This window comes from Mesoplodon densirostris, chromosome 9 (assembly GCF_025265405.1).
Source record: "Mesoplodon densirostris isolate mMesDen1 chromosome 9, mMesDen1 primary haplotype, whole genome shotgun sequence".
NCBI lineage: Eukaryota > Metazoa > Chordata > Mammalia > Artiodactyla > Ziphiidae > Mesoplodon > Mesoplodon densirostris.
In genome coordinates, this window is record NC_082669.1 from 6221693 (window position 1) to 6365871 (window position 144179).

Below are 144179 nucleotides of genomic sequence, written 5' to 3' on the forward strand. Positions count from 1 at the left end.
GATGGGCAATTGTTTATGAGTAATCTGAAATCTCTTATAGCCTCTTCCAACAAGTTTTATAACATCTATTTATGTTAGACATTTTGCCATTTTAAATGTTTCTCTCTCATAGTTTTTTCCCCTAAGAGCAATGTGGTACATTTTGTTAATTTTGTACCTGTTTTCAAAACCCTCCTTTATTTTACTGGGGAGCTTGCAATTAACCCAGTTCTCTCTACTGAGAAGCATCTTTATGATAACAGCTTTCCTGGCAGAGCTTTTGTTAGGCAGATTTTAAAATCAAGAGCCCATCCAGGTTGGAAAAAATCCAGTCATATTAAAGTTCAGCAAATCTCTTTCAAGGTCATGTCTCTTAAGATTATAGAGGTTTTCTTCTTGTGAAAAGATTGCCAAGTCCTTTCCCACACCAAAAAAAAATAAAAATAAAAATAATTTAAGACAACACCATTAACCTGTTTTACCAAATGTTGGCAGAAAGGCGGAGCTTTTCCAGTGAATTGACAAGGAAGAGATTTTCTGCTCCCCTTGCCACTTTGAAGTTTGGTTGTAGGAAGGGCTAGGCTTCTGTCAACTGCCCTACAGACACGCATGCAGCCAGGGCAGGCCAGCGATCCAGCTGCATGAAAGCACTTAATAGTCAAAGGGCATGGTAATTCCCTCCATCTGCCTTTTCTTTCTTCTGAGACAAAATCTTCACCTGGTGTTTTTGATTCATGCGCTCTAATTACGATGGCTGCCATCGGCAGCCCTGTGGAGGACACCACAGCCTCACGGAGCCCACAGAGCATACTGAAGCTTGTTAAGCGACTGTGTCTGCCTGATTTTAGGGCCCATTTTGCAGCTCTCCACAGGCCTATCTAAAAGCATCAGGACTCTCAGTCTTGCAGGACAAGTGCATTGTCTTTCTAAATGTCTCTTCCTGATAAGCAAATCCAAATACGGTTCATTCACTGTGGCTTTGAAGGCACAGTGGGGAACTTGGCTTGCATGGGGGATAAAAAAAATCTTAATATTATCACTTGGTATAGAGCTAAAGAACTCAATTTCTAATTCCAATATGAAAACCTTTGCTCCCCAGCTACGATCAAAAGTCTGAAATTTAAATCAGGAGTCTTGAAAGCTATTCTAACTCTCAAAAGGGCTGGCTTTCCGACACATACAAAGAGGAAAATGCTGTGCTTGCATTAGGATCTGAGTCAGGGAAAGCTCACATCATTTTAGAAAATGTAATACTTGCCTCTTTCAATTGAAATACTGTTGAGGATCTTCCGTGTTTTCAGTTCATTTGTTTCATTGTATTTCCCATTATTTGGATTATGATTAGAGCTGGTCCCATAGTCCTTTTTGGTTACTTTATATACCTCCTATTGTTTTAGTGTTTCCGCACTAATAACACCTGGCAACATCCAAAAACATTTTGATTTATTTTCATGGAAGTGCAAAAGCAGCATCAAAAATAAACTTAGCAACACCCTCATTCTACAGCCCGTTGGCCCTGTATATGACACACAGTGGGTCAAAGGTTTTTAGTTACCCTCAAAATAAATGCCAAAGTGGGACTTTCCTTCTTTATTGGTGTGTTATTGTGAAGAATGTTCTAGCTCTGTTTAGGATACTAGGCAAATAAATGATAAAGAAAATGTAGTTGATTTAAGAAAGTTCCATTTAGGAACCGAAACCTAAACTCATGCACAGTGATTTGCAAGTGGTGGTTCTAGGTACCTCAGAGCAACTCTTCGCAGGCTATGCTTCTTGTCCTCACCCCACATCTCAAGTACATCATGCAGGGATTCACGGAAGAAATTCGATTGCCCGTTTGCAAGGGACTTGGGGTTGGCAAACTGTTCTAAAATTAATGCCTAAATGAAAAACAACAATAACCTCTCATTCCTTGTGTAGTTGATTATCCTGGTAGTTTCTGTAGGCAGAGAGTCATTACTTGCATGCTCACTGTTGGTTTCTTGTCTTTCAATGTTCACTTTGTCCCAAATGAGAAGTTGTGTGATGTGTTGCATCCGAACTCTCCAGGAAGGCAGGGGCGATGGGGGGGTGGGGGGTAAGGGAGGGTCGTTGCCCCTTACTGAGTTACTGAGCCATCCCCAAGTGGCTGATGCGTCTTGGTCATGTCAATGGTAGAAACTAATGTTTCCTCAACTAATAAGTCAAAAGACAAACAATACACAAATGAACAAACGAACAGCTAAATAGATAAATACTGCATCTCTCCAGTCAAGAATTATGATCACTTTTACTGCTAAATATTTCTCAACCCCATCCCGACCATCACTCCTCTAATCATGGTGTTCACCATTGCTCTCCTTGACGCTGCTTCCATCTCCCAGTGGATCTTTCTACCCCTAGTCTTTCCCCTTTATTTATTTTATATTATTTATATAGTTTTCTTTTGGCCACGTGGCATGCGGGATCTTAGTTCCCTGACCAGGGATCAAACCCATGGCCCCTGCATTGGAAGCGCGGAGTCTTAACCACTGGACCACTGGGGAGGTCCTCTTTCCCCTTTAGATTCATCTTCCAAACTGCTACCAGAGCAATCTGAGCACAGTGCCAACCTACCATGTCCCTTCCCGTTTAAGTCCTTTGCTAACCACAAGCTGGCCCCCGTCTGCCTTTTCTGTCTCTGCTCTCCCTGTCTACCTGCCACTCTCACACATGCTTCAGGCTCCAATAGCCTCAGGGAGGCTGGTTTGACCCAGACTAATTTAATCTGCTCATTAACTATGTTAGGTTCAGGTTATTAGCTTTTGCTGGCTCCGAACGGTGAAACTCGTTATGGCTTATATTCATACAATATCTTATTAACATCCAGGCAACAAGCCTTTACTGAGCACTTATTATGTAATAGGCACTGCACAAAGTCTTAAAGGCATGAGTGTATCCTCAGAGAGCTCAGAGACTGGATTCGAAGCAGGTAATTATAATAAATGGGGTAAATGGAGCCATGTACAGGGAGGTCATTATGAGAGGACCTTACAGGAGTCTAGAATCTTGAGGAGTGGAGAAGAGAAGGTGTGCAGGAGTAGCTCTGTAGAAGAGAAGATGCTTAAGGAATGAATAGAAGGCAGCCACATGTAGCCCGTGTGTTGTCAGGCATTCAAAACAGAGGGGAAAATGTGAGAAAGCTGTCGAGGTAATAAAAAGCACGGCACACGGAAAAGGGTAGAAAGTGGAGGTGAACCTGGAGAGACAGACAAGGTGCCAGTCGAGGAGGGTATTAAATGCCATGAAAATAACTTCTGGTGGTGGGAAATCACGGAAAAATATGACCTGGAAATGACAGGGGTGACGAGGTGTGTGTTTTAGATCACCTTGGTACCTACGCAGAGGGAGAATCCAGTGAGCAAAGCATAGAAGCTGGGAGACCCAGCAGAAGGTCCTTGTCATACCAAGATGAAAGACAGTAGAGGTCTGAAGATGGGAAGGAAAGGGGATGAAGTGCAGTTGGGAGTATTTGGCAATTTCCTGGAGATGGGCTGTGAGAGAAACAAGAGGCGTCAGAAATGGCTTACTGCCATCATGGGTGACAGAGAGATGCAGATGCAGATGCCAGCAACAGAGAAAGAATCAAGGGGCTTCTCTGGTGGCACAGTGGTTAAGAATCCACCTGCCAATGCAGGGGACATGGGTTCGAGCCCTGGTCCGGGGATTTCCCACATGCTGCAGGGCAACTAAGCCCGTGCGCCACAGCTACTGAGCCTGTGCTCTAGAGCCCACGAGCCGCAACTACTGAGCCCACGAGCCACAACTACTGAGCCCACGCGCCTAGAGCCCACGAGCCACAACTACTGAGCCGACGAGCCACAACTACTGAGCCCACGTGCCTAGAGCCCACGAGCCACAGCTACTGAGCCCACGCGCCTAGAGCCCGTGTGCCACAACTACTGAGCCCGCGCGCCTAGAGCCCATGCTCCGCAACAAGAGAAGCCACCGCAATAAGAAGCCCATGCACCGCAATGAAGAGTAGCCCCTGCTCGCCGCAGCTAGAGAAAGCCCGTGTGCAGCAACAAAGACCCAACGCCCCCAAAAATAAAATAAATGAAAAATTTTAAAAATACAAAGAATCAAGTGGTAGGAATATGTTACTATTAAAAAACAGTAGTTAGTTCCTTGTCACATATGCTGCTTATAGTCAATCATTTCTATAATTATGCTTCCTAGAAAGTCATACCTTTCTGAATGCATCAGAAATAGATTAGACAGTCCCAAGGTCCAGGACCCAAGCAAAGGAAATACAACACATGAATCAGACAAAAGCCCTCTCCTTGCTAGAGGGCACATTCATAAATGCTACAATGCAAGGCAGAAAGAGCGAAACACCACAGGAAGGGGACACAGGACAATGTGTGGCGGTCAGAGAATGGTTACTTTCTGCTGGGGTTTCAGCAGGAATAATGGGTGAGATAGTATTTGAGGAGGCCCTTGAAACTCGTGTGGGACTTCAGCGTGTGTAGATGGGCCTGAAGAGCTTCTGGGCAGAGGGAACAGCGCAGACGGCTACTGTGATGAGCTGGAAGAAAGGAGATGAGCTTCTGCGTTAGAAGTGTGTGGTGACCCAAGTAGCAGTAAATCAACTGGATTACCTAATTACTTGACCAGGAGGGGCAAGAAATGGGCTCAAATAGGATGCAGCCTGGGTGCCCTGTGCGAGCACATTTGAAAACAAGACAATGAGCAGTTTGGGAGCTTTCTAGAGTGGCGATGTTGGATGTAAGGGGACAGCTGAGATATTTATCCTTCATTACTGTAGAACCCCTCCACTGAGTCTTACCCAGAGAGAGGAATCCACTTTATATCTTAAGGCACTTTTCCATCGTGTAAGGACAAGAATGGAAACTGCCCTCTATTCTCGGTGAGTCATCGTGGGAAGTCATGCTGTTTTAGTTGGGGGGTTGGTTTATTTTAGGTAGACGTTGGAAGGAGGAGTCCCACGGGCCACTGGTCCATCCTGGGGGCAGTTGGGGGCACTGCCACTTCGCAGCTGTCTCCCTGCATGAGCTGGACGCAGTCCCTCCCCCACCAGAGCCCACATAGTGCCCGGGGTTACGGCTTTTATGATCTCAAACTCTGTTCCCTCTGTTCTTTGTAGGATTCTGTTTTTATCTCTTTTTCTTCTTTTTTACTGCTCCCTTTTCCTCCCAATCCTAAAAGAATTCTATGGAGCTTACTGGCTGCTGAGGTGACCCCATTGTCACCAGAGTCAACATTCCTTTCACAGTGTTGAACTGCAGGAAAGACAAAAGGGCTGAGTGCCTGGGGACAAAAGGACAGCCCAGGAGAACAGAGGGGTCCTGTTCTCCAGACCCGGCTCTTGAGGCCAGCGTCTCCCCGCCCTTTCCTCCAAGCCCCCCCCACCCCTTCCTTCCTTTCCTTCTCCTCGGGTTATTTGTGATTCTGACTCAGTATGTTAGACTCTACTGGCGTGACGAATGTGGTCCTTGAGCAAAACATATTCACATCTGTATATATAGGTTTAACCCCGACACTCACCACCCGTGTTTCCCCCATCATAGTATATACAACAAGTTGCAACCTTGTATTTAGTGCCTAGGCATTCACAAGTAAAATCTGTAGAAGAAACTGGGAACGAGAAAGAAAGAAGACACACTGTATCTGCAGTGTCTGGATATGTGTTTTCAACTCGTGGCTGTAGGCTTTGCAGTGATCACTTATTTTTAATGAAGTAGCATGAGTAAAAGTGAGGGTACGAGTGAATGCTCTGCTATTGCCATGTATTATCTGCTAATATGGAGCTTCTCTGGCATAACCATAGGGCAGCCTTGATACCATGTTGGTAAGAGGCAGAACTACGAGGCGATAAACCTGTCTATGTTTTGTGACTTTGGGGATCAAGTTAGAACCAGTGTTCTCTGTGCATTTCCTCTAGGTGGCTTTTATGGTTCACAAAGAAAGTAAGGGACGTAGAATAGAATCTCCATTTTTCAGTAACTGTCACTGTTCTACTGCTATTTAGTCTCTTTCTTTTCCATTTTCTTTCCTCTCTTGAAAAGAATATGTTAAAGCATATATGAAAATGGGAGTCTGTACAGAGTTTTGTTTTTTTGCTCTTAGGAATCAGAATTCTAGAACTTAGGAGCAGATAGTATCAGAGCAAAGTCTTAACCCCCCCCCCATTTTATAAACGAGGAACCTGAGACACAGCAAAGAGAAGCAACTTGAGTCCTATCAGAGCTGAAGCTGAGTTGGAACCCAGCTTGTTTGACTTCCCCCATGACTGGATAGCGTCATGGGATGATGTCATGGTGTTTGGGAAAAGACCCTTGTGAGTTGCACAGGGAAAGAAGACACATCAAAGAGAAGCAACTTGAGTCCCATCAGAGCTGAAGCTGAGTTGGAACCCAGCTTGTTTGACTTCCCCCAGGACTGGATAGCGTCATGGGATGATGTCATGGTGTTTGGGAAAAGACCCTTGTGAGTTGCACAGGGAAAGAAGACACAAACGCCCACCTTCTCTTCTGAATTCTAAATGTTTTGAGGTGCAGTCCTTTCCCGAAGGCAATTCAGGCTGATAAGACTCTGTTGTTTCAGATTGCTTCACATTCTGGTTCCCAAGTCATTTTTGTTTTCATTATTTTGACTTTCTTTTCCCTTCTTTATAGATCTGGGTTTGTATATATTATGTTGCATTGTTGGGCTGTTATTATACATCAAAACTAGCATAAATCCAGAGGCAACAAATTAGAAATATTGACTTTTCTTTTGGGCTAATAAAAACTATGTTGTGTGAGTTAACAAATGTAATTTTAATATTATAACAAATGTAACAGTGCCTGCTGGGGAGATCCCTGGAAATACAAGAAAAGAAAACCTTTCTAAATTGTAAGAATCACAAAAAGATAGGATGCAGAAAGATCAGCTTTTTCTTTTTACAGGGTAACCCCCTAAAACAGGATTTAGAGACCACTTAGGCACTACTTTCAATAGAAAAAAATATAATATATATATATAAAATGTTGGAAGCCTCTCTTTTCCTAGTAGCTAATGTAACATCCTTAGGAACAATAATTCCTCAAGGGAGACCGTATAACTGCATTACTGATTTCTCAGTTTTAGAGCAGCAGCAATTAGATAAACTTGAAACCACTGGCTATAATCCTCAAGGTTGGATCTGATTAATAAAGCAAGTGATAGCCTGCTGATTCTAAAATAAAAAGCGAACTAAATACATGTTGCCATTTTCAGCAATAAAGTAATAAGCAGTTTGCAGTAAATGTGATTGGCATAAAACAATGTAGAAACTAATGTTGAATACATTCAGGAAACAGCTATTGCTGTCAAGTTTGCAGAATAGTATGTTGCCTCCATGAATGTATCTACAATTTAAAGCGATTGAAGTAGGTTGACAGATACGCTCACAAATTATTCATGCCATATTTAAATTGTGTACCTAACTCCTCAATAGCATATTTATTTAATCAAAGCATGATCATTTCTGACAATTATTTTTATAAACTTTCATGAAATATACCAGAAAATATCCACAGACACATATTACTTAGGTCGTGTAAGCAGTGAAAAAGCTGACACAGCTATTCAAAGCAGCAAAGGAAAGGAAAGAGTTTAGCACATTAAGACACTGCCAAATGCTTCCTTAGCTGGTAAATGCCTGGGATGATAACAGATGAGTACAAAGAAAAGCTTGGGGAGGTTATTAAATTTTAGTACTAGGATATAAGTCTCTCACACGGCATGCTTTGACTAGGTCTATAGATTTTCCAGAAGAATCACAACTCGATGCACTCTTATTTGGGTGAACGAATCAGAAGCAGTATGTCTATTAGGAGTTTGGAAATTCAAAAGCCCTCAGGAGCTGGCAGATAAGGCCACTGAGTGGAGTGGTCTGTGAGACAGGCAAGCTGGAAAGCACTTGCCCAGGATAAAGGCAGTGGATGGAGCCAATTATTGCTCTGCTAGAATGCAAGCACAGGATTGCCAGGTCTGACACTTCCAGAAGAGCCAGAGATTAAGATTTTCCTGTGAGATACACGTAGCTTTCATTGTTGGCAACTAAGTTATTAAAAACAGCAGTAACACCTGTATGGACTAGATTCCGAAGGGAACTGCCTTTTTGCAGGACCATATAGTGATGTACCCAGGATATCTGTATATTCCATGTACCCTGTACCATGATCCCTAGTTGAATAATTTATGGCCAAAACCATTTTGGAAGCCATCATACAAAAACACCAGCCCAACCATAGTATAGCTTGGACTTGGGGGAAATAAGACATTTCTTTGAACTTAGAGTGAGTTACCTATATTACGGCACAGAGGGAACAATTCAGGTAACTGAGGTCCTTCATTTTCTTTTTTTTTTTGTCAAAAGGAAACAATAGTAGCACCTTAGGGGTGCTAACCTCTTAGGGCTGCTGTGAGGACTAAATGAGTTGTATCTATCAAGCGCTTAGAACAGTACCTCGCATATAGTAGGTACTCAATAAATGTTACCTATGAACGCTCTTATCATTATGAGTAGAACGTAAGTGTGTTCCTTGAATGTTAAATGCAAGATGGCATTTCCAGAATGTGGCAATTCATTGCAGAGATGCCTCTTGCCACGTAACTGCTACCAAAGGGAAAATAACAGCAAGGTATCCAAGTACTTTTGTTATGGTGATGTGGGAAGCAGCTCAGAGGGTAGAAGAAATATTTCAAGGTTACAATGAAGCACAGCTTCCAATAATGCTTTTTTGGACAAGAAGGTAATTATCATAGTAGACAGGCTGGCTTGGCATGCAGTCATGAGGAGTGATCAAGTAGTGAGAGTGTGTGTGTGTGTGTCTGGAAGTGAGTGTCTTCAGGTTTTCTGTGAGCTTTTGGGAAGAGATCCTTTTTTCTGTCTGTTTTCTCTAAGACCCTTTACGAGACTGAGAGACAGAGATAAACAGAGACAGATGCTGCAAAGCCAAGAAAGTCTGCAGATGTGCACCAAAGGAAGAGCTCTCTTGCCTCTGTTAATTTTCCAGCCATGCTTCGCACACATAGCTCTGGCTACTGTGCTCAAGTGTTGGTCTAAAAACTAGTGACCCCCTTCAGATCACAGCTCCAGGTGGATGGGGAAAGGTGGTGTACAGGAGCACAGAGAGACTTGTCTTAAAATTCACAACTGCAAGCATTCGTATAAATCAGGGGTCTGCAGACTGAAGCCAGGAGGCCAGCCCATGGCCTGTTTTTGTATGCCTGGTTTTTACATTTTTAAAAGGTTGTAAAAAAAAAAGAGAGACATAGGCAACAGCGACCATATAAGGTCCATAAAGCCTAAAATATTTACTATCTGGCCCTTTGTCATTTTCACCTACCATTAGATTAAAAGGAAAGAGGAATGTTGATTTTCCTTTATAATTTGATTCAACTCAGCTGTAATTTAGAGACCAGTCACCCTTCTTATTTGGATGTTGTCCTTGTTCGTCTATTACTTCTTTTTAACCAGGAGGCAGAAAAATGCCCAGGTTTTTTTTTTTAATGTACCTTCTATTGTACCCTGTTGTCTTCAAGAAAATTCAGTTCAGTTATCCAAGTGAGACACTTTAGTTTTGATGGTATGTACATGCTGACTTGCCACTGGGATGGCTGGTTCTTGCTTGGTTGTAAAATTATAGCACAGACACTTTTCATTGATCGCAATTTAACAGCCAATCAAGGCACAGCTTTATCCCCACGATTTCACTGTGCCTTTCCAATTGAGAAGAATAGCGGCTATAATGGGTACTATTATGGCCATTGTGTTCCTTCCAGATGAACTCTGGGACGAAGCTGAAGCTGGACAAGTTATATAAACGTCTGCAGCTAGGACGTTACGGAAAGAATTATGTAACCTCACAGGATATAAAGATTTTGCCATAACTTTGCGCTCACGGGAATCCCCTCTAGCCCATAAAACCTGTTGTATCTGCAGAAGCGTCTTTGTAACAGAATACTTCTTATCGTGATCATAGTTTTTGGAGCCAAGAAATGAAGTCTGAGAAGAGGGAAAAAATGATGTCTTGAGATTAGAAGTTGGAATGGTTTCTTTTTGAATAACTAGATTTGAGTTTGAAAGTACATTTCAACTTTTCCATGATTAAAACCATGAAACTACTTTAACACTGTGGATATTTTTTTGAGACTCCATCTTGATGCATTTCCCCCCCAGGGTCTCTGCACTGTCAGTAAAGCACTGACATTTTGTTGATTTTTTTCATCTTTCAAATTTAATCATCTGTTTCTACCTTTGTGAGTAGTCAAGTGTTTTAGCTATCCGTTTTTATCATTTGAACTCTCAACAGTTCTGTTTTTAGAAAACACCAAGGTCCCCAGGATACAGAAACATAATTTATGAGCCTCAAATTCCATTTTATGCAGGGAGTGTGGAGGTGTCATTTTTTAAAATTTTTTGAAATATAGTCGACTTACAATGTTGGGTTAGTTTCAGGTGTACAGTTATACGTATACGTATCTTTTTTTACATTCTCTTCCATTACAGATTATTACAAGATACTGAGTATAGTTCTCTGTGCTATACAGTAGGTTTTTGTTGGTTATCTAATGATATATAGTAGTGTGTATGTTTTAATCCCAAATTTCTAATTTATCCCTCCCCTCTTCCCCTTTGGTAGCCATAAGTTTGTTTCCGATGTCTGTGAGTCTATTTCTGTTTTGTAAGTAAGTTCATTTGTATCATTTTTTTTAGATTCCACATATAAGTGATGTCATACGATATTTGTCTTTGTCTGGCTTACTCTTCACTGAGAATGATCATCTCTAGGTCCATCTATGTTGCCGCAAATGGCATTATTTCATTCTTTTTAAGGCTGAGTTATATTCCCTTGTGTATATGTACCACATCTTCTTTATCCGTTCATCTGTCGATGGACACTTAGGTTGCTTCCATGTCTTGGCTATTGTAAATGGTGCTGCAGTGAACATTGAGATGCATGTATCTTTTTGAATTAGGCTTTTCTCCAGAATTAGGGGTTGGATTGCAGAATCATAGGGTGTTAAATTAATTAAATGAGGAGGTCATTAGACAGAGGTGGCTCTAATACCTCAGCAGCCTAATAAGCAAACCCAGACCTCAGCCTGAGATGCCTCAAGGTTAAGGATTCAAAACCTAAGGACGGCTTATCATAAAGAGCCAGCTCATCTTTTCCAAATAGGGCAAAGGCTTAAGCTACAACCAATCAAGTAATTTCCTTGCTTTACTTTCAGATCTTCTCAATAAAACTCTTTCCCCTATTTCCTGTGGGTGGAGCCCTCCTGACCACTTACCATTTGGCACTGCCTGATTCGAATCTATTTGCACTCAAATAAACTCTTAACAATTTAATATGCTTCAGTTTATCCTTTAACAGAGGCAAGTGTGCTTAATACACAGCAATGTCAAAGAAATTAATTCCTTCTGGTAGTTTACTCCATTTGGGGGGGGTTATATTTACTTTTCTCATCTAACAGTGGACGGTGTTACATTTCAACCGTCTGGATGAGCATATCATTAGAATAGAGGTTCTTTGATAACTTTGGCATACAAGGAATTAAGAGTGATATGTCCTTATTTCATCATTACGGTTATGTGTTAGGAAGAATTCCAAACTGTCAAGTTTCCGTTACCAAAACCAGTGAATGTATGCTCTGGCACCAGATCCTAACTGTTGAACAACACCAGGTGTGTAATCCATGCTAACTTACTAGACCAAACTCCCTGCCAATCAGAATCCAATTCCGTCCGTCACATTTACCACAAACATCAAAAAAATTACAAAGCAAGCGATGCTAATTCAACCAAAAATTCACCCCGCTTCTGTTCCTTCCTCACCTATTTCTTTATATTGGAAATTCAGGTTTAGTCTGAGGGCAAAGGTGTCCTCTTAGATTTCTGCCCACATGCGTCCCTCTCTTTCCTAAAAGACACTACCATTTACCCCAAATAATGACCTTAAAGTAGTGTTTGACAGCTTTTACCTCAGACGACATAACCGATCAGTCCTGGATTAAGTAATTCAGCACAACATTGTTGATTAGACTTTGCTAAATTCAGAAGAAATTTCATAGACCAGTGTCCCAAACTCATTAAAGCTGAGGTAGACATATGAACAGAGGAAGGGGGAAATTACTTCAAATTAGGAAAGATTTCGTGGAAGAAGTGACACTTGATCTGGGACTTACAGAATAACATTGTAAATGCAGATACAGAGGGAAAGGCAATTCCAGGGGGGTTGAAACAAATACAGGAGAGGCAGAGACACGGAGAGTGTTGGGTGTGGTCGCAACAAATTAAGACCACTTTTACTGCACTTTGGGGTGAGAAAAGTCAAAAATGGATGTCAGGCTATATCAGGGGAGCTGGTGACGATGCTTCTGGGAGGGTTTTTCTCACCGCTCCCCAACCCCAACTTTAATCCAAAAATCGGCTGGATTTTTGTCCTTCGCTTATGCTCCCAGACTCCCCCAGCCAGCCTCTTATGGATCTTCCAAAATAGATGCTTCCAACTCTGCTGCCAGCACATAGCCTAAACCTGGACCTTCAGTAGCCACCTACAAGTTCTCCCTGTGCTACGACTTTCTCCACAGTTATCTGTGGACCAAAGTCTGATCGTATCAACCCCTGTTCTCCCACCGCATAAAAACCATCCTGGACTCAGTGACTTTCCCTTGACCTTAAGGTAAAGACCTGAATCCTTGCCTCCTTCACACAAAGCTTCCGCTCCCAACCTCGCCCCCTCTACCCTCCACTCAGCACCGCTGTACTGTCCCCTTGAAGGGCACAGCACACTGGCCACCTTCCCTTCCCGCAGTGGAAGCCTCTTGACACAGATTTTACTCTACTCACCGTCCCCAGCCCGGGAGGCTCCTCTGTAGCCCTCCCCACGGCCCCCAGTCCCCCCTGCCTTCATTCAAATGACATCTGAAAGGCCACATCCTCAGGGAAGATTCCCCCCTGATCCCCAGACTGGCTCTGGGTCTGAGGTTCCCTTCAGAGGTTCTGTGTTCTCAGGGTTCAAATGATCCTTGCAAACAAAGAAACACTTTTCGTGTGTGTGTATCTGTGTGTGTGTGTGTGTGTGTGTGTGTAGGTGTAGGATATCCATGCAGTTCCCTCCACTCTGACGGCTGAGAGGATAAATATCTCATTGTGCATATGTAATCCATTCAAAGCAGACCCTCGGGGAAGCTCTGCTATGGAGATGGATGGAATTGGTGCTTAATTCTCAAGCAATAGGGAGTCAGAAGTTTCCATTTTTAAATCCTTTCACATCTGGTTTCCTTTCTCCAGTTTTCACTGATGACATTAACGACAGGGTAAAATTATCTGGATAAAGTTTCTAATCCTGACTCTATACCTATCCAGCTCTTCATCCTTGGAAAAAAAATAGCCTAATCTCTTTACATCTCTTTTTTCTGACTCCACCCAGATTCAGATTCCTTCCCATAACCCACTCTATGATCAGATACTTCTAATTTTTCCAGTGGAACCATTACATACCTGCAGTATAATTTTAGGGAAATCATTCCACTTTTTAAATCCTTATTTCCCTCAACTGTAAAGTAAAACCATTGTAGATTAAATGAGGTAATGCATGTCGAGAACCTGATATAAGGCCTGGCCTGTAGCTGGTATCCAGTAATGAGGAGTTGACTTTCCCCGTTCAGTCCAGCTTTCCAGAGCCGCACATCCTTGTGGCTGGTCATGACGCCCGTGATCCAGCTAATAAGCCCCAGAGAGCCAGGTTCCCGATGATCATGGCAGTCGTTCCTGCCCATGTGTCTTGGGACCAACTGGACTTAATTCTGCCCATCCTTTCCTCCCGTCCTCCATTACCAACCTCTTCCACCTCTGGTTCTCTCCACACCCAACGTAAATACCACATACTTAGAGAATCCTTACGTTAGGGCCTCTGGTTCCGTGTGCTCATCAAACTCTGTTTCCTCACAGGCACCATACCTTTAGTGTAACGTCTTATTTAAGTTCTTTCTCCCCTGCTGGACTCTCTTGTCCACCACAGCCATACACACAGTGTAGGGACTCGGTCAATAATTATTCCATGTTTACTTATTTCACCACAAATGCCCCTCTTTTAGGAAGGCTTCTCTGATTCACTTTCTTTCTCTGAAGTTATCCCATCTCAGATAACTGATAGTTCTTTACTGACAATATATTATTTTCTGCCCTGCCTTATAGTTATCTGTAGCATGTCTCTCCCCTCTTACTAGATAAACTGTGAAGTCCTCCTCAGGAGAGATCACTCTTTCGTCTTCACACTACTTGGACTATTTTAAACAATAGCATGTCCTCAATAAATGGGCGTGACTGAGTAAACAAAATGGAAAATAAATAATTTCTCAGATGTAGCATTTCCTTACCTAAAATGTGTTCAATCCTGGGAACACTCCTAGCATATTTTCCAGTATAGAATTGTTTTCTTTCCTAATCATCCAAAGAACACGATTGGGAATACAGCTTGATGTCAAATTAGTATGGCCTCCACCGGAATGGGAGTTGAAAAAGATGTGTGATGTAAAATTGTATGTTAAATTCCAATAATATCCGCGATTCGTCGTAGGTCCCTGTGGCTTGAGTAATGCAGGAGAATGGTGTTCAGGAACGAGAGGGGAGCTATATCCCATAATCCCCCAGGGGAAGGGGTTCTATGCGTTGAGGATGCGCTTGTGGGTAACAGGATACGAAGAACCGATTTTTCACTTCCTAATGTAAACAGGTGACATCTAGCTATAGTTATTTCCCATGGGAGCTCCCTAAATATTTTAACGAGGATGAGAACATTGAGGACAGAAAATCCACCACTGACTTCCGGTGCCTAAACCACAGATAAAAAATTGATTACATTTCTGTTGGTTTGAGAGGTTTCCAGATACTGATTTTTTATTTCTAGACAGCAGCAGGCACTGAGATTGTCAGCTGATGGGCTGCCACCTCCATGGCCGCGAAGGACCATAGCAAAATCAGCGGCTCTGACTCTTCATTCACATGGATTTGAGCATCTGGATAACGAAGTTTATTCTTTCAAGTATAGACTGCTGTCGCTAAATGATGGGTCTTAAATAAGTTTGCGCTGCCCAGTAGCTTGATGACATACTAGATAGGTCATTGTGTTACTGATTATGGAGCGGAGCTGTATTTAAATAGGAAAAAGACTAAAAAGTGATAGAAACACAGATTGGCAAGCATGGAGCAGAATACGACTCCTTACGATCTGTCTTTAACAATAATGCCCCACTGGTATTCTGAGGTGTCTACCTATACATTGTATCCTGCTTCCACAGCAAGGCACATATTCAAAATATATAAGCTTATTTTCCTAAACAGCTAGATGCCTGCTTACTTTCTCCATTCAATTCGTAAAGAAATTGCCTGTGGAAATGGGATACATGCCAGCAAGCAAGTGAACAGCTAGGAAGGAAGTGAATGTATATTGGTATGAAATTTGAAAACACACAGAGATGGGCTCGAAAACACTTCTTTTTCCACAAACCACAAAATGGAATTCTGTTACAATTGCCTACTGGATGCACACAAGGGTGTATATTTGCTGCTCAAGGCTAATGATCATTCACCAGCAACAGGATAATGTGTCCCATCATCTTTTTTCACTAACAGGTGAAGGATATTCTAGATGAGATGGGTGAACACTGACAAGGGAGTTTGCATGACCATGTGAGCAATTTCTGTTTTATGGAGGGAAAAATAATCCACACCAAAGATTTGACATAAAGCAGAGAATTATTCAGTCTGAAAGTTACTGTTGATGTGACTGATAAAAAAATCTTGACATTTGAGTCTTTTAACTGCCAGCCTATGACAGGAGTGGCTCCGATGATTAGTTCACTTGAAGAAGTTAACAAGGAAAGAAGTTAAAGAGCCATTTTACCATTCAGATGGCTCGGAGACAAAGTCAGAAACACAATACATGTACTTACAGGAAAGGTGAGCTTTTATGTGGGGAATTCTGACCCTAGGACATTTATTTAAATTCAGAAAGCACCACTACACAGCAAGGTGGATTAAATAACTACATTTTATTTTCTAAAGCATAATGGCTATGGGGCTTTTTTGGACCACTTATATGTCATGAGTAGCATCAAGTTGGTTTTGAATTTTGTACAGTCCATAGTACTTGGGTTCACATTTCACAGTTATCCAGGGTTCAGGTGTCTGTTTAAACAAGTGTCTCTCTTTGTGGCCAGTTAGTTCAATTTTGTGTTACACTGTGCTCCTTACAGAGTTGGAAATTCCTGGTTCAGACCCATGGTTGACCAATTAGCTTCCTGTGCTGCTACACTGAAGAAAGATCTTATTTTACTAATACCTGTTTCAATTATAAAGGTGTGGTAGAATGAAAAATGACCTCCAAAGATGTCCATACTCTAATTCCCTGGAATCTGTAAATGTTACCTTATATGGCAAAAGGACCTTGGCAGATGTGGTTCAATTAAGAATCTAGAGATGAGGAGATTATCCTGGATTACCTGGATGGGCACAGTGTAATCACAAGCGTTCTTACAAGAGGGAAACAAGAAAGTCAAAGGCAGGAAGGCAGTGTGATGACAGAGTCAGTGACTGGAGTGATGCAGGAAGCCTCCAGGAACCAGAAGAGGAAGGAACAGAATATCCCCTGAGCCTCCAGAAGGAATCAGCCTTTCTGACACCTTGGTTTTAGCCCCTTAGAGCTCAATTTGGACTTCTGACCTTTAGACCTGTAAGAGAATAAATATGTGTTGGTTTTAGCCACTAAAGTAGTGGTAATTTGTTACAGCAGCAATAGGAAACTAATACAAAGGGGGATTACGAAAAGGTTCAGTGAATCACAGGGTCTCCTAACCCCACCTAGGGAGAGAAAAAAATAGGATAATTCATATACAAGGAAACAAACACAGGATCCGTGATTGTGGAGTGTGGTAGAAAAGCAATGCTCTTTGGCATCAAATTTAAGTGAGTTCAAAATCACTTTCTTTACTTATTAGTTATTTGACTTTGTCAAGTTAACCTCTGAGCCTCAGTATCTGCAACTATGAAATGGGGATAACAATGACAGCTGTGCAAGACTACTGCAAACAATAACAACAACAACAACAACAGAGCAGGTTTCTGGCATATCTGGCACTTTGGGAATAATGAATAAATCTAAGTTACCTTCCCCCTCTATTTTAAAAATCCAGAACAATTAGCCTTCTCATTCAAATATTCTGCATTTCAAAAAGAAAAAAAAAACAAAAAAGCAAAACTATGTTTGTGCCATTATAAGAGATTTAGAGTCAACACAGATTTTTGTGGATTATTATGTTATTCATAGAAGAGCCAGCTCTTAGACCTTGACAATCATAAGATCATTCAGAGGAAATGGACACTACAGCTTATGAACCCATAAGACAAATATGTACATAGAAATAAGGTGATATAATATGTATGTAATTAAGGATCTATGAAGCGGGGTGGGGGGGCAGAATTATTGATTCTGATTAGGGAATTCAAGGATACCAACCCAGGAGCAGTGGCGATGGAAATAAGCTTTGAAGAAAGAGCAGTATTTCCTAAAGTAAAATGTGTCTGGGGAGGTGTCAGGTTAAAGAAACAGAGTATGTGCAAATCTAGGGATTTAGGATATTCAGAGACAGGCAAGTAGTCCTGTGTGGTTGGAATTAAGGAACTCAGGAAGATGAGGTACATCTCCACCCTCCCTAGCTTGAGTGACCACATAGAAATATCACCAGAGAGACTGCTAGAGGAAGGATGAGTTAGGAGGAAAGAGAGGATAGAAAAAATGTGTCCCAATTTGGATGATTGGATTTGGGGAGGCTGGCAGAAGCCCCATATGGGGATATGCAGCAAAGCAGTAAGGAATTTGGGTTAGGTTGAATTATTTTGACTCAGGCTATTTGTTGCCAAACCAAATGTCCTTCCTATAACTATATGAATATGCAGTACAGAATATTTTAAGATAACAGCCTTCAAAATGGAAAGAATCACTTGACAGGCTATTTTTCTGCCCAAAGAGTTGAGTACCTTTGCTTCTAATTATTCTTATTTATGTATCTTGTGAATATTTCACACACATTTCCTGCTACCTTTGGTTTATATATCTGTCTCATAACTGAAAAATGCATCATATAGTTTTTCTCAGTTATGCCTCACAGAAGTGATAATTAAGGTTCTATCTTTCTAGATACAATGGTTCCAACATTTTGGCCAAGAAGTTCTTTTGGAATAAACTTATTCAAGAATTATGAAAGTATTTTCAACATCAAGAAAATTGGTTATGAGTTAAATAGGTCTGCAAAATAACATGGATTTTATTTTATTGTCCTGAATATCTGGACTGTGAATTTCTTGTAGATCTTCAGAAAACTAGATTGAGGGTGGTTACATGTGAAAGTTTAATGTTGAAGACAAATACTGCCTTTGGATGATGGTTGATTTCTCTTCCCTTAAAAAAATATTTTTATGTACTTTTTGCTGGAGTAAACATATTTTTTGTTTGTTTCTTTTTTCCTATTCATTCTAGCCATCAGGAACTAAGACACCTAAGTTGAAATGACACAAATCAGACCAACCAATTTGGCTAAATTAAAGTGTCCTAAAAATTTCTTCTTAGAGCTAGTGGATTTTATTAAGCTTTGAGATATTATAAAAACTGTAGAACTGTAAAACACTAACCTTTTTTTTCCAATACCCTGGGATATTTATAGAGACTATCAGGACATTGTTCTAGGAATGAGAAAACTAACATGAATAAAGTATTATTTTATAATTTTTTATTTGTTGCTTTTAACTCTAGGAAAAAAATTTAAGTCATAATTTATATCTGCCTAATGCTACTTCAGGACTTATGTGGTAAAACTTGGTTGTGCTGGTAATTTATATTTAGAGAGATCAACCCAAACCAAAGTTCTTTTTGTGAGATGACTTTTGTGTATGTTTTCAAAAGCATCATGCAGAACAGATTCTGGGAGGTAGTAACATTTCACTTTCTCTCAACTCTGAGCGCCAACTTCTCTGTCTTTCCTATGTCCAGCAGATGCTGGGCTTGTGGACACATGGGTATCACTAAGGTTTGGGGCTCTGAGCTGGGGTCTTCTTCCATAGAGGTCAGATGAGAGGCTGGATACCACTGTCAGTGTGCCTTGAGCATGGATCACAACCTGAGAGGCTGGATACCACTGTCAGTGTGCCTTGAGCATGGATCACAACCTGGGGATGCACAGGAGCTTGACCCACCATATGATCAGAGTGAATGTAGACAAATTACGTTAAATTGTCTTCCTGATCCCAACAAACCAAGGAAGAGCCCACTGCACACTCACCAGGCAAGGAGATAAGAATACAGCAGTGTGGGAATAGAGGCTGCTCCAAGCCCACCATGATAGAAAATGTCCCACCTTCCATCTCTTGAAGGACAGCCACTATTGAGCTAAACTTCACTGAGCTGACAAATTAAAAAATAGTCACAGACTCCTGTATGTTAGAGGGGGTGAGATATGTGCAGCCAAAGAAAACAACCAACCACCACAAAGCATCCAGGAAAACGGAGCTCTTGGAGAAGATAGATTACAACTTGAGCAACTTAAGAATAATACAAGTAATTATGAATCAAGTGCAGTACCAAAAACAATAAAACAAACTGATGACAGCACAAAACATAAAACACACATGAATTTTGTGACTTAAAAATCCAGTAGGTCGATTGAAGACAAGAAAGGCAGCCTTGAGATCTAAATTAGCAGACCTAAAGAAAAGTGTTTTTATCTTAAACCCAGACCCAACATACACACATGAAAACATGAGGAAAAAGATAAGAGAATAGTAACTGACATCCAGAAAATAAAATGCCAGTATTCCAAAAAAGGAAAAGGGAATCAATATAAAAGAGAAATATGAAATAGATATACATAGGCTTTTAAATATACATTTTAATGTGTATGTGTGTGTGTGTGTGTATATATATATATATATATATATATATATATAACAATTACAAAAGTGCATACTTCGAGAAAAAAATACAAACAACAAAAAAAGCCTTAACACATTTTTTTTTTTTGTGGTATGCGGGCCTCTCACTGTTGTGGCCTCTCCCGTTGCGGAGCACAGGCTCCGGACGCACAGGCTCAGCAGCCATGGCTCACAGGCCCAGCTGCTCCGTGACATGTTCAATCTTCCCAGACCGGGGCACGAACCCATGTCCCCTGCATTGGCACCTGGACTCTCAGCCACTGCGCCACCAGGGAAGCCCTTTAACACATCTCTTAAAGTTGAAATTTTACAGGCAGTTTTCTCTGGTCATAAATAGAACTATAAGACAATTTATAAAAGATGCCCCGCCCCCAAAAAAGTCTTGGCCCTATTCCCATATGAAACATTTGAGACCTATTAACATCTATAATCAGAGGAAAAGAAGAAAAGAAAAGGAATGAAATGAAACTAAAGGAAAGAAAAGAAAAGAAAAAAGGAAAGGAAAGAAGGAGGCATGCAGGAATGACTGCGGAAGGAAAAGGACAGAAGAAAGGAGAGTGGGAGGAGGAATTTAAGAAAGAGACAAAGTACAAAGAAAAAAACAAACTAAGAATTTTGACAAAGATAAAAACTGGGGCTGACGAAATGAAACAAAAAGAATAAAAAATAGAATTAAATCTTGAAAAGACCCATAAAACATAGAAACCCCTCAAGAACCTGATTAGGGGAAGCAAGAAAAGAGAAAGAAGAAAACACATCTGTTGAAGGTTAGACAATAAAGAGGCACAACCAGGGATGCAGAAGGGATGGGATTAAAATAATGTTAAAGGAATGTAAAGTATACTATGGCAGTAATATGAAAGCATAGAGGAAATGAATGATATACCAGTAAAATGAAAATTACTTCTCTGACCCCCCAAAATGCAGTCAACTGGAAAAGTGAAGATATTAGAAGAATACAGAAGATTATTAGAAATACAGTCCACCTCTTCTTTGAAGATGGACTTGAAGTCTTCAGAATCCAATTCTGTGCAGTACAGAGAGGTCCTCTGACCACACACCTGAGACACCAAAGGCTGCTTTTCTCCCAAGAACTAGAGAGACAGTGGGAATGCTTAAGTGAAAACTTCAGAGATTCAGATTTAGAACATCTAAACTGAAAACCAACTTTGTCTCTTTAGTGCACTGTTTGAATATGTGTCTCACGGCCAAAATTAAGTCTTGAGAAACATGACAACTGTGAAAAACAAACCTCTGAAAACCCAGCCTTTTCAGAGCTCTTCCTCAGCACAGCATGCATAAAGCTGCTATTGGAAGGAAAAAACATCAATGTTGTGAGATTAAAATGTGTCTCAGTAAATGTGTTCCTAAAAAGTGATGAGTAAATCAAAATTTGTTCGTTCATATCTTTCCATTGATTTGCATTATCATTTCACAGATGACTTATCTTCATTGCAAGTGTTTTTTTCTAATTGGCAGTGCCTGTTAATATTTTTGTTTCAAGTTTCTCTCAGCCCCTTTGTTCGTGTGTTTTAACGACTATAAAAAATTCCACTCACAGGGCCCTCACCGATCCATACTGTATGTCCTGACTTGTCAGCTGTCCCATCCTCAGAGCCCTCCTGAAAGCTCCACCTTTTCCCAACAGCAGGTGAAACTCTGCACAGACAAACCACCAAAAGCAAACCCTTTTCCTCCACTCATTTGCCACTTGCCATGCCGGGCATTTTCCTTTTTAAAATCCTATTATTGAGATTTGGAGTCAAGGCAAACCTCGACCCTGTATGGTCTTTGTGCTCTTGAGTAATTCACTTAGCCTCTCTGAGCCTCAGTTTCCTCATCTAAGGAATATGGGTTATAAAGCCTGCCTCTCACCAGGTTGTTATGAGATCAAACTTTATCATAATTTATTTTATTGAAGTAGAGTTGACTTACAATGTTGTGCTAATTTCTGTTGTATGGCAAAGTGATTCAGTTATACATGTACATACATTCTTTTTATTATTATTAATTTATTTATGGCTGTGTTGGGTCTTCGTTTCTGTGCGAGGGCTCTCTCCAGCTCTGGCAAGCGGAGGCCACTCCTCACTGCCGTGCGCGGGCCTCTCACTATCGTGGCCTCCCCCGTTGCAGAGCACAGGCTCCAGACGCGCAGGCTCAGCAATTGTGGCTCACGGGCCCAGCCGCTCCGGGGCACGTGGGATCCTCCCAGACCAGGGCTCGAACCCGTGTCCCCTGCATCGGCAGGCAGATTCTCAATCACTGCGCCACCAGGGAAGCCCCATACATTCTTTTTTTATATATTCTTTCCATTATGGTTTATCAAAGATTACTGAATATAGTTCCCTGTGCTATACAGTAGGACCTTGTTGTTTATCCGTTTTATATATAAAAGCTCACATCTGCTGACCCCACCCTTGCACTACATCCTTCCTCCAACCCTCTTCCCCTTGGCAACCACAAGTCTGTTCTCTATGTCTGTGACTCTGTTTTGTAGATAAGTTCATTTGTGTCATATTTTAAATTCCACATATAAGTGATACCTTATGGTACTTGTCTTTCTCTTTCTGACTTACTTCACTGAGCTTGATAATCCCTAGTTGTATCCGTGTTGCTGCAAATGGCATTATTCCATTCTTTTTTATGGCTGAGTAGTATTCCATCGTATATATGTACCACATCTTCTTTATCCATTCATCTGTCAATGGACAATAAAGTTGTTTCCACGTCTTGGCTATTGTGAATAGTGCTGCTGTGAACATAGGGGTGGATAAGAGTTTTGTCTGGATATAGGCCCAGGAGTGGGATTGCTGGATCATATCGTGATTCTGTTTTTAGTTTCTGAGGAAACTTCACACTGTTCTCCATAGTGTTTGTACCAACTTACATTCCCACCAACAGGGTAGGAGGGTTCCCTTTTCTCCACATCCTCTCCAGCATTTGTTATTTGTAGAGTTTTTAATCATGGCCATTCTAATTGGTGTGAGGTGACGCCTCATTGTAGACTTGATTTGCCTTTCTCTAATAATTAGCAATGTGGAGCACCTTTTCATGTGCCTATTGGCCATTTGCATTTTTTCTTTGGAGAAATGTCTATTTGGGTCTTCTGCCCATTTTCACTTGGGTTGTTTGTTTTTTGGTTGTTGAGTTGTAAGAGATGTTTGTATGTTTTGGAAATGAAGCCCCTGTCAGTCACATGTTTGCAAATATTTTCTCCCATTCTGTAGGTTGTCTTTTCATTTTGTTTATGGTTTCCTTTGCTGTGCAAAATCTTGTAAGTTTGATTAGGTCCCATTTGGTTTTTTTTTTGTTTTTTATTTCTATGGCCTTGGGAGACTGACCTAAGAAAACACTGGTACAATTTATGTCAGAGAATGTTTTGCCTATGAAATGAGACCAAAGTTTAAATGGAACAACACATGTGAAAGCGGCTCGTAAACCACTAATATTCCCCCTGTATCTCCATCCAGCTGTCCTGAAGGCACCCAGGACATTACATGTCTGAAACTGAATTCATTATCTTCCCCCGTCAGCTGGGTCCTGTTTGTGGATTTCCTATCTCTGTTAATGGTAACACCATCCATCCATGGGGGTCACCCTCGGATGGATCCTCTTTTCCTTTCTTCCCCATCCACTGGGTCAACAAATCTTGGAGATGCTAAGAAATGTTCCTGAAATCAGATCCCTCCTAAACCTTAGTAGTATCATTGCTTAATTTACAGTCTTATCCTCTCTTGACTGGATTATTTTCATAGCTGCCCAAATGTTTTCTTGGGGTAAATGTAACTAACACTTATCTGGTAACGTCACCCATCCTCTCAATAATCCCATGGGATAGCTATTTTTCTTATTTTATAGATAAGTATATTGAGATGAAGCATATTACTCAAAGAGCACATGAAAGGTGTTTGTCACAGTTGGCTTTGAACTTAGGACTCTCCCTGTAAATTCGTGCTCTTTCCACTATGCCGTGCTGCCTCCAGAGAAAACGTAGAGCTGCTGCTGCTGCTTTTCTCTTTATCTTCCTTCTTCTGCATAAGTTCTGTAAATAGTCAGTAGTAATGTGAAAGTTACAAATTAATTTACACTGAATATCAAGTACATTCCACCTATATTCATCACTCCATTCTAGGGTTTCTCACCCTTGACATTTGAGACTGGATAACTCTTTCCTGTGGAGGCTATACTGTGCACTGTATAAAGTTCCATCAGCATCCCTGGTCTATTAAATGCTAATAGCACCCACCTCCCTCAATTTGTGACAACCAAAAATATCTCCAAATGGCCCTTGTGGGGAGAAGTGACACAAAATTGCCCCTGTTCAGAACTACTATCCCACTTCTAAAGGTCTCCTGGTTCCCACAGATTGTATTTTGTAAACTACACCTACAGATGAAGACTCGGGGACCAAACTTTCCTACAGGCAGGGAATTTATGAAGTCCAGTGGCTTTGTAGTGGTTTGTTGCTGGTCTCTTTGGTTTTGATATCTGGTTTTGGTCCTTTCTTCTATCAAGTTAACTTCTTCACTTCCTAGCTCCAGTAACTTCATCCTTAACTTAATGGCCTTAGTCAAAGTCCTACATTATTTCCTAATTTACCTTTGTTGTGCTATTTCTCCAGGATTGGGATAGTCCACCAAGCCTTGTTAGTTCTCCAGACATGAGTTGTGATGATTAGTTTTGGCTAAGCTATAGTCCCCAGTTATTCACCCAGACGCTGATCTAGGCATTACTGTGAAGGCATTATGTAGATGTAATTAAAGTCCATAATCATCTGCTTTAAACAAGGGAGATTATCCTAGATAATCTGAGTGTTCCTGATTCAATCAGTTGAGAGGCCTTAAAAGCAGAATGAAGCTTTTCTGAAGAAGAAATTCTCCCCATGTACTGCAGCTTCAGCTGTGCCTGGAATTCCCTCCCTGATGACCTGCCCTAAGATTTCAGACTTGCTTAGCCAACACCCACAATCATAGAAGCCAGTTCCCTGCAATGCATCTCTTAATACATATCTCCTCCTGGTTCTCTTTCTCTGGCTGAACCCTGACTCATACATGAGCCTTGCCCCTTGAACTTCCTTGTCCATGGTTAGATCCCAGCTACCTGTTAAAAGAACCTCCCTTTACTGCTATCCACCTGCCTCTGGAAGTCCACCTTTCCATGGACGTAGCCACTGAAGGACCTCTCCAACACCAACTACCTCCCTACCTGGCTTACCTGTTGTTGTTACCTACCAAGAGATTCCTCCTGATGTCAGTTGCATACCCCCTTGTGATATCACCTTCTGGAGCTACCTTCCAGGTCTGTCCAAACAGCCTCCTTTAAGTGACAGATGTGCCCATTCTCAAGTGCTTTCCACTCCAAATCTGTCCAGTCCCATCCAGAATGACATCCAACTATTAATGCCACGTGAATAAATTAAAAAAAGTTGGTTAGAAGTTGCAGTGAAACAATGGAGTCCCATTTCCTACTCAATATATTTCAGCTCTGGAAAGGGAAAAAGAAACCCAGGCAAAAGGGGGCCAGTTGTTTGCCAGTGCGCTTCCCTAGCCATTGAGAAAAGATACGCTGTAATCTTATTGACACTCTATTAAGATTGTGTTTGTATTTTTCCCCTGGATAATCACATATGCCGTCTAGAAATAACCATGGTTCTTGGAATTTTCATCAACAAGAACAGGATCTGAAGTAATATTGTGTGTTTTAAAAGATTTCCCAGCCTCTACGAATAGCAATACTGGAAAACATATCCATTAAGGAATGCAATTCTGCAGCAAATTAATTTTTATGTAAAGCACATTTCTTGAAATGGATTTTACCTGTGTTGGTGCCCAGCAGTTGTATGGCCATGCAGATATGTGATGCTTGGATGCTGTCCGGCTGGAGTGTGAGCCATCTAGGGAAGAAGGTGAGGGACAGCTCACAAGTCTGTGATTGTTACCCTTGACTGTGCTTTCTCAATAGAATAGTTAGGGCAGACTAGCCTCCACTGGTCAAGTAATTTATGTCCTAGAACAATTCAACTTAGTTTTTTACTAACAGGAAAAACAAATTTTAATCTTATTAAATTAATAAGCAAAAAACTCCAATAATTTGGGATGCTTTTATTTCAGCATACACTTTCACACTACACTAAGTATTTAAAAAAATGTCTCCTTGGTCACAATAAGTAGTGGTAATAGGCACGTTTAACTGGAAATGTTCTAGAAACAGTAGTCTGGGACAAACTGCATTTACCCCCCAATATCAGCTTTGATCTACTGTTTTTTTAAACCATGTGCCATCACTCACAAAAGCATAAGTTAAATATTTGCAAGAAAAGCATGCAATCCCACAGCGAAAACCCCGCTGCTGTAAATATTTTCATGTTCTAATGGGGACCTTGGGGTCTTGTTCTACAAAACAATATTCCATTCTTATGTACCAGAGATAGAAAACAGGGGGTTTGGGCCTTTTTATATTGCTTTAGCTTTTTCTTGAATGGCAATGTCAGCACATGTGGTTCAGTGGATCATGTTTTTCCCTTAAATATTTTATATCTTTGCCTTTTTTTTGACTTGTCGAATTTTTTACCTTATTCAAGACAACCTGAATTCCAAAGATGGTCAGATATAAGTGCATATTTTAAAACTTTCAAGAAAAATGGAATATAAATAGCCATTGCACCGTCATCTTTGTTTCCGTTTTCCTGGATGGACAGTACAGTTAATCATATAGAGAATTCCCTAAGGACATTTAGATAGAGCCACTCCTTCCACCTATAGGTGGCAGTGTTGAAGCCGCTGGGTGGAGCCTTGTCTCCAAGAACTTCCCCTGTCTCATTTCACATGTGGGCCATACTGGGCATCCTTCTGTTCTCTGAGCAGACTCTGTGCTTTCTCCCTTCAGTGTCTTTACTCAGCACATCTCAACCAGCTAATATCCAAGGATTCCCTTCCCCCCCTCATCCTTCCAGGCCTGGCTGAAATGCTGCTTACTCCTAGAGCCCTCCCAGATTCCGCTAGGAGGAAATCATCTCTTCTCCCTTTGAATTCCCTTTGGCTTCTTGTCACAGTTCTCATTTTCTATCCTACCTTCTAATTCTTTGTCTATAATTAGATTCCTTGAAGATACAGCTCTGTCTTACTTTGTCCTTAAACTGCCGTAGCACCTAGCACAGTGCTCAGTACCAATGAACACAGAGTAAATATTTACAAATTGAATGAGTAAATACATTTGTGGCACAGTTTACCTGTTTGCAGCAGTCTTGTTGTATTTGCCCTGAAGTGGTTGCTGCATGAGAGGTGTTTATACAGCTGTTGCATGAAGAGCTTAAATGGAGTAGCAGATGTATGTGGCCATAAAAATAACTCATAGAGACTGCAAGAAGAAATCAACTTAATGAAATGCATCTCTTGAGGGCCTACTATGTGTAAATTACTCAGAAGATTTGGTCCAAGCGCCAATGGGTAATGTTAGTAACTCACACGTGGATAGCCCTTCCGAGTTTCTACATGGGCTACTCTGACCTGCAGATCTTTTTTGGTTCTCTTCACACTCAGTTACACAGCAGTAGTATCATCAGGAGAATCTCTGAAAGAACAGGGCAACAACAGATAATGTTTTTACCACGGAAGTGAAGTTTTTGGTCAGAATTCTTTTTATACATTTCATACAGAAAATTATTTTGGTTAGAATTCGTCTGTACAGCTCATTATATAATGAGAGCTGAAAACCAAGAGGACTTTACTTTGGTAAATGAACAGGAAACTGGAGAAGGTGTATTATTTTTGAAACCACAAATGTCACTCCGTTAGGTTTTTTTTTTCCAGGTCTTTGATATCTTAGGAGATCTTTCTCCCTCCCTCCCACCCCCATTTCTGGCTGTTCTCCAAAAATGACTTGTCAGTGAAAATTTGCTCACACAGTGAAATAAAAACCCTATGCAGATAAAGAAACAGAGATAAATCACTTGCCAAGCTAAATGCCTTAATAGTGAGTTTATTACCTCTTGGTTTTTGTAATATTTAAAAATCCTCAAACTCTGCAACGGAGACTGCATAATTGATTGGGTGTTTTTCTTGTTTCGTTTTGTTTTTGGTTTTTTTGGCTGAAGTATTTAAAGTAAGAGTCCAAAAAATGGAGGATTTTACACTCTGTGTTTTAAAGGGAAGGGACTTATTTAAAGGAAGATATTGTCATTAATATTTGTAATCCCTACATTTTTTGTAATTTCAAAGCACAGTATATTTGTTGAATTGGGCTCTTACAAAAACTAAGACATAAATAAAAGCTTTAGGTATCTAACTAGTCTATTCATTCTCCATATTGTTCAGAAGGGTGGTTTAATATATTTTTTCACTTTTCCACTGATGTCATATAAGTGAGGAGATCCAGCTTCCTGTCTTGACTACATGGCTTAATGTATGAGAAGTATGTATGACACTTGCAGAATGTCCTTTGAGGAGAAGGGAAAAAAATTTTTTGTGATGCACTTTTAAATTTAAGGCCTCTACTCTTGGCAATTTTGCAGGATAACTGGGGTAGCTCTTAGGAAGTTCTAAGTTTTCCAAGTTTAATTTTAGGAAGTAAAAGGGGGAGTACTAGCTCTCCTACATAATTCAAGAAAATATATTTTCCAGAATTCTATCTAAAATGAGTTATTCTATAATTATTAGCTTTCATTGAAGAGTTGACATATACTCATATGTAAGACTAAGCAAAAGGCATTCCATCTAAGAAAATAGAAAAAAGAAAAAGAGAAAAATCTCAAAATGCAATGCAGGGATTAACTGAGGCAGGTGAGAAAGGGTTAGTGTTTTGTTTCTTACAAGTGATATTCAAAGTCTGAAGTCAAGCAAGATGGCGACTTTGTCTCTTTGACAGAGAGCGAACTGTTTCCGTTGGAAGGTATGAGTGAACTGTCTATTGAATGAGAGTGTTTGGGTAACAGATTATTCAACAGTGATTACTTTTTTTAGCCAGGGCTGGAATAAGTAGGAAGCATCAAGTTCATGAATCTTCTTTCCAGGACAGACCTTAATTACCTGCCTTGCCTTCTACCACTGTCTCCCGATGACTTCCTTACTCCCCTGTTTGTTGTTATTTTGGTGTCTTTCTCTCTGCCTGTCCTTCTCTGTAAACTTGCAATAAAAGAGTTATTGTTCAAGTATGTGAACCATTCATATGGAGATCCTCCTCCCGTCCAAAAGAATGGCCTTTTTGAAGTAACTTCAAAACTATTCTATCAATCAGAAATTTGCTTTTTGAGTAGGAGTTACAAAGGCATCAAGAGGAAAATAGTCACTTAGATTGCTGTTTTGATTGGCTGAACCCCTTTAAATAATTTATATACAACTTGTAATCACAATGTTTCTTACCTGATGAGCTTCTATCCTTGGATCAATGATGGGGAAGAAACCAATACACTAAGTTGTTGAGAGTAACCCCTGGGGAAAAGATTTCTCTACAAAAGTGTTCCTACTATAACCAATGGAAATCTGGAAATGTAACCAAAGAAAGAGAGAAATTATGAAACCACTGAAAGAAACTATTGCTGGTAATCGCCAGCGTCTCTCTCACAGCTTGACTCAATGACAGCTTCAGAGTTTATTGCAGTTGGCAGTGGATTGCTTTGGTTCACTAAATGACAGCTATCTCTTCTGCCCTTGATTGTGTTCAAATTAATCAGACTTTTGAAGACATGGCTTATGTGTACGGGGGAAACAACAGCATTGTGAAGACTGTTGCATCTTAAAACGATACAGATGTATGAAGACATTTAAAAGCAGAGTTCCTGCTGAGTGTACTTCTTAGTCTTACAAAGAGACTTCGGTCTGAGACTCTTTCACATTTTTTTCTGATAACATAATCTATTAATAGTGCCGCAAGTCTATTAGCCCAATATACACATTGCTAAGAGGATTCTCTCAGCAAACATTTTTTGGATACAATATAGCACAATGTAAAACAACAACCCCAAATGTCTGGTTCTAAAACCAGAAAAGGATATACACTTAGATGTTCTAGCTTTCCATTTCTATATGTTATGAGGGGAAAAGTGAAAAATGGCTAAATCATAACAGCACGAGTTGCTGATCAGGGCAAGATTTAATATTCATGGCACCTGTAACAATGGGAAAAGAATTAAAATTAATGAAAAGCAATCCTCTAACTCACTGAACTCTCTTCTGCTCAGTGCCCTAGCCATGCTCAGACAGGAAGTAGATGGATAAGAGAGGTACATTAATTATTTCAGGCCACTAGGTTACAAAGCATTAAGACCACCGGGCACTGACTGACATTTGAGGACGAACTGAGTCACTGAACATGTAGAGTCCATTTAATTGATAGTTCTGTAAAGTTATGGGCTACCTGTCACATTTTTAATTCAATTCTCAGAAATGACTCCAAAGGCCTTAATAGTATGTGTTTCTATGCGTTATCAACGTAAGAATCTGTGGTGTTTCTATTCTACTAGCACTGGGAAGCTACTATCATAGAAAATAAAAGATTCAGGGTAGTTGATATTAATATTTTTCCTCCAAAGTATTGTGAGAAAACTCTATCAGCTACCTATCCACCATTTCATTGGTATACAAATTGATATACAAGGATGTGGAGGGCTTCCCTGGTGGCGCGGTGGTTGAGAGTCCGCCTGCTGATGCAGGGGACACAGGTTCGTGCCCTGGTCCAGGAAGATCCCACATGCCGCAGAGTGGCTGGGCCCGTGATCCACGGCCGCTGAGCCTGCGCGTCCAGAGTCTGTGCTGCGCAATAGGAGAGGCCACAACAGTGAGAGGCCTGCATACTGCAAAAAAAAAAAAAAAAAAAAAAAAGGATGTGGAAAGGCATTCCAAGTTGTAGCATGAAGTCAAAAAGATTGGAAGAGGGATGATTAACTTAGAGTTTAGATAGTTGGTAAACTTCAGAAAGGAAATCTAATTCAGGAAATGTAATGTCATATTTTATTGACAGTAAATCCCCAATTACAAAACACACAGTTAACATAATAAGTGCTTTCAAAAAAACCCAAACGAATCATGAACTTCCTATTTTTTGCATGAAATATGGAAAACATATGCCTTAGAACTCAATGAATATGGTGATTTGGAGACTCAAGACCAAAGTATTTTTTACTAAGAAATGTTTTACATAGACTCAAAAAAAAAATAAATCAATTCCTCTTTGAAGTCTATCTTCTCTCCTCCTTTTTGATATCTGTATCATAGCATTTCTCATAAAGGAAGATCCATAGCATATGCATATCTGTGATTCCCAAAACCTAGCACAAGGATTGGCACAGAAGTAAGCTTGCCAATTAATACATATTTTAAAGAGCTCCATACAAAAAAACCCAAGGTATTGTAAAGGAATTTTTAATGTAAATACTCATCACAGATTTGTCAGTAGTAGATTAATTTTTAAAGAAATGTAAAAGCATTCCACTTATGTATACCTATTCCTATGAAGCTGTAACTAAATAACATTCCTCAACGAATGGGATGTATGCAAAAGCTAATTCCTAAATTAACCTTGAAATGAATAAAATTATCCATAATTATTTGAAGAAAACATAAGCAGGGGAAAACCAACCAGTGGTTGTGTGTTGATAGCACTAGAAATGTTAATTTTCTGGTCATCAGTAGTAAAACTATTAAGGTAACATAATTAAAATGTGTGAAAGGATCAGAAAGTAATTTATTTACCTTACAAAGTTTCTGGATTGACAGCTCTGCTGTTACAGATTCAGGCAGTAGAAGTGTTTCTTTACCATCTCATCTGCCTGTCAATCTCTAGATAAATCTGAATCTCTACTAAGGACCAAGGCCAGGGCCTATCTTCCGAGGCCACCAGCCAAGTTACTATTAGGTTTTTTCATTACTACACTCCCAAAGTGGTTTAAAAGTGGAAAAATGCAGTCAGTGTTTTGTGGATTATTACTCTAAGGCAGCGAATTTTTACCCTAGCTACACATTAGAATCACCCAGGGAGCTTTTGAAAAATACAGAGGCCTAGGTCCACTCTAAGAGATTTGGATTTAATTGGCTTGGGGTGAAGTCCCAGAAAAGATATTGTTTAAATCCCCAGATGATTTTAATGTGCAACCAGGGTTAAGAACCACTGCCCTAAAGGAAGATAAAATTCACAAGTTCCCTTGTTCACCCCCATGGAAAATGGAGGATTTCAGCCACTCTTAGACAATCCTCTTCTCTCCCAGGAAGGAAGTGTGATGTTGTAGAAATGGCATAAAATCTGGAATCAGGAGACCTGGCTCTGATCTCATGTCTGTCATTTCCTGGCTGAGTAACTAACATTGGGCAGGCGGGTCCTGTAAAAGAAGAATCACAGTGATGCCTCTCTCACTTACCTTCCAGAATTAAACCAGACAAGCAAGGTCATGTAGGGGAAAACCCGAGAAAAAGGCCTGGCTGTTATTAGCCTGCGAGACTGGTTGTGCCTAGTCGGTCACTGCAAACAGAGAATCACTTCAGCCATCACTAGTTCTAACTGGCAGGTGTCTTAGGACCCGGGGAGACCCAGATAACTTTTCAAGTCAGTAGTGGTGACTCTTGAGGTACAGTATTTTGTCAGACCTTCTCATCCTCTCCCTATTAATTCAGGGCACTCATGTTTTGCAAAGGAGAAATAAAGTGTGTCGAGTTCAAATTCGGCTCCGTTCTCATCTGCAAACAGCTGGGAGCACTCAGCAGAGCCAGAAGCAAGCCCGGCTCCCTGTACCACCAGAGAGGCTGAAGAGTAGCTCCAGCAGAAGCTTCTCTTGCACTGGAACAGCACTTTTTCCCTGTAAAATGTCCACTCAGCACAACCAAGGCTTTGTTGACAGGCCTCCTCCTCAGAGCATAATCCAGATCAAGCAGTACCTTTGAAAGCTCTCACCTCCCTGACAGGCACTGTCCGCACACGGAAGGTCCCTTCCATCATCAGCTCTTTGGAGAGGAGGACTGGGTGCCCTACACCAAGCCAGACTCTGCAGCTGATGGAGGGACCCCGGTGGCCCAGCGACTCACCCCCGGGATGGGCGATCTCAACCAGGAGATGAGAGCAGCCACATAAAACCGTTAGAGAACAGGACAAGGCCTAATGAGGCAATAAGGTCTTCTGCCGAGAGAGGAAGTGTGAGAGTCATTGCAAAGCAGACCGGCTGTTCTCACGTTGGTTCTTCTCACGTACGAGCACAGGGAAGACGGAAGGGCGATGCTGATGTTTGCAACAGTAGATCAGAAGCGGCTCATTAAAAGAGCGATGGGACTTCTTCCTTTGACTTCTCTGGAAAGGATATCCGCTGTGATCCTGATGCTTCCAATTAGGCATCCAGAGGAGAGAGAGTACTGCTTGCCTGGAAACTGATCGGTAGGAACTCAGGTATCTGCCTTAGACCTTTCTCGTGGAGGAAAAGGGGCAGGGCTGTTTTCTCTCACTAAACTGAATGTTTATAATCTCCTGGTTAATTGGCCTTTGGTTTCCAGAGAGAAAGTGAAAGCGAAGCTGCTCCTGCCGTTATATGGCTTTCGATGTGCTCCTTTGATGCCTACCAGGTTTGCAGTCCTGTCCACCCATTCTGGTGAAGGGACTTCTGGGATGGTCCAGACCAAAGGCTCCTGCACCAGGAAAGCCCATTGGGTTTTCTTTGGTATCTGGAGGATGTTCAATAGCATCCATCCTATCTCTTCCAATACTGATGGTATTTGAATAGCGCTTTAGAGTTTGCAAAGCCCTCTATCTGCAGGCACCCTCAAGATACCCCAAGGAAGTAGCCATTGTTATCCTATTTGATCAAGGCAAAAATTAGGGCTCAAGAAGTTTATGTTCCTTACCTGGATTACAACACTTAGTCATGGACAAAACAAGGTCTGACTATGCTTGTTGGTTGTAATTAGATGTCAATTTTATTAACTTCATTGTTGTAGCAGGATAGCAAAAAGCTGAATACATGCTATAAATGCTAAAAACCACAAAAACAAAAATCAACAACAACAACAGCAAAAAACAAGGTCGAACCTGGGATGTCAGGTTCCTTCCAAATCCCATCATCCTTCCATGGTACCACCCTGTCTCTCAGGGGCCAGCTTGTGGTGACGCCATCTGATCTCTGTGCAACGGATGCAATCTCTCTCCCAAGCCGAGGTGACTGAGACCCACTTCTCCGTCCTCATTCATCTCATAGACTCTTCGGTGAAATAACAGCATGAATCACACACACACACACCTTATCTTAAATAGGCTTTTTTGAATTCATATAGTGAATTCTTATTTCACTTTATATTGTTCACTATAATTAGATCCTTAAGGGGTGAATTATTTCTATGTCTGCATCTGAAGCTGTCACTATCCCACACCGGATCATTTTCAGCTACTCCCAGAACTCCTGCAATGGACCTGTTTAATAGATTTTATAGTATCTCAGAAGGTGAAGCAATATAATAATGTTTTTGTCTAAAACTTTGTTTGATAGATACTGCTACATGGATAGGAATAAAAAGAGGTATATTGATGGGGCTGAATGTGTGTTCAAGGGGAATACCAACTGTCGGATTCTGACAGTTCACAGGTAAAATCACAGTTGTTTAGGGTTTGGTCCTAAACTTTAAATGTTTAGAAACTCAGTTTTGTCATTTGGCTTAAAGTTGATCGAGTTTAGGAGGAGAGACTCACTCTAGCCAGATGCGCAAGTTATTGATTGACAAATCAGAACGACAGCGTCCCTCAATAAGTGTTTACTGCCCACCTATGGCGCAATCAGCTCCATGCTCGGCGTGAAGGATTTTGTAGCAAACGCTGTCGGGCCCACCCTGTCCCTCACTGTCACCACTTGAGTGCACGCTGCTCTTTCTATCTTCCTGATTCCAAATGCCAGCACCTGCAGTCCTTGCCACACAAGAGCAGCCCTCTGGCAATGCCCAACGGGAGGGGAGATAACCCTGACTTGGGTGTTAGACGTTGGCTCCCAGAGTTTCCCCAGCGTGAGTAAGCTCTGGTCACTCATAGGGACAGCTGGTGTGATAATGCCCCTGTTACCAGTTATATGCTCTTCCTACTTTGGATGGTTCTTTCACCTCCCATGTAAAGCACTTGAACTTGAATTCTTGTCTTGACGTGCGCTTCTAGGACCCATGGGGGCCAAGACACAGTCCTTTCCTTCAGGGACCTAGTGGGAAAGAGAAAAGCACCCTGATAATTCAGACGCCAGGGACGACATCTCACACGTGCGAGCAGAGGGTGCTATGGGATGTGGAGAAGAACTTGGTCTTCGAAGAACCCTGTCCATATGAACTTGCCAAGCGTCTACACTTGTATGGTGGGCTTGCTCATGGTAGATGTTTTCTGTAAGAACAGCAGCTTCCAGCTCAAATCTTGTTCCTCACTCTCTCTCTCCTCAGTTCTTTCATCTATAAATTAGGAAAAATAACACCACCTCAGAGTAAAGAGATGAGGATGGGATTAGATCATGTTATATAAATTGCCTTGCACAGTGCCTGGCATATAGTAAACACATAACAAATGTTTAATAACTGTGACCTTCCCAAATGGACTCAAATCTCTAAATACTTCATAGTCTTGGAAAGATTCCTGGGGAATATGACCCTATAACTAGGTTTCCCCAGGGAAAGACACTCCTGCAGATGTTAAGATTGGATAGTTCACTGATTGGAATTGTTACTATTTCAGTTTCAGAATGATATTTCCCTCACTTTATACCTTAATTCTGGGGGACATTTTCCTATAACTTCTCATACACATACAATCTCAATTAGACATTGGCCTAATGCGAATAAAAACTATTCTTAAAAATAATGTTAAAAATCTTCCTCCTTGGGCTTCCCTGGTGGCGCAGTGGTTGAGAGTCCGCCTGCCGATGCAGGGGACGCGGGTTTGTGCCCCGGTCCGGGAGGATCCCACATGCCGCGGAGCAGCTGGGCCCGTGAGCCATGGCCGCTGAGCCTGTGCGTCCGGAGCCTGTGCTCCGCAACGGGATAGGCCACAACAGTGAGAGGCCCGCGTACCACAAAAAAAAATAAAAAAATCCTCCTCCTCCCACAAACTGATTATCCATAATCTATGAAAATGTCTGTTTTTCTGATTAAATATAAATGATATAAAGATAAACAATAAGTAATAAACATTTATCCTTTTTCATGTTTAAAAATAGATATGACTTAAAGATAATTCTCTCATTCTTATCCCTTGCTCTCCACAAATTAAAAAAAATTATGATTAAATTCTTTACCTTTTTTCCAACTTAGGTTAAAGGATTGCAAAAATTACAAGGTGATTTTGTCATCTGTAGGTGTAAATCTAGTAAGTCCATTTTTGATAGTCAGAGAGTTTTTATTTCTCCAGTTTGATTTTCTGCTACAGAAGTTAGAAAAGCCAAATGGTTTATTGTTTAATATGTTGCCATCCATTCTTTGACCCTTAAAGCATTAACCCATAATTTTTTTTTTCTTTTTGCGGTATGCGGGCCTATCACTGTTGTGGCCTCTCCCGTTGCGGAGCACAGGCTCCGGACGCGCAGGCCCAGCGGCCATGGCTCACGGGCCCAGCCGCTCCGCGGCATATGGGATCCTCCCAGACCGGGGCACGAACCCGTATCCCCTGCATCGGCAGGCGGACTCTCAACCACTGCGCCACCAGGGAGACCCTAACCCATAATTTTAATTAACATGTGTTTAATGTGCAGGAAAGCTGATTTTTGAGCTATAAAAGACTAGACATAAAGGAATACTGTCTCTACTATAAAAAAATAAAATAAGAGATCCCAGTCATTTTCAAAGATCACTGATCTTAATTTCCATATTTTTCAAAATATGGGGAAATGTCATAAAAATCTGCTTTCAAGCACATCAATCACAGGACATTGGGGAAGGAAGAACAAAGCTTTGTAGAGAACAGATTCTGTGGTGCTGGTTGAACTTATCAAGGAGGCTTGCTTGTCCTGAAACCAGCCAATATTTAATCACTTACACAAGGGATAAAATAGGGGCCACTCAGGTGATATTACAGTGGGTGAGACGTTATTGACTGGGAGCGAGAAACTGAGAATTCCGAGGGGTTCCAGGGTTAATCCGGCATGCTCTGTACTGACACTGGAGGCATGGGGGACGTAGATAAATGCATAGATATAAACAAAGGTGACTAAGACCCACACCTGCTCTCAGGCTTTCATGGTGTGGAGGAATTTGGAGAAACAATAGGACACGATTGGCAAATTTATGGAAGACTTTGTGTACCTTTTCTATACTATCTTGATACACAATGCCTTAACTTCTCTGCCCGGCTTTCAGGACCCTCAACCTTATTTCTGATGTGCCCCCCAAGGTGGTAGACGCTGCTCAGACAAGCCCACCTCCCAACTGCCTCAAAAACACAACATGCCTTTGTGCGTATTCCTCCCTTAGCTGGAAGTGTCATACGGTGTCTCACCTTTCTGACTTCTACCCAGCATTCCAGGGTCAGTCCCACCAGAATAATCCCGTCCCTCTCTGGACAGCCATGAACTGTCCTACGCTGTTTGCAATGTGGAGAGAGCATAATATGTGTGCTTCTTGTCTTCCAAGCTACACTATGAACTCAGAGTAGACCATGGCTTTTATACTTCATGTGCGCTCTGCATAGTGGGTGCCAGAGTGCTGAGTGCACGGTGGATTAAAATATATCTGTAAAGGACCTGAAACAATGAAATACATCTGTAAACAACCTGAAGCAATGAAATAGGAGGCTTTCAATGTGGTCTTTGTTTAAAAAAAAGAAAGCAAATCAGACACATTGTGTTCATGAGAATACAGTATGCAAGGGTGTGGTTTCTCCGTGATAAAAGCCTAACTCTAACGAGCATAAAGCATAAGAAAACAAGTTGGTTCACCAAAATGGCAACAGGCAAGTGATCAGTTGACTACTCTTGTCTCCCTGGTTCCTTTGCGCCTCATGCCTCGAGCCAGCTGATCTCTAGCCCTGTCCGTTCTAGCTGCTAAGTTCTTTCATCCCCACAGCCACTGCTTTCACTCAGGTTTCCACATATTATTGTTCAACTGGAAGAGGACATCTCCGCTTTTACACCTCCATGCATTTCACTTCACTCTCCCCACTGTTCTTTTACACCATTCTATTCCTTTTGAAAACTCTCTTACTCTCCCTGACATGTTTGGTGACATTCTTAACCACTTGCACTGACCCGTGGATTAAATTAGATTGGAATGACTTGGTTAGATGCCTCCTTCTTCTTTAGGCTGTTGCTTCTCAAGGGCAAGGGGCATCCTCCACTCCCCGACTCCTAACATAGCACCTGGCGCCTGGTTGAGAACTTATTAAATCTTGGTTTAAAAGTTAACTCGTTAATTAAGGCAACTCCAACTCGGAGCATGTTAAAGTACAGGAGCTTTTTTTTAAAAGTCTGCTTTGGATGTCTGCAGACCAACTGCATTTGGATTCATGCAGGCTGGAGAAAGAAAACTAAACCTAAAAGAAAAAATAAATTTGCTAAAACGAACAAAGGAAGAATGGAAGGGGATTTTTATTGCCCACAGCATTTACCCCTACTGACTCACTCCTGGTCGTTGCTCAACAAATTCTTACTGGATCAAACCTTTTATTCTCCAAGTCAGACATATGGCATTTTCAATAACGTATTCCTCTGTCACGTTTGTCTGTTTTAGACTAAAGAGAAATGCCCAACTCATTCGACTAAATCTGTAAAGGAGGGTTGGACTGCTATTTCAAATGCATTGTTTTCCTGTCCTGTCAGTCACTGACCATTTTAAATATGGGCCTAATCACCGGTATTCCAGGGAGCTTACCACATGAGAGAGTTGGGATGCAGGAAGGCTCAGAATCACAGCAAGTGTGGATCTGGACTCCTAGGCACCAACTGGCTTTCAAGCAGCCTCCAGCTGGCGTGCACCTGCACCTGGGATGCCTCCCTCCCCAGGACAAGCTCAAGTTCCTGCCCTCAGCCTTGGCATGGGGTGGGGGAATAGCTGGCCTCGTAGCCAACTTATGAGTGATCCTGTCAGGCATTCAGGCATCTCTTTGTGAGGTGGACCAAAGTGTCAGGCAGGTGGTTATCCTTGTGTCAGAGAAAAAGGGCGCACACCGTCCCCCAGCTAGCCTGTTGGGGACAGCTTTGGGAGGTTGGTTTGAAATAGATTGCTTTTTAAAATAAGAGCTCTAAAGCAGAGGATTTCCTGACTCTTATTATTAATTTTCCAGTGCCATTTCTTCAATTCTAGGAGGTTCAGATAAACTAGAAATTGGATACTTACCTAAACAGAAATCAACATAGAAAGTTGTTTAACGTTTTTAAAAAAAAGTGTCCTTTTGACCGAGCACCCTGCTTCAGGAAGGACAGACACAGAACTGTGGAGGAAGAAGGGGACACCCAGCAAGCCACTAAGATCAGTTGAAAAAAGACTGGTGATCAGTGGGGAGGCTTGTCACCACCAGGTCACCCTCAAATTCTAAAATGTGTCAACCATTAGGTCACCTTTATGAATTAATTTATTTTGAACTCAAGAAACTGAGCTAGATTTTCCAATTTAGTCCATGAGAAAAGGGTTATATGTATTCTGCATATTCATTCCTATATGGTTAATTGTAACTAAATTTATCTCACCATGGTCACAGTATGGTTATATTGACTGCTCATGTATATACCTCGATATTCTAATCTAGGTACTAATTTCTCATTTTTAACAGAGGACCAAAGTTTCATTTTCCATTTTCTATACTGTCCTTTCATGGATGCATATTTACACTTGTTAATGAATTTATTTCACACATTTAGACTTCAACAGTCATTAGTGTCATAATGATTACAGTAATTATATGAATAATGAAGCTCAAGTGATCAAAGAGAGATGACTTACTGTAAGTGATGGGCAAAGTCAACCACGATTGGTGACCAGTGTAATCAGTTGCAGGTTGCTTAACGTGTGTTAAAAGATGTTTTCCTGTAATTCACGAAAGTATATTGTATATTCAGCTAAAATTTGACAGATCTAATGATCTAATACTCCTCTTATATAATGAAGAACATGATGAGGCTTGCATGTTTAGTAAACCTTGTTTTCTAGTTATCAGTAGTAAGACCATTAAGGTACATAATTAAAAGAATTAAAAGGATGTGTATGTAATTGATATAAATACTACAAGTTATCTTATTCAGTAACCAGGAATTACACTTGGTTAATTGTCCAATTAAGAATGCAAAATATGGGCTTCCCTGGTGGTGCAGTGGTTGAGAGTCCGCCTGCCGATGCAGGGGACACGGGTTCGTGCCCCGGTCTGGGAAGATCCCACATGCCGCTGAACGGCTGGGCCTGTGAGCCATGGCCGCTGAGCCTGCGCGTCCGGAGTCTGTGCTCCGCAACGGGAGAGACCACAGCAGTGAGAGGCCTGCGTACCGCAAAAAAAAAAAAAAAAAAAAGAATTCAAAACAATGGCTACAGTTTTTTTTTTTCTTCAAAAAGGGTTCTGTGTGGAGTTATTTTTCAGGGATCTATTCTAGGTGATCCCAAATCCTTGGTCTTTTTGACCTTTGTAACTTCATTTGACTGTCTCCGGGGCTCTTTCTATACAGCTTTTGACAGTATGGAGAATATAGGAAGGCAGTGATAATAAAAATAGCCAGTTAAGTCTCATGAATATTATCTGATGGACTGTGAACTCCTTGAGGACAAAATTGATTCTCATTCATCTTTTTCTCCCCAGAATCTTTTCCAAGTCACGTTTGTTACACTCTGTTTTCATACACACATACCCCACCTCCTCTTTAAAAATTCTCTGAGTAGTTATACTAATTCTAGTCTACAAAATCTTTTTGGATGACTTGACATTATCTCTATATAAAATGAAATAATAGCCATTTATTATTTTACACACACATATCACTCCTCACTTCTACCTCTGGTTCAAGGCCTGGTATTATGCACCACAGGAATTTAAATTTTTAAAATAATATATGGCATTCATGAATTTAGGTCTTTCAGCAATCAGGAATTGGTCTGTGCTGTGTATGAGGGATGAGTCCAGTTTCTTTTTCCGTGTGAATATCTTATCATGGCATCACTTATTGAAAAGTCCATCCTGGTCTCATTGATTTCCAATATCACCTTGACATTTATCAGTTGTTCATCTACACATGGCTCTGATTCTTGGATATTACTGTGTTCCACTGGCCAGCTTATGCCAATATCACACTGGCTTAATATTCCATCGTCATGATATCTGGTAGAGCCAGTGGTCCCACCCAGTTCTTTTAGCTATTCTTGGAATTTTGCACTTCCATATACATTTTAGAATTGGTCTGTCAAGTTATAAAATTTGAAAAGATGTTCTTCTTTGGGAAAAGGGAGTTTAAACTATATCCACAGTTAGGTTGGAGGGAAAATCGACATCTTTAAGACACTGATTTTACTAATCCATAAATATGGTCTATCTCTACATTCATTTAGGACAATTTCAATGTCTTTCAACAAAGTTTTATAATTTTTCCATAACAGTCTTGCACATATTTTGTTATATGTATTCTTAAGAACAGGAGGTTTTGGATACTGCTGTGAGTGGCATATTTTAAATTTATGTTCTGTTTACTAGAGTATAAAAAATGCAAATAATTTATATAATAATTAACTTTCTGAGAACCTTACCAAAACCTCCTGTTAATTCTAACAGTTTATCTTTATATTGGAAGCTATACAGACTGGCATATAATTTACTAATAGGAACAGTTTTGTTTGTTTCTTTACAATTTTTAAACTAGTTTTTCTCTCTTCTCTTATTGTACTGTCTACAGCTTCTAAAATAATGTTGAATGGAAGTGGTATTGACAGCCACCCTTAAAGAGTGGTCTTATAAAGAATATCTTCAACGTTTCACTATTTTGTATGATAGTGTCCTTTTGTCAAGTACTACTATTTCAAGTGTTTAAGAGTTTTTATCATGAATGGATATTTAATGTTATCACCAGTTTTTTTTCATATCTATTTAGTTTATTTTTCTCCTTAATCTGTGAATGTGGCAAATTACATTAGTAGATTTTCTAATGTTAAACCAACCATGATGTATCAGTCAGTGTAGGTTAGGCTGTGCTGAGTTAATAAGCATGCCTCCAAATCTCAGTTAAAACAATAATTGTTACATGTCCAGCAAGGAATCTATACTTATATTAGTCACTCCAGGACCTGAGCTGATGGATGAACCATCTTAATGAGTGCTTTAATGATCACTATAGCACAGGAGCAGAACATCAAAAGGTCTTTCTTTGGCAATTAAATGTTCTAACCCAGAAGCGGCTCTTGTCTCTTCTGCCCACAGCCCTTTTCCCTGAACTGCTTAGACAGGTGTGGAGAAATGAAATTCTGCCATGTGCCCAAAAGAAGTGGGGAACGTGATATGAGTGCATATTAGGAGCCTCTGCTACACGTGCATTTCTAAAGCACCTCCACTCTGTCATAAGAGTTATATTTTTGTACATTACTGGATCCCTCTGCATCTATATTCATGAATGAAATTGATATGGTATTATACTTTTTTTCAGGTTTTGGCATAGAGGATATGTTTGCTTTATAAATGGGTTTGAGAATTTTCCTTCTTTATTCTACATTCTGGAATAGTTTGTATAGGATAGGTGTGATTTGTTATTTGAATATGTGGTAGAAGAACTTTATATAGAAGACTTGGCCTGGAGTTTTATGGGTGAGAAGATTTTCAACCACAGATTACATTTCTTACAAGATTAACAATATTATTAAGATTTTCTATTTGTTCTCAGGCTAGCTTGATAAGTTATATTTTAGGAATTTTTCATTTTATGAATTGTCAAATTTATTGGCAAAAATATATTAATGTGTATCTAATATTTGTAGCATTCTTATTTTTTTATTTGACGTTATTTATGATCCCTTTCATTTTTTTTTAATCCTCAGAAGTTTGTCAATTTTATTAGTCTTTTCAAAGAAAAAATTGGGAAGTTTATTCTCTCTTGATTTTTGTTTAATTTTGTTATTTTTGCTCTTTATTGACTTCTTTGTATTTTTCTCTTAACTTGTTTTGTTGTTCTTTTTCTAACTTCATTAAAATGTATGTTTGATTCATTAGTTCTTAGTCTTTCTTCTTTTCTAATGTAAACATTTAAGACTATATATTTCCCTTTAGATGTTCTTCAGTTGCATTCCACAAGTGTGGATAAATTGGTGATGAAATATGGTAATTTTATTTCTGTTCATTTCTAATTTTTCCTAATTCCCATTATAATTTCTTCTTTGACCCATGAGTTATTTAGAAAATATCTCAATTTCTAAATATATGGGGGATCTGTTATCATTTTACTTATGATTTGTTTTTCCTTAACTTTTTATTTATAGTAAGGATAATACAAAAATTCCCATATATCCTTCCCAGATTTACTAGTTGTTAGCATTTCTTTCTTCCTATCTTTGCATGTGTGTGTATGTAAATATATACACAGATACATAGATATGTGTGAATACATAGTCATGCATACATATATGTAATTTTAATATATGTGTGTGTGTGTGTGTGTTTAACATCTTTATTGGAGCATAATTGCTTTACAATGTTGTGTTAGTTTCTGCTGTATAACAAAGTGAATCAGCTATATGTATACATATATCCCCATATCCCCTGCCTCTTGCATCTCCTCCCACCCTCCCTATCTCACCCCTCTAGGTGGTCACAAAGCACGAGCTTATCTCCCTGTTCTATGTGGCTGCTTCCCACTAGCTACTTATTTTACATTTGGCAGTGTATATATGTCCATGCCACTCTCTCACTTCGTCCCAGCTGACCCTTCCCCCCACTGTGTCCTCAAGTCCATTCTCTACGTCTGCATCTTTATTCCTATCCTGCCCCTAGTTCTTCAGAACCTTTTTTTTTTTTTAGATTCCATATATAGGTGTTAGCATACGGTATTTGTTTTTCTCTTTCTGACTTACTTCATTCTATATGACAGACTCTGGGTCCATCCACCTCACTACAGATAACTCAATTTCATTTCTTTTTATGGCTGAGTAATATTCCATTGTATATATGTGCCACATCTTCTCTATCCATTCATCTGTCGATGGACACTTAGGTTGCTTCCGTGTCCTGGCTATTGTAAATAGTGCTGCAATGAACGCTGTGGTACATGACTCTTTTTGAATGATGGTTTTCTCAGGGTATATGCCCAGTACTGGGATTGTTGGGTGGTATGGTAGTTCTATTGTTAGTTTTTAGTTTTTTAAGGAACCTCCATACTGTTCTCTCTATATATGTGTTATGTGTATACACACATGCACACTTTTAAAATTACATTAGTAGAGGGTATGTAGGTAGTAAACAAACTCTCCCAGTTTTTGTTTAGAAATCTCCATTTCATCTCAATTTTTTTTAAAAAAAACTAGAATTTTAGGTTAAGAAACTTTGGGTTTTTTTTTCCTTAATGCACAATAAAGATAGTATATCACTGTCTTCTTTATTCTGTTGTTTCTGATAAAAATTCACAGGTTTTTCTAACTCTTCAATGAAGTTAGTCTGTCTTTTCTCTCTCACTACATTTAAGATCTTCTCTTTGTCTTTGGTATCTTGCAATTTCACTATTACATGCCTAGATGTAGATTTCTTCTTATTAACCCATCTTGTAACTCATTGGAATTCTGGAATCAATGGATTGATATCTTTCCAATAGGTTTGAAAAATTTTCAGCCATTATCTCTTCAAATACAGCCTCAGCCACCTTCTCTGTCTTCTTCTAAAATTTCAATGAGAAGTATTTTAGACCTTCTCTATCCTCAACATTGCTAAATGTGTCTTTCATATTTTCACTGCCTTGTGTCTCAGAGATGGATTTTTAAAATATACATACATATGAATTCTTCAGTTCTATCTTCCAAGTCACCTACTCTCTCTTCAATTGTATCTAGACTATTGTTAAACTCATCAACTGAAGTTTTCATTTCAATTATTGCATGTTTAATATTAAGAGTTATTTTCTTCATTGTTTTCTTTTTGATTTCTTGAGACATTTTAAGCACACATATTTTATATTCTGAGGCTGATAATTCCAATATTTGAACATTTGATATGTTGGAATCATCTATTACTTCTACTGGCTCTTGCTTATGATGTCTTGTTTTCCTTTTACATTTTGTTTGTCTGTTTGTTGTTTTTACTTTTTGGATTGTGAACTTCTTTTTAATCTGTGGTTATTCTCTGAAAATGGAAATAAGCTAGATTTCTCCAGAATGATTATATTTGCTATTGAAACACTACTAGTCTGGATCGATTCTAAACTCAATTCTCATTTTGAAATTGTTTATTCAGCCTCAAAATTATAAATTATGGATATTCAAGCTGTAGACATTGGTGAGGTCTGGCCTATAATTGTGAATTACCAGGATAGATTTCCAACCCTATTCCTACTTCATTCTAAGATATGGTATACAAAATGTTTCTTGCAGTTTCCTGGGCAGGACCTTATTCTTTATTTCCTCTTCTGCTGAAGGTATAGATCTTTAGGTCCAAGTTCATGCATGGGAGACAATCTCCTGTGAAAATCTACACTTTAGGTGAGCCTTAGCCTTAGAACCTTTCTGCTTCCGGAGGCTATAAAAGCACAAATCTCAAGATTATGATTTAGACATATACTCCACAAGGCAAAAGCATGCTTTAATGCTTTGGTTACTTTTCTGGTTCTCACCTTCAGTCAATCCCTAGCCTGAGTATTTTCTGGAATGACTATATTTGAAAAAGAGATTTATTTCTTTGCTTGTTTTCTATTTCTGTTACTTTTACAATTTTCTAAGAATCAGTGTTGTCTTAGACAATTTCCATGTTTTGTAGCATTATGGACATTTAGTTCATTCAGTTTCTATTTTAATTTGTTTCTTTTTTTGATATTGAGCTCCATGACCTGTCTATATGTTTTAGAGATTAATCCTTTGTCCGTTGCTTCATTTGCAAATATTTTCTCCCATTTTAAAGGTTGTCTTTTCATCTTGTTTATGGTTTCCTTTGTTGTGCAAAATCTTTTAAGTTTCTATGGGTCCCATTTGTTTATCTTTGTTTTTATTTCCATTTATCTAGGAGTTGGGTCAAAAAGGATCTTGCTGTGATTTATGTCATAGAGTGTTCTGCCTATGTGTTCCTCTAAGAGTTTATATTGTCTGGTCTTACATTTAGGTCTTTAACCCATTTGGAGTTTATTTTTGTGTATGGTGTTAGGAAGTGTTCTAATTTCATTCTTTTACATGTAGCTGTCCAGTTTTTCCAGCACCACTGATTGAAGAGTCTGTCTTTTCTCCATTGTATATCCTTGCCTCCTTTTTCATAGATTAGGTGACCATAAGTGCGTGGGTTTATCTCTGGGCTTTCTATCCTGTACCATTGTTTTTGTGCCAATACCATACTATCTTGATTACTGTAGCTTTGTAGTATAGTTTGAAGTCAGGTAGCCTGATTCCTCCAGCTCTGTTTTCCTTTCTCAAGATTGCTTCAGCTATTTGGGGTCCTTTGTGTTTCCATACAAATTGTAAAAATTTTTTGTTCTAATTCTGTGAAGAATGCCATTAGTAGTTTGATAGGGATTGCATTGAATCTGTAGATTGCTTTGGGTAGTATAGTCATTTTCACAATATTAATTCTTCCAATCCAAGAACATGGTATATTTCTCCATCTGCTTATGTCATCTTTATTTTCTTTCATTAGTGTTTTATAGTTTTCTAAGTACAAGTCTTTTGCCTCCTTAGGTAGGTTTATTCCTAGGTATTATATTCTTTTTGTTGTGATGGTAAATGGGATTGTTCCCTTGATTTCTCTTTCTGATTTTTCGTTGTTAGTGAATAGGAATGCCAGAGATTTCTGTGCATTAATTTTGTATCCTGCAACCTTACCTAATTCATTGATTAGTTCTAGTAGTTTTCTGGTAGCATCTTTAGGATTTTCTATGTATAGCATCATGTCATCTGCAAACAGTGACAGGTTTACTTCTTCTTTCATCATATGGTTTTTATTCCTTAATTTCTTAATGGGGTTTATCACATTGATTGATTTGTGTATTTTGAAGAATCCTTGCATTCCTGGGATAAATTCCACTTGATCATGGTGTATGATCCTTTTAATGTGTTGTTGGATTCTGTTTGCTAGTACTTTGTTGAGGATTTTTGCATCTATGTTCATCAGTGATATTGGCCTGTAGTTTTCTTTCATTGTGACATCTTTGTCTGGTTTTGATATCAGGGTGATGGTGGCATTGTAGAATGAGTTTGGGAGTTTTCCTCCCTCTGCTATATTTTGGAAGAGTTTGAGAAGGATAGGTGTTAGCTCTTCTCTAAATGTTTGATGGAATTCGCTGGTGAAGCCATCTGGTCCTGGACCTTTGTTCGTTGGAACATTTTAAATTACAGTTTCAATTTCATTTCTTGTGATAGGTCTGTTTATATTTTCTAATTCTTCCTGGTTCAGTCTTGGAAAATTGTACCTTTCTAAGAATTTGTCCATTTCTTCATGGTTGTCCATTTTACTGGCGTATAGTTGTTTGTAGTAGTCTCTTACAATCCTTTGTATTTCTGCAGTGTCAGCTGTGATTTCTCCTTTTTCATTTCTAATTTTACAGATTTGGTCCTCTCTTTTTTTCTTGATGAATCTGGCTAAAAGTTTATGAATTTTGTTTATCTTCTCAAAGAACCAACATCTAGTTTTATTGATCTTTGCTATTGTTTTCTTCATTTCTATTTCATTTATTTCTGCTCTGATCTTTATAATTCTTTCCTTCTACTGACTTTGTGTTTTCTTTGTTCTTCTTTCTCTAGTTGCTTTAGGTGTAAGGTTAGATGGTTTATTTGAGATTTTTCTTGTTTCATGAAGTGAGATTGAATTGCTATAAACGTCCCTCTTAAGAACAACTTTTGCTGCATCCCATAGGTTTTGGGTCATCGTGTTTTCATTGTCATTTGTTTCTATGTATTTTTTTATTTCTTTGATTTCTTCAGTGTTTTCTTGGTTATTTAGTAGTGCACTGTTTAGCCTCCATGTATTTGTGTTTTTTACAGTTTTTTTTTCCTGTAATTGATTTCCAGTCTCATAGTGTTTTGGTCAGAAAAGATGCCTTTAAATAAAACTAAAATTAGAGTAGTTTCTTCTTATGATACGTAGACATGTGTACCTAAGGGCTGAAGTCTATGTATTTTCAGTTGAGTATCTTTGTCTCTATAATTACTTTCTACTCTTTAACACCTTATATCTTAGAAAGGGAGACTCTTTTGCTACTAATGAGCAAGAATATTGTGTACCTTAAAAACAAGTTAAAATTAAAGAGATAGCAATTTGCCATACCTCTTTTTAAACTGAATACATTCACATCTTAAAATTGCATTTCTCAAAGTGTGTCCAAGGGTGAGCTGAATCAGAGCATCTAGGTAAGGTAATTGAAAATTCGTGTTTCCAGGCTCCTCCACAGACCTGCTGAATAGGAATCCCCTTAGTGATGCATATACTCTCCATTTTCAAATGAATAGTGCTCTTTGTTCCCATATATCATAAAGTTTGAGAATCACATGCTAAAGTTTGTTTTAGAAAGACAGATTTGGTTTTATGTATTTATTTTTCTAGCACTTACATGCTTCCCATACTATAAAGTATTTTTCTAGTGTTTCAATTCTTTTATATTTTTTGTTCTTTAAATATTCCTTAGTACTACTTGATGTGAAATAGTGTTCTTAAATGTTATTTAAAGCAATAATAATATACTCCTGACATTTTCTCTGTCCATTTATTTTATATATACAGAAAATGTAGCATAAAACTAATTTGGAGACTTACTTCTTTAGAGAGCAAAAAAATTCTATCAGTGTATCAATTAAGTTTATGTGCCACTCACCATAGAAAACATTAAAAAATTGACATCTATAAAAAGAAGGCCCCTTGAATGTTAGTAGCAGACTATCTGAGTTGATTAACTGTTGAAATCTAAGGTTCCAAATCAACTCAAAGAGGATTGTTATAAATAAAGTAACCTTGACTTTCAGTGCATTAAAATGTAGTGACATATGTGGATTTTTCTTCATTTTTCATGTCTAAACATGTTTACTAATCTCTGTTTATAATGTTTTTTCTGAGTTGGAGACTGTTGATTACAAGCAACAGTAAGAGAATATGTTCTGCTGATAACATTTATAAAAATCTGTTAATAAATAAAATTCTAGTCAAATGTAATAATTTAAAAATTACAAAAATAATCAAATAATACCTAAGAAGCTTGGTAAGATCATCTGTTATCTTCTAGAATAGAAAGACAATGGGAATGAATTTTAAATATTATTTTTCTTTTTACTATCCATAAAAATCAAGGCAGCAACAAGCTAGTTTTACCCCCTTTCAGTGGTCATATTATACTTTTACTTCATTGATTTCTATTTTATTCTAAGCCTCTAATTCTCCATCAGTCTGTTTAATCCATTCTTATTTTATTTTTATAACAAGTTTTTTGATCAGTGTGAGTTAATTGCATAACTAACCAATTCTCCATATATGAATTTAATAACAATATCTAAAACTTAATATTTGCACCACATCATAAATTTTTCTCTGCAACTCCCTTTTGGCTAATCCATTTACTATTTAATGCTTAGTAGTAGCAAATCATATGCATGAAGCAGGTGTTCTCTGACTGAGCATTTCATTGCTAGGTCAATTAGTTTAAGTATTAAGAGGTCACCTGAGCACTATCACAACTGCATTATGATAGACCTAGTCCAGATATCTCCAAGGTGAGTTGCATGGCATGGTATTAAGCATGCTTCAAATTCTCTTTTTTGAGGAAATATTAACATTAAAATTGTTTATATTGATGTTACTGATCACTAATGTATCATAGACAATATGATGGATGGACACAGAATACCACTTGCATTTTCTAAGTGAGCCTATGGAATCAGAATTCAGAAGGAAGCTCATAAACAAACCATTAAGGATAGAAATGAGGGAAGGACAAAACTCTAATTTTACTTAGTCCACATCCCCAGAGTGTTATGTTACAAACAGATTCCATCTTCCCTAAGTTCCTTTGACTAAAGTCTTCTCTTCACTTTCAGGGACTATGTTAGATGAACTCGTTATTATATTCCCTGCTGTATTAACTAAGCTTTTCCTTCAGTAGCACAATTTATTTTTATCTTGAAATTAGTAGCAGCTTTATGACTTTTGACAACTTCATATCACCTTCAAACTCTCATCATTACACTCACCTTTAGATACAAAATGTTCAAATTCAAACTATATTCTTTTTTGAAATACCAATTAAATCTAGAGGTGATATTAAATCTAAGGTAAAAATGAAAGTAGAAAACACCTGAGCTTTACTTAATGATGTTATCATCCATCTCCATGCCTGGGGACCAACTTATGGTTGGAACATAGTCCTAACAAGTTCCTTCTAATATGTTCATAACTTATTTCCCTTGAATGGGGTCCAGGATAGCCCCTGTCATATAGTAATGTCTGTATCATATTGAATCTTGTCAGGATGGGGCTCCAGTATACTAAGAACTTGAGTCTCATCTTTTAGGCATATTTTTAGCTTTCATTACATTTGGTGCTATCTGTAGAATGAAGGAAGTGATTTTTTAAAAATTATAGTGCTTAGCACTTGAATACCAAATGGAAATATGCCACAGAAGAAAACCCCAGATCAAGTGACCATTGTTACTAGTGATTTCATATAAGCTCCTCAAAATAATTCTACTTTTCCAACTCATAAAACTTGGTGCAAAGAATACAGGTTATCTAAACAATAGGAGTTGCAGAAGTAAATGGAAAATCATGACCATCTCCCAAGATGCTCTTCGGGGTAAGTGGAATCTTCTCAGGAGCCACTTCCCAGATCAATCCAGCCTGTCCATAAAAACACATTTAAACTGCCCTCTGTGAGCCTGCTGCTAACATTTGTACTCTTACATTATGTATGAGTCTTTGCTTGTTGCATAGACAAACTGCATGGTGTTCCATTAGTGATTTTCCATTTCATGCTAAGCTTTGCAATTTATTAGTGTTATTTAGGCTAATGTGCTATTATTTTGCATACTTTATATCATTTGTTACTCATGCAATGTGATTCTTAAGTATTGGGGATCAATGAGTCTTCTACATGGTTTGTAAATTTGTATGATTAAGGAGTAAATCAATTAAATACATTATTGCATTGAATTTTCTTTGAGAGTTGTTTTCTAAGAAAGTTATCCTATCCTTTTCTTTTCAAAACTTAGGACTATTTTTTGGTAGCAGAATTTTAAAATATTTTAACATAAGTATTTGAATGGCTGTGTTGAAGCTATATAGTAATAAAATATAATTTGCATTTGAATTAGGAAATGCTAGTGATGAGAGTGAGACAATTTGGTCCAAATTTTGCTATTAACCACGAAAGCCATAGAACACATATACTTTACTTTTATATTTTTATATTTACTTATAGTAAATATAGTGCTTGTTTTAAATGTTGGAATGTAAAATTTGCTAGATAAATTTCTATATTTTTTAGACTACAATGTCAGTAGATGGGGAAGGAAACATAGATCATATACTACCTGTTATATATACATATACATATATACATATATAGGTATTAATTAATATAGAAATGCAAACAGTGTTTTACCATAAATTCAAGTGTTTGAGCAACATCCCTTTCTAGCACACTTACGTTGCTATTCTTCTCTATCAAGTGCATGGGTCGGTACATAGATCTAGTTATAGAATCTGTACCTGCTTTGGTCTCAGCACCAAATGGGGTAAGACCTGCCTGGATTCATGCATTTACTAATACTCTATCCCTAAAAATAGGACTTGTGTCAGCAAGAAACTTCATTAGTTCCACACTAATGATAAGCCATTCCCTGAGTTTACTGCAAAGATACATTAATCATTACTACAGATTTCTTTCTGTGTTCTTGATCCCTAATCACACTAGAAGAGGGCAAATCTGCTTCACTCAGGGAAGGATTATTTAGTGGCCAGAGCCTCTTGGTCTGTCCTACTGGCATATTGTACCTTTCTTCATTTCCTTGCTTACAGACTTTCAGAGTCTGCTTTTTCCTGTTGATAGTAAGGCTTTCTGTCATTTCTAAAAAATCCTTATAAACTCTCTACCTTACATGCACGCTCTCTTTTACCACTGTGTTTTTCATTTTTTGGCATTTAACATCATTTTTCTATATTATTTTTACTACATTTCAATTTCTCTTTCCTGTTTTTACTGTTCCTCTGTGGTTTTCTATAGGTAATTTTAACATGTCAGAACTATTTATTGTTCAAAATTCCTGAGTTGCTTGGAGTTTGTCTATAAAGAATTTTTTAAAAGCATATATCCAAAAATTTAAAAAAATTTAAATGCCCTCAACTTTTTTTTGAATCTAGCTTTGGGAAATTATAGAATATGGCTAACAATTTGAACTTCTCTGAGGGAATGCTGCAGAGAAAACTTCTAGATTGTTTAATAAGAGATATCTTTGTAGGACAGTCTCCAGGGCAGATTATTGTAAAATAAATTAAATTTTCCCATTGACTCAACCTAAAGATTTATTAAGAATTTCCTTTAAATTATTTTGGTCCAATTTTTTGAAGATTACCAATAATTGCAGGACCATTTTGCCGGGGCTTGCACTTTTTCAGTTATTTTTTTCTTTTTATTCCAGAGTAACGTTTCTTATTCTTTAGTGTTCATTCATTCATTCTCTGAACAAATATTTATTGACTGACCACTGTGTGTTAGATTCAGACTAGACTCTGGGGACATGACGAGGAGAAACCCCAGAGAGAGAAACCTCTCTCTGATCCTGAGCTTGGAGCCCAGAAATCTGTTTATAATAACCACCACGGGTGACTCTGATCCTTATGGAAATGGACCACGTATTAACAAACAATATGATAGTGTACAAATGCATTTAAATATAGAACTGGTCAGATATGCAATGAATGAATGAATTCTTTAAAGAACAGTCACTGTATGAACCAAAATGACAGCTAAAATGAAAATTGTTCTGTTCACAGCAGCAACAATAGGAGCTGCCCTCCCCTCCCCTAGGTCCTGCGTCCCAAGGTGCAGCCACAGTGGGGTTTGCAGTGTCCTTGCTGTCCTGCGGTGAGACAGGGCTGCTTTCAGAGCACCAGCAGCTGGAAGCTTAGTGTCTACATCAGGAGAAAACTCATGGCTCCAGAATTTCCATATGGATACATTTTAGATATGAAAATCCTATCCATATGGAAGGCATTATAACAGAAAATACAAGCGAATTAGTAATTTCCAAGCTTTACATACCTAAACCTTTAGCATTAAGGTAATTTTCCCTGGTTAAATTTAGAAAAAAAGTAAACCTGACTTGTTATTGAAGTTCAGTATCTCCTTTTAAGCAAAAATAGACATTGCGCCATAATCAAATGAAAGGTTAAGGGATAATTTAAGTAGGTTTTATTTGCATTAGTTTCTCTTCAATCTATCCCCAACTCTACCCTGCTTGTGGGCATTATGTGACCCACATTTTTATTAAGAAAAATCTAAATCCACTTAGTAACCAAAGTCTTTGTGTTTACTTCTTATCTTTCCCCATCTTTATTGGTTGAATTAATTCATTAGTGTCGATTATGACATATATATTAATATATTACAGGCAGACCTCAGAGATATTACAGGTTCAATTCCAGACCACCACAATAGAGCAAACATCACCCCAAAAACGAGTCACATGAATTTTTTTGGTTTCCCAGTGCATATAAAAGTTATATTTACACTATACTGTAGTCTAAGTGTGCAATCGTATTATGTCTAAAAAAACCAATGTACATACCTTAATTAAAAATACTTCATCACTGAAAAATGCTAACCATCATCTGAGCCTTCAGTGGGTCTTAATCTTTTTGCAATAGTACCTCAAAGATCACAGATAACCATAACAAATATAATAATAGTGAAAAAGTTTGAAATATTGTGAGAATCACCAAAATGTGACACAGAGACATGAAGAGCAAATGCTGTTGGAAAAATGGCGCCAGTAGACTTGCTGGATGCAGGGTTGCCACAAACCTTCAATTTGTGTAAAACACAGTATCTGTGAAGTATAATAAAGAGAATTGAAATAAAACGCAGTATGCCTATACATATGTAGAAGATAAATATGTAAACAAGATGTATATATATTTATAGATACACTGATTATATAACATATATTAATAAGCTAAGTATTTTTGATAGATATACTGATATATGCTAATATATATACATATATGTATGTATATATATGCAAAACATGGCTTCCAAGACCTTGAATAACACAGGGATCCCTGAAGGTCTTGGATACAAGAATGTCAGTTGAGAATACGGGCCACTGCTAGGGACTGTATGAGCTGATTAGACAATTCCAAGAGTACGACTACAGATTCCCTATAGCCAACTGATTTGAAGATATAGAACAGCCACACATCTATTGGGTGAGCTCCAGATGGATAAGCAGAAAATAACCATTTGGCACTAAAATTTACAGTTCACTCAAAAACTGTGTGACCAAGCATTCACATTTCAGCTACAGTAAGGGAAGGTCTTCTAGATAATTAAATCAGCACTAAGACAATCATGAGAAAAAAGGTTAATATTTGACCAAATATTAGTCATAATTAAAGGTGGGACATTATTCTCCTAATTCATGAATGGAAAAGAAACCAGTATAATTGAAAGAGCTGATAAGTCAGTTTCTCGTTTTGGAAGATGAAAACACAATGCCTATCTTGGGAAAGACGTGAGTTCACAGGCATCTCAGTTGGACTGTTAATTTCTTTTGTAAATTTTGAGAACATAACCAGTCAAAGTGTGTACACGCTTTCAGAAAATTATATTGTTGCCCCAACTGAAGCATTTTCAGTGGTGATGTTCAAAGTCATGTCTCTCTATTGTTGTCACAATAGTTGTCTTTAAAAAAAAAATCTCTAGAGAAGATGATTAATTAGATTTCAATTATGCTGCAGGAAAAAAATGTACTTTACATACTCACACAGTAAAAAGCATTATAGTGTTTCTTTAATGTGTTTAAATATTCAAAAATGTTTTTAAAAGCCACTTAAAAAGTCAAAGCAAAAGCAAGCTAATGGAATATGGTGTCATCCTTCAAGTTGATGTCTGTTAAGTTTACCCAGGTCCTTTTGTGTGACATTACACAGACATTGTCGGAATTCTTCTGAATTATCTTTGAAAATTCTGAAATACCCATTATGATCTGTTGAAAGACACAAAGATAATCTCTGTAAATGTTGCCATGACTTGCAGGAACACTGAAATAAATGTTACTCCCCTTTAAGAGGAAGGTAGATTGGCAAGACCTAGCTGCCGGTTTTGGCTTGTCTGCTTATTGAAATGAAAACTACCTGTCCCTGTCTCCCTCTATCACTTCGTTAATGAAGTATGCATTCCCAAATTTCACTCCCCTTTCTCCTTTCTTGCCTTTTTCTCTCTCTCCCCACCCCACCCCCCAACCTCACCTTCTCCTTCCCACATTTCCCCAGTTTGTTAATGTGGTTCTTCTGCCTGTATGACCTCTTTTCATCTTTATTTTTATTTTACTTCTTTCCACTCCCCTCTTAGTCCTAATTCTCATTTTGTCTTGCTTCTCAGTAACCCTTTCCTCGTTTCAGTAAAAATTACAAATAAGTTTCTAACAGCTTTAACTGTACTTTGTTAGTCAATATGGCTTAACAAGAGAAAACTTTTTAACAGCACAGACTAAATCATCTCACATGCTTTTCATAGAAACTTGATACATTTTTGCATCAAATGTGTCTAGAAATAAATTTTGATATTTACTTTTTTCAAGTGACATTTAAAATATTTTTAAATGGCATTTGTTTGAAAAGCTACATAGGAAGCTTATATTTCTCAACATTTGTTTTCAAAGTTTAACAAAAATCCATGTTTCTATAGTTTAGTAATACTGGTTATATTAAGAAATTTTTAAAAATTATAATGCTTACAAATCTGTAAATGATGTTACTGTTACATTTTTTACATATTATTTGCATGAATACATATATTCTCCTTAATTTTTTAAATAGGTAAGTTACAGCTTCTTTTGTGAAATGCATTATATGTTCTACATCTTAAATTTTAATATCAAAATATTCAAAATACAACGGGTGAAATATTTTTCTTGGAAAATTTTCCGTTATCCTAAAAAATGCTTTAAAAAAATCTGTTTAAGAATAGCCCAGGTTACCTTTCTTTTAAATAATTTTTGAGTATATTAAGTATATTGCCTGTTATTTTCAATTTTTTTTCCTTCACTCCGTTCCACACATCCAAAATCATTTAGTTTCCAAATTACATTGCCACTGGAAGTAAAGCAGTTTCATCTCAAATGGCCTGGTTAGCTGCTGCAGGAGAGAACAGACAGGATGAACCCAAAGTTAGAACCAGTATTAGGAGCAGGGCAAGCTGCATTTTCAACCCCAGGTCATTCAGGTGCAGGTGATCCATGGACCACTGAGGTGATTTTGGACCCCTCAAAGAGATGTAGGTGAGACCCAAGTGTGAGCTTCCCTCCCTACCTCAAGGGCACCCTTAGTTCCACTCTCCTCTCAAAAAGTACTTCCTTTTACAAACTACCATAATATGACATTCTAATTCCCATTAGGGAAAACCCACCTACTATCCAGAGAGTCTAACTCACGTTAGTATTCATGTTCTACATCCTCCCAACACCCAGCAATGCAACCCGTAGAAAACAATCAGCCATAGCGGTCATGTCCCAAAGTCCAAGTTATCCCATCTGGAAATATGCCTTGACACCATGGGATGGATGACTTCATTAGCCCCAGGTGAGTTTTAGCACAACAAGTATAACAAAACAATTTAGAACAGGTTTTGTCATTTCAAAAGTCCTGTCTTCCACTCTGTAGGACAGATACTCCCTCTCATTTTTGCTGGTATTCTAACAAGAAAAATTAAATCACACATACACACACCACTCAAGGACAAACAAGAATTTTCAAAAATAACAAATCCATATTAAGGAAAAGATATTTATCTGGCTAAACAAGATGTATTTAGAAAAACATCAGTGTGCAGTGCAGGTTACTGCCACTCTCATCATCCTCCAAATTCTAAACCTTGCTTAGAGCCTTGTAAGTATCAATACATGACATATAGTATCCATCAGGGGACTTTTTAAGCCACAAGACAGTGTGTCCCTTGACGAACACCTTCTACATACAGTTGGCCCACATATCCGCGAACTCAGCATGGGAGATTCAACCAACCACAGTACTCCACCACTTTATATAAGGGATTTGAGCATCCACAGAGTTTGGTATCCGCAGGAGTCCTGGAGCCAATACCCTGAGGATACAGAGGGATGTATCCCTCTGTCCATGATGAAAGCCTGGGCCAAAGATTTAAAACGACTCTAAGGCCACTAGCCTTTCTGTTGAGTAGACTACCAAACTCAGAGCCACAGTTTTAATTACCTAGGGCACTCCTTCCCCATGGAACCAAGAGAAATAGTGAACCTCAAAGAATTAAATGAAGCAAGAGCCCACAGTCAGTCCTCCAGACCTTATAAGAGGGGGTCTTAGCAAACGGGAATGCTGAATAAAGGCTGGAGCTAAACAAGTCAGGTGACGAAGCAGTCCGTGTAACGTGGTAGAAGGAGTGGAGAACTTAAGGTCAACATTCTAACTTATTTTAATTCAACCATTTATTCACAGACATTTATAATTGCTGACCTCCTCAGTGCTAAGTGCTAGGTTTAGTTTCTAACTCCACTCCTTGACTCTGGGACCTGGTGTAAATGACTTCAGCTTTCAGAGATTCTCTCTTCTCATTTGTACAATCAGAAAACAAAACCTGGTCTTCTTGTTTGTTATGTGGGGTTTTATGGCGAGGTTCTAGAGAGATATTTGTGGAAGTATTTGTAACACGTAGCATTTTTTCAGAAAATAACTCTAAGTTATTCTATTGTGATGTTCCAGTAAGTCTTTTTGCTCTTAAAAGAGTTAAGGTCAACATTAGAAGAAAACAGTTCAAGCATGGAGTATATAGTTTAGCACTTCATGTACACCAGGCAAGCTTTACAACTATCATAGCATCTCACTTATTTTTAACAAAAACAATATGAAGTTGCTAATGTAATCATCACCCCTATTTTACAGGTGACAGACGGAAAATAAGAAACAGCTTAAAAGTAATGCAACTGGGCATAGTGGTGATGGTTGAAAACATTGCAAATGCGCTGAATGCTACTAAACTATGCACTTAAAAATGGTCAACACAGTAAATTTTATGTTAGGTATATTTTACCACAATAAAAAGAAATAAATAATAAGTTAATGAAGCCAGGAACCCAGGCCAGGCAGTATACAAATATAGCACTGTTGAGATCATTGAGCAGTAGTCATTATTTTAGACTAGTGAAGATAGGATTATTTCAAAAACAAATGGAAGTTTGTAGATAACAAATATAGTTTTATTTACATAAAACAAATATCTAAAATACTCTATTTTCTGATTCTAATCAAAGTACTTTGCTTTATCTTAACTTAAACTTTTAAGATGCCAAACTAGAATTATTCGTGAAATTCTTGAAACTGTATTTGGTTGTATGTATTTAAACCTTGTTCTAGGAAAATATAAGTGATCCTATAACATTTGCAATCTAATCATAATTCATTTTATAATGGCAATCTCAAAACACATTTGTTAATTTTGTTAATTATATCACTGTCGTTGACTTTTTCAGCTCACCTTCACTTTTGGTGAAGAGATATTTATGACATTTAGTGTTTAATGTCATTAGCTTTTTTTCGGACTAGGGATGGGAATATTGTTCATCAATTTTGTGTCTAACAAGAGTAAGGGCAGGATATGAATACCTGTTGACTATACACATGCTGAAAATCATGGTCGTGAAGAAATAATCGCAATCTGAAAGGGAATGCAAGTATTCCAGGGGGAAATGGTCCAGAAGGGTTAAGCGGAGGTTCTTTGGCAGATTTCTTTGCCCAGCATATGCCGTAATATCTCTTTCCAAAGAGTATTGGCAAACGACACTGAACAATCTTGATAAAAGAGATTTAATTAAAATGCTGTAAGCATAAGATCTTCACCTTCGTGCTATAGAAGGTTTTGTCAAAAGAATTTTATTTCAAACCTAGCAGGATTTTTTCAATGTTTTATTCACTTTTAGCCATCCCACTGATTACGGCTGGAAGTAGACACAACCAGTCGGTTCTTAATAAGGGCTTTTAAAAATCACAGCATGTTCTTCAGTCCCTCAGTACAGGATGAATGTGACATCGGGGACACAAATGTCATTACCTTGATAAATTACTAACGGCGTAATGGTTATGGAAATCGTCATCGACTGATCATCAGTCAAAATTTCTTTCAAATCAATGTCTACAATTTGTAGCCTGGATGGAATTTTTATCCAAACCCCCTCTGGTATAGTACAGCTCTTCTCAGCTAACTTCCTCCTAAGAACATTACAGCTTTGTCATGCATCATGGGCCGTTCATGAATGGAGTCCCTCATTGGTTCCATGGCCTCAAGCAATCCAAATTAGTCAGAAGAACATTGGGTGACCAGACACTCATAGACAAACTCGTTCAGAGAAGCAGTGTAATTTAAGAACCAGCAAATGTGCCAAACTACAGAATCCCTCCCTAGACACAGTTTCACATTTTTTTCCCTTTCCAATTGGCAATAAATGGTAATGTTTGACTTTACTATGCTGTTAAATTGCAATTAAATTATTGCAGAATCATGACATAATAGGCATTTACATCTTTAAAACAATCTCTGTAACAGGAAGCATCATTTGCATGTCTTTGTCTGAGACGGTAGTGTTTCATTATTCTTTTTCCAATACATTTAACATTAGAAGTAATTTCAAATCAGCGAGGCCCAATGAGTCAATCCCTGTGGTATTATTAGATAATATTTCTCTAATTTTTAGGTTAGTCATCATTCATGAAGGATTATAAGATGGTCAGTGTCGATGCTAGTTAATGATGAATTTACACAAGGAAAACTGCCCCCAAAAGGCTGCTTTATCAGATTCACATTATAGGCTATAGACTATACTTCAGCTAGAATGGAGATTTGATTTGAATATAGGCGAGACTGGATGTTTTAATTTTTTATTGAAGTATAGTTGATTTGCAATGTATTAATTTCTGCTGTACAGCAAAGTGATTCACTTATACATATATAAACATTCTTTTTTCTGATATTCTTTTCCATTATGGTTTATCATAGGATACTGAATATAGTTCCCTGTGCTCTACAGTAGGGCCTTGTTGTTATCCATTCTATACGGATTAGCATCTGCTAACCCCAAACTCCCACTCCATCCCTTCCTCACCTTTCTCTCCCTTGGCAACCACAAGTCTGTCCTCTATGTCTGTGAGACCATTTATGTTTGTGTCATATTTTAGATTCCACATATAAGTGATATCATATGGTACTTGGTCTTTCTCTTTCTGACTTACTTCACTCAGTATGATAATCTCTAGTTCCACCCATGTTGCTGCAAATGGCATTATTTCTTTTTTTATGGATGAGTAGTATTCCATTGTATATATAATATATACCACGTCTTCTTTATCCATTCATCTGTTGATGGACATTTAGGTTGTTTCCATGTCTTTGCTATTGTGGAGAGTGCTGCTATGAACATAGGGGTGCATGTATTATTTTGAATTATAGTTTTGTCTGGATATATGCCCAGGAGTCACATTCCTGAATCATATGGCAACTCTATTTTTAGCTTTTGGAGGAACCTCCATACTGTTCTCCATAGTGACTGCACCAACTTACATTCCCACCAACACTGTAGGAGAGTTCCCTTTTCTCCACAACCTCTCCAGCATTTATCATCTGTAGACTTTTTAATAATGTCCATTCTGATCAATGTGCAGTGACACCTCATTGTAGATTTGATTTGTATTTCTCTAACAATTTGTGATGTTGACCATCTGTTGGCCTGTGTGCCTGTTGGCCATCTGTGTGTCTTCTTTGGAGAGATGTCTGTTTAGTCCTTCTGCCCATTTTTTGATTGGGAAGTTTTTGTTGTTGTTGAGTTGTATGAGCTGTTTGTTTTGGAGCCGTTAATTTTGGAGATTAAGCCCTTGTTGGTCACATAGTTTGCAAATATTTTCTCCCATTCTCTAGGTTAAGGCTGGATTTTTTTAAAGGCTGCCTTTTCTATTTCTGTATTTTTACCAGAGAAATGAAATAATTTGTTGGGTATATACTTTGGTTGTATATAGCTAATGTAGAGAAATACAACATATGAAGAGAAAATAAACATATGAGCACTAAATTCAGTTTTATTGTGCAAGATAACATTGATGCAGTATTCTTTTTTGGAGAGAAAAAATAATATTTGCATAAACTGACCAATGGAAGTAGGTTGAAGTAAAATTTAGTGTTTAACTTATTGTGTTATCATACACCCTATGCTTTCTTTGTGTTTTAGGTAAAGTTTGGTAGTAGTAATATTACTCCTTAACTTTGTAGATTTACTTTCAAAATATTACAGGTAATGAAACACTTAAGAGATGTTTTCAGATAAAGATAAGATTACTAGTTCAAGTTTAAGAGTGACATATACTTCTCTAGATTTACATAGCGATTCTCAAAAACCCAACACAAAGCAGGTAAAATTGAAAATAAATAATGTTAATGATTTATCATTTCTTAAGCATCAGTTATGGTTCAAGCATGCTGCTAAATGCCCCAAGTACATTATTTTCTTGTAATTCTCACAAGTACCCTACAGAGATTTGCTTAGCCTCATTTTTCAAATAAGGAAAGTGAATCATAGTTGCCTGAGATCACAGAGTTAAGAAGTGTAGGCGGGCAGATGTATTTGATCCGAGGTTCAGCATTCTTCATGCTGTACAAAGCTGCTTGGAACATGAATAGTACTTAAGATGTAGAATCTAGTTAAGTTTTGCTTTTGGAATCTTTATGTCACTAGCATTTATGGAGTGTTTACTGTATAAATAGTTGTATATCAATTGCTATGGAGAAAGAAAGAAAAAGAGAGGAAGAGAGAGGATAAAGGAAGGAGGGAAGAGTGAAGGAGAGAAAGAGAGAGAGGCAGAGAGAGGCATTGTCCCAGACCTCAAGGAATTGACAGTTATTTCTACCTCAATTTTCTCCTTCATTCCAAAGAATATGCATTTCCCAAGGGAAATGAGGACATTGGACAAGTCTTTTATAAGCACCAACAATCTGCCAAGACCCGCACATCTGAATCATGGCTGAGTGTCCTCCCTGACTTCACCTGTAAACCTCCTCTTTCTTTCTAAGTGTCCCAGTTCTGTCAATGGCTCTATCATCTTCCCAATCAACCTGTTTTATGACATTATCTTCAACACCTAATGAGTGAGTGCGTGTTGTTAATTCAACTTCTATTCGGTGGACCACACGTGGTTGTTTCCCTTTCTATCCATTCCATCCATTCTCCATGCCTTACACATTGGCATAAATGCCGAGTTGTTTCTAACAAATGTATAAGTGACCCCATCACTAAGATGCAATTGCCCCTCCAGCTGATTCTTCTGTGATGCCTTTCCCTGTGTAGGATGAGATCTGGGTGACAGTTTTGTCAGATTGTCTGGGCAGGCTGCTCTCCCTGGGTAGACAGGCGTATTGACTTTCTCTGGTGTCTTTACCTTGGATCTAAGACTTCTTCTGTGTGACCACTGGAACAGGCTAGCACTCAGCAGCAAGGATGGTGACGTGGATGTTGGCAGCACCGTCGGTACTATACAGAGTGGCGGCGCCGTGTTGGTCAGACAGACTGGGGTTTCAGGGCTAGTTCTGCAACTTTCGGCAAGTTTATTCATTGACAAATACTTATTGACCACATGCTCTGTACCAAGCAATTTTCTGATGACAACAGTACAACAGTAATCAAAACAGACAAGATCCCTGGCTGAATGGTATTTACTTACAGTGGAAGGAGATAGACACAGGCAAGTAAACAACTGAATAAAGAAGATTATTTCCGATACTAGTAGCGGCTGTTTTGTTCACGGGGTGGTGTGATAGAAAATACGGTGATGGAGGAGGAGCCACTGAATTTAGATGTGAGCTCAAGAAAGGCCGTATTGAGGACACATATGTCTGAGAAGGGCTGTAAGGAACCAGCCAGTCTCAGGTCAAGGGCAGAGTGTTTGGGCTAGAGAGACAGTAAATGCAAAGACAGAGCAGAAGGAAACCAGGGCAGCTGGAGGGGGTGGGGCTGGGCTGGGGGGAGGGATGGGAAGGATGAAGTCGGACAACAGACCTCGGAAGCCATGGAGACATGTGGGATTTTATTCAGGTGTGATGGGGAAGCCGTGGGCAGGGTTGAAGCAGAAGAGGGACCTGATCTGATTTTCATTCGAGAAATATGGGTTTGTCTGGTAGGAGAAAAATTGGTGTCAGGACAAAAGAGGAAGCAATGAACCCAGTTAGGCAACTGTAACCAGAGTCTCCTTCAGCCAAACAGGTAATTCTTGACCCAGTTATTCTGACTGCATGGTACATTCATCTACTTTTGCATATCTAAAGCAATTAAATTATTATTATTATTTACATATATTAGAATTATTGAATTTTGCCACACGTTTTAAAACATAAGTGAGATTCAGATTTTTCACAAAGTCAACCCAAATACTTTGGAAGATTTATGTGCTGTACTCTCTGCCTTACTGTCACTTTGGGGAAGGTTATAGAGACATTTGGAGTGGGAGTGGGAACATCTTGTTTTTTTGGTAATAAACCAGCTCTTTCTAAATGACATGAGGTGAAACAAATCAGATCCTGGGCTAATGCTTTGTGTATTGTAGTAACAGTTGTTCTATCAATCAGTAGCTATTTATCCAGTGCCTCCATACTGTGCCGAAAATGGTGGGAGATACAAAGGAGAGACAAAGAAGTGTGAGATATACACCTGATTGCATGGAGCTCACAGTCTCATGCAGAGCCAGGGTGCGTTTGCAGAACAGGTAGCCTTACCTGACCGTGTATGCTATGATCCAAAGCAGCGCTGCAGGATGCATCTGAGTAGAGCCAAGGCATGAAGGAAGGGAAAACCCCAGGCAGCGAACAGCTTGAGAAAATAACAGGAAAAGAAGAAAGCAGATAGTCTTTTCAAAGGCGCTGTGTAGACCGGGGCAGAGAATTCACGTGGGCCATTACGTTGTAAGGGAAGATTGGGAAATGAAGCAAGAAAAGAAAATTGCAACCAGATTGTAGAGGGGGCTTAATGCCTGGCCAAGGAATGTGGACTCTGTACTGTTGGTATTGAGCAGCTATTGAAGGATTTTGAGGAAAGGAATGACATGATGAAAAGGTATTTGGGAAGATTAATCTGACAGCTGTGAGCAGGGAGATGGCAGGGAGGTGAATCCACAAGCAGCGGCTACAGGTGATGTGCTATTGAGCGGCATTTTGTTTTCCTTGGTTCTGGGTTTTCTAAGTAAAATAACTTTACTAATATGTCATAAATCCCCCTCACTTTTGCTTAGACGTATGAAGTCACTGATGATGTGCTAGTTTTTATCCAGAAGTGTTCTTTCTCTGTCATTAGAATGAGTATCCCCCCTTCTTGAAAACTTATTTGCCCTTTTCTCCATTCTCCTCTTGATTAATAGTGACAAGCTAAGTTAAAACCTGACAGGGAAGTAGCAAAAGAGTAGGAAATAATGAAAACAAGTGAATGTTTTGCTAAGGAAATGTTTATTACTGTGGTTCTCATCATTATGAGTTAATTACAGGCTCTCAGCAAATATCCCATTGTGAACTCAGAGGTGCAATATGTTTTATTTGAAAAAGTGAAATAGTGATTTCCTTTCCAGTATTCAGTTGCATTTCCTGCTATTTTAAGACTACTCAGTGGTACCAATGTACTTTTACAACCAATTATCCCAGCATGCCTGTGCCACGTATTTTAACTATAATGCTTTTTAAAAGCTCGAATTGCAAAAACAGCATTCTATCTTAATTGATCAGATGTGCATAGAGGGTTGTCTGAGCACTATTTGTGTACTATCTGAATAACCCAACGGACTTAACAGGAGCAGACAAAAACACCTGTTGGAATAAGACATGCTTTCTTCAAGGCTCATATTTATAATTTTCCCCTCAGATTTTCTTTTCTCGAACGTCTTCACTCTTGAGGAAGGATGCACGTCGTCCCTGAGTTCTGGCCATGATGCTAAAGAATAAAATGTACCATAGACCATCTCTGGGTGTTCATATCCTAGGTTACTGAGGCCAGTAGCAATCTGACTATCACAATTACAGGCGCTGCAGACCTCCAGTTTTGCCCCTAACAAACTTGGTTCAAAGCATGGCATGGTACCCATTCTACAAGCAAAAGGTGACTTTACAGAGCAAGAATTCTCCGTGTTAACGTTGCCCTAGCTCCTGTTAACTACAATTCATTGTTTAAAGGCTGATGTCTGTGATTGATTCAGACACGGAGCCATTGTTTAATTTACTTTGGTTTGCTTTTTTTTCTTCCCCCTCCCAATTGGCTTCTCTAGAGGAGGAAAGTCAGGCAGTAGTTACTGCTTCAGAAAGAAAAGATAAGCTGAGCACTTTGGAATGCGTTTTTCTAACACTCCTTCACCAAGTGTTACATGACTGTATCAAATTTCTTTAGACTTTGATAATGAGAAACAGACAATTCCATAGAAAATACAACGAAGAGATTTGCAGTAATAGAGGATTTCAGGAATGCACGTGGTTCTGAACGGCGCTAAGATTATGTGCTTTAGAGTTCTGAATCTTGTATTGTTTCCATGTCTAAGCAGGCACTATGGTTATCAGGTGGGGAGGGGCAGGGGGCCTGCTTGCTGATTATAAATGTGCATGTGTGTAAAATTTTCACTCATAATATAATATTTCAAAGTTATTTTTATGGAGGCTCAGGGGTCCCAGAACTTAAACAAAACTGCTGATCATTGGCTCCAAGAAACACTTAGAAGGCATCATAATTTTTTTTTTACATCCTATGGAGTCATTTGCAGACTTTTGGGCTACAGATCGAATAATGTTTGTTTATTCAGCTGGCTTTGGAGATTTAAGCAATATTTGGAGACACACGAGTCTTTGCCTTGCTTAATAAAAAGTATACTCAAAGGTATAACTACAGCATTTTTATATAGAAAAGATTCTCACAAACAGAGGTTAATATTGACAAAAATGTAATTTTGAAATTAAAAAGAAAGAAACAACAATCCCAGAAAAAAATTCATCCAGCATGGTCTTTCTTAAAAAAATCTTAGCAGACGTTAGGTCTCCTGCGCTCCAATGCTTGAAAATACATTATTATGTTTCCCCAGAATACTGTAAAACAGTGCTTGCATTATTCTACTCTGATCAACTACAGCAAATAAGGCCTGGGTCACCTTCCAAGAATAATCATTTAACAGAAGATGTGTAATTTTGTTGGTATTATCAGTAGAGATTTATATCAGAGTCGACTCATTCTTCTCTATGAAAGAAGGTGGAATAAATATTTCATAGCTACGGCTCTTGAGAAGCATTCTGCCTTTCAATCCTGAGGCAGTCTTTCAACATAGATGCCAATCAGAAATCTTTAACAGATGTAAAATACATCTTGCCTACTTGTCTTTGAAAAATATAAGGATCTCAAGATGCACCTGAAATATTCATTATGTGGACAATATTCCAAGCGGAGCTGGAATTTGCTGAGTGCTTTAGTCACTACTTATTTATCCAGGTTTTTCTGTCTTTATTTTCCATACCCCTAATACTTCCTAAGTCTATGACTTGTCAAAATGTCTTTATAATATACCTATGTGCCTAAATTTATTGATTGCATTTAACATCACAGCTTTATTTGGTTAGCTTAATGACAGTGTAATGGAAGAATATACTTTGTACCATGAATCATTTTCTTTTCTTTTACTTCTATTTCTCCTCTCTTTTTCTTTTCACCCGCCTGCCCCTATTAGTTAAATAAAGGAATGACTTTATTGAGAAATTAGCCTTTCTGTGAGTTTCTCTGGTAACATCTGATTAGTAGAGAGGAATTTCATTGTCAGTTAGAAGACTGATTTGTACAATTTTGCCAATGTGGTTTCTGTATACTTTGCTTTGACTGTCTAGGAAACATGTGCCCACAAATTGAATTTGTGACCCACTCCTCTGATCCATTCTCCCTTCTTCAATATTGATTTATCTCTGTTTGGGGTGAAAACGATTACATGTTGTGTTAATGCTTAAGACATTTTTCATAAAAAATGACATTATTTGATAAGGTGTTTGAAAGTAGAGTCCTTTAAGAGAGTTCCTTAGAGAGAAAGTAGATATTAAGTTCAGCTTTAAAAGGAGCAAGGCAAGGCTTCTAGTTGCACAGACTCCCTTACACACACACACAGACACACACACACATGCACACTTCTACAAATAAGTACATGTAAAAGAGCTTAAGAACACAGAAGACCACAAACTAATACCATTTTGCCATACACCACTATATTTCTTATGAAGTCCAGTAAAACATTTAAACTTACAGTAAATCATTTCAAGTTATCAGACGATGCACTAAAAAATATTTTCAATTTCCCTTTTCCATCTCTTTTTACCAATGTCACTGTTTTCTTTTTCTCATCCCAATCCAAACTTTTTTAAACTTTATAAGCAGAAATGCCTTCCTGCAAGAAAAAAATTATATATATAATATATATATATACACATATACAATATGTATACATATATAATATATATACATAATTTATATATACATATATATATACATATTTGTCTCAGTCAAGAAGACGGCAAAATGAAAGTTTTTCAGGCCTTATAAAGTTCCAGGCACTATAGTGGATAGCTAGCTTTCTGCATGTTTTCTCAATTAAAATGGAATAAAAAAGTTGTGTTTTTACTAATTTTTGCTTCATTATATTATCTATAAAACTGTACCATGTTTCTTTTTTTATTGTTACTTGATGATTTTGATGAGTGAACAACCATATCTAGTTTGGAGCAATAGATCTCCATGTACAGAGGAGTAAAACATATGAAGTATCAAATAGATTTATTTTGTTTGTAAAATAGTATATCCTATAAGAAGTAAAGACTGTCTCAGTTCGCGTTGAAGTTATCAGTGGGAATAAGTCCAGGTACAAACAAAAGAAATTAAGCTTAGACATTAGGAAGAATGTTCATGTGAATAATGTGTTTCAGAAATATGAAAAATGTTAGTAAGTTTCTGAAATTTTTATAGAAAAATTACCCAACTGTATCTCTGGGCTGATTTGTATATATTCTCACCTAGATGACTGTTTTAAAAAAAATACTACTTTAAGCCTAGTTTCATGGTTTAGGAACCTGAACCTGAAGAGAACGGAGGTCAGAAAAAGAATGAACAGTTTAGCTAAATATGTTCATTTCACCAATGCAAAGATGAATTAGAGTGCTTCTATGGCAGTGTTTGTCCCTTTCTTTGGTTCTTTTTAGCTGAATATTTATACTTCTTCAAAGAACTCTAAGCAATGCATTTTTAACAAAATAAGAATGACTTACTTTCATGAAGATTTATTAATACTGACTACTAAATAAAAATGTCAAAGACACAGTAAATATCATGCATAAAAAGCAAAAAGAAATGCTACATTGGTTTGAGGACAAATAGGAAACGTAATTTACATTCTGAGTAGAAAATGAATTTCTAGTAATGTTAGGCAAAAACAAATTATGGGCAAAAAAGCAAATGGTTCTCATGATACCTGGATAAGAAGGCAAAATTGAAACAAATTTGGATTCTCTGTGATTTACAAACAAGGCTGACCCTGAGCAAGACTGTCAAGTGACTGCCTGCCTTTAACATTGTTCCTTGGATACCCAGCACCCCATCCCCCCGCCCCCAGAGTCTTTCTCCTGGATCCAGGCATCTAAGTACCTGGCCACAGACGAGAATTGTTATTTTAGTCCCTACACATGAAGCTTTTTCTTTCCTGACTTCCATTCTTTAATGGCAGTGGTTCTCAAACCATTTGATTGTGGTGCACTTAAGGATTTCTATATCCCAATCTATTTCTACATCCAGATGAAAAAGACCCCATGACTTAAAAAAAAAAAAAAGTTTGGGGAAGAACAAAATAACAAAGTGTTACCAACACAACAATTACACAACAAAACAAAATGGTGAATAATTATAAAACCTAGTAATGTTACAAATACATTCATTCATATACATTTGTCTGTAACCAAGTCCAATTCAAAACAGCAATAATAACCATGTGTCCTTCCTCTGATTTCAGGAATTCTAACAATTTTCATGTGAATCTGAATAGCAGGAGTACTGCAAAGCTCCCAAGCACTGAGTGGCGGTCACATGTCCTTGTGGAATACGGATTTAGAGTCCTCAGTTAATTCTGGTGACATGCTAATATTAGTTTATGAATAGCACCTTCTAGCAACTCAGCAAATACTAGTGCGTATCCATTAACCTCTAGAAATTGCATATTATTCAACTGTAAGAATCAAAGATGAGTTTTCTGTCCATCGGGCTGAACTTTGAAGCTCCACAGAAGTCCATAGGGCATGCTTTGAGCTGTAGGGCCCAGTGCATCACACTGCTAATGAGCTTATAGGGTCTGAGGCTGCTCCCAGATAGAAATTACATTTTCACCCTTGTTCTTTTCGATGCTAATGACTATAAAGTTGAAAACACCAGGCTACCAAAAAAAAAAAAGAAAAGAAAAAGTGAGAGCAACAGTTGTATCTCAGTAAGTCACAGAGATCTGTCTGACCTCACAAACTAATATCTTATAATCAGGCCCTTATTAAGTCACAAACCAGAGCAGGGAACTAGTTAACAGCAATGTAGTCAGTGGTCAAATCAGCCAAGATATGGATCGAGTCAAATAAAACTGGGGGTTGGGGGGCTATCAGGTAGGATGAGGACATATCCTGGAGGATTCAAGGTGGTGGGTAAGCTGACCTTACAGGTTTGAAAATTGATATCCTAGAGTCCTAATATTCCAGATGGGGAATCCTCAATGTTCAGAGATCCCTTAAGTGGAGCTTTTTGTGATTAAATGGCTCTTACCCACTTAAGTCAGTGTTTTCCAGAGGACAGCCTCCTTTTCCCCAAGACTTTGAATTATCAATGTCACATTAATGGGCGATATCTTCCATTTATTTTTCCCCACTTGCTCTGCAGCGAGTCAATTCTATAACTCAGTTAGGGCTCTGATGACATCTACTTGTCTGAACATGTCACACCATCTGTACAAAGTAAAGTGTGTTCTAATGTGAAATCACTATTTTTTTGTCCTATTGTAATTTTCAATTTCATTATTCAACTAAGAGTCTGTTGACACATCTTTCACCCTTCTGTAGAGCTTACAGATAAGAAAATGATTGCATCGACTTCACCTGAGCAATGAGATGGACTGATCTGGCCATTGACTGATGACCTATTGTTTGGGTATCTGCTTGGAGCATGGGATTTAGATCTTTCTAGCTGTTGTAGGTAGTTAATTGTTATTTTGTTGATAAATCTTTCTAGGAATGATTTTCCCTGAACCATTTAGATGGTCTTTCCAGGGAAGCCAAGGACAGATGGGAAGTGGTTACTGGTTATTTTTTCTTTCCTTCCTTCTTCTCTTTTGTGGTTATCTTTGATGATGATTGTGGTCCTGAAGAAGACAAGTGGGCAGGAAGACATAAAATGCATTTTTCAGTGTGGGTTTTAGACACTTTGGGTTTTTTGATAAGAATTCTAGTCCGGTTGACCCTGAATGCTCTTTGTGTTTGATAGTGTACACCCTGACAGTACGGTAACCCACATACCTACACAGAGGATGGTATGCCTTGCTAAAGCACTTTCTTCATTGAAAAAATTGGCAGTGACCTTAATCAGCGACTCTCTAAGCTTTTTAGCACTGACAAAAATAACCCTTTTTTCCCACTCTATTTCCATCATATAATTTTTTCCTCTGATCTTCAGATATGATACATGTCCCTAGGTTTGTTGAGCTTTAGAAATCTGGTCACTTCACTCTTCTTCCATTTGTATTATGATTCTTATCAGAATCCTCCCAAATATATATCTAAGGAGACTTGATTGGAGAAACCTAAAAATTGTAGAGAAATATATATCTGTTAACATAGAAATTCATCACTGTAAGGCCATTTTAGATGATCAGTTACCACTGTTTCTAAATCTGAACAGAATATGAATTGCTCTGTTATATACTGTATCCATTTTCTTTATATCTCTAAATCTTAGTTATTTTCTAAATATTTGCAAGAAGTATCAAATTACCGAAAGCCAAAAATAGTTTTTCCAAGAGTGAAGTTAAGAGTAAATGATTATTTTAATTCACTTGGAAACCATAATGTTGATTGCATGGCTAAACTCAGTAGCACCCTTAAGTAATTACTCTCCATAAATTAACATGCTAGTTCTGTCTTCTATAATTTTCAAGAAGTTGAGGCTGTTGACTAAAAACTATAGCTGAATCTCCCAAGTCACAGTCAATCTAGAAGTTTCTAACATGCTGTGATTAACCATGTGGTGATCAGCTGTGTGTCAGGCTAATTCATAGTCAGGATGGACCAAACAATCAAACCAACATCTCTACTCTTGAGTTATTTGTCTCATATAGACACTGCCTTGGGTTGTTTTGTTGGCATAGAATTGCACTTAATAAAATCCTACAATTTTTAAAGAATGAGAAGTCACTGAAACCATGCATTTACAATTTATAACTTTAGGAAAGATTATTTTTTAATTATTTATTCTAACCTGTGACATCCAGGAAGGTTGAATCCTGAATCATTGCATAATATTCAAGATCTCTCAGATAGAAAGGCTGCATTTCAGAAAAGAGAACCATAGTTCACCAGTGACATTAAGTGCTGTGAATTTTTAAGTAATTACCTAGTATATTCTCTAAAGGTATATAATTATAAGCAATGAAGAATAGCTGTTATCACTGTATCAGGGCTAAGCAATTACAATCAAAAGATATTGTGGAGGAGAGACCTTCAAGATGGCGGAAGAGTGAGACGCGGAGATCACCTTCCTCCCCACAGATACATCAGAAATATATCTACACGTGGAACAACTCCTACAGAACACCTACTGAATGCTGGCAGAAGACCTCAGACCTCCCCAAAGGCAAAAAACTCCCCACGTACCTGGGTAGGGCAAAAGAAAAAAGAAAAAACAGAGACAAAGGATAGGGACGGGCCCTGCACCACTGGGAGAGAGCCGTGAAGGAGGAAAGGTTTCCACACACTAGGAGCCCCTTCGCGGGCGGAGACTGCGGGTGGCGGAGGGGGAAGCTTCGGAGCTGCAGAGGAGAGCGCAGCCACTGGGGTGCGGAGGGCAAAGCAGAGAGATTCCCGCACAGAGGATCAGTGCCGACTGCCACTCACCAGCCCGAGAGGCTTGTCTGCTCACCGGGGTGGGCGGGGCTGGGAGCTGAGGCTTGGGCTTCGGTCGGAGCGCTGGCGGCGTGAACACAGCCTGCAGGGGGTTAGTGTGCCACGGCTGGCTGGGAGGGAGTCCAGGAAAAGTCTGGAGCTCCCGAAGAGGCAAGAGACTTCTTCTTACCTCTTTGTTTCCTGGTGCGCGAGGAGAGGGGATTCAGAGCGCTGCTTAAAGGAGCTCCAGAGATGGGCGCGAGCCGTGGCTAACAGTGCAGACCCCAGAGACGGGCGTGGGACACTGGGGCTGCTGCTGCTGCCGCCACCAAGAAGCCTGTGTGCGAGCGCAAGTCACTGTCCACGTCCCCCTCCCGGGAGCCTGTGCAGCCCGCCACTGCCGGGGTCCTGGGATCCACGGACAACTTCCCCAGGAGAATGCACGGCGTGCCTCGTGCTGGTGCAACGTCACGCCGGCCTCTGCCGCCACACGCTCTCCCCGCACTCCGTGCCCCTCCCTCCCCCCGGCCTGAGTGAGCCAGAGCCCCCGAATCAGTGGCTCCTTTAACCCCGTGCTGTCTGAGCGAAGACCAGACACCCTCAGGTGACCTACACGCAGAGGCGGGGCCAGATCCAAAGCTGAGGCCCGGGAGCTGTGCGAACAAAGAAGAGAAAGGGAAATCTCTCCCAGCAGCCTCAGGAGCAGTGGATTAAATCTGCACAATCAACTTGATGTACCTGCATCTCTGGAATAGCTGAATAGACAACCAACCATCCCAAATTGAGGAGGTTGACTTTGGAGCAACTGCCGACTTGGGGTTTGCTATATGCAAACTGACTAGTTTCTGATTTATATGTTTATCTTAGTTTTTAGCACTTGCTATCATTGGTGGATTTGTTAATTAGTTTGCTTGCTCCCGTCTTTTTTTTTAATTACTCTTTTTAAAAATAATTAAACATTTTTTATTTTAATAACTTTGCTTTATTTTATTTTATTTATGTTTTCTTCTTTCTCTCCTTTTTTTCTCCCTTTTTTTCTGAGCCGTGTGGCTGACAGGGTCTTGGTGCTCCGGCCGGGTGTCAGGCCTGAGCCTCTCAGGTGGGAGAGCCGAGTTCAGGACATTGGTCTATCAGAACCTCCCAACCCCACGTAATATCAATCGGCAAGAGCTCTCCCAGAGATCTCTGTCTCAAAGCTAAGACCCAGCTCCACTGAACAACCAGCAAGGTACACTGCTGGACACCCTGGTATGCCAAAGCACTAGCCAGACAGGAACAAAACCCCACCCATTAGCAGACAGGCTACCTAAAATCATAATAAGGCTACAGACACCCCAAAACACACCAAGGGATGTAGTCCTGCCCACCAGAAAGAGAATATCCAGCCTCATCTGCCAGAACACAGGCACCAGTCCCCTCTACCAGGAAGCCTACACAACCCACTGAACCAACCTTAGCCACTGGGGACAGACACAGAAAACAACGGGAACTATGAACCTGCAGCCAGCGAAAAGGACTCCCCAAACACAGTAAGATAAGCAAAATGAGAAGACAAAAAAATACACACCAGATGAAGGAGCAAGGTAAAACCCCACCAGACCAAACAAATGAAGAGGAAATAGGCAGTCTGCCTGAAAAAGAATTCAGAGTAATGATAATAAACATGATCCAAAATCTTGGAAATAGAATGGGGAAAATACAAGAAACATTTAACAAGGACCTGGAAGAACTAAACAGCAAACAAACAAAGATGAACAACACAATAAATGAAATTAAAAATTCTCTAGAAGGGACCAAGAGCAGAATAACTGAGGCAGAAGAACGGATAAGTGACCTGGAAGATAAAATAGTGGAAATAACTACTGCAGAGCAGAAGAAATACAAAAGAATTAAAAGAATTGAGGACAGTCTCAGAGACCTCTGGAACAACATTAAATGAACCAACATTCAAATTATATGGGTCCCAGAAGAAGAAGAGAAAAAGAAAGGGACTGAGAAAATATTGGAAGAGATTATCACTGAAAACTTCCCTAATATGGGAAACGAAATAGTTAATCAAGTCCAGGAAGCACAGAGTCCCATACAAGATAAATCCAAGGAGAAACACACCAAGACACATATTAATCAAACTATCAAAAATTAAATACAAAGAACAAATATTAAAAGCATCAAGGGAAAAACAACAAGTAACACATAAGGGAATCCCCATTAGGTTAACAGCTGATTGTTCAGCAGAAACTCTGCAAGCCAGAAGGGAGTGGCAGGACATATTTCAAGTGATGAAAGAGAAAAAACTACAACAAAGATTACACAGCAAGGATCTTGTTCAGATTTGACAGAGAAAACCTCTACAGACAAGCAAAAGCTAAAAGAATTCAGCACCACCAAACCAGCTCTACAACAAATGCTAAAGGAACTTCTCTAGGCAGGAAACACAAGAGAATGAAAAGACCTACAATAATAAACCCAAAACAATTAAGAAAATGGTAATAAGAGCATACATATCGATAATTACCTTAAATGTAAATGGATTAAATGCTCCAACCAAAAGACATAGACTGGCTGAATGGATACAAAAACAAGACCTGTATATATGCTGTCTACAAGAGACCCACTCCAGGCTTAGTGACACATACATACTGAAAGTGAGGGGATGGAAAAAGATATTCCATGCAAAAGGAAATCAGAAGAAAGCTAGAGTAGCAATTGTCATATCAGACAAAGTAGACTTTAAAATAAAGACTATTACAAGAGACAAAGAAGGACACTACATAATGATCAAGGGATCGATCCAAGAAGAAGATATAACAGTTGTAAATATTTATGCACCCAACATAAGAGCACCTCAATACATAAGGCAAATGCTAACAGCCATAAAAGGGGAAATCGACAGTAACACAATCATAGTTGGGGACTTTAGCACCCCACTTTCACCAATGGACAGATCATCCAAAATGAAAATAAATAAGGAAACACAAGCTTTAAATGATACATTAAATACATGGACTTAATTGATATTTATAGGACATTATATCCAAAAACAACAGAATACATATTCTTCTCAAGTGCTCATGGAACATTCTCTAGGATAGATCATATCTTGGGTCATAAATCATGCCTTGGTAAATTTAAGAAAATTGTAATTGTACCAAGTATCTTTTCTGGGCACAATGCTATGAAACTAGATATCAATTACAGGAAAAAATCTGTAAGAAATACAAACACATGGAGGCTAAACAACACACTACTTAATAACCAAGAGATCACTGAAGAAATTAAAGAGGAAGTCAAAAATACCTAGGAACAAATGACAATGAAAACACAATGACCCAAAACATATGGATGCAGCAAAAGCGGTTCTAAGAGGGAAGTTTATAGCTATACAAGCCTTCCTTAAGAAACAAGAAACATCCCAAATAAACGACCTAACCTTACACCTAAAGCAATTAGAGAAAGAAGAACAAAAAAACCCCAAAGTTAGCAGAAGGAAAGAAATCATAAAGATCAGATGAAAAATAAATGAAGGAAACAGTGGCAAAGATCAATAAAACTAAAAGCTGGTTCGTGGAGAAGATAAACAAAATTGATAAACCATTAGCCAGACTCATCAAGAAAAAAAGGGAGGAGACTCAAATCAATAGAATTAGAAATGAAAAAGGAGAAGTAACAACTGACACTGCAGAAATACAAAGGATCATGAGAGATTACTGCAAGCAACTCTATGCCAATAAAATGGACAACCTGGAAGAAATGGACAAATTCTTAGAAAAGCACAACCTTCTGAGACTGAACCAGGAAGAAATAGAAAATACGAACAGACCAATCACAAGCACTGTAATTGAAACTGCAATTTAAAATCTTCCAACAAACAAAAGCCCAGGACCAGATGGCTTCACAGGCAAATTCTGTCAAACATTTAGAGAAGAGCTAACATCTATCCTTCTCAAACTCTTCCAAAATAGAGCAGAGGGAGGAACACTCCCAAACTCATTCTACGAGGCCACCATCACCCTGATACCAAAACCAGACAAAGATGTCACAAAGAAAGAAAACTACAGGCCAATATCACTGATGAACATAGATGCAAAAATCCTCAACAAAATACTAACAAGCAGAATCCAACAGCACATTAAAAGGATCACACACCATGATCAAGTGGGGTTTATCCCAGGAATGCAAGGATTCTTCAATATATGCAAATCAATCAATGTGATATGCCATATTAACAAATGGAAGGAGAAAAACCATATGATCATCTCAGTAGATGCAGAGACATCTTTCTACAAAATTCAACACCTATTTATGATAAAAACCCAGCAGAAAGTAGGCATAGAGGGAACTTTCCTCAACATAATAAAAGCCACAGCCAACATCATCCTCAATGAGGACCTCAATGAGGGAGAAAATATTTGCAAATAAAGCAACTGACAAAGGATGAATCTCCAAAACATACAAGCAAATTCATGCAGCTCAATATCAAAAAGACAAACAACCCAATCCAAAAATGGGCAGAAGACCTAAATACACATTTGTCCAAGGAAGATATACAGATTGCCAACAAACACATGAAAGAATGCTCAATATCATTAATTATTAGAGAAATGCAAATCAAAACTACAGTGAGGTATCATCTCACACAAGTCAGAATGACCATTGTCAAAAAATCTACAAACAATAAATGCTGGAGAGGGTGTGGAGAAAAGGAAACCCTTTTGCACTGTTGGAATGTAAATTGATACAGCCACTATGGAGAACAGTATGGAGGTTCCTTAAAAAACTACAAATAGAACTACCATACGACCCAGCAATCCCACTACTGGGCATATACCCTGAGAAAACCATCATTCAAAAGGAGTCATGTACCACAGTGTTCATTGCAGCTCTATTTACAATAGCCAGGACATGGAAGCAACCTAAATGTCCATCAACAGATGAATGGATAAAGATGTGGCACATATATACAATGGAATATTACTCAGCCATAAAAAGGAGCAAAACTGAATTATTTGTAGTGAGGTAGATGGACCTAGAGCCTGTCATACAGAGTGAAGTAAGTCAGAAAGAGAAAAACAAATACCATATGCTAACACATATATGTGTAATCTAAAAAAAAAGAAAAAGAAAAAAAGAAAATGGTCAGAAGAACCTAGGGGCAAGACGGGAATAAAGATGCAGACCTACTAGAGAATGGACTTGAGTACATGGGGAGGGGGAAGGGTAAGCTGTGACAAAGTGAGAGAGTGGCATGGACATATATACACTGCCAAACGTAAAATAGATAGCTAGTGGGAAGCAGCCGCATAGCACAGGGAGATCAGCTCGGTGCTTTGTGACCACCTAGAGGGGTGGGATAGGGAGGGTGGGAGGGAGGGAGATGCAAGAGGGAAGACATATGGGGACATATGTATATGTATAACTGATTCACTTTGTTATAAAGCAGAAAGTGACACACCATTGTAAAGCAATTATACTCCAATAAAGATGTTAAAAAATAAAAAAATTTTAAAAAGCTATTGTTGTTATCTTGATACTGGCAGGCCTCTCAACTGATAATACTTTATTATGGTGTTTGATTAAATAAAAATAACATTTGAAAATTTTAATGCAATCATTAATAATAAAATATATGTATTAAAAAATAAAAAATAAAATAAAATACATGTATTGGTATTTGTCAAAGGTTATAGCAACTACAAACAGTAAAATCTTCAAGCCTAGTTGGCCAGTGACATTTCTGACCATCTGATGTGGCCATTAATTATAAAGAGCCAATGCTACTCGCTGGGCGTAATAAAAGAATCTCAATGAGAAAGGAAAGTGAAAGAGGTGACCGAGCAGTGCTCATGGTTACAGAGAGGTGTGTGCAGAACTGCAGGCTAGCATTCTTGACTCTGAAGAGGCAGCATGGTCTGCTAGAGCAAGTATGTTTCTCAGAGGCAACCATATTGGGCTTCAGATCACCCTCATGCAGGGTGACTTGCAAAGTACTTAACAGCTGTCTGTGTACAGGCACGACTACAGATGCTGGCTGTAAAACTCAGCACTGATGCTCATGTGTAATGGCAGAATATGAGTATATATGAGGTCAGCCCCACCATTTTACAAAATTTTTTTGTCATCACCTTTGCACCTAACCAAGTCAACAAACAGATACCCACTTTTCTATTAGCCCCGACTGAATTTCACAGCATTGCACCCTTGAGCACAGCCTGCTCCGTACTTGGCTTTCCCCAGACCCTTCTGAGCCTCCTTCCTCCTCCCTGACTGCTTCCTCGCTTGCTTCTCCCTGTCCCACACATGTGAGGCTGACCCTACCCCTCCCTCTTCATTCCCTACACCCTCTCCCTTGGTCGTCTCATCTGACTTCACTGCTTTCAAATGATCATGACTCGGAGACTCAGACTTTTCTGCCTTCGACCTTGGACCCGACTGGCTCCTCTGCTACGGATTCCCAAAGAACCCTCTGCCCCTCATCACACATGATTATAACCCTTTGTACTGGTTTGTCCAGAGAAACTGGGAGGTTCGTGAGGGCTGAGCTCCTGTCTTTCTCATTCAGTGCTGAGTCCCTGGGTCTAGCATAGTGCTGGGAATGTCGCAAGTGACTCAACTTCTAGTCTGCAAATTCTCTGAAAATGTTCTCCAGTGAAACTGAAATGCATTTGGCTCCCTCCCTCCCCTCTTCCACTATGCTCAAAGTTTGTACCTTGGTCACTTGCCCCATTTACTTGGATCGCCCTCCCCCACCATTCTTCACTGTTCCAGTTCCCGCCCACCATCTTTAAGATATCATACTCTGGGGCCTCCCTGGTGGCGCAGTGGTTAAGAGTCCGCCTGCCGATGCAGGGGATACGGGTTCGTGCCCCGGTCTGGGAGGATCCCATATGCCGCGGAGCGGCTGGGCCCGTGAGCCATGGCCACTGGGCCTGCGCATCCGGAGCCTGTGCTCCGCAACGGGAGAGGCCACAACAGTGAGAGGCCCACATACCGCAAAAAGAAAAAAAAAATAAAGATATCATACTCTGCAGTCTTAACCCGAAGTCCGCCCTCATCCTTAAGCTTTACCCAGTTTCCTTGTTGGAAGTAGCCTGCCTCCTGATTCCCATAACATTTGATCTACAACTCTTTCGTGGTACTCACCAGTTTGAGATCTTTATTGTACTTTTTTATTTACCTAATTTCCTTAAGGAAAATGTTATGCATCAAACATTACCAATCTCCTGTATCACCTGGTGTATGCCAAGATACTTAGCAATTGCTTGTTATACAAGGATTAAGTGAATGTTATAATTTCATAATTATGTAGATAAATGCATCATAGTGTAGTGAATACATACAGTTATAGTAAAACTAATACCTTATAGTAAAGCAATTTTTCCATTTTGTACTGTTTCTCCAGGCTTGTACCACAACCAATAATACCTTTGCTTGACAACTCTAATGCATAAACTGCCACAAAACTGAGGGAGAAGACAGCTTTTTGCTAAGTAGCATGTACATTTTAAAATCTGGTTGTAATCAGAAAGCTAATATTTATGCCTCCATTGTGTTTCAAGCCCTATTTCATAATTGTTTTTTTTTTCATATCCTGGTATGTTTTCTTGGAGATTAGATGGAATGGATGGAGAAAAGTTTTCAAAAAAATGATTACTTCTTATGGACATTATTAGCATGAATCCTTTCAATTTTGACACCATGCTGAGATGATTCTATATCTTTCTGAAATGAATTTTTATTTTTGTGTATATTTTATTGAATATAACATTCAGAAAAAATGTGCAAATTATAATCCTCAATTAATTTTCATTGAGTGAGTACATCCATGTAACTGGGACCCAGTTAAGAAAGAGTATTACCAGTCCCCCTTGTAGACGCCCCAATCCTTGTGACCCCTCCAGTCACATCCCTCCCCACCACCCTTTTCCACCCCCATCAATGTCAATTACAGAGTCATGACCTCCAACACCGCAAACTCGTTTCCCCTACTTTCAAATTTTATGTGAATGGAGGGACTATCTTTTTAAATGACTTAAAAATAAAGACAAACTTGAAAAAGTGAGCAGGAAAACCAAGTGATGTTCTATTTATGTAACAGCTGTTTTGCCAGATGATTTGACAGCTAATTGGAGTCGTATTGCTTTTATTCTTAAGCCCAGCAAGTATCACCTGTTTTAATTGGGGGGTCACTGCTGATTAAGCACTGAACTTGGATTTTTTTTTCATATTTGTGCCTAATAAATTATAGCCTGCCCAAGATCAGGAAAGGTATTCATCATGTCAAATGTTTACGGCAACTGTCTTTTATAATTAGAGCAAAAGATTTTCTTTTAGCATTGACTGATTAAATAGGTAATTAACATAGTATGAAGATTTTGCATGGTTTCTCAAAGGAACCAAGAAAACAGATAGAGATACCCTTAGATCAGCTAAAGGCTTAATAACACGTTTGTTAAAAACTTTATTGTATTTAGCATAATAAATGAGAAATGGGATCGCATTTATTTATTTCGAGACAGATAACTGCCTTTCCAGTTATCTATTCTAGAGAAGGCCTTACTAAGAACCTCCCAATCTCTGTTAAGTTTTAGGCATCTTCCCAAGAAATAACAATTAAGCCCTGACACTTCATATGCTTACTTAATGATTCAGATAGTATCTTATTGATCAAGATTCTGGAAAGAAAGATATTAGAGTTTCTATCTATCCTCAATTTCCAAAATAATTGTTGCTGCCCACTTCCTTTTATACTATTAATAAATGATATGACTTCTTATCCTAGTTTATTAATTTTCATTTTATGGCAACTGGTGCCTTTCTTAAAAATAATTTGTCATCCAAGTCATCTCTTTCCATCTAGTGTGATTAATGACCTGAAAATCATAGGGTGATCGTTTATATAATCTTGTTAATTATTGGTTATTCATCTGCTACCCAGAGAAACTTCTTGACTTTGCTCCTCAAGTTTATGATACACTCCAGTTTAGAGACCTATAGTCCTCTATATGCTGCATCAGCCCGACATGTTCTTGAACTTGCATTCAACCGTCTTTAATTGTGTGAATTTTGCATGTAAGAAAAACACTCAAAGTAATATTTCCTAATCAAGTTATTTTTAAAACTACTCAGTGGAATTCTATTTTTCTTAAAGAATATGAATGTTTTAAAGCATTTAGTGAGTTAGAAGATAAAAATTGGTATTAAAAGATACAATTCAACAACATTCCAACTTCTTTAAATGTTAGGAATTGCAAAATAGCTACTTGGAGTATATTCCATTCAGTTATTAAAATGTGTAAGTGTGAAAAACAAGACCTTTTTTCTATAATAAAGAGTGTCAATCCCTAATCACCCAGCTCCTCCAGCCTCACCCAATAGACAACCACTGTTCTTATTTCTATTATGGTGATTAGTCTTGCTTATCCTTGAACTTCATTTAAATGTAGCTCATTAAATGCAATGTGGTTTTTTTGCTTCTGGCTTCTTTCATTCAGTATAATGTTTCTGAGTCACATCCTGTTCTTGAGTGTAACAGTAATTAACCTTGAAACAAATCAGCGCTGCTTCAGAGTCTTCACCCCACCAGAAATGTATGAGAGTTCCATTTGTCCCAAATCTTCACCAGCATTTGTTGTTATTAGTCTTCTGGGTTTTAGCTTTCCTTGTGACCTTGCTGTGGCTTTAATTGGCATTATCCTTATGATTAATGATTTGAGCATATTTTCATGTGCTTATTAGCCATTCACATTTCTCCATTTTTTGAAGGTGTCTGTGTAAGTCGTTTGCCCTTTAGGTGTGTTTGCCTAATTTGTGGGAGATTTTAAAATATATTTGGGATATAAGACCTTTGTCAGATTTTATGGATTATGAATATTTTCATTTAGTCTGTGGCTTATTTATTTTCTTAACTGTGTCTTTTGATAAACTGGTGTTTTTATTTTGCTGAACTCTAACTGGTTGATTTTTCATTTATGGTTAATGTTTTTGGTGTCGTCTCTAAGAAATATTTGCCAATAACAAGTCTGAAAATTTGTATAGTTTTGGTTCTTACATTTCGGTCTGTGATGATCTTGAATTAATTTTTGTACATGGTTTGAGGTCAGGGTTGAGATGCATTTTCATCACATTTTTATGCAATTATTCTACCACAACTTATTGAAAAAGAATTTCTTTCCAAGTTGACTTGCTTTGGCACATTAGTGAAAATCAATTGCTCATAAATAATATGTCTATTTCTGAACTATTTATTCTATTTCATTGATCTATTGGATTATCCCTATACCAATACCACTCTCTCTGGATCATGGTAGTCTTGAAATCAGATAAGGTAAGCCTCCAATTGTGTTCTTTTTCATGATTGCTTTAGCTAGTTTAGATCTTTTACATTTCCATATATATTTTAGAATTCACTTGTCAATTTCTACCAAAAAAAATCCTGTTGAGATTTTGATTGAGATTGCACTGAGTCTGTAGTTCAATTTGACAGGAAATGACTATTTTAACAATTCTGAGTCTTCCAATCCATGAACATGGGAACTCTCTCCTTTCATTTAGATCTTTTTTCATATTTTACCCTTTTCAGTGTAGAGATTTCACACATCTTTTAAGCTTATTCCAAAATATTTTTATCTTTTTATGCTCTTATAAAATGAATTTAAACTCTTCCATTTCCCATTTCATTGTTCACTACCAATATGTTGAAATACCATGGATTTTTTTATATATTGACCTTGTATCCTGCAATCATTCAGATGTGCTTACTACTTCTAGTAGTTGTTTTTCCCATAGATACCTTTGGATTTTTATGTAGATGGTCATTTTGTCTCTGTATATAGAATTTCACTTCATCTTTTCCCATTTTTATTCCTTTTATGTCTTTCTCTTTCCTATTGTATAAACTTGGACTACCTGGCAAATGTTGAAAAGAAATGGTGGGAACAGATATTTTGCTTGGTTCCTGATCTCAGAAGAAAAGTATTCAATGTTTTATCATTAAGTCTGATGTTAACTTTAGGGTTTTGGTAGTTGCCTTTTAAGACTAAGGAAGTTCTGTCTATTCCTGGTTTAAGTGGTGTGGTTTTTTGTTTGTTTTTGTTTTTCTGAGTTTTTTTTTTATAATGAATAGGTATTGAATTTTGTCAAAAGCTTTTCTTCCTGCACATATTGAAATGATTATATGGTCTTACTTCCTTTTCTGATAATTTGGTGGATTAAATTGATCTTTTAAGTGCTATTTTTCATTCCTGGGATAAATCCCCATTTGGTTGTAATGTATGACCATTTTATGTAATCCTAGATTTGACTTGATAATATTTTCTTAATAAAAATTATTTAAGTCTATATTCTGGAGGAACATTGGTCTCTGATTTTCTTTTCTTGAAATAATTTTGTCAGTTTTTTATTATCAGGGTATTGCTGGCCTCTTTAAATGAGCTGGAAAGTATTTATTTCCTCCTCCTTTCTTTTCTTAAATAACTAGGTAGATTTATGTATCTATAAAATTTTGATAGAATTCACCAGAGACTCCATCTTGGCTTGGAGTCTTCTTGGTTGGGAGGTTTTTAATTACAAATTCAATTCTTTAAGAGATACAGAGTTATTCACATTTTTTCATTTTTTTTCTTATGTTAATTTAGGTGAATTGAGTTTTTCAACATTTTTATTTCATCTAAGTTGTCAAGCATTTTCCCACAAATTTCATAATATTCCTTTGTTATCCTTTAAGTTTCTGTATGAACTATGATCATATCCCCTCTGTCATTCCTTATACTGGCAATTTGTGTTTTCAATGTTTTTTTGATAAGTTTTGCTGAGGTCCACTACTTTTATTAGTCTCTTCAAAGTACCAACTTCTGATTTGTTAGTTTTCTTTATTTTTTGTCTATTTTTAATTTCATTTTTGCTCTTATTTTTACTATTTTTTTCTTCTTACTTTTGTTTTAATTTGATCCTTTTTTCCCAGATACTTAAGGCAGTAACATAGATTATTAGCTTTAAAATGTTTTTCTCTTCCAAGTGTTTTTAATGCTACAAGTTTCCCTTGAATCACTGCTTTAGCTGCATTTCACACATTTTTATTTGTATTTTCATTGTCATTTACTTGAAAATATTTTCTAGTTTCCAATTATGATTTATTCTTTTACATTGCATAATTCAGAGGTATGTTGTTTTAATTCCAAATACATGAGAATTTTTCTAGATCGCTTATTCTTGTAGATTTCTAACTTAATTCCTGTCATTAGAGACATATTTTGTGAGATTTCTATTTTTTTGCAATTTATTGAGACATTTTATTTTCTAGCCCAGCATCAGCATAAGGTCTATCTTGGTGAATGTTCTGAGTGCTTTGGAAAGAAATTCATACTATGAAATTTTTGGATGTGGTGTTATATAACTATTAATTTATTCAATTTGGTTGCTCATGTGGTTGAAACTGTCTTTATCCTAACAATTTTTTATCTACTAATTTTATAAAATACTGAGAGAGAGGTGTTTAAAATCTCTACTTATGAATGTGGATGTATCACTTTCTTTTGTTCTGTATAACATTTGCTTTATGCATTTTTGAAGCTCTGTTATTAGGTGCATACAAATATACCTGTGTTAGGGTTAATGTAAGTTCCTAATGAAATAACTATTTTATCATTATGAAAGACCCTCTTTTAACACTCCTTATCTTCATATCTGTTCTGTCTGATGTTAGTAGAGCCATATTACCTAACTGTCACCTATTGTTTTCATGGTATATCCTTTTCTAATCTTTTGCTTTCAGTATGCCTGTATCTTATAATGAAGGTGAATTTCTTGAGACTGTGTATACTTAGTTCTTCAATTTTGTCTGTTCTGCCGTATAATCAGAATTTTTAGCTCATTGCATTTAATAAAATTAATATTGCAGTTGAAGTCTGCAACCTTGCTATTTATTGGATTTGGTTTTGATTCCTCTATTTCCCCTTTCCTGCTTTGTTTTGGGATTAATCTTTTTTTTCAATATACATTTTAATTCTTCCATTCAGGGTCTTTAGTTGTGCCTAATGTAATGGTTACAAGAGGCAATTTTATCATAGTATACTTAGTACGCTTCCCATAATATTTAAAAACTTTGTAACAGTATAATTACATTTGCTCCCTCATTCTTGTGCCATTTTTATCATATATTTTAATTCTACACACATTAAGACACTACGATATGATATTGTTTTTGCTTTAAACAGTCAGCGGTTTAAAAAAAAACTAAGTATATTAGTTTGCTAGTGTTGCTATAACAGAATACCTGCTGAGTGGCTTAAACAACAGAAATTTATTGTCTCACAGTTCTGGAAACTAGAAGTCCCAGATCAAGGTGTCAGCAAGCCATGCCCCCTCTGTGGTAGATGCTAAGGAAAGCTCTCTGATCTAGGCCTGTCTCCTCTAACTTCTCATAGTTCCTTGGCTTCTGGGCACATAACTCCAATCTTCATATAGCATTCTTCCTATATATATGTCTCTGTGTCCAAATATCCCCTTTTTATAAGGACATTGAGCATACTGAATTAGGATCCACCTAATTATCTCATCTTAACATGACTACATCTGCAAAGATCCTATTTCCAAACTAGGTCACATTCACAGGTACTGGGGATTAGGACTTCAATGTATGAATTTTGGGAGACACAATTCAACCCATAATGCTAAGAAAAGGGGGGAAAAGTTTATATATATATCTGTATATTTACAGTTCCCCACGTTCTTCATTCCTTCCCATAGATCAAGTTTCCATCTGGTATCATTTTCCTTCAGCCTGAAGATATTTTTGTAGCATTTCTGGCAGTGCAGGTTTGCTAGTGACAAATTTTCTCAGCTTTCATTTATCTGAAAATCTTTATTTTAATCTATGTAAAGGGTATTTTTTTACTGGACACAGAATTCTGGCTTGATACGTTTTTTCCCATCACTTTGAAGGTGTCATTTAATTGTCTTCTGGCCTCCGTTGTTTCTGATGGGAAGTTGGCCATCATTCATATTGTTATTCTTTTATATCAAGATCTGTCAGCTTAGCACTTTTTATATTTTAAGCCATGTAATTCTTTGCTGTAGGTGGCTTTCCTGTGCATCATAGCGTGTTTAGCAGCACCTCTGGCCTCTACTTAGTTGCCATTAGCACCCCACCTCCACCTTCAGTGTGAAAATGAAATATATGTCCAGTTGTCTCAAATATCCTGTTCAGCTTTATTGTTCCTTATTGTGGGAGAGCATGGCCATTGCCAATTATTCCATCATAGCCATGTGTGGAAGATTTTCTGATTTGCTCTAGTGTTTAATGAGAGACAAAACAATTGCAGTGAATCTGGTTTCAGTAGAGTTAAAGGACATGCCATCATCTTCAAATCTAGACAAATAAAATACCCCCAATCTCTAATAAAGTGAACACATCTCCTGATTTTCCTAGCATAGTGTCAGTTAATGCCTATTATTGATAGCTTCTCATTTCACTTTCAAAAATATTCTAGTTTTTACACAACATTGTAAATCAACTATACTTCAATTTAAAAAATAAAAATAAAAAAATCTAGTCTGGGCAATAAATTGCCAGGCTACCCTATTTATACATATTAATAGTAATGATTTTAAGTGGGAGAATCCTATATAATCCAACATAATCTTCATTATACAATCATTTTTAGTATTCATTTTGCCTTTTCCAAATTTAAGATCATTATTTCTTTTTAGGAGTAACATTTTCTTTACCAGTATGTAAGTTTGCATACAACCAACCTCTCTGTTTGCTAGTGCTTTGAAATGTTTCAAATGTGGTCAAAAAGTGATTTAAGAAATAAACTGCATAACACAGAATAGACTTTTATTAGGATAGTTCTCACATAGGAAAAATGTATCCTATTTACTCACAGATTTCTCTTTTACTAGATTTTTTATTGTCAAGAGACAGCAAATTGCTCTCACTTGCCATGGTTGGTTGGACTAACTCCATGGACTCTGTGTCCAGAGCCTGGGCTTGATACAAATGTGACAATGGACAGAGGCAGTGATGTATTATTGGGAGGACGAGTTAAGACATGTTCTTAGGTCTTGAAGCTCTCTTAGTTTCTCTTACAGCCATGTACATCTTAGCTATCATGACCTTCCGAAAAACACCCTGCAGAAAAAGACATTTATGCAGAGAAAAATTCCCTGTATTTCCTTATATTTGGAAAAGCATGAGTTCCTTAAGGAAAACAGTATTTGAGAGTAATTGCAGCATCTCTGGCCATCAGTGTGACTGCCCTAATTTAAGGGCATCATGTTCTCTGGACTGCATTTCTGGCATGTAGTCAATGCCTTGGTAGCTTAGTAAACATAATGTACATCCGATACACTTGTTCATTATTTATTTTCTTTGAATATATACCTAGATAATGCAAACTGACAAAGTTGTTTTTCGATCGCCCCATTGTATATCATATTGAAGATGGTAATAAACACTGAACTTTCAAATATTATGCAAATATGTTGTATTTCCATCTATCCCCTGTTCAACAATTTATTATTTTTATGTTTTCATATTGAAAATTATTCATAACCTATTTAATGTCAGACTTGTACCTACAATGAAATATGGAGAACATCTTTCATTAAGTGGAAGGTTTTCTTTTATGATGGTCCTTACAGAAGATTCAAACTGTTAGTCAGAGGTCCTTATTTTGAGAAAGTAGCAGCTTGGGTGCCGTAATATGTTTCTTCTGTTTTAAAACATCCCAGAGAATGCCGTCAGCTCTAAGTTTCTATACCTAGTGTCTCCTAAATCAGATCAGACCATTTTTATATAATGGTTGCAAATGTGTTTTCTTGAATGTTAAATCTGCTTCTGTTTTTCAATCAATTTAAAATGTGTAGAAAAAAGTGTTCTGATTGTATATTATCCAATTTTCATCAGCTGCCGGAAGGAAATGCTGTGAAAATCTGTGATTTAAAACCCTTAAAACTTCTGCTTGAAATGCATGTTTTGTTAACAACATTAGAGATGCAAAGTATCTTAAACAGAATTTTGATGTCTTTATTAATAACATTTAAAAGTTTTAGGATTTCAGATATTCATAGATTTTGTTCTCCTTGATTTACAAGGTCATGTACTTTAGACCTTTCTATTTCTCCTTTTGGAAATAATTGGAACTGTGAAGGCAAGTGGTAAAAGAAAGAAAAAGAATTGCATTATTGGCGACAATGCTAGCCTTTCTAGGGTTTAATGGAAAAACATATTTTATATTGGCTATATAAATAACCATAAATAACAATAAACACTCAAACCCATTGTGTATAAATCACTTGCCTGTGAACTGCATGAAATACAAAAATCTTGTCTTCCGTGAGTTTATAATCTAGTTAAATGAATGAAAATACAACATGCCAAAGGAGTGGTAGACTTAAGTGCTGTAGGGATTTAAAAGAGCAAAAATTGTTTTTTCTTACTCTACGACTTGATGGATGAAGTGGGATTTGAGTTAAGGAGTGAAAGTAATGCATAATAGTAATTCATGATGAAAATACTGTTGAATACTAACAAATTTAAGTGTAACATTTTTTTCTGTGATCTTTATGAGTGTCTCATGAACTTTATTTGTTTTTTAACATCTTTATTTGAGTGTAATTGCTTTACAATAGTGTGTTAGTTTCTGCTTTATAACAAAGTGAATCAGCTATACATATACATATGTCCCAATATCTCCTCCCTCTTGTGTCTCCCTCCCACGCTCCCTATCCCACCCCTCTAGGTGGTCACAAAGCACCTAGCTGATCTCCCTGTGCTATGCAGCTGCTTCCCACTAGCTATCTATTTTGCATTTGGTAGTGTATATATGTCCATGCCACTCTCTCACTTCATCCCAGCTTACCCTTCCCCCTCCTCGTGTCCTCAAATCCATTCTCTACGTCTGCGTCTCTATTCCTGTCCTACCCCTAGGTTCATCAGAACCAATTTTCTTTTTTTAGATTCCATATATATGTGTTAGCATACAGTATTTGTTTTTCTCTTTCTGACTTACTTCACTCTGTATGACAGACTCCAAGTCCATCCACCTCACTACAAATAACTCAATTTCATTTCTTTTTATGGCTGAGTGATATTCCATTGTATATATGTGCCACATCTTCTTTATCCATTCATCTGTCAATGGGCATTCAGGTTGCTTCCATATCCTGGCTATTGTAAACAGAGCTGCAGTGAACACTGTGGTACATGACTCTTTTTGAATGATGGTTTTCTCAGGGTATATGCCCAGTACTAGGATTGCTGGGTTGTATGGTGGTTCTAGTTTTAGTTTTTTAAGAAACCTCCATACTGGGCTCCTTAGTGGCTGTATCAATTCACATTCACACCATCACTGCAAGAGAGTTCCCTTTTCTCCACACCCTCTCCAGCATTTATTGTTTGTAGATTTTTTGATGATGGCCATTCTGATTGGTGTGAGGTGATAGCTCATTGTAGTTTTGATTTGCATTTCTCTAATGATTAGTGATGTTGAGCATCCTTTCATGTGTTTGTTGGCCATCTGTATGTCTTCTATAGATAAATGTCTATTTAGGTCTTCTGCCCATTTTTGGATTGGGTTTTTTTTTTTATATTGAGCTGCATGAGCCGCTTGTAAATTTTGGAGAGTAATCCTTTATCAGTGGCTTCATTTGCAAATATTTTCTCCCATTCTGAGGGTTGTCTTTTTGTCTTGTTTATGGTTCCCTTTGCTGTGCAAAAGCTTTTAAGTTTCATTAGGTCCCATTTGTTTATTTTTGTTTTTATTTCCATTTATCTAGGAGGTGGGTCAAAAAGGATCTTGCTGTGATTTATGTCATAGAGTGTTCTGCCTATGTTTTCCTCTACGAGTTTTGTAGTGTCTGGCCTTATATTTAGATCTTTAATCCATTTTGAGTTTATTTTTGTGTATGGTGTTAGAAAGTGTTCTAATTTCATTCTTTTACATATAGCTGTCCAGTTTTCCCAGCACCACTTATTGAAGAGGCTGTTTTTTCTCCATTGTATATTCTTGCCTCCTTTATCAAAGATAAGGTGACCATATGTGTGTGGGTTTATTTCTGGGCTTTCTATCCTGTTCCATTGATCTATATTTCAGTTTTTGTGCCAGTACTATACTGTCTTGATTACTGTAGCTTTGTAGTATAGTGTGAAGTCCAGGAACCTGATTCCTCCAGCTCTGTTTTTCTGTCTCAAGATTGCTTTGGCTATTCGAAGTCTTTTGTGTTTCCATACAAATTGTGCAATTTTTTGTTCTCGTTCTGTGAGAAATGCCATTGGTAGTTTGATAGGGATTGCATTGAATCTGTAGATTGCTTTGGGTAGTAGAGTCATTTTCACAATGTTGATTCTTCCAATCCAAGAACATGGTATATCTCTCCATCTGTTTGTATCATCTTTAATTTCTTTCATCAGTGTCTTATAGTTTTCTGCATACAAGTCATTTGTCTCCTTAGGTAGGTTTATTCCTAGGTATTTTATTTTTTGTTGCAGTGGTAAATGGGAGCATTTCCTTAATTTCTCTTTCATATTTTTCATCATTAGTGTATAGGAATGCCAGAGATTTCTGTGCATTAATTTTGTATCCTGCTACTTTACCAAATTCATTGATTAGCTCTAGTAGTTTTCTGGTAGCATCTTTAGGATTCTCTATGTATAGTATCATGTCATCTTCAAACAGTGAAAGTTTTACTTCTTCTTTTCCAATTTGGATTCCTTTTATTTCTTTTTCGTTTCTGATTGCTGTGGCTAAAACTTCCAAAACTATGTTGAATAATAGTTGTGCGAGTGGACAACCTTGTCTTGTTCCTGATCTTAGAGGAAATGGTTTCAGTTTTTCACCATTGAGAATGATGTTGGCTGTGGGTTTGTCATATATGGCCTTTATTATGTTGAGATAAGTTCCCTCTATGCCTACTTTCTGGAGAGTTTTTATCATAAATGGGTGTTGAATTTTGTCAGAAGCTTTTTCTGCATCTATTGAGATGATCATATGTTTTTTCTCCTTCAGTTTGTTAAGATGGTTTATCACATTGATTGATTTGCATATATTGAAGAATCCTTGGGTTACTGGGATAAACCCCACTTGATCATGGTGTATGATCCTTTTAATGTGTTGTTGGATTCTGTTTGCTAGTATTTTGTTGAGGATTTTTGCATCTATGTTCATCAGTGATATTGGCCTGTAGTTTTCTTTCTTTGTGACATCTTTGTCTGGTTTTGGTATCAGGGTAATGGTGGCCTCGTAGAATGAGTTTGGGAGTGTTCCTCCTTCTGCTATATTTTGGAAGAGTTTGAGAAGGATAGGTATTAGCCCTTCTCTAAATGTTTGATAGAATTCACCTGTGAAGCCATCTGGTCCTGGATTTTTGTTTGTTGGAAAGTTTTTAATCACAGTCTCAATTACAGTACTTGTGATTGGTCTGTTCGTATTTTCTGTTTCTTCCTGGTTCAGTCTCGGAAGGTTGTGCTTTTCTAAGAATTTGTCCATTTCTTCCAGGTTGTCCATTTTATTGGCATAAAGTTGCTTGTAGTAATCTCTCATGATCCTTTGTATTTCTGCAGTGTCAGTTGTTACTTCTCCTTTTTCATTTCTAATTCTATTGATTTGAGTCTTCTCCCTTTTCTTCTTGATGAGTCTGGCTAATGGTTTATCAATTTTGTTTATCTTCTCCACGAACCAGCTTGTAGTTTTATTGATCTTTGCCATTGTTTCCTTCATTTCTTTTTCATTTATTTCTGATCTGATCTTTATGATTGCTTTCCTTCTGCTAACTTTGGGTTTTTTGTGTCCTTCTTTCTCTAGTTGCTTTAGGTTTAAGGGTAGATTGTTTATCTGAGATGTTTCTTGTCTCTTGAGGTAGGATTGTATTCCTATAAACTTCCTCTTAGAACTGCTTTTGCTGCATCCCATAGGTTTTGGGTCATCGTGTTTTCATTGTCATTTGTTTCTAGGTATTTTTTTATTTGCTCTTTGATTTCTTCAGTGGCAACATATTTTTTTATTAAACCTAGCAACCTACATTGGATATGAAAAATGGTGAAAGTATGATATCAACCAACTAGAACAGATGATTTTCTTTTTTATAGCTTTCTTTGGCTTCATAGTAATTGATAGAAACAGAAGTACTGAAACTTTGTGTTAATTAGTACTTTATTTAGTTTTTCATATTTTGTTTTACCTGATCTATCAGTCAGTGTTTATGCTCATCTGCAAGTAAGAGATTACCAAAAAATTGTGACATATACATACAGGGATTTATTTTCTCACTTAAAGCAAGTTCCAGGTTATGGCAGCTCCATGATGTCATTAGGATTTTTCCTCATCCTTCACTATTCCACCCCTGTGGTATTCGATCAGGCCCAAGAGAGCTGCTGGAGCTCCAGTCATCATATCCCTCTTCCAGGCCTACAGAGAGTAGAAGGGACAAAGAAGGATGCCAGCCCTTCCTTTAAGGAGCTTTCACGGAAGCACCACACTTTAGTTTGCTTATATGTCAATGGCCAAAAGGTAGTCAAATAAGCAACTCTACTGCAAACAGTTTAGGAAATGCAGTTGTCCAGATGGTTACATGACTGCCTAGACTAAAGTTAAGGATTTGGTTTTGTGTTTCGTTTTGTTTTTGTTTTCTTTTGTTTTGTTTTTTGCTATGGAGAGGAAGGAGGTATCAGAGACTAGAGTAGGCACATAGCCGTTTCTGTCATTCCTACTAAACATTTTTCATGTCCGTGGTGCAAATTGTGGCATTACTAAGTCGAAATGAGCCTGGCTGACATTATATAAGGGATATTGCTTATTGAGTTGATATTCTAGGCACCACCCATGCCAGTTGTCCAATTATATGATGATCATGAAAAATTTCATCAAAAATGACTAAACTTAGAATGAGAGTGTTGGATCTCTGGCTGTGTGGTTAATTTATATGAGTGTATGTGTCATTATATTGGTTGGATAGATGGATAGATAGATAAATACATGGGTATGTATATAGGTAACAGGTTGTATAGCTAGGTTGATAGAAAAATAGAGGGAATGAGCTGAGACGGCAGGGGAGAGATGGGGAGAAGAGGAAAGGAACAAAACTAAACTAAGGAATTGGAGAGAATTCTTAGCGATACTTGAAGGATAGTCTGGTCTTGTCAAAATGTACATTTCTGTATTGACCCATTTTGCAGATCGTCTTCTCAGTGCTGCACAACTTTCTGCTCTGGGATGCTGTTTTATTTAAGATCCTTAGCATTATTTGCAGATGATTCTTTATTTCCACATTTGTAAATGCTGAGAGTGTACTTCAGTTATGGTCCTGAGGAAGCTTTTTTCTTCTAACATTTTATCTTATGTTGACGTCCTTATTTATTTCTTAACAAGGGAGTAGCTCTATCTATGTATCTCTTCTGAGTGCTTTTTCCTGAGGGTCTTCCTTCTAAGTCACCCCAATGTTGCCTCGGTTGTCTGTAGGCTGCCTTTCCCATCACCCTGGTGGAGGGTCTACTCCCTTTGTGTTAGACGAAAGCAGCTTCATGATGTTATCCTGTATGTTATCCCATTAAACGTCTCTCTGCACGCAAGAGCAAGACTTACTGTTTCACTGTTACAGGTGCAGAAATATGTGTGCCAGGCTATAGAGACCCACACTGCCTAGTGACCTAAATTCAAAGAACAGTATTCGGTACAGTGTGTACAATGAACCACTGTCTTGGTACATCACAGGCGAAAAAGAAAAAAAAATCTCAGAGGAATTTTCAGTGAAAGAGATTACCTCCAACCACACTAAAAATGTTTTCAGGGGGCTTCCCTGGTGGCGCAGTGGTTAAGAATCTGCCTGCCAATGCAGGGGACATGGGTTCAAGCCCTGGCCCGGGAAGATCCCACATGCCGCGGAGCAACTAAGCCCGTGTCCACAACTACTGAAGCCCGTGCGCCTAGAGCCCGTGCTCTGCAACAAGAGAGGCCACCACAATGAGAAGCCCGCACACTGCAACGAAGAGTAGCCCCCGCTCACTGCAACTAGAGAAAGCCCGTGCACAGCAATGAAGACCCAATGCAGCCAAAAATAAATAAATAGAATAAATAAGTTAAAAAAATTTTTTTAATGTTTTCAGGGGCCCTCCTCACTGGTTTTGAGGAATGTAAATTCTGCATCTCTCCCAGCAACATGACAGTCTCACAGAAATTAGGTACAATCAAAAGAAGGTAGAACAGCAGTGAAGGGAATTTGCTGCCAGCTTAGAGAACAAGGTGCCAGGTTACTGAAACAGCATGTCATCTATTCTCATGGGAATGCATTGAATATCTGCAGTACCATTTCCATTCGTGAAGACATTATTTTTAAATTTCAGTGTACAGCAATAACAATAGTTAATTAGATACATGTTACTTCTTTAAAATATCTTATGCTCATCTAATTCATTTGGTGTCAGAGATCACGGTGTAGAAACCCCAAATTCTTGTGATATTTACACGAGGCCTTTTAGTTTTAATCCCTCTTTTAAAACTAGTAGACTCACTTGTGGCACTTGGTTGATTGCACGTTCCAAAGTGATCTGTCAAATATCCGCACCTGTGAGCATGCCTTCATGCACAGACTGAAGTTAAGGAAAGAAAATATGGAAGAAAATATGGGTTGTTTTTCATGTGCAGATTGGATTTTAAAAATAAAATAGGTGAACTGCTTTTTAGGGTATCAAGTTAATTTTTCAAATTCAACTCTTGCATAGCAGTCAATGGGGAGGGGATAAATATGATGGGATTTTCATTTTCATTGCCCTTCCTCTTCTCTGAAATAATTTATTATAATTTTCATGAGACTTCATAATATTATTCATTCGCTTCATAATTGGAACGTTAAACGCTGCCCCCTGTTGATTCCTGACCTGTACCAGCCAAAGGCACCTTCCTCTCCTTCTTCTCTCCTATCCGACAAAATAAGTTAGCAAGTTTGATAACCAGGGATAACCTACATCGATGATCCCGGACTTATATATTTATAAAATAGGAGATGAAGTTCCTGCCTTCTTAGAAATAGATGGTAGATTAACAGACTGAAATGATTTAAAATTTCAAATTTTATGCAAATATTAAGAATTGTTACTGAAAAGGTGTACACAAACAACAAAAGGCACTGGAGAATTAAAATGTAATCATACTTTCATCAGTAACAATTTATCATTCTGACTGGCATAAAAGAGTATTTAAAAATAAACTGTGACAACTTACTGTATTCAATTTTACTACCCAATTTTTAATAAGATAGCAGGAGGAAAAGCCATGATACAGGGTCATTGAATGTCAGGGAAATCGTCTGCAACTAGAGCAATGCCTGTTACTTAGTAGGTACTAAGTAAAAATTTATTTAGTGAGATCTACTTCTAGACTTTGAAAGCAGATTAAGGAAAAAAAATGTACCCTTTCTTTAGTAAAGATTTATATAAACTCAGGAAGAAGTTTAAGTTTGCCTGGTAAATGACATATTTTATTTCTTTGGACAAATTCAGTAAAATCTACAAAGCACTGAATACATCACCTACTATGGCCAACTTCCAGCACCAGCCCAAATGGGATTATGAAGCCATTCGGATTTTATAGGGTCAGGTCAGTACTTCTGTCCCTGAAATATGACTCATGTTTTGTTTATTTCATCTTATCATTCTGTTTTTTTACCCAAGCTAATTTGGGTTCTAATGAGAATAACTCATTGAACTAGTATATGATAAAATTGCCTTGGACTAGAAACTAGGATTCTAGCGGAAGTCCCAAATGTGAACATCTTCGTCCCTACTCTTCCTGTTTGGGGATAATTTGGCTCTACTTCTGCTCCATATTCACAGGAGGATTTATTTTCTGACCACCTCTTTAAAAGGGTAGCACAATTTAGAATACAGTTTTGGGATATGAAATTTAAAAAATCAATCATTGAGGCAGGCATAACGATTCAATCAGTTATGTTACTTCTCACTAGTTTTCTGAACCGGACACCAGTAAGATGAAGGAAACTTAGTGGAAGTAATTAACAGAGAAAAGTTAAGGAAAAGGGGAATGTAAAGAGAATAAGTTTAAACACATTAGTCCAGAAAGAAGACGAATACATTATTCGGGAAAAGTGATACTGGAAGCCAGGAAGACAGGGTAATATTTATTGACCATCTACTATGTATGAAGCATTATTCTATATCATGAAATATATCCACTTGGTCTTAAATTTTGACCCCCTTAGTTTATCTTGCTTTACTTTTATTAGCATTAGTAGCAAATATTAAAATGGTGCCAAGTCAATGAAATAGAACAAAACTATGTCTCCTGGAGATTTGTAGAGCTATGGCCCAGAAAATGCCAAAAAACTTACTATCAGATGTTCACCTTTGGGCTGCCTGGGTTTTCTGACTTTGGCAGCCAAATGAAGTGATTGCAGGAACTGTAACATATAAACTAAACGATGAATATATTCATCTCCTTGCTGGGCATCTGAACCATAAAATTAGCCTAATTTTTAGCTTCAGGCTCTTGATGATGTTCTTCCCAATTAGTATGATTATCTTTTAAACGTTTCCTCACATTCATGTAACGTCTATGATTTTGTAGACTTTTGAGTGAAGGGGAAATAGGCACACAGTACAGAAAGTCAGAAATTGCAGGGTGAAAATACTCTCGTGTAATTTTGAGTTAATTCTGGAAGTTCAAGGACTTCTGCGGTCCCCCTGTTTGCCCGCAGTGTTAAGGCTGCAACACCCTGGCTCTCCAGGCTCTGACTTTAGGAGGAAAACCCTTTGTAGAGGGCATCTGCTCAATTCTAATAATAAATTTTAAGGGAGGGACAGAATCGAAATGAGCAGCAAATGGATTAATTATTCCTCTGCGTGGGACCTGGGAATTCATTCATTGGGTGTGTTCCTCATCACTTTGTGTACTCTTGGACTTCTGCAGAAATGTTAAATGAGAGATGAAAGGGGGGAGATTTTATTTTGTCAACGTTGGATTTTCAATTTAAGTATTCCAGAACAGAGAAATATCCCAAACTGGGACCTGTACACAGTGTATCACCTATGGCCCTCTTCTTGGAATTAGAGTTTAAAGATTCATAATCTATGGGGTCCATTCTCAAGAACATCATAGTCCAGCTGGGAAACACCCAGATTCTAATCCTGAATTTGCCCCTACATAATTGTATCACCTTGGACACTTAGCGTCAAAGATGTCATTTGTAAAATTAGAGGATCGGAACAAATTATTTCTAAGTTCTCCACTTCCAAAATTTTGGTATAGATTATTATAGATTTCTGTCTCCCAACTTGGAGAGACAGCCCCTTTAACCTCCTGGTTTGCACAGGTTGCCAATTTGGCAGCGGATGAAAGGGAAGAGGGAGAACCAATGAGAGAGTAGCTGTTAGGCATTTGGACGGGCATATGTCACTCTAATTTCCCGGCAGGAAGAAGAATGAACCAAAGTCTCAGCCATGCACCAGGAACCAGTATAGGTCCTAAACCAAAATTTTGGACTTGCGTTCAGCTCACAAAAAACGAGTTGAAAAATGGAGCTCAGGGGTACAGCAATTCACAAACAGGCAGAGTAATAAAGGACAACTATCTTCGAAAAATCTGTTAAGGGAAGGCAAAGAGGGGGACTTGAAACCGAGGCAGAATAGCAGGAAACAGATTTCAAGAGGTACGTTGGAATCGCCTTGAAAGCACAGGAAGAGGGGCACAACTTTGACACTGATGCACTTGGCCAAAACGGGCGTATGCGTTTTCTCCTGAATATATTCAGGAGAAAACGCATACGCCCTTTTTGGCCAAGCAAGCAATCGGGCAATGCAAATCTGCACTACAGAGTAGTATCACTTCCCACCGGTCAGAAGGGACACCCACAAAATGTGTAAAAACCAGAAAGGCAAGACAGGCCCTGGAGAACATGGAGCCTTGTTATGCTGATGGGCGGGATATAAATTGCCAACTGCCTCTCTGGAGGAGTGCATTGTGTTCCCTAAAACAAATAAACTACAGCGCTACAGAGCCAAGGGTGCGTCCAGTCTAGGGAATATACCTTGGGAAAACAGAAAATCAATAAGACACAGCCACCCAAAAATTTAGGACTGCACTGCTTACAAGAACCTCAACTTGGGTACACCTTAAATATCCCAGGAAATATAAAATTGGTTCAAAAATATGTGGTACTTATGTACGATGGAATATCCCTCAGCCATGAAATCAATGTCATAAGACCAGTAGCAGCAAAATGAGTGGATTCAGGTACGATGATTCTAATTGAAAAAAGTCACACAGAAAAAAAAACTTATCATAAGATATCACTTATGAAGATGCTGTAAACATGGCTACACTTGAACTGAGTTAGGAAAGAGAACAGGGTCTCACGTTTAGAAAACACTCTTATGCCTGCTTAAGGGGGCAGGAGAGGTGGGGTGATGCATAAAACCAGAGTTTAATATAATCAGAGGTACCATTCCAAAAACCTACTATGGAATAGACAAGACCTACACCTTCCTCAGTGAAAGGGACTCAAAACCCCATATTTCCCACAGAGGAATATATCTGACTAGTAAGAATCTTAAAACCTATGTATTGATATTTCTCGATAAGGGAATCAAGTGTGTCTAGAATGGCATAAACGTGGCAGCGAGAATCAGCTTAAAACGACTATAAAAAGGAATTTCAAAAACAAAACAAAAAAACAGGGAAATTCTTTACAATTCCTTCAGGGTCTCTGATGAAACCCGGAATGACCCTATCTACAATGACAGCTGGATGTGGCATAAGGCTGCACACATGGAACTGAGAGGATTGGTGAGATTGGGTGGCAAATGCACACCTTTTAAAGCAATAATGAATGGCAGCCATTCCATGGGTCCCAACTCTCCAGGTTGAAGGGAACATTACTACAGCTATAACATGTATGGGAAACCTAGAGAATGGACACACTGTGAATACGAAAAGTTTCTAAAACTCAACGAATAGTCCCTCTCCTGGTCCTCCGGTTTGACTTTCCAACTGCTTTACTATCAATCTCCCAACTTGGAGAGACAGCCTCTTTAACCTCCTGGTTCGCACAGGTTGCCAATTTGGCAGAGGATGAAAGGGAAGAGGGAGAACCAATGAGAGAGTAGCTGTTAGGCATTTGGACGGGCACATGTCACTCTAACTTCCCGGCAGGAAGAAGAATGAACCAAAGTCTCAACCACCCACCAGGAACCAGTATAGCTCCTGAGCCAAAATTTTGCACGTGCGTTCAGCTCACAAAAAACGAGTTGAAAAATGGAGCTCAGGGGTAGAGCAATTCACAAACTGGCAGAGTAATAAAGGACAACTATCGTCCAAAAATCTTTTGAGAGAAGGCAACGAGGCGGACTTGAAAGCGAGGCAGAATAGCAGGAAACAGATTTCAAGAGGTACGTTGAAATCGCCTTGAAAGCACAGGAAGAGGGGCACAACTTTGACACTGATGCACTTGGCCAAAAAGGGCGTATGCGTTTTCTCCTGAATATATTCAGGAGAAAACGCATACGCCCGTTTTGGCCAAGCAAGCAATCGGGCAATGCAAATCTGCACTACAAAGAAGTCTCACTTCCCACTGGTCAGAAGGGACATCCACAAAATGTGTAAAAACCAGAAAGGCAAGACAGGCCCTGGAGAACACGGAGCCTTGTTATGCTGATGGGCGGGATGGAAATTGCCAACTGCCTCTCTGGAGGAGTGCATTGTGTTCCCTAAAACAAGTAAACAACAGAGCTACAGAGCCAAGGGCGCTTCCAGTCTAGGGAATATACGTTGGGAAAACTGAAAATCAATAAGACAGAGCCACCCCAAAATTTAGGGCTGTACTGCTTACAAGAAACTCAACTTGAGTACAACTTAAATATCCCAGGAATTATAAAATTGGTTCAAAAAATTGTGGTATTTATGTATGATGGAATATCCCTCAGCAATGAAATCAATGTCATAAGACCAGTAGCAGCAAAATGAGTGGATTTAGGTACGATGATTCTAATTGAAAAAAGTCACACAGAAAAAGAAACTTATCATAAGATATCACTTATGAAGATGCTGTAAACATGGCTACACTTGAACTGAGTTAGGAAAGAGAACAGGGTCTCACATTTAGAAAACACTCTTATGCCTGCTTTAGGGGGAAGGAGAGGTGGGGTGATGCATAAAACCAGAGTTTGATATAATCACAGGTACCGTTCCAAAAACCTACTATGGAATAGACAAGACCTACACCTTCCTCAGTGAAAGGGACTCAAAACCCCATATTTCCCGCAGAGGAATATATCTGACTAGTAAGAATCTTAAAACCTATGTATTGATATGTCTCCATAAGGGAATCAAGGGTGTCTAGAATGGCATAAACATGGCAGTGAGAATCAGCTCAAACCCACTATAAAAAGGAATTTCAAAAAAAAAAACAGGGAAATTCGTTACAATTCCTTCAGGGTCTCTGATGAAACCCAGAATGACCCTATGTACAATGACAGCTGGATGTGGCATAAGGCTGGACACTTGGGACTGAGAGGATTGGTGAGACTGGGTGGCAAATGCAGACCCTTTAAAGCAATAATGCATGGCACCCATTCCAAGGCTCCCAACTCTCCAGGTTGAAGGGAATATTACTACAGCTATAACATGTACGGGAAACCTAGAGAATGGACACACTGTGAATACGAAAGGTTTCTAAAACTCAACGAATAGTCCCTCTCCTGGTGCTCCGGTTTGACTTTCCAACTGCTTTACTATCAATCTCCCAACTTGGAGAGACAGCCCCTTTAACCTCCTGGTTCGCACAGGTTGCCAATTTGGCAGAGGATGAAAGGGAAGAGGGAGAACCAATGAGAGAGTAGCTGTTAGGCATTTGGACGGGCACATGTCACTCTAACTTCCCGGCAGGAAGAAGAATGAACCAAAGTCTCAGCCACCCACCAGGAACCAGTATAGGTCCTGAACCAAAATTTTGCACGTGCGTTCAGCTCACAAAAAAACGAGTTGAAAAATGGAGCTCAGGGGTAGAGCAATTCACAAACTGGCAGAGTAATAAAGGACAATTATCGTCCAAAAATCTGTTGAGGGAAGGCAACGAGGCGGACTTGAAAGCGAGGCAGAATAGCAGGAACCAGATTTCAAGAGGTACGTTGGAATCGCCTTGAAAGCACAGGAAGAGGGGCACAACTTTGACACTGATGCACTTGGCCAAAAAGGGCGTATGCATTTTCTCCTGAATATATTCAGGAGAAAACGCATACGCCCTTTTTGGCCAAGCAAGCAAGCGGGCAATGCAAATCTGCACTACAAAGAAGTCTCACTTCCCACCGGTCAAAAGGGACATCCACAAAATGTGTAAAAACCAGAAAGACAAGACAGGCCCTGGAGACCACAGAGCCTTGTTATGCTGATGGGCGGGATGGAAATTGCCAACTGCCTCTCTGGAGGAGTGCATTGTGTTCCCTAAAACAAGTAAATAACAGAGCTACAGAGCCAAGGGCGCTTCCAGTCTAGGGAATATACCTTGGGAAAACTGAAAATCAATAAGACAGAGCCACCCCAAAATTTAGGGCTGCACTGCTTACAAGAACCTCAGCTTGGGTACACCTTAAATATCCCGGGAAATATAAAATTGGTTCAAAAAATTTTGCTACTTATGTATGATGGAATATCCCTCAGCCATGAAATCAATGTCATAAGACCAGTAGCAGCAAAATGAGTGGATTTAGGTACGATGATTCTAATTGAAAAAAGTCACACAGAAAAAGAAACATCATAAGATATCACTTATGAAGATGCTGTAAACATGGCTACACTTGAACTGAGTTAGGAAAGAGAACAGGGTCTCACATTTAGAAAACACTCTTATGCCTGCTTAAGGGGGAAGGAGAGGTGGGGTGATGCATAAAACCAGAGTTTGATATAATCACAGGTACCGTTCCAAAAACCTACTATGGAATAGACAAGACCTACACCTTCCTCAGTGAAAGGGACTCAAAACCCCATATTTCCCGCAGAGGAATATATCTGACTAGTAAGAATCTTAAAACCTATGTATTGATATTTCTCCATAAGGGAATCAAGTGTGTCTAGAATGGCATAAACATGGCAGCGAGAATCAGCTTAAACCCACTATAAAAAGGAATTTCAAAAACAAAACAAAAAAACAGGGAAATTCTTTACAATTCCTTCAGGGTCTCTGATGAAACCCGGAATGACCCTATCTACAATGACAGCTGGATGTGGCATAAGGCTGGACACTTGGGACTGAGAGGATTGGTGAGACTGGGTGGCAAATGCAGACCCTTTAAAGCAATAATGCATGGCACCCATTCCATGGGTCCAAACTCTCCAGGTTGAAGGGAATATTACTAAAGCTATAACATGTACGGGAAACCTAGAGAATGGACACACTGTGAATACTAAAGGTTTCTAAAACTAAATGAACAGTCCCTCTCCTGGTGCTCCGGTTTGACTTTCCAACTGCTTTACTATCAATCTCCCAACTTGGAGAGACAGCCCCTTTAACCTCCTGGTTCGCACAGGTTGCCAATTTGGCAGAGGACGAAAGGGAAGAGGGAGAACCAATGAGAGAGTAGCTGTTAGGCATTTGGACGGGCACATGTCACTCTAACTTCCCGGCAGGAAGAAGAATGAACCAAAGTCTCAGCCACCCACCAGGAACCATTATAGGTCCTGAACCAAAATTTTGGACTTGCGTTCAGCTCACAAAAAAACGAGTTGAAAAATGGAGCTCAGGGGTAGAGCAATTCACAAACTGGCAGAATAATAAAGGACAACTATAGTCCAAAAATCTGTTGACGGAAGGCAACGAGGCGGACTTGAAAGCGAGGCAGAATAGCAGGAGACAGATTTCAAGAGGTACGTTGGAATCACCTTGAAAGCACAGGAAGAGGGGCACAACTTTGACACTGATGCACTTGGCCAAAAAGGGCGTATGCGTTTTCTCCTGAATATATTCAGGAGAAAACGCATACGCCCTTTTTGGCCAAGCAAGCAATCGGGCAATGCAAATCTGCACTACAAAGAAGTCTCACTTCCCACCGGTCAGAAGGGACATCCACAAAATGTGTAAAAACCAGAAAGGCAAGACAGACCCTGGAGAACACGGAGCCTTGTTATGCTGATGGGCGGGATGGAAATTGCCAACTGCCTCTCTGGAGGAGTGCATTGTGTTCCCTAAAACAAGTAAACAACAGAGCTACAGAGCCAAGGGCGCTTCCAGTCTAGGGAATATACCTTTGGAAAACTGAAAATCAATAAGACAGAGCCACCCCAAAATTTAGGGCTGCACTGCTTACAAGAACCTCAACTTGAGTACAACTTAAATATCCCAGGAATTATAAAATTGGTTCAAAAAATTGTGGTATTTATGTATGATGGAATATCCCTCAGCAATGAAATCAATGTCATAAGACCAGTAGCAGCAAAATGAGTGGATTTAGGTACGATGATTCTAATTGAAAAAAGTCACACAGAAAAAGAAACTTATCATAAGATATCACTTATGAAGATGCTGTAAACATGGCTACACTTGAACTGAGTTAGGAAAGAGAACAGGGTCTCACATTTAGAAAACACTCTTATGCCTGCTTTAGGGGGAAGGAGAGGTGGGGTGATGCATAAAACCAGAGTTTGATATAATCACAGGTACCGTTCCAAAAACCTACTATGGAATAGACAAGACCTACACCTTCCTCAGTGAAAGGGACTCAAAACCCCATATTTCCCGCAGAGGAATATATCTGACTAGTAAGAATCTTAAAACCTATGTATTGATATGTCTCCATAAGGGAATCAAGGGTGTCTAGAATGGCATAAACATGGCAGTGAGAATCAGCTCAAACCCACTATAAAAAGGAGTTTCAAAAAAAAAAACAGGGAAATTCGTTACAATTCCTTCAGGGTCTCTGATGAAACCCAGAATGACCCTATGTACAATGACAGCTGGATGTGGCATAAGGCTGGACACTTGGGACTGAGAGGATTGGTGAGACTGGGTGGCAAATGCAGACCCTTTAAAGCAATAATGCATGGCACCCATTCCAAGGCTCCCAAATCTCCAGGTTGAAGGGAATATTACTACAGCTATAACATGTACGGGAAACCTAGAGAATGGACACACTGTGAATACGAAAGGTTTCTAAAACTCAACGAATAGTCCCTCTCCTGGTGCTCCGGTTTGACTTTCCAACTGCTTTACTATCAATCTCCCAACTTGGAGAGACAGCCCCTTTAACCTCCTGGTTCGCACAGGTTGCCAATTTGGCAGAGGATGAAAGGGAAGAGGGAGAACCAATGAGAGAGTAGCTGTTAGGCATTTGGACGGGCACATGTCACTCTAACTTCCCGGCAGGAAGAAGAATGAACCAAAGTCTCAGCCACCCACCAGGAACCAGTATAGGTCCTGAACCAAAATTTTGCACGTGCGTTCAGCTCACAAAAAAACGAGTTGAAAAATGGAGCTCAGGGGTAGAGCAATTCACAAACTGGCAGAGTAATAAAGGACAACTATCGTCCAAAAATCTGTTGAGGGAAGGCAACGAGGCGGACTTGAAAGCGAGGCAGAATAGCAGGAACCAGATTTCAAGAGGTACGTTGGAATCGCCTTGAAAGCACAGGAAGAGGGGCACAACTTTGACACTGATGCACTTGGCCAAAAAGGGCGTATGCATTTTCTCCTGAATATATTCAGGAGAAAACGCATACGCCCTTTTTGGCCAAGCAAGCAAGCGGGCAATGCAAATCTGCACTACAAAGAAGTCTCACTTCCCACTGGTCAAAAGGGACATCCACAAAATGTGTAAAAACCAGAAAGACAAGACAGGCCCTGGAGAACACAGAGCCTTGTTATGCTGATGGGCGGGATGGAAATTGCCAACTGCCTCTCTGGAGGAGTGCATTGTGTTCCCTAAAACAAGTAAACAACAGAGCTACAGAGCCAAGGGCGCTTCCAGTCTAGGGAATATACCTTGGGAAAACTGAAAATCAATAAGACAGAGCCACCCCAAAATTTAGGGCTGCACTGCTTACAAGAACCTCAGCTTGGGTACACCTTAAATATCCCAGGAAATATAAAATTGGTTCAAAAAATTTTGGTACTTATGTATGATGGAATATCCCTCAGCCATGAAATCAATGTCATAAGACCAGTAGCAGCAAAATGAGTGGATTTAGGTACGATGATTCTAATTGAAAAAAGTCACACAGAAAAAGAAACATCATAAGATATCACTTATGAAGATGCTGTAAACATGGCTACACTTGAACTGAGTTAGGAAAGAGAACAGGGTCTCACATTTAGAAAACACTCTTATGCCTGCTTAAGGGGGAAGGAGAGGTGGGGTGATGCATAAAACCAGAGTTTGATATAATCACAGGTACCGTTCCAAAAACCTACTATGGAATAGACAAGACCTACACCTTCCTCAGTGAAAGGGACTCAAAACCCCATATTTCCCGCAGAGGAATATATCTGACTAGTAAGAATCTTAAAACCTATGTATTGATATTTCTCCATAAGGGAATCAAGTGTGTCTAGAATGGCATAAACATGGCAGCGAGAATCAGCTTAAACCCACTATAAAAAGGAATTTCAAAAACAAAACAAAAAAACAGGGAAATTCTTTACAATTCCTTCAGGGTCTCTGATGAAACCCGGAATGACCCTATGTACAATGACAGCTGGATGTGGCATAAGGCTGGACACATGGGACTGAGAGGATTGGTGAGACTGGGTGGCAAATGCAGACCCTTTAAAGCAATAATGCATGGCACCCATTCCATGGGTCCAAACTCTCCAGGTTGAAGGGAATATTACTAAAGCTATAACATGTACGGGAAACCTAGAGAATGGACACACTGTGAATACTAAAGGTTTCTAAAACTAAATGAACAGTCCCTCTCCTGGTGCTCCGGTTTGACTTTCCAACTGCTTTACTATCAATCTCCCAACTTGGAGAGACAGCCCCTTTAACCTCCTGGTTCTCACAGGTTGCCAATTTGGCAGAGGACGAAAGGGAAGAGGGAGAACCAATGAGAGAGTAGCTGTTAGGCATTTGGACGGGCACATGTCACTCTAACTTCCCGGCAGGAAGAAGAATGAACCAAAGTCTCAGCCACCCACCAGGAACCATTATAGGTCCTGAACCAAAATTTTGGACTTGCGTTCAGCTCAAAAAAAACGAGTTGAAAAATGGAGCTCAGGGGTAGAGCAATTCACAAACTGGCAGAATAATAAAGGACAACTATAGTCCAAAAATCTGTTGACGGAAGGCAACGAGGCGGACTTGAAAGCGAGGCAGAATAGCAGGAGACAGATTTCAAGAGGTACGTTGGAATCACCTTGAAAGCACAGGAAGAGGGGCACAACTTTGACACTGATGCACTTGGCCAAAAAGGGCGTATGCATTTTCTCCTGAATATATTCAGGAGAAAACGCATACGCCCTTTTTGGCCAAGCAAGCAATCGGGCAATGCAAATCTGCACTACAAAGAAGTCTCACTTCCCACCGGTCAGAAGGGACATCCACAAAATGTGTAAAAACCAGAAAGGCAAGACAGGCCCTGGAGAACACGGAGCCTTGTTATGCTGATGGGCGGGATGGAAATTGCCAACTGCCTCTCTGGAGGAGTGCATTGTTTTCCCTAAAACAAGTAAACAACAGAGCTACAGAGCCAAGGGCGCTTCCAGTCTAGGGAATATACCTTTGGAAAACTGAAAATCAATAAGACACAGCCACCCCAAAATTTAGGGCTGCACTGCTTACAAGAACCTCAACTTGAGTACAACTTAAATATCCCAGGAATTATAAAATTGGTTCAAAAAATTGTGGTATTTATGTAAGATGGAATATCCCTCAGCAATGAAATCAATGTCATAAGACCAGTAGCAGCAAAATGAGTGGATTTAGGTACGATGATTCTAATTGAAAAAAGTCACACAGAAAAAGAAACTTATCATAAGATATCACTTATGAAGATGCTGTAAACATGGCTACACTTGAACTGAGTTAGGAAAGAGAACAGGGTCTCACATTTAGAAAACACTCTTATGCCTGCTTTAGGGGGAAGGAGAGGTGGGGTGATGCATAAAACCAGAGTTTGATATAATCACAGGTACCGTTCCAAAAACCTACTATGGAATAGACAAGACCTACACCTTCCTCAGTGAAAGGGACTCAAAACCCCATATTTCCCGCAGAGGAATATATCTGACTAGTAAGAATCTTAAAACCTATGTATTGATATGTCTCCATAAGGGAATCAAGGGTGTCTAGAATGGCATAAACATGGCAGTGAGAATCAGCTCAAACCCACTATAAAAAGGAATTTCAAAAAAAAACAGGGAAATTCGTTACAATTCCTTCAGGGTCTCTGATGAAACCCAGAATGACCCTATGTACAATGACAGCTGGATGTGGCATAAGGCTGGACACTTGGGACTGAGAGGATTGGTGAGACTGGGTGGCAAATGCAGACCCTTTAAAGCAATAATGCATGGCACCCATTCCAAGGCTCCCAACTCTCCAGGTTGAAGGGAATATTACTACAGCTATAACATGTACGGGAAACCTAGAGAATGGACACACTGTGAATACGAAAGGTTTCTAAAACTCAACGAATAGTCCCTCTCCTGGTGCTCCGGTTTGACTTTCCAACTGCTTTACTATCAATCTCCCAACTTGGAGAGACAGCCCCTTTAACCTCCTGGTTCGCACAGGTTGCCAATTTGGCAGAGGATGAAAGGGAAGAGGGAGAACCAATGAGAGAGTAGCTGTTAGGCATTTGGACGGGCACATGTCACTCTAACTTCCCGGCAGGAAGAAGAATGAACCAAAGTCTCAGCCACCCACCAGGAACCAGTATAGATCCTGAACCAAAATTTTGCACGTGCGTTCAGCTCACAAAAAAACGAGTTGAAAAATGGAGCTCAGGGGTAGAGCAATTCACAAACTGGCAGAGTAATAAAGGACAACTATCGTCCAAAAATCTGTTGAGGGAAGGCAACGAGGCGGACTTGAAAGCGAGGCAGAATAGCAGGAACCAGATTTCAAGAGGTACGTTGGAATCGCCTTGAAAGCACAGGAAGAGGGGCACAACTTTGACACTGATGCACTTGGCCAAAAAGGGCGTATGCGTTTTCTCCTGAATATATTCAGGAGAAAACGCATACGCCCTTTTTGGCCAAGCAAGCAATCGGGCAATGCAAATCTGCACTACAAAGAAGTCTCACTTCCCACCGGTCAGAAGGGACATCCACAAAATGTGTAAAAACCAGAAAGACAAGACAGGCCCTGGAGAGCACGGAGCCTTGTTATGCTGATGGGCGGGATGGAAATTGCCAACTGCCTCTCTGGAGGAGTGCATTGTGTTCCCTAAAACAAGTAAACAACAGAGCTACAGAGACAAGGGCGCTTCCAGTCTAGGGAATATACCTTTGGAAAACTGAAAATCAATAAGACAGAGCCACCCCAAAATTTAGGGCTGCACTGCTTACAAGAACCTCAACTTGAGTACAACTTAAATATCCCAGGAATTATAAAATTGGTTCAAAAAATTGTGGTATTTATGTATGATGGAATATCCCTCAGCCATGAAATCAATGTCATAAGACCAGTAGCAGCAAAATGAGTGGATTTAGGTACGATGATTCTAATTGAAAAAAGTCACACAGAAAAAGAAACTTATCATAAGATATCACTTATGGAGATGCTGTAAACATGGCTACACTTGAACTGAGTTAGGAAAGAGAACAGTGTCTCACATTTAGAAAACACTCTTATGCCTGCTTAAGGGGGAAGGAGAGGTGGGGTGATGCATAAAACCAGAGTTTGATATAATCACAGGTACCGTTCCAAAAACCTACTATGGAATAGACAAGACCTACACCTTCCTCAGTGAAAGGGACTCAAAACCCCATATTTCCCGCAGAGGAATATATCTGACTAGTAAGAATCTTAAAACCTATGTATTGATATGTCTCCATAAGGGAATCAAGGGTGTCTAGAATGGCATAAACATGGCAGTGAGAATCAGCTCAAACCCACTATAAAAAGGAATTTCAAAAAAAAACAGGGAAATTCGTTACAATTCCTTCAGGGTCTCTGATGAAACCCAGAATGACCCTATGTACAATGACAGCTGGATGTGGCATAAGGCTGGACACTTGGGACTGAGAGGATTGGTGAGACTGGGTGGCAAATGCAGACCCTTTAAAGCAATAATGCATGGCACCCATTCCAAGGGTCCCAACTCTCCAGGTTGAAGGGAATATTACTACAGCTATAACATGTACGGGAAACCTAGAGAATGGACACACTGTGAATACGAAAGGTTTCTAAAACTCAACGAATAGTCCCTCTCCTGGTGCTCCGGTTTGACTTTCCAACTGCTTTACTATCAATCTCCCAACTTGGAGAGACAGCCCCTTTAACCTCCTGGTTCGCACAGGTTGCCAATTTGGCAGAGGATGAAAGGGAAGAGGGAGAACCAATGAGAGAGTAGCTGTTAGGCATTTGGACGGGCACATGTCACTCTAACTTCCCGGCAGGAAGAAGAATGAACCAAAGTCTCAGCCACCCACCAGGAACCAGTATAGGTCCTGAACCAAAATTTTGCACGTGCGTTCAGCTCACAAAAAACGAGTTGAAAAATGGAGCTCAGGGGTAGAGCAATTCACAAACTGGCAGAGTAATAAAGGACAACTATCGTCCAAAAATCTGTTGAGGGAAGGCAACGAGGCGGACTTGAAAGCGAGGCAGAATAGCAGGAACCAGATTTCAAGAGGTACGTTGGAATCACCTTGAAAGCACAGGAAGAGGGGCACAACTTTGACACTGATGCACTTGGCCAAAAAGGGCGTATGCATTTTCTCCTGAATATATTCAGGAGAAAACGCATACGCCCTTTTTGGCCAAGCAAGCAAGCGGGCAATGCAAATCTGCACTACAAAGAAGTCTCACTTCCCACCGGTCAGAAGGGACATCCACAAAATGTGTAAAAACCAGAAAGGCAAGACAGGCCCTGGAGAACACGGAGCCTTGTTATGCTGATGGGCGGGATGGAAATTGCCAACTGCCTCTCTGGAGGAGTGCATTGTGTTCCCTAAAACAAGTAAACAACAGAGCTACAGAGCCAAGGGCGCTTCCAGTCTAGGGAATATACCTTGGGAAAACTGAAAATCAATAAGACAGAGCCACCCCAAAATTTAGGGCTGCACTGCTTACAAGAACCTCAGCTTGGGTACACCTTAAATATCCCAGGAAATATAAAATTGGTTCAAAAAATTTTGGTACTTATGTATGATGGAATATCCCTCAGCCATGAAATCAATGTCATAAGAACAGTAGCAGCAAAATGAGTGGATTCAGGTACGATGATTCTAATTGAAAAAAGTCACACAGAAAAAGAAACTTATCATAAGATATCACTTATGAAGATGCTGTAAACATGGCTACACTTGAACTGAGTTAGGAAAGAGAACAGGGTCTCACATTTAGAAAACACTCTTATGCCTGCTTAAGGGGGAAGGAGAGGTGGGGTGATGCATAAAACCAGAGTTTGATATAATCACAGGTACCGTTCCAAAAACCTACTATGGAATAGACAAGACCTACACCTTCCTCAGTGAAAGGGACTCAAAACCCCATATTTCCCGCAGAGGAATATATCTGACTAGTAAGAATCTTAAAACCTATGTATTGATATTTCTCCATAAGGGAATCAAGTGTGTCTAGAATGGCATAAACATGGCAGCGAGAATCAGCTTAAACCCACTATAAAAAGGAATTTCAAAAACAAAACAAAAAAACAGGGAAATTCTTTACAATTCCTTCAGGGTCTCTGATGAAACCCGGAATGACCCTATCTACAATGACAGCTGGATGTGGCATAAGGCTGGACACTTGGGACTGAGAGGATTGGTGAGACTGGGTGGCAAATGCAGACCCTTTAAAGCAATAATGCATGGCACCCATTCCATGGGTCCAAACTCTCCAGGTTGAAGGGAATATTACTACAGCTATAACATGTACGGGAAACCTAGAGAATGGACACACTGTGAATACGAAAGGTTTCTAAAACTCAACGAATAGTCCCTCTCCTGGTGTTCCGGTTTGACTTTCCAACTGCTTTACTATCAATCTCCCAACTTGGAGAGACAGCCCCTTTAACCTCCTGGTTCGCACAGTTGGCCAATTTGGCACAGGACGAAAGGGAAGAGGGAGAACCAATGAGAGAGTAGCTGTTAGGCATTTGGACGGGCACATGTCACTCTAACTTCCCGGCAGGAAGAAGAATGAACCAAAGTCTCAGCCACCCACCAGGAACCAGTATAGGTCCTGAACCAAAATTTTGGACTTGCGTTCAGCTCACAAAAAGCGAGTTGAAAAATGAAGCTCAGGGGTAGAGCAATTCACAAACTGGCAGAGTAATAAAGGACAACTATCGTCCAAAAATCTTTTGAGAGAAGGCAACGAGGCGGACTTGAAAGCGAGGCAGAATAGCAGGAAACAGATTTCAAGAGGTACGTTGGAATCGCCTTGAAAGCACAGGAAGAGGGGCACAACTTTGACACTGATGCACTTGGCCAAAACGGGCGTATGCGTTTTCTCCTGAATATATTCAGGAGAAAACGCATACGCCCGTTTTGGCCAAGCAAGCAATCGGGCAATGCAAATCTGCACTACAAAGAAGTCTCACTTCCCACCGGTCAAAAGGGACATCCACAAAATGTGTAAAAACCAGAAAGGCAAGACAGGCCCTGGAGAACACGGAGCCTTGTTATGCTGATGGGCGGGATGGAAATTGCCAACTGCCTCTCTGGAGGAGTGCATTGTGTTCCCTAAAACAAGTAAACAACAGAGCTACAGAGCCAAGGGCGCTTCCAGTCTAGGGAATATACCTTGGGAAAACTGAAAATCAATAAGACAGAGCCACCCCAAAATTTAGGGCTGCACTGCTTACAAGAACCTCAACTTGAGTACAATTTAAATATCCAAGGAATTATAAAATTGGTTCAAAATTTGTGGTATTTATGTATGATGGAATATCCCTCAGCCATGAAATCAATGTCATAAGACCAGTAGCAGCAAAATGAGTGGATTTAGGTACGATGATTCTAATTGAAAAAAGTCACACAGAAAAAGAAACTTATCATAAGATATCACTTATGAAGATCCTGTAAACATGGCTACACTTGAACTGAGTTAGGAAAGAGAACAGGGTCTCACATTTAGAAAACACTGTTATGCATGCTTAAGGGGGAAGGAGAGGTGGGGTGATGCATAAAACCAGAGTTTGATATAATCACAGGTACCGTTCCAAAAACCTACTATGGAATAGACAAGACCTACACCTTCCTCAGTGAAAGGGACTCAAAACCCCATATTTCCCGCAGAGGAATATATCTGACTAGTAAGAATCTTAAAACCTATGTATTGATATGTCTCCATAAGGGAATCAAGGGTGTCTAGAATGGCATAAACATGGCAGTGAGAATCAGCTCAAACCCACTATAAAAAGGAATTTCAAAAAAAAACAGGGAAATTCGTTACAATTCCTTCAGGGTCTCTGATGAAACCCAGAATGACCCTATGTACAATGACAGCTGGATGTGGCATAAGGCTGGACACTTGGGACTGAGAGGATTGGTGAGACTGGGTGGCAAATGCAGACCCTTTAAAGCAATAATGCATGGCACCCATTCCAAGGGTCCCAACTCTCCAGGTTGAAGGGAATATTACTACAGCTATAACATGTACGGGAAACCTAGAGAATGGACACACTGTGAATACTAAAGGTTTCTAAAACTCAATGAACAGTCCCTCTCCTGGTGCTCCGGTTTGACTTTCCAACTGCTTTACTATCAATCTCCCAACTTGGAGAGACAGCCCCTTTAACCTCCTGGTTCGCACAGGTTGCCAATTTGGCAGAGGATGAAAGGGAAGAGGGAGAACCAATGAGAGAGTAGCTGTTAGGCATTTGGACGGGCACATGTCACTCTAACTTCCCGGCAGGAAGAAGAATGAACCAAAGTCTCAGCCACCCACCAGGAACCAGTATAGGTCCTGAACCAAAATTTTGCACGTGCGTTCAGCTCACAAAAAACGAGTTGAAAAATGGAGCTCAGGGGTAGAGCAATTCACAAACTGGCAGAGTAATAAAGGACAACTATCGTCCAAAAATCTGTTGAGGGAAGGCAACGAGGCGGACTTGAAAGCGAGGCAGAATAGCAGGAACCAGATTTCAAGAGGTACGTTGGAATCACCTTGAAAGCACAGGAAGAGGGGCACAACTTTGACACTGATGCACTTGGCCAAAAAGGGCGTATGCATTTTCTCCTGAATATATTCAGGAGAAAACGCATACGCCCGTTTTGGCCAAGCAAGCAAGCGGGCAATGCAAATCTGCACTACAAAGAAGTCTCACTTCCCACCGGTCAGAAGGGACATCCACAAAATGTGTAAAAACCAGAAAGGCAAGACAGGCCCTGGAGAACACGGAGCCTTGTTATGCTGATGGGCGGGATGGAAATTGCCAACTGCCTCTCTGGAGGAGTGCATTGTGTTCCCTAAAACAAGTAAACAACAGAGCTACAGAGCCAAGGGCGCTTCCAGTCTAGGGAATATACCTTGGGAAAACTGAAAATCAATAAGACAGAGCCACCCCAAAATTTAGGGCTGCACTGCTTACAAGAACCTCAGCTTGGGTACACCTTAAATATCCCAGGAAATATAAAATTGGTTCAAAAAATTTTGGTACTTATGTATGATGGAATATCCCTCAGCCATGAAATCAATGTCATAAGAACAGTAGCAGCAAAATGAGTGGATTCAGGTACGATGATTCTAATTGAAAAAAGTCACACAGAAAAAGAAACTTATCATAAGATATCACTTATGAAGATGCTGTAAACATGGCTACACTTGAACTGAGTTAGGAAAGAGAACAGGGTCTCACATTTAGAAAACACTCTTATGCCTGCTTAAGGGGGAAGGAGAGGTGGGGTGATGCATAAAACCAGAGTTTGATATAATCACAGGTACCGTTCCAAAAACCTACTATGGAATAGACAAGACCTACACCTTCCTCAGTGAAAGGGACTCAAAACCCCATATTTCCCGCAGAGGAATATATCTGACTAGTAAGAATCTTAAAACCTATGTATTGATATGTCTCCATAAGGGAATCAAGGGTGTCTAGAATGGCATAAACATGGCAGCGAGAATCAGCTTAAACCCACTATAAAAAGGAATTTCAAAAACAAAACAAAAAAACAGGGAAATTCTTTACAATTCCTTCAGGGTCTCTGATGAAACCCGGAATGACCCTATCTACAATGACAGCTGGATGTGGCATAAGGCTGGACACTTGGGACTGAGAGGATTGGTGAGACTGGGTGGCAAATGCAGACCCTTTAAAGCAATAATGCATGGCACCCATTCCATGGGTCCAAACTCTCCAGGTTGAAGGGAATATTACTACAGCTATAACATGTACGGGAAACCTAGAGAATGGACACACTGTGAATACGAAAGGTTTCTAAAACTCAACGAATAGTCCCTCTCCTGGTGTTCCGGTTTGACTTTCCAACTGCTTTACTATCAATCTCCCAACTTGGAGAGACAGCCCCTTTAACCTCCTGGTTCGCACAGTTGGCCAATTTGGCACAGGACGAAAGGGAAGAGGGAGAACCAATGAGAGAGTAGCTGTTAGGCATTTGGACGGGCACATGTCACTCTAACTTCCCGGCAGGAAGAAGAATGAACCAAAGTCTCAGCCACCCACCAGGAACCAGTATAGGTCCTGAACCAAAATTTTGGACTTGCGTTCAGCTCACAAAAAGCGAGTTGAAAAATGAAGCTCAGGGGTAGAGCAATTCACAAACTGGCAGAGTAATAAAGGACAACTATCGTCCAAAAATCTTTTGAGAGAAGGCAACGAGGCGGACTTGAAAGCGAGGCAGAATAGCAGGAAACAGATTTCAAGAGGTACGTTGGAATCGCCTTGAAAGCACAGGAAGAGGGGCACAACTTTGACACTGATGCACTTGGCCAAAACGGGCGTATGCGTTTTCTCCTGAATATATTCAGGAGAAAACGCATACGCCCGTTTTGGCCAAGCAAGCAATCGGGCAATGCAAATCTGCACTACAAAGAAGTCTCACTTCCCACCGGTCAAAAGGGACATCCACAAAATGTGTAAAAACCAGAAAGGCAAGACAGGCCCTGGAGAACACGGAGCCTTGTTATGCTGATGGGCGGGATGGAAATTGCCAACTGCCTCTCTGGAGGAGTGCATTGTGTTCCCTAAAACAAGTAAACAACAGAGCTACAGAGCCAAGGGCGCTTCCAGTCTAGGGAATATACCTTGGGAAAACTGAAAATCAATAAGACAGAGCCACCCCAAAATTTAGGGCTGCACTGCTTACAAGAACCTCAACTTGAGTACAATTTAAATATCCAAGGAATTATAAAATTGGTTCAAAATTTGTGGTATTTATGTATGATGGAATATCCCTCAGCCATGAAATCAATGTCATAAGACCAGTAGCAGCAAAATGAGTGGATTTAGGTACGATGATTCTAATTGAAAAAAGTCACACAGAAAAAGAAACTTATCATAAGATATCACTTATGAAGATCCTGTAAACATGGCTACACTTGAACTGAGTTAGGAAAGAGAACAGGGTCTCACATTTAGAAAACACTGTTATGCATGCTTAAGGGGGAAGGAGAGGTGGGGTGATGCATAAAACCAGAGTTTGATATAATCACAGGTACCGTTCCAAAAACCTACTATGGAATAGACAAGACCTACACCTTCCTCAGTGAAAGGGACTCAAAACCCCATATTTCCCGCAGAGGAATATATCTGACTAGTAAGAATCTTAAAACCTATGTATTGATATGTCTCCATAAGGGAATCAAGGGTGTCTAGAATGGCATAAACATGGCAGTGAGAATCAGCTCAAACCCACTATAAAAAGGAATTTCAAAAAAAAACAGGGAAATTCGTTACAATTCCTTCAGGGTCTCTGATGAAACCCAGAATGACCCTATGTACAATGACAGCTGGATGTGGCATAAGGCTGGACACTTGGGACTGAGAGGATTGGTGAGACTGGGTGGCAAATGCAGACCCTTTAAAGCAATAATGCATGGCACCCATTCCAAGGGTCCCAACTCTCCAGGTTGAAGGGAATATTACTACAGCTATAACATGTACGGGAAACCTAGAGAATGGACACACTGTGAATACTAAAGGTTTCTAAAACTCAATGAACAGTCCCTCTCCTGGTGCTCCGGTTTGACTTTCCAACTGCTTTACTATCAATCTCCCAACTTGGAGAGACAGCCCCTTTAACCTCCTGGTTCGCACAGGTTGCCAATTTGGCAGAGGACGAAAGGGAAGAGGGAGAACCAATGAGAGAGTAGCTGTTAGGCATTTGGACGGGCACATGTCACTCTAACTTCCCGGCAGGAAGAAGAATGAACCAAAGTCTCAGCCACCCACCAGGAACCAGTATAGGTCCTGAACCAAAATTTTGGACTTGCGTTCAGCTCACAAAAAAACGAGTTGAAAAATGGAGCTCAGGGGTAGAGCAATTCACAAACTGGCAGAATAATAAAGGACAACTATAGTCCAAAAATCTGTTGACGGAAGGCAACGAGGCGGACTTGAAAGCGAGGCAGAATAGCAGGAGACAGATTTCAAGAGGTACGTTGGAATCACCTTGAAAGCACAGGAAGAGGGGCACAACTTTGACACTGATGCACTTGGCCAAAAAGGGCGTATGCGTTTTCTCCTGAATATATTCAGGAGAAAACGCATACGCCCTTTTTGGCCAAGCAAGCAATCGGGCAATGCAAATCTGCACTACAAAGAAGTCTCACTTCCCACCGGTCAGAAGGGACATCCACAAAATGTGTAAAAACCAGAAAGGCAAGACAGGCCCTGGAGAACACGGAGCCTTGTTATGCTGATGGGCGGGATGGAAATTGCCAACTGCCTCTCTGGAGGAGTGCATTGTTTTCCCTAAAACAAGTAAACAACAGAGCTACAGAGCCAAGGGCGCTTCCAGTCTAGGGAATATACCTTGGGAAAACTGAAAATCAATAAGACAGAGCCACCCCAAAATTTAGGGCTGCACTGCTTACAAGAACCTCAACTTGAGTACAACTTAAATATCCCAGGAATTATAAAATTGGTTCAAAAAATTGTGGTATTTATGTATGATGGAATATCCCTCAGCCATGAAATCAATGTCATAAGACCAGTAGCAGCAAAATGAGTGGATTTAGGTACGATGATTCTAATTGAAAAAAGTCACACAGAAAAAGAAACTTATCATAAGATATCACTTATGAAGATGCTGTAAACATGGCTACACTTGAACTGAGTTAGGAAAGAGAACAGTGTCTCACATTTAGAAAACACTCTTATGCCTGCTTAAGGGGGAAGGAGAGGTGGGGTGATGCATAAAACCAGAGTTTGATATAATCACAGGTACCGTTCCAAAAACCTACTATGGAATAGACAAGACCTACACCTTCCTCAGTGAAAGGGACTCAAAACCCCATATTTCCCGCAGAGGAATATATCTGACTAGTAAGAATCTTAAAACCTATGTATTGATATGTCTCCATAAGGGAATCAAGGGTGTCTAGAATGGCATAAACATGGCAGTGAGAATCAGCTCAAACCCACTATAAAAAGGAATTTCAAAAAAAAACAGGGAAATTCGTTACAATTCCTTCAGGGTCTCTGATGAAACCCAGAATGACCCTATGTACAATGACAGCTGGATGTGGCATAAGGCTGGACACTTGGGACTGAGAGGATTGGTGAGACTGGGTGGCAAATGCAGACCCTTTAAAGCAATAATGCATGGCACCCATTCCAAGGGTCCCAACTCTCCAGGTTGAAGGGAATATTACTACAGCTATAACATGTACGGGAAACCTAGAGAATGGACACACTGTGAATACGAAAGGTTTCTAAAACTCAACGAATAGTCCCTCTCCTGGTGCTCCGGTTTGACTTTCCAACTGCTTTACTATCAATCTCCCAACTTGGAGAGACAGCCCCTTTAACCTCCTGGTTCGCACAGGTTGCCAATTTGGCAGAGGATGAAAGGGAAGAGGGAGAACCAATGAGAGAGTAGCTGTTAGGCATTTGGACGGGCACATGTCACTCTAACTTCCCGGCAGGAAGAAGAATGAACCAAAGTCTCAGCCACCCACCAGGAACCAGTATAGGTCCTGAACCAAAATTTTGGACTTGCGTTCAGCTCACAAAAAAACGAGTTGAAAAATGGAGCTCAGGGGTAGAGCAATTCACAAACTGGCAGAATAATAAAGGACAACTATAGTCCAAAAATCTGTTGACGGAAGGCAACGAGGCGGACTTGAAAGCGAGGCAGAATAGCAGGAGACAGATTTCAAGAGGTACGTTGGAATCACCTTGAAAGCACAGGAAGAGGGGCACAACTTTGACACTGATGCACTTGGCCAAAAAGGGCGTATGCGTTTTCTCCTGAATATATTCAGGAGAAAACGCATACGCCCTTTTTGGCCAAGCAAGCAATCGGGCAATGCAAATCTGCACTACAAAGAAGTCTCACTTCCCACCGGTCAGAAGGGACATCCACAAAATGTGTAAAAACCAGAAAGGCAAGACAGGCCCTGGAGAACACGGAGCCTTGTTATGCTGATGGGCGGGATGGAAATTGCCAACTGCCTCTCTGGAGGAGTGCATTGTTTTCCCTAAAACAAGTAAACAACAGAGCTACAGAGCCAAGGGCGCTTCCAGTCTAGGGAATATACCTTGGGAAAACTGAAAATCAATAAGACAGAGCCACCCCAAAATTTAGGGCTGCACTGCTTACAAGAACCTCAACTTGAGTACAACTTAAATATCCCAGGAATTATAAAATTGGTTCAAAAAATTGTGGTATTTATGTATGATGGAATATCCCTCAGCCATGAAATCAATGTCATAAGACCAGTAGCAGCAAAATGAGTGGATTTAGGTACGATGATTCTAATTGAAAAAAGTCACACAGAAAAAGAAACTTATCATAAGATATCACTTATGAAGATGCTGTAAACATGGCTACACTTGAACTGAGTTAGGAAAGAGAACAGTGTCTCACATTTAGAAAACACTCTTATGCCTGCTTAAGGGGGAAGGAGAGGTGGGGTGATGCATAAAACCAGAGTTTGATATAATCACAGGTACCGTTCCAAAAACCTACTATGGAATAGACAAGACCTACACCTTCCTCAGTGAAAGGGACTCAAAACCCCATATTTCCCGCAGAGGAATATATCTGACTAGTAAGAATCTTAAAACCTATGTATTGATATGTCTCCATAAGGGAATCAAGGGTGTCTAGAATGGCATAAACATGGCAGTGAGAATCAGCTCAAACCCACTATAAAAAGGAATTTCAAAAAAAAACAGGGAAATTCGTTACAATTCCTTCAGGGTCTCTGATGAAACCCAGAATGACCCTATGTACAATGACAGCTGGATGTGGCATAAGGCTGGACACTTGGGACTGAGAGGATTGGTGAGACTGGGTGGCAAATGCAGACCCTTTAAAGCAATAATGCATGGCACCCATTCCAAGGGTCCCAACTCTCCAGGTTGAAGGGAATATTACTACAGCTATAACATGTACGGGAAACCTAGAGAATGGACACACTGTGAATACGAAAGGTTTCTAAAACTCAACGAATAGTCCCTCTCCTGGTGCTCCGGTTTGACTTTCCAACTGCTTTACTATCAATCTCCCAACTTGGAGAGACAGCCCCTTTAACCTCCTGGTTCGCACAGGTTGCCAATTTGGCAGAGGATGAAAGGGAAGAGGGAGAACCAATGAGAGAGTAGCTGTTAGGCATTTGGACGGGCACATGTCACTCTAACTTCCCGGCAGGAAGAAGAATGAACCAAAGTCTCAGCCACCCACCAGGAACCAGTATAGGTCCTGAACCAAAATTTTGCACGTGCGTTCAGCTCACAAAAAACGAGTTGAAAAATGGAGCTCAGGGGTAGAGCAATTCACAAACTGGCAGAATAATAAAGGACAACTATAGTCCAAAAATCTGTTGACGGAAGGCAACGAGGCGGACTTGAAAGCGAGGCAGAATAGCAGGAGACAGATTTCAAGAGGTACGTTGGAATCACCTTGAAAGCACAGGAAGAGGGGCACAACTTTGACACTGATGCACTTGGCCAAAAAGGGCGTATGCGTTTTCTCCTGAATATATTCAGGAGAAAACGCATACGCCCTTTTTGGCCAAGCAAGCAATCGGGCAATGCAAATCTGCACTACAAAGAAGTCTCACTTCCCACCGGTCAGAAGGGACATCCACAAAATGTGTAAAAACCAGAAAGGCAAGACAGGCCCTGGAGAACACGGAGCCTTGTTATGCTGATGGGCGGGATGGAAATTGCCAACTGCCTCTCTGGAGGAGTGCATTGTTTTCCCTAAAACAAGTAAACAACAGAGCTACAGAGCCAAGGGCGCTTCCAGTCTAGGGAATATACCTTGGGAAAACTGAAAATCAATAAGACAGAGCCACCCCAAAATTTAGGGCTGCACTGCTTACAAGAACCTCAACTTGAGTACAACTTAAATATCCCAGGAATTATAAAATTGGTTCAAAAAATTGTGGTATTTATGTATGATGGAATATCCCTCAGCCATGAAATCAATGTCATAAGACCAGTAGCAGCAAAATGAGTGGATTTAGGTACGATGATTCTAATTGAAAAAAGTCACACAGAAAAAGAAACTTATCATAAGATATCACTTATGAAGATGCTGTAAACATGGCTACACTTGAACTGAGTTAGGAAAGAGAACAGTGTCTCACATTTAGAAAACACTCTTATGCCTGCTTAAGGGGGAAGGAGAGGTGGGGTGATGCATAAAACCAGAGTTTGATATAATCACAGGTACCGTTCCAAAAACCTACTATGGAATAGACAAGACCTACACCTTCCTCAGTGAAAGGGACTCAAAACCCCATATTTCCCGCAGAGGAATATATCTGACTAGTAAGAATCTTAAAACCTATGTATTGATATGTCTCCATAAGGGAATCAAGGGTGTCTAGAATGGCATAAACATGGCAGTGAGAATCAGCTCAAACCCACTATAAAAAGGAATTTCAAAAAAAAACAGGGAAATTCGTTACAATTCCTTCAGGGTCTCTGATGAAACCCAGAATGACCCTATGTACAATGACAGCTGGATGTGGCATAAGGCTGGACACTTGGGACTGAGAGGATTGGTGAGACTGGGTGGCAAATGCAGACCCTTTAAAGCAATAATGCATGGCACCCATTCCAAGGGTCCCAACTCTCCAGGTTGAAGGGAATATTACTACAGCTATAACATGTACGGGAAACCTAGAGAATGGACACACTGTGAATACGAAAGGTTTCTAAAACTCAACGAATAGTCCCTCTCCTGGTGCTCCGGTTTGACTTTCCAACTGCTTTACTATCAATCTCCCAACTTGGAGAGACAGCCCCTTTAACCTCCTGGTTCGCACAGGTTGCCAATTTGGCAGAGGATGAAAGGGAAGAGGGAGAACCAATGAGAGAGTAGCTGTTAGGCATTTGGACGGGCACATGTCACTCTAACTTCCCGGCAGGAAGAAGAATGAACCAAAGTCTCAGCCACCCACCAGGAACCAGTATAGGTCCTGAACCAAAATTTTGCACGTGCGTTCAGCTCACAAAAAACGAGTTGAAAAATGGAGCTCAGGGGTAGAGCAATTCACAAACTGGCAGAGTAATAAAGGACAACTATCGTCCAAAAATCTGTTGAGGGAAGGCAACGAGGCGGACTTGAAAGCGAGGCAGAATAGCAGGAACCAGATTTCAAGAGGTACGTTGGAATCACCTTGAAAGCACAGGAAGAGGGGCACAACTTTGACACTGATGCACTTGGCCAAAAAGGGCGTATGCATTTTCTCCTGAATATATTCAGGAGAAAACGCATACGCCCTTTTTGGCCAAGCAAGCAAGCGGGCAATGCAAATCTGCACTACAAAGAAGTCTCACTTCCCACCGGTCAGAAGGGACATCCACAAAATGTGTAAAAACCAGAAAGGCAAGACAGGCCCTGGAGAACACGGAGCCTTGTTATGCTGATGGGCGGGATGGAAATTGCCAACTGCCTCTCTGGAGGAGTGCATTGTGTTCCCTAAAACAAGTAAACAACAGAGCTACAGAGCCAAGGGCGCTTCCAGTCTAGGGAATATACCTTGGGAAAACTGAAAATCAATAAGACAGAGCCACCCCAAAATTTAGGGCTGCACTGCTTACAAGAACCTCAGCTTGGGTACACCTTAAATATCCCAGGAAATATAAAATTGGTTCAAAAAATTTTGGTACTTATGTATGATGGAATATCCCTCAGCCATGAAATCAATGTCATAAGAACAGTAGCAGCAAAATGAGTGGATTCAGGTACGATGATTCTAATTGAAAAAAGTCACACAGAAAAAGAAACTTATCATAAGATATCACTTATGAAGATGCTGTAAACATGGCTACACTTGAACTGAGTTAGGAAAGAGAACAGGGTCTCACATTTAGAAAACACTCTTATGCCTGCTTAAGGGGGAAGGAGAGGTGGGGTGATGCATAAAACCAGAGTTTGATATAATCACAGGTACCGTTCCAAAAACCTACTATGGAATAGACAAGACCTACACCTTCCTCAGTGAAAGGGACTCAAAACCCCATATTTCCCGCAGAGGAATATATCTGACTAGTAAGAATCTTAAAACCTATGTATTGATATTTCTCCATAAGGGAATCAAGTGTGTCTAGAATGGCATAAACATGGCAGCGAGAATCAGCTTAAACCCACTATAAAAAGGAATTTCAAAAACAAAACAAAAAAACAGGGAAATTCTTTACAATTCCTTCAGGGTCTCTGATGAAACCCGGAATGACCCTATCTACAATGACAGCTGGATGTGGCATAAGGCTGGACACTTGGGACTGAGAGGATTGGTGAGACTGGGTGGCAAATGCAGACCCTTTAAAGCAATAATGCATGGCACCCATTCCATGGGTCCAAACTCTCCAGGTTGAAGGGAATATTACTACAGCTATAACATGTACGGGAAACCTAGAGAATGGACACACTGTGAATACGAAAGGTTTCTAAAACTCAACGAATAGTCCCTCTCCTGGTGTTCCGGTTTGACTTTCCAACTGCTTTACTATCAATCTCCCAACTTGGAGAGACAGCCCCTTTAACCTCCTGGTTCGCACAGTTGGCCAATTTGGCACAGGACGAAAGGGAAGAGGGAGAACCAATGAGAGAGTAGCTGTTAGGCATTTGGACGGGCACATGTCACTCTAACTTCCCGGCAGGAAGAAGAATGAACCAAAGTCTCAGCCACCCACCAGGAACCAGTATAGGTCCTGAACCAAAATTTTGGACTTGCGTTCAGCTCACAAAAAGCGAGTTGAAAAATGAAGCTCAGGGGTAGAGCAATTCACAAACTGGCAGAGTAATAAAGGACAACTATCGTCCAAAAATCTTTTGAGAGAAGGCAACGAGGCGGACTTGAAAGCGAGGCAGAATAGCAGGAAACAGATTTCAAGAGGTACGTTGGAATCGCCTTGAAAGCACAGGAAGAGGGGCACAACTTTGACACTGATGCACTTGGCCAAAACGGGCGTATGCGTTTTCTCCTGAATATATTCAGGAGAAAACGCATACGCCCGTTTTGGCCAAGCAAGCAAGCGGGCAATGCAAATCTGCACTACAAAGAAGTCTCACTTCCCACCGGTCAAAAGGGACATCCACAAAATGTGTAAAAACCAGAAAGGCAAGACAGGCCCTGGAGAACACGGAGCCTTGTTATGCTGATGGGCGGGATGGAAATTGCCAACTGCCTCTCTGGAGGAGTGCATTGTGTTCCCTAAAACAAGTAAACAACAGAGCTACAGAGCCAAGGGCGCTTCCAGTCTAGGGAATATACCTTGGGAAAACTGAAAATCAATAAGACAGAGCCACCCCAAAATTTAGGGCTGCACTGCTTACAAGAACCTCAACTTGAGTACAATTTAAATATCCAAGGAATTATAAAATTGGTTCAAAATTTGTGGTATTTATGTATGATGGAATATCCCTCAGCCATGAAATCAATGTCATAAGACCAGTAGCAGCAAAATGAGTGGATTTAGGTACGATGATTCTAATTGAAAAAAGTCACACAGAAAAAGAAACTTATCATAAGATATCACTTATGAAGATCCTGTAAACATGGCTACACTTGAACTGAGTTAGGAAAGAGAACAGGGTCTCACATTTAGAAAACACTGTTATGCATGCTTAAGGGGGAAGGAGAGGTGGGGTGATGCATAAAACCAGAGTTTGATATAATCACAGGTACCGTTCCAAAAACCTACTATGGAATAGACAAGACCTACACCTTCCTCAGTGAAAGGGACTCAAAACCCCATATTTCCCGCAGAGGAATATATCTGACTAGTAAGAATCTTAAAACCTATGTATTGATATGTCTCCATAAGGGAATCAAGGGTGTCTAGAATGGCATAAACATGGCAGTGAGAATCAGCTCAAACCCACTATAAAAAGGAATTTCAAAAAAAAACAGGGAAATTCGTTACAATTCCTTCAGGGTCTCTGATGAAACCCAGAATGACCCTATGTACAATGACAGCTGGATGTGGCATAAGGCTGGACACTTGGGACTGAGAGGATTGGTGAGACTGGGTGGCAAATGCAGACCCTTTAAAGCAATAATGCATGGCACCCATTCCAAGGGTCCCAACTCTCCAGGTTGAAGGGAATATTACTACAGCTATAACATGTACGGGAAACCTAGAGAATGGACACACTGTGAATACGAAAGGTTTCTAAAACTCAACGAATAGTCCCTCTCCTGGTGCTCCGGTTTGACTTTCCAACTGCTTTACTATCAATCTCCCAACTTGGAGAGACAGCCCCTTTAACCTCCTGGTTCGCACAGGTTGCCAATTTGGCAGAGGATGAAAGGGAAGAGGGAGAACCAATGAGAGAGTAGCTGTTAGGCATTTGGACGGGCACATGTCACTCTAACTTCCCGGCAGGAAGAAGAATGAACCAAAGTCTCAGCCACCCACCAGGAACCAGTATAGGTCCTGAACCAAAATTTTGCACGTGCGTTCAGCTCACAAAAAACGAGTTGAAAAATGGAGCTCAGGGGTAGAGCAATTCACAAACTGGCAGAGTAATAAAGGACAACTATCGTCCAAAAATCTGTTGAGGGAAGGCAACGAGGCGGACTTGAAAGCGAGGCAGAATAGCAGGAACCAGATTTCAAGAGGTACGTTGGAATCACCTTGAAAGCACAGGAAGAGGGGCACAACTTTGACACTGATGCACTTGGCCAAAAAGGGCGTATGCATTTTCTCCTGAATATATTCAGGAGAAAACGCATACGCCCGTTTTGGCCAAGCAAGCAAGCGGGCAATGCAAATCTGCACTACAAAGAAGTCTCACTTCCCACCGGTCAGAAGGGACATCCACAAAATGTGTAAAAACCAGAAAGGCAAGACAGGCCCTGGAGAACACGGAGCCTTGTTATGCTGATGGGCGGGATGGAAATTGCCAACTGCCTCTCTGGAGGAGTGCATTGTGTTCCCTAAAACAAGTAAACAACAGAGCTACAGAGCCAAGGGCGCTTCCAGTCTAGGGAATATACCTTGGGAAAACTGAAAATCAATAAGACAGAGCCACCCCAAAATTTAGGGCTGCACTGCTTACAAGAACCTCAGCTTGGGTACACCTTAAATATCCCAGGAAATATAAAATTGGTTCAAAAAATTTTGGTACTTATGTATGATGGAATATCCCTCAGCCATGAAATCAATGTCATAAGAACAGTAGCAGCAAAATGAGTGGATTCAGGTACGATGATTCTAATTGAAAAAAGTCACACAGAAAAAGAAACTTATCATAAGATATCACTTATGAAGATGCTGTAAACATGGCTACACTTGAACTGAGTTAGGAAAGAGAACAGGGTCTCACATTTAGAAAACACTCTTATGCCTGCTTAAGGGGGAAGGAGAGGTGGGGTGATGCATAAAACCAGAGTTTGATATAATCACAGGTACCGTTCCAAAAACCTACTATGGAATAGACAAGACCTACACCTTCCTCAGTGAAAGGGACTCAAAACCCCATATTTCCCGCAGAGGAATATATCTGACTAGTAAGAATCTTAAAACCTATGTATTGATATTTCTCCATAAGGGAATCAAGTGTGTCTAGAATGGCATAAACATGGCAGCGAGAATCAGCTTAAACCCACTATAAAAAGGAATTTCAAAAACAAAACAAAAAAACAGGGAAATTCTTTACAATTCCTTCAGGGTCTCTGATGAAACCCAGAATGACCCTATCTACAATGACAGCTGGATGTGGCATAAGGCTGGACACATGGGACTGAGAGGATTGGTGAGACTGGGTGGCAAATGCAGACCCTTTAAAGCAATAATGCATGGCACCCATTCCATGGGTCCAAACTCTCCAGGTTGAAGGGAATATTACTACAGCTATAACATGTACGGGAAACCTAGAGAATGGACACACTGTGAATACGAAAGGTTTCTAAAACTCAACGAATAGTCCCTCTCCTGGTGCTCCGGTTTGACTTTCCAACTGCTTTACTATCAATCTCCCAACTTGGAGAGACAGCCGCTTTAACCTCCTGGTTCGCACAGGTGGCCAATTTGGCACAGGACGAAAGGGAAGAGGGAGAACCAATGAGAGAGTAGCTGTTAGGCATTTGGACGGGCACATGTCACTCTAACTTCCCGGCAGGAAGAAGAATGAACCAAAGTCTCAGCCACCCACCAGGAACCAGTATAGGTCCTGAACCAAAATTTTGGACTTGCGTTCAGCTCACAAAAAACGAGTTGAAAAATGAAGCTCAGGGGTAGAGCAATTCACAAACTGGCAGAGTAATAAAGGACAACTATCGTCCAAAAATCTTTTGAGAGAAGGCAACGAGGCGGACTTGAAAGCGAGGCAGAATAGCAGGAAACAGATTTCAAGAGGTACGTTGGCATCGCCTTGAAAGCACAGGAAGAGGGGCACAACTTTGACACTGATGCACTTGGCCAAAACGGGCGTATGCGTTTTCTCCTGAATATATTCAGGAGAAAACGCATACGCCCGTTTTGGCCAAGCAAGCAATCGGGCAATGCAAATCTGCACTACAAAGAAGTCTCACTTCCCACCGGTCAAAAGGGACATCCACAAAATGTGTAAAAACCAGAAAGGCAAGACAGGCCCTGGAGAACACGGAGCCTTGTTATGCTGATGGGCGGGATGGAAATTGCCAACTGCCTCTCTGGAGGAGTGCATTGTGTTCCCTAAAACAAGTAAACAACAGAGCTACAGAGCCAAGGGCGCTTCCAGTCTAGGGAATATACCTTGGGAAAACTGAAAATCAATAAGACAGAGCCACCCCAAAATTTAGGGCTGCACTGCTTACAAGAACCTCAACTTGAGTACAACTTAAATATCCAAGGAATTATAAAATTGGTACAAAATTTGTGGTATTTATGTATGATGGAATATCCCTCAGCCATGAAATCAATGTCATAAGACCAGTAGCAGCAAAATGAGTGGATTTAGGTACGATGATTCTAATTGAAAAAAGTCACACAGAAAAAGAAACTTATCATAAGATATCACTTATGAAGATCCTGTAAACATGGCTACACTTGAACTGAGTTAGGAAAGAGAACAGGGTCTCACATTTAGAAAACACTGTTATGCATGCTTAAGGGGGAAGGAGAGGTGGGGTGATGCATAAAACCAGAGTTTGATATAATCACAGGTACCGTTCCAAAAACCTACTATGGAATAGACAAGACCTACACCTTCCTCAGTGAAAGGGACTCAAAACCCCATATTTCCCGCAGAGGAATATATCTGACTAGTAAGAATCTTAAAACCTATGTATTGATATGTCTCCATAAGGGAATCAAGGGTGTCTAGAATGGCATAAACATGGCAGTGAGAATCAGCTCAAACCCACTATAAAAAGGAATTTCAAAAAAAAACAGGGAAATTCGTTACAATTCCTTCAGGGTCTCTGATGAAACCCAGAATGACCCTATGTACAATGACAGCTGGATGTGGCATAAGGCTGGACACTTGGGACTGAGAGGATTGGTGAGACTGGGTGGCAAATGCAGACCCTTTAAAGCAATAATGCATGGCACCCATTCCAAGGGTCCCAACTCTCCAGGTTGAAGGGAATATTACTACAGCTATAACATGTACGGGAAACCTAGAGAATGGACACACTGTGAATACGAAAGGTTTCTAAAACTCAACGAATAGTCCCTCTCCTGGTGCTCCGGTTTGACTTTCCAACTGCTTTACTATCAATCTCCCAACTTGGAGAGACAGCCCCTTTAACCTCCTGGTTCGCACAGGTTGCCAATTTGGCAGAGGATGAAAGGGAAGAGGGAGAACCAATGAGAGAGTAGCTGTTAGGCATTTGGACGGGCACATGTCACTCTAACTTCCCGGCAGGAAGAAGAATGAACCAAAGTCTCAGCCACCCACCAGGAACCAGTATAGGTCCTGAACCAAAATTTTGCACGTGCGTTCAGCTCACAAAAAAACGAGTTGAAAAATGGAGCTCAGGGATAGAGCAATTCACAAACTGGCAGAGTAATAAAGGACAACTATCATCCAAAAATCTGTTGAGGGAAGGCAACGAGGCGGACTTGAAAGCGAGGCAGAATAGCAGGAACCAGATTTCAAGAGGTACGTTGGAATCGCCTTGAAAGCACAGGAAGAGGGGCACAACTTTGACAAAGATGCACTTGGCCAAAAAGGGCGTATGCATTTTCTCCTGAATATATTCAGGAGAAAACGCATACGCCCTTTTTGGCCAAGCAAGCAAGCGGGCAATGCAAATCTGCACTACAAAGAAGTCTCACTTCCCACCGGTCAGAAGGGACATCCACAAAATGTGTAAAAACCAGAAAGGCAAGACAGGCCCTGGAGAACACGGAGCCTTGTTATGCTGATGGGCGGGATGGAAATTGCCAACTGCCTCTCTGGAGGAGTGCATTGTGTTCCCTAAAACAAGTAAACAACAGAGCTACAGAGCCAAGGGCGCTTCCAGTCTAGGGAATATACCTTGGGAAAACTGAAAATCAATAAGACAGAGCCACCCCAAAATTTAGGGCTGCACTGCTTACAAGAACCTCAGCTTGGGTACACCTTAAATATCCCAGGAAATATAAAATTGGTTCAAAAAATTTTGGTACTTACGTATGATGGAATATCCCTCAGCCATGAAATCAATGTCATAAGAACAGTAGCAGCAAAATGAGTGGATTCAGGTACGATGATTCTAATTGAAAAAAGTCACACAGAAAAAGAAACTTATCATAAGATATCACTTATGAAGATGCTGTAAACATGGCTACACTTGAACTGAGTTAGGAAAGAGAACAGGGTCTCACATTTAGAAAACACTCTTATGCCTGCTTAAGGGGGAAGGAGAGGTGGGGTGATGCATAAAACCAGAGTTTGATATAATCACAGGTACCGTTCCAAAAACCTACTATGGAATAGACAAGACCTACACCTTCCTCAGTGAAAGGGACTCAAAACCCCATATTTCCCGCAGAGGAATATATCTGACTAGTAAGAATCTTAAAACCTATGTATTGATATTTCTCCATAAGGGAATCAAGTGTGTCTAGAATGGCATAAACATGGCAGCGAGAATCAGCTTAAACCCACTATAAAAAGGAATTTCAAAAACAAAACAAAAAAACAGGGAAATTCTTTACAATTCCTTCAGGGTCTCTGATGAAACCCGGAATGACCCTATCTACAATGACAGCTGGATGTGGCATAAGGCTGGACACATGGGACTGAGAGGATTGGTGAGACTGGGTGGCAAATGCAGACCCTTTAAAGCAATAATGCATGGCACCCATTCCATGGGTCCAAACTCTCCAGGTTGAAGGGAATATTACTACAGCTATAACATGTACGGGAAACCTAGAGAATGGACACACTGTGAATACGAAAGGTTTCTAAAACTCAACGAATAGTCCCTCTCCTGGTGTTCCGGTTTGACTTTCCAACTGCTTTACTATCAATCTCCCAACTTGGAGAGACAGCCGCTTTAACCTCCTGGTTCGCACAGGTGGCCAATTTGGCACAGGACGAAAGGGAAGAGGGAGAACCAATGAGAGAGTAGCTGTTAGGCATTTGGACGGGCACATGTCACTCTAACTTCCCGGCAGGAAGAAGAATGAACCAAAGTCTCAGCCACCCACCAGGAACCAGTATAGGTCCTGAACCAAAATTTTGGACTTGCGTTCAGCTCACAAAAAACGAGTTGAAAAATGAAGCTCAGGGGTAGAGCAATTCACAAACTGGCAGAGTAATAAAGGACAACTATCGTCCAAAAATCTTTTGAGAGAAGGCAACGAGGCGGACTTGAAAGCGAGGCAGAATAGCAGGAAACAGATTTCAAGAGGTACGTTGGAATCGCCTTGAAAGAACAGGAAGAGGGGCACAACTTTGACACTGATGCACTTGGCCAAAACGGGCGTATGCGTTTTCTCCTGAATATATTCAGGAGAAAACGCATACGCCCGTTTTGGCCAAGCAAGCAATCGGGCAATGCAAATCTGCACTACAAAGAAGTCTCACTTCCCACCGGTCAAAAGGGACATCCACAAAATGTGTAAAAACCAGAAAGGCAAGACAGGCCCTGGAGAACACGGAGCCTTGTTATGCTGATGGGCGGGATGGAAATTGCCAACTGCCTCTCTGGAGGAGTGCATTGTGTTCCCTAAAACAAGTAAACAACAGAGCTACAGAGCCAAGGGCGCTTCCAGTCTAGGGAATATACCTTGGGAAAACTGAAAATCAATAAGACAGAGCCACCCCAAAATTTAGGGCTGCACTGCTTACAAGAACCTCAACTTGAGTACAACTTAAATATCCAAGGAATTATAAAATTGGTACAAAATTTGTGGTATTTATGTATGATGGAATATCCCTCAGCCATGAAATCAATGTCATAAGACCAGTAGCAGCAAAATGAGTGGATTTAGGTACGATGATTCTAATTGAAAAAAGTCACACAGAAAAAGAAACTTATCATAAGATATCACTTATGAAGATCCTGTAAACATGGCTACACTTGAACTGAGTTAGGAAAGAGAACAGGGTCTCACATTTAGAAAACACTGTTATGCATGCTTAAGGGGGAAGGAGAGGTGGGGTGATGCATAAAACCAGAGTTTGATATAATCACAGGTACCGTTCCAAAAACCTACTATGGAATAGACAAGACCTACACCTTCCTCAGTGAAAGGGACTCAAAACCCCATATTTCCCGCAGAGGAATATATCTGACTAGTAAGAATCTTAAAACCTATGTATTGATATGTCTCCATAAGGGAATCAAGGGTGTCTAGAATGGCATAAACATGGCAGTGAGAATCAGCTCAAACCCACTATAAAAAGGAATTTCAAAAAAAACAGGGAAATTCGTTACAATTCCTTCAGGGTCTCTGATGAAACCCAGAATGACCCTATGTACAATGACAGCTGGATGTGGCATAAGGCTGGACACTTGGGACTGAGAGGATTGGTGAGACTGGGTGGCAAATGCAGACCCTTTAAAGCAATAATGCATGGCACCCATTCCAAGGGTCCCAACTCTCCAGGTTGAAGGGAATATTACTACAGCTATAACATGTACGGGAAACCTAGAGAATGGACACACTGTGAATACGAAAGGTTTCTAAAACTCAACGAATAGTCCCTCTCCTGGTGCTCCGGTTTGACTTTCCAACTGCTTTACTATCAATCTCCCAACTTGGAGAGACAGCCCCTTTAACCTCCTGGTTCGCACAGGTTGCCAATTTGGCAGAGGATGAAAGGGAAGAGGGAGAACCAATGAGAGAGTAGCTGTTAGGCATTTGGACGGGCACATGTCACTCTAACTTCCCGGCAGGAAGAAGAATGAACCAAAGTCTCAGCCACCCACCAGGAACCAGTATAGGTCCTGAACCAAAATTTTGCACGTGCGTTCAGCTCACAAAAAAACGAGTTGAAAAATGGAGCTCAGGGGTAGAGCAATTCACAAACTGGCAGAGTAATAAAGGACAACTATCGTCCAAAAATCTGTTGAGGGAAGGCAACGAGGCGGACTTGAAAGCGAGGCAGAATAGCAGGAAACAGATTTCAAGAGGTACGTTGGAATCGCCTTGAAAGCACAGGAAGAGGGGCACAACTTTGACACTGATGCACTTGGCCAAAAAGGGCGTATGCATTTTCTCCTGAATATATTCAGGAGAAAACGCATACGCCCGTTTTGGCCAAGCAAGCAAGCGGGCAATGCAAATCTGCACTACAAAGAAGTCTCACTTCCCACCGGTCAGAAGGGACATCCACAAAATGTGTAAAAACCAGAAAGGCAAGACAGGCCCTGGAGAACACGGAGCCTTGTTATGCTGATGGGCGGGATGGAAATTGCCAACTGCCTCTCTGGAGGAGTGCATTGTGTTCCCTAAAACAAGTAAACAACAGAGCTACAGAGCCAAGGGCGCTTCCAGTCTAGGGAATATACCTTGGGAAAACTGAAAATCAATAAGACAGAGCCACCCCAAAATTTAGGGCTGCACTGCTTACAAGAACCTCAGCTTGGGTACACCTTAAATATCCCAGGAAATATAAAATTGGTTCAAAAAATTTTGGTACTTATGTATGATGGAATATCCCTCAGCCATGAAATCAATGTCATAAGACCAGTAGCAGCAAAATGAGTGGATTCAGGTACGATGATTCTAATTGAAAAAAGTCACACAGAAAAAGAAACATCATAAGATATCACTTATGAAGATGCTGTAAACATGGCTACACTTGAACTGAGTTAGGAAAGAGAACAGGGTCTCACATTTAGAAAACACTCTTATGCCTGCTTAAGGGGGAAGGAGAGGTGGGGTGATGCATAAAACCAGAGTTTGATATAATCACAGGTACCGTTCCAAAAACCTACTATGGAATAGACAAGACCTACACCTTCCTCAGTGAAAGGGACTCAAAACCCCATATTTCCCGCAGAGGAATATATCTGACTAGTAAGAATCTTAAAACCTATGTATTGATATTTCTCCATAAGGGAATCAAGTGTGTCTAGAATGGCATAAACATGGCAGCGAGAATCAGCTTAAACCCACTATAAAAAGGAATTTCAAAAACAAAACAAAAAAACAGGGAAATTCTTTACAATTCCTTCAGGGTCTCTGATGAAACCCGGAATGACCCTATCTACAATGACAGCTGGATGTGGCATAAGGCTGGACACATGGGACTGAGAGGATTGGTGAGACTGGGTGGCAAATGCAGACCCTTTAAAGCAATAATGCATGGCACCCATTCCATGGGTCCAAACTCTCCAGGTTGAAGGGAATATTACTAAAGCTATAACATGTACGGGAAACCTAGAGAATGGACACACTGTGAATACTAAAGGTTTCTAAAACTCAATGAATAGTCCCTCTCCTGGTGCTCCAGTTTGACTTTCCAACTGCTTTACTATCAATCTCCCAACTTGGAGAGACAGCCCCTTTAACCTCCTGGTTCGCACAGGTTGCCAATTTGGCAGAGGACGAAAGGGAAGAGGGAGAACCAATGAGAGAGTAGCTGTTAGGCATTTGGACGGGCACATGTCACTCTAACTTCCCGGCAGGAAGAAGAATGAACCAAAGTCTCAGCCACCCACCAGGAACCATTATAGGTCCTGAACCAAAATTTTGGACTTGCGTTCAGCTCACAAAAAAAAGAGTTGAAAAATGGAGCTCAGGGGTAGAGCAATTCACAAACTGGCAGAATAATAAAGGACAACTATAGTCCAAAAATCTGTTGACGGAAGGCAACGAGGCGGACTTGAAAGCGAGGCAGAATAGCAGGAGACAGATTTCAAGAGGTACGTTGGAATCACCTTGAAAGCACAGGAAGAGGGGGACAACTTTGACACTGATGCACTTGGCCAAAAAGGGCGTATGCGTTTTCTCCTGAATATATTCAGGAGAAAACGCATACGCCCTTTTTGGCCAAGCAAGCAATCGGGCAATGCAAATCTGCACTACAAAGAAGTCTCACTTCCCACCGGTCAGAAGGGACATCCACAAAATGTGTAAAAACCAGAAAGGCAAGACAGGCCCTGGAGAACACGGAGCCTTGTTATGCTGATGGGCGGGATGGAAATTGCCAACTGCCTCTCTGGAGGAGTGCATTGTGTTCCCTAAAACAAGTAAACAACAGAGCTACAGAGCCAAGGGCGCTTCCAGTCTAGGGAATATACCTTGGGAAAACTGAAAATCAATAAGACAGAGCCACCCCAAAATTTAGGGCTGCACTGCTTACAAGAACCTCAGCTTGGGTACACCTTAAATATCCCAGGAAATATAAAATTGGTTCAAAAAATTTTGGTACTTATGTATGATGGAATATCCCTCAGCCATGAAATCAATGTCATAAGAACAGTAGCAGCAAAATGAGTGGATTCAGGTACGATGATTCTAATTGAAAAAAGTCACACAGAAAAAGAAACTTATCATAAGATATCACTTATGAAGATGCTGTAAACATGGCTACACTTGAACTGAGTTAGGAAAGAGAACAGGGTCTCACATTTAGAAAACACTCTTATGCCTGCTTAAGGGGGAAGGAGAGGTGGGGTGATGCATAAAACCAGAGTTTGATATAATCACAGGTACCGTTCCAAAAACCTACTATGGAATAGACAAGACCTACACCTTCCTCAGTGAAAGGGACTCAAAACCCCATATTTCCCGCAGAGGAATATATCTGACTAGTAAGAATCTTAAAACCTATGTATTGATATTTCTCCATAAGGGAATCAAGTGTGTCTAGAATGGCATAAACATGGCAGCGAGAATCAGCTTAAACCCACTATAAAAAGGAATTTCAAAAACAAAACAAAAAAACAGGGAAATTCTTTACAATTCCTTCAGGGTCTCTGATGAAACCCGGAATGACCCTATCTACAATGACAGCTGGATGTGGCATAAGGCTGGACACTTGGGACTGAGAGGATTGGTGAGACTGGGTGGCAAATGCAGACCCTTTAAAGCAATAATGCATGGCACCCATTCCATGGGTCCAAACTCTCCAGGTTGAAGGGAATATTACTACAGCTATAACATGTACGGGAAACCTAGAGAATGGACACACTGTGAATACGAAAGGTTTCTAAAACTCAACGAATAGTCCCTCTCCTGGTGTTCCGGTTTGACTTTCCAACTGCTTTACTATCAATCTCCCAACTTGGAGAGACAGCCCCTTTAACCTCCTGGTTCGCACAGTTGGCCAATTTGGCACAGGACGAAAGGGAAGAGGGAGAACCAATGAGAGAGTAGCTGTTAGGCATTTGGACGGGCACATGTCACTCTAACTTCCCGGCAGGAAGAAGAATGAACCAAAGTCTCAGCCACCCACCAGGAACCAGTATAGGTCCTGAACCAAAATTTTGGACTTGCGTTCAGCTCACAAAAAGCGAGTTGAAAAATGAAGCTCAGGGGTAGAGCAATTCACAAACTGGCAGAGTAATAAAGGACAACTATCGTCCAAAAATCTTTTGAGAGAAGGCAACGAGGCGGACTTGAAAGCGAGGCAGAATAGCAGGAAACAGATTTCAAGAGGTACGTTGGAATCGCCTTGAAAGCACAGGAAGAGGGGCACAACTTTGACACTGATGCACTTGGCCAAAACGGGCGTATGCGTTTTCTCCTGAATATATTCAGGAGAAAACGCATACGCCCGTTTTGGCCAAGCAAGCAAGCGGGCAATGCAAATCTGCACTACAAAGAAGTCTCACTTCCCACCGGTCAAAAGGGACATCCACAAAATGTGTAAAAACCAGAAAGGCAAGACAGGCCCTGGAGAACACGGAGCCTTGTTATGCTGATGGGCGGGATGGAAATTGCCAACTGCCTCTCTGGAGGAGTGCATTGTGTTCCCTAAAACAAGTAAACAACAGAGCTACAGAGCCAAGGGCGCTTCCAGTCTAGGGAATATACCTTGGGAAAACTGAAAATCAATAAGACAGAGCCACCCCAAAATTTAGGGCTGCACTGCTTACAAGAACCTCAACTTGAGTACAACTTAAATATCCAAGGAATTATAAAATTGGTACAAAATTTGTGGTATTTATGTATGATGGAATATCCCTCAGCCATGAAATCAATGTCATAAGACCAGTAGCAGCAAAATGAGTGGATTTAGGTACGATGATTCTAATTGAAAAAAGTCACACAGAAAAAGAAACTTATCATAAGATATCACTTATGAAGATCCTGTAAACATGGCTACACTTGAACTGAGTTAGGAAAGAGAACAGGGTCTCACATTTAGAAAACACTGTTATGCATGCTTAAGGGGGAAGGAGAGGTGGGGTGATGCATAAAACCAGAGTTTGATATAATCACAGGTACCGTTCCAAAAACCTACTATGGAATAGACAAGACCTACACCTTCCTCAGTGAAAGGGACTCAAAACCCCATATTTCCCGCAGAGGAATATATCTGACTAGTAAGAATCTTAAAACCTATGTATTGATATGTCTCCATAAGGGAATCAAGGGTGTCTAGAATGGCATAAACATGGCAGTGAGAATCAGCTCAAACCCACTATAAAAAGGAATTTCAAAAAAAAACAGGGAAATTCGTTACAATTCCTTCAGGGTCTCTGATGAAACCCAGAATGACCCTATGTACAATGACAGCTGGATGTGGCATAAGGCTGGACACTTGGGACTGAGAGGATTGGTGAGACTGGGTGGCAAATGCAGACCCTTTAAAGCAATAATGCATGGCACCCATTCCAAGGGTCCCAACTCTCCAGGTTGAAGGGAATATTACTACAGCTATAACATGTACGGGAAACCTAGAGAATGGACACACTGTGAATACGAAAGGTTTCTAAAACTCAACGAATAGTCCCTCTCCTGGTGCTCCGGTTTGACTTTCCAACTGCTTTACTATCAATCTCCCAACTTGGAGAGACAGCCCCTTTAACCTCCTGGTTCGCACAGGTTGCCAATTTGGCAGAGGATGAAAGGGAAGAGGGAGAACCAATGAGAGAGTAGCTGTTAGGCATTTGGACGGGCACATGTCACTCTAACTTCCCGGCAGGAAGAAGAATGAACCAAAGTCTCAGCCACCCACCAGGAACCAGTATAGGTCCTGAACCAAAATTTTGCACGTGCGTTCAGCTCACAAAAAAACGAGTTGAAAAATGGAGCTCAGGGATAGAGCAATTCACAAACTGGCAGAGTAATAAAGGACAACTATCATCCAAAAATCTGTTGAGGGAAGGCAACGAGGCGGACTTGAAAGCGAGGCAGAATAGCAGGAACCAGATTTCAAGAGGTACGTTGGAATCGCCTTGAAAGCACAGGAAGAGGGGCACAACTTTGACAAAGATGCACTTGGCCAAAAAGGGCGTATGCATTTTCTCCTGAATATATTCAGGAGAAAACGCATACGCCCTTTTTGGCCAAGCAAGCAAGCGGGCAATGCAAATCTGCACTACAAAGAAGTCTCACTTCCCACCGGTCAGAAGGGACATCCACAAAATGTGTAAAAACCAGAAAGGCAAGACAGGCCCTGGAGAACACGGAGCCTTGTTATGCTGATGGGCGGGATGGAAATTGCCAACTGCCTCTCTGGAGGAGTGCATTGTGTTCCCTAAAACAAGTAAACAACAGAGCTACAGAGCCAAGGGCGCTTCCAGTCTAGGGAATATACCTTGGGAAAACTGAAAATCAATAAGACAGAGCCACCCCAAAATTTAGGGCTGCACTGCTTACAAGAACCTCAGCTTGGGTACACCTTAAATATCCCAGGAAATATAAAATTGGTTCAAAAAATTTTGGTACTTACGTATGATGGAATATCCCTCAGCCATGAAATCAATGTCATAAGAACAGTAGCAGCAAAATGAGTGGATTCAGGTACGATGATTCTAATTGAAAAAAGTCACACAGAAAAAGAAACTTATCATAAGATATCACTTATGAAGATGCTGTAAACATGGCTACACTTGAACTGAGTTAGGAAAGAGAACAGGGTCTCACATTTAGAAAACACTCTTATGCCTGCTTAAGGGGGAAGGAGAGGTGGGGTGATGCATAAAACCAGAGTTTGATATAATCACAGGTACCGTTCCAAAAACCTACTATGGAATAGACAAGACCTACACCTTCCTCAGTGAAAGGGACTCAAAACCCCATATTTCCCGCAGAGGAATATATCTGACTAGTAAGAATCTTAAAACCTATGTATTGATATTTCTCCATAAGGGAATCAAGTGTGTCTAGAATGGCATAAACATGGCAGCGAGAATCAGCTTAAACCCACTATAAAAAGGAATTTCAAAAACAAAACAAAAAAACAGGGAAATTCTTTACAATTCCTTCAGGGTCTCTGATGAAACCCGGAATGACCCTATCTACAATGACAGCTGGATGTGGCATAAGGCTGGACACATGGGACTGAGAGGATTGGTGAGACTGGGTGGCAAATGCAGACCCTTTAAAGCAATAATGCATGGCACCCATTCCATGGGTCCAAACTCTCCAGGTTGAAGGGAATATTACTACAGCTATAACATGTACGGGAAACCTAGAGAATGGACACACTGTGAATACGAAAGGTTTCTAAAACTCAACGAATAGTCCCTCTCCTGGTGTTCCGGTTTGACTTTCCAACTGCTTTACTATCAATCTCCCAACTTGGAGAGACAGCCGCTTTAACCTCCTGGTTCGCACAGGTGGCCAATTTGGCACAGGACGAAAGGGAAGAGGGAGAACCAATGAGAGAGTAGCTGTTAGGCATTTGGACGGGCACATGTCACTCTAACTTCCCGGCAGGAAGAAGAATGAACCAAAGTCTCAGCCACCCACCAGGAACCAGTATAGGTCCTGAACCAAAATTTTGGACTTGCGTTCAGCTCACAAAAAACGAGTTGAAAAATGAAGCTCAGGGGTAGAGCAATTCACAAACTGGCAGAGTAATAAAGGACAACTATCGTCCAAAAATCTTTTGAGAGAAGGCAACGAGGCGGACTTGAAAGCGAGGCAGAATAGCAGGAAACAGATTTCAAGAGGTACGTTGGAATCGCCTTGAAAGAACAGGAAGAGGGGCACAACTTTGACACTGATGCACTTGGCCAAAACGGGCGTATGCGTTTTCTCCTGAATATATTCAGGAGAAAACGCATACGCCCGTTTTGGCCAAGCAAGCAATCGGGCAATGCAAATCTGCACTACAAAGAAGTCTCACTTCCCACCGGTCAAAAGGGACATCCACAAAATGTGTAAAAACCAGAAAGGCAAGACAGGCCCTGGAGAACACGGAGCCTTGTTATGCTGATGGGCGGGATGGAAATTGCCAACTGCCTCTCTGGAGGAGTGCATTGTGTTCCCTAAAACAAGTAAACAACAGAGCTACAGAGCCAAGGGCGCTTCCAGTCTAGGGAATATACCTTGGGAAAACTGAAAATCAATAAGACAGAGCCACCCCAAAATTTAGGGCTGCACTGCTTACAAGAACCTCAACTTGAGTACAACTTAAATATCCAAGGAATTATAAAATTGGTACAAAATTTGTGGTATTTATGTATGATGGAATATCCCTCAGCCATGAAATCAATGTCATAAGACCAGTAGCAGCAAAATGAGTGGATTTAGGTACGATGATTCTAATTGAAAAAAGTCACACAGAAAAAGAAACTTATCATAAGATATCACTTATGAAGATCCTGTAAACATGGCTACACTTGAACTGAGTTAGGAAAGAGAACAGGGTCTCACATTTAGAAAACACTGTTATGCATGCTTAAGGGGGAAGGAGAGGTGGGGTGATGCATAAAACCAGAGTTTGATATAATCACAGGTACCGTTCCAAAAACCTACTATGGAATAGACAAGACCTACACCTTCCTCAGTGAAAGGGACTCAAAACCCCATATTTCCCGCAGAGGAATATATCTGACTAGTAAGAATCTTAAAACCTATGTATTGATATGTCTCCATAAGGGAATCAAGGGTGTCTAGAATGGCATAAACATGGCAGTGAGAATCAGCTCAAACCCACTATAAAAAGGAATTTCAAAAAAAAACAGGGAAATTCGTTACAATTCCTTCAGGGTCTCTGATGAAACCCAGAATGACCCTATGTACAATGACAGCTGGATGTGGCATAAGGCTGGACACTTGGGACTGAGAGGATTGGTGAGACTGGGTGGCAAATGCAGACCCTTTAAAGCAATAATGCATGGCACCCATTCCAAGGGTCCCAACTCTCCAGGTTGAAGGGAATATTACTACAGCTATAACATGTACGGGAAACCTAGAGAATGGACACACTGTGAATACGAAAGGTTTCTAAAACTCAACGAATAGTCCCTCTCCTGGTGCTCCGGTTTGACTTTCCAACTGCTTTACTATCAATCTCCCAACTTGGAGAGACAGCCCCTTTAACCTCCTGGTTCGCACAGGTTGCCAATTTGGCAGAGGATGAAAGGGAAGAGGGAGAACCAATGAGAGAGTAGCTGTTAGGCATTTGGACGGGCACATGTCACTCTAACTTCCCGGCAGGAAGAAGAATGAACCAAAGTCTCAGCCACCCACCAGGAACCAGTATAGGTCCTGAACCAAAATTTTGCACGTGCGTTCAGCTCACAAAAAAACGAGTTGAAAAATGGAGCTCAGGGGTAGAGCAATTCACAAACTGGCAGAGTAATAAAGGACAACTATCGTCCAAAAATCTGTTGAGGGAAGGCAACGAGGCGGACTTGAAAGCGAGGCAGAATAGCAGGAACCAGATTTCAAGAGGTACGTTGGAATCGCCTTGAAAGCACAGGAAGAGGGGCACAACTTTGACAAAGATGCACTTGGCCAAAAAGGGCGTATGCATTTTCTCCTGAATATATTCAGGAGAAAACGCATACGCCCGTTTTGGCCAAGCAAGCAAGCGGGCAATGCAAATCTGCACTACAAAGAAGTCTCACTTCCCACCGGTCAGAAGGGACATCCACAAAATGTGTAAAAACCAGAAAGGCAAGACAGGCCCTGGAGAACACGGAGCCTTGTTATGCTGATGGGCGGGATGGAAATTGCCAACTGCCTCTCTGGAGGAGTGCATTGTGTTCCCTAAAACAAGTAAACAACAGAGCTACAGAGCCAAGGGCGCTTCCAGTCTAGGGAATATACCTTGGGAAAACTGAAAATCAATAAGACAGAGCCACCCCAAAATTTAGGGCTGCACTGCTTACAAGAACCTCAGCTTGGGTACACCTTAAATATCCCAGGAAATATAAAATTGGTTCAAAAAATTTTGGTACTTATGTATGATGGAATATCCCTCAGCCATGAAATCAATGTCATAAGACCAGTAGCAGCAAAATGAGTGGATTCAGGTACGATGATTCTAATTGAAAAAAGTCACACAGAAAAAGAAACATCATAAGATATCACTTATGAAGATGCTGTAAACATGGCTACACTTGAACTGAGTTAGGAAAGAGAACAGGGTCTCACATTTAGAAAACACTCTTATGCCTGCTTAAGGGGGAAGGAGAGGTGGGGTGATGCATAAAACCAGAGTTTGATATAATCACAGGTACCGTTCCAAAAACCTACTATGGAATAGACAAGACCTACACCTTCCTCAGTGAAAGGGACTCAAAACCCCATATTTCCCGCAGAGGAATATATCTGACTAGTAAGAATCTTAAAACCTATGTATTGATATTTCTCCATAAGGGAATCAAGTGTGTCTAGAATGGCATAAACATGGCAGCGAGAATCAGCTTAAACCCACTATAAAAAGGAATTTCAAAAACAAAACAAAAAAACAGGGAAATTCTTTACAATTCCTTCAGGGTCTCTGATGAAACCCGGAATGACCCTATCTACAATGACAGCTGGATGTGGCATAAGGCTGGACACATGGGACTGAGAGGATTGGTGAGACTGGGTGGCAAATGCAGACCCTTTAAAGCAATAATGCATGGCACCCATTCCATGGGTCCAAACTCTCCAGGTTGAAGGGAATATTACTAAAGCTATAACATGTACGGGAAACCTAGAGAATGGACACACTGTGAATACTAAAGGTTTCTAAAACTCAATGAATAGTCCCTCTCCTGGTGCTCCAGTTTGACTTTCCAACTGCTTTACTATCAATCTCCCAACTTGGAGAGACAGCCCCTTTAACCTCCTGGTTCGCACAGGTTGCCAATTTGGCAGAGGACGAAAGGGAAGAGGGAGAACCAATGAGAGAGTAGCTGTTAGGCATTTGGACGGGCACATGTCACTCTAACTTCCCGGCAGGAAGAAGAATGAACCAAAGTCTCAGCCACCCACCAGGAACCATTATAGGTCCTGAACCAAAATTTTGGACTTGCGTTCAGCTCACAAAAAAAAGAGTTGAAAAATGGAGCTCAGGGATAGAGCAATTCACAAACTGGCAGAGTAATAAAGGACAACTATCATCCAAAAATCTGTTGAGGGAAGGCAACGAGGCGGACTTGAAAGCGAGGCAGAATAGCAGGAACCAGATTTCAAGAGGTACGTTGGAATCGCCTTGAAAGCACAGGAAGAGGGGCACAACTTTGACAAAGATGCACTTGGCCAAAAAGGGCGTATGCATTTTCTCCTGAATATATTCAGGAGAAAACGCATACGCCCTTTTTGGCCAAGCAAGCAAGCGGGCAATGCAAATCTGCACTACAAAGAAGTCTCACTTCCCACCGGTCAGAAGGGACATCCACAAAATGTGTAAAAACCAGAAAGGCAAGACAGGCCCTGGAGAACACGGAGCCTTGTTATGCTGATGGGCGGGATGGAAATTGCCAACTGCCTCTCTGGAGGAGTGCATTGTGTTCCCTAAAACAAGTAAACAACAGAGCTACAGAGCCAAGGGCGCTTCCAGTCTAGGGAATATACCTTGGGAAAACTGAAAATCAATAAGACAGAGCCACCCCAAAATTTAGGGCTGCACTGCTTACAAGAACCTCAGCTTGGGTACACCTTAAATATCCCAGGAAATATAAAATTGGTTCAAAAAATTTTGGTACTTACGTATGATGGAATATCCCTCAGCCATGAAATCAATGTCATAAGAACAGTAGCAGCAAAATGAGTGGATTCAGGTACGATGATTCTAATTGAAAAAAGTCACACAGAAAAAGAAACTTATCATAAGATATCACTTATGAAGATGCTGTAAACATGGCTACACTTGAACTGAGTTAGGAAAGAGAACAGGGTCTCACATTTAGAAAACACTCTTATGCCTGCTTAAGGGGGAAGGAGAGGTGGGGTGATGCATAAAACCAGAGTTTGATATAATCACAGGTACCGTTCCAAAAACCTACTATGGAATAGACAAGACCTACACCTTCCTCAGTGAAAGGGACTCAAAACCCCATATTTCCCGCAGAGGAATATATCTGACTAGTAAGAATCTTAAAACCTATGTATTGATATTTCTCCATAAGGGAATCAAGTGTGTCTAGAATGGCATAAACATGGCAGCGAGAATCAGCTTAAACCCACTATAAAAAGGAATTTCAAAAACAAAACAAAAAAACAGGGAAATTCTTTACAATTC